This window comes from Triturus cristatus, chromosome 7 (genome assembly GCF_964204655.1).
Source record: "Triturus cristatus chromosome 7, aTriCri1.1, whole genome shotgun sequence".
In the NCBI taxonomy this organism is placed as follows: domain Eukaryota; kingdom Metazoa; phylum Chordata; class Amphibia; order Caudata; family Salamandridae; genus Triturus; species Triturus cristatus.
The window spans coordinates 1,431,361,342-1,431,505,520 of NC_140590.1; the positions used below are offsets into that span (position 1 = coordinate 1,431,361,342).

Consider the following 144,179-nt stretch of genomic DNA (forward strand, 5'->3'; position numbering starts at 1 on the left):
ATGACGGGCGCTGTGATTAACAGGAATCCATTCACAAAGGCCCACAATCAGCCGCAGCCGGGATCCATGAAAAATGCAGCAAGTCCAAAAGCACGACGTTTAAAGCACACGTCGTGCTTTTGGACTTGCTGCATGTCTTTTCTCAATAGAGAGAGGCTGCGTGCTGATTGTGGGCATTTGTGAAAGTATTCCTGTTAATTGCAGCGCATGACGGGCGCTGTGATTAACAGGAATACTTTCACAAATGCCCACATAATTCACATGCAACGTCCATGTAAATCCAGATGACCCATACTGAATGCAGAAAAAGCTCAAAACCAAATTCTTCAAAAAGCACTATACACTCACTTCATCAAGCTCGTAAGTGAATTAACATCATTCAATTCACAGAGCCAGATAGAGTTATAGCACCAACATTCAAGATAAGAGGAAGCAGAGGGTAATGTGTGAAATGAAGGTTTGTCAAATGGTTCCAGTATGACAAGTAGGAGTAAACACCATGTTACAGCGGCGTTGTTTTGTTTAAGAGTTCAAAAGACATAAATAATAAGTTAGTGCTTTTATTATTGCCATATGATTCATAAGAAAAAGCCAGAAGTAATCATTCCACAAGATTAGAACCAATACCCCCTTACATTTAAATGATTTACTCTCAAAACCATCATCTGGTATTAAAAGAGAGATGGCTGTGGACCCCTCATGCCCTAGGGCTTAGGGGCCACTAACTTTAAACCTTTCCCTAGCCAGGTCTTTCCAGGTCTCGCCTATAGACAGCCTTTAGCTGTTGTTGAAGACGTATTGTGGACACAGGGGTAGGCAAAAAATAAACTAAAATTACCCCCCTCCCCCCCCCCCCAATTCGATCGGTACCTCAAATGCCAACAGGAGAGTCAAGCCAGTACGGTCTGTCCTCCCTAGAAGAGGTCCTTTCATCCCTCCTATCTATTAATCTCTCCACCCTTTAAGCCTTTCATCCAGCGTCCATTTCACCTATCTATTCATGCTCCCATCTGTCTGTCTTTTCATCTAATCCATCCATCCTTCCTTTACCATTCCATCCATCCATTTATCCATCCACCCATCCATCCCTCCTTTCACCCACCTTTTATCAATCACCCATCCTTTCACCCTTCCATCCAGGTTTCCATCCATCTATCCAAACATTCATCCTTCAATCCATTCTTACGTGCACCCACCCATGCAATTATAACTTTTCTCTTCCATCTCTCAAACCTTTCACCTTTGTATCCATCCTTTTATTGACCTCTCCTTCTTGTCGCAGTTTCTTCCTTCTTTTCATATTTCCTATATTTCAGTCTTCCTTTCTGCCCTCCCTTTCTCTTTCCCTCTATTTTCTTTCTTTCTTTATTTTCTTGGCGCACATAGCCTTGGCTGCAGCGCACAGAGACCTTACTCTGCCGCACACAGAGGAAAATAATTAGAGGGAACATTGGTCCCAAGGCCACTCGGCGGCTCTCTACCGTGGAAAGAAATGGGAACGAATGTATCTAACAGCAAAAGCATGTAGCAATGAATAACACATTTCACTAGTGCAGTGAAGCCTCAACCTTGAGTGCACAGGGTGGGGACACAGGGCAGCATCTCTGCCGAAGCAAGCGTCTCTGAGACAGACTCTCGATCCTAACGGTAAAACAAGATGGCGTCAATAAAGATGGCGCCATGCGTGCTAACTTAAGCTGACACAGGAGCTAGAACATTGTAAAAAGGGGTGGTGTCAACATGTGCATCCTGGAAATAACATTTCAAATCTAACAGACAGAAAACAAAGTGTTTCCTGTCTTTTTTTTTTTTTTATAAAGGGGAAACATGTAGAAAAGTGTGCTTCTTGTGGGTGACTCTCCATGCTGTTTTTCGTGATTTCTAGTACAACAGCTGAGCAGATAGGCAGCACGGGCAGGTAAAAATAGGTTGAGATTTCCCTAAATGCAGGTGTATGGTAACATATTGTAGTGGAGACAGGGTTTTATGTGCACACATTGCTCTGTTAGTATAAGCGCTTTAGAAGTTAAATGCCATCTTGCCACTTTTGCACACAACACTACAGGTAGCTGTTATTACAAGTAAAACTGCTTGCTTGCTTTTTCTTCGCATGAGAACGGTCTGTTGTTCACATCCCTAGACTTGCCCCGTGACCTTAGTCTGAACACTGTGCAGAAGCCGTCAAGGTCAAATAACAATGTATGCTGTTGAATTCAGGTTGATCGGACCATGCTCTAGACACAACAAGCACACAGCTGCAAATATCTGAAACTCTGGTGCCTTTAATATTACATTTGCATGCACGATTAAGGCACTTGGAGAAAACCTGCATGGACCGCTGGATGGAGGGAATCTGCTCCTAAACATTGATATTTTTATAAACCACATAAGGGTGAAAAGCAAGTGGAAGAACTGTGAATAATCAAGTAAAATAAAAAAAAGGTAACTTACGTTGTCTGGCTAATTGGAGGAAGACCTAGCTACATTTCGTTGTGCTTAAAGGGAATAAGACGAAGCCCTTCTTTATACCTCAGAATTTTGCCCTGAAGAAGTCCTTCTGGGACGAAACGCGTCGGCTACGCTGTATGTGCTTTTAATATGTGTAAAGCGAAGAAGAACCCAATAAAGAAATAATTTTGAAATAACACCGGACAGACATATTTAATGTTTACGAAACAACTTTGTTGGAGTGCTGGATCACATTGATTTGTTGATAAATTGTAGGGTCTTTTTGATCCTAAGGGGGTTTAGGGGTATTTAACCCCATGATCCTTAGCCAAGGGAGGGTGGTTCACAAGGTATTATAGGACCTGTTTTCCACTATAATTTTTAAAATGATTTCTCCCTTCATTTTGTATGGAACTGTAACAATGCTGAAAGTTTTATTTCTAATCATTTGTCTGCTTAGGTTAGCCAAAGTACTGCACCTTCGAGCACGTAGTTAAAAATAAACATTTTAAACTTTGGGGGGGGCGCTAGAGAGCCCACTGCGGAATGGCTGCCTCCTGAGACAGCTCCGCCGACCAGGCTCAAAAAAGCGGCATTAAATGGGCGAAGCGAGCTCGGATCTGCCTGCAGCCGACATATTTTAACGTCGGAATGTCTGGGCTATATGAATAGTGCATGGAGACGTGTCAGGCGGCATGTTTAAGTCGCTGATCAGCGTCCCACGGTGAAGCGGTGTTATCGGCAGGGTGCGAACAACATGGCAGTGCCCTGTGGATGCGATCAAATCGGAGTGAAATCAGACGTGGTGCAGAGCGGAGAAGCGAGATTCTGTGCTGCTATGCTCCGACACCCGGATGAACTGGATGTGGTGGTATTATGGCTGAGGTGGCGAGGTCGATGGGCACGAGCGGAACGGTGAGAGGTTCGCATGCCACCTGTGGGGGACTGTCCTGCACCTCAGTTAAAATGGCAGACGGCGCTGAGAGCGGAATTTACTGCCATACATGGAAGATGCAGGGATTGGGATCGCGGTAGCCTGGAGTCGACCCTCGAGCTGGCTACCTCAGATACTGTTGTGCAGTTAGACTATGCGGGTGAGACCGCGACTGCGCGCTACTGTGTGTGGAGTGAGCGCGTGAAGATTGCTGCATATCGATGTCCACGGATATTTCCGCAGCGATGAATGTCCCGGGGGGATGGTGATCTGGCGCTGTGCTGTGCGCCCTACCAGAGGCGGATGCAACGTGTAATACTGTCACCTAATCGAAGGTGTGGATTCTGATGTCAGCGGGGCGTATGTCGGACAGCGTGTGTGAGCGGTGGAGCTGCGTTACCCGTATCGACTGATATATGAAGATGGCTGCGATGCAGTGGCGGCGTGCGGGAAGCAGGGCGACTCCCGCGCAGTAGCGGCTGAAGTGCTGTCTTCGGTGTGTGGCGCACACGCATGTGGCCCATCTCTCGGCTGAGGTCCGATCATAGCGCTGGTGCCTACCTCGGGTGGCCCTGAGGTGACTCGATATACGCGGATCCCCATGTTGACGGACGATCCCTTTCTATATGCTGTGGCGGGGCTGGTCAAGCGCGACGTTACGCTGCGTACTGTCATCGGAGAAGCAGTGAGAGTTTGGTGGTTTATGTGCGAAGAGGTACACAGGGCCCATTGACCCCCACTGAAAGGAGAGTCTATACAGCGCAAAAATGGGGAAGCCGGATAAGATGCAATCCAGGTTGCCATTCGACACCAAAAACACTGCAAAGGAAGCGGCGACACCCCCAGTGGCGGAGCCAGTGCCCAATCCAGAGGTACCTGCTGGCATGGAGGGAGTCCTGCAGGCCATACAGCGCAGTTTGCAGGATATTAATGGTAAATTGGACACCATCACCCTACGGGTGGACAACATGTCGGCCAAGCTGGACGGGCACGGCGAGCGCCTGGCGGAGGCGGAAACCCGGATTGCGGCGGTGGAGGATGAGGCGCACGGCACAATGCAGAAATGCAGTGAGATGGAGAAGTTGCTTGAAGTTATTAAAAACAAGGCGGTAGATTTAGAAGCGAGATCGAGGCGCAATAACATCAGAATCGCGGGAATTCCGGAATCCACCAACACAGGTCGAATGGAAACTTATATTGAAGAGCTGGTTAGAAGCGTGTTTGGAACGGAAAGCCTCTCAACTATCTTTGTGGTGGAGCATGCGCATAGGACTCTTGCCCCGCGGCCAAAGCCGGGCGCAACTCCCTGACTGATTGTTGCGCGTGTTCTGAACTACAGGGATCGTGATACCATTTTACGACTAGCTCGTGAGAAACGACAAATCACCTACCAGGGTAACACGCTGGAGTTCTTCCCAGACTTTACTATGGCAGTTCAACTGGCGCGAAAAGAATTCAACCCAGCCAAAAAGAAACTACGTGATCTACACATTGAATATGCCATGCTCTACCCGGCGAGGCTCCGGGTGTCGCATGAAGGCCGGCAGACAATTCTCCAAACGCTGAAAGGGGCGCAAGACTTCATTAAGAAACTTGGCACCAAACGTAAAGAGCGGAGACAATTGGAGCAACACCGGGAGTCGGATATGGATACCGATCTAGGTTGAACGGGTCTATACATTCAGGTCAAAATGTACCGGTAAGATCTATACATGCACTTTTGTAGATGACTGTTCTGCTGCGGTCTCGTGTGAGCCAGCAGGGGTAGGTTCGATACGCGACAAAGTGACAATGGTGCATATAAACGAATAGACCTGGCCCATGCCGGCCCCCTCCTGGTCTTGTATTACCGAACCGCTGTTGGGGTGTCGCGGGCATCTGTGGTGTACACTGTGTTCGGAGGGTAGACACTTCAGAAACGGGGACGATCATGGATCTGTACTACACTAGAATCTAATTTGGTTACTGAGTACTGTTACAGCCACGGTGCTTGTTCGCCTTGGCTCTTGGCCTGCCCCGGGTCCCAGGTGGCGGTTGGCGGGAGGGCCGTGTTACCGGGGTTGCGAGACCTAGTGGCGAGGCCTCAAACTGGATTAGTATATTGCACCTGGTATCCCTGGCATGGTTGGGTTGCTGAAGTGGGAGGGGGGTGGGTGTACCGATGTTGGGGACTGTTATGCAGGTTATGGTGCATGAGAAACATGGCTGAATTCCAGAACCGCAGTTGGCTGTACGACTTTATGTTACTGATCATTTCTGGTTGCTATGGTGTAAATGACTATCGAAACAATGCTTGAAGAATGAATTGTGTCCAATGGCTGATGTGAAATCAAGTGACAATCGCTTGAACTTGATGACCTGGAATATCAGAGGTCTTAATAACCCTAGAAAAATCAGGCAGGTATTTGCATATCTAGATAGACATCAAATTGACATTGCTCTATTGCAGGAAACGCATCTTGCATCCACCTCACATGGTCACATAGGGAAGATATGGGCGGAAGAAATAAGAGGCTCCTCATACTCTTCTTATTCCAGAGGAGTCATTATCCTGATTAAAAAGGGAGTGCAGTTTAGTATAGAGGACACTATCACGGACGAAGCTGGGAGGTATGTCCTTATCACGGGTACGGTACAAGGTCAGAGACTAGCATTGCTAAACACATATGGTCCCAATATAGACGATCCTGACTTCTATCATAAAATATGGCGAACAATTAGTGATCTACCAGACATCCCGCTAATCTGGGGGGGTGATTTTAATATCGCACTTAATGATCAGCTTGACAGATCGGGTGGGTCCGCCGAACCACACAAAAGGACCTTAAGTAAATTACAGGATGTCATGATTGATAAACGCCTGGCAGATATTTGGAGAGTCCGGCACCCCGAGACTATGGAGGCCACACACGTCTCGGTCGCACATGGTAGCTGGTCTCGCCTGGACTATTGGCTGGGCTCGGACGAGGTGCAGCTGTGGACGAACTCTGTAGCCCATCTTCCCAGGACACTCTCAGATCACAACCCCGTGCTTCTGTCCTTAAACATACCATATTACACACCGCCTCCATATAGCTGGTGGTTCAATGCCAAGGCACTGCTAGATTCTGTCTATACAGATACTATTCACCAGGCCATCAAGGAATATTTTGACATTAATACATCCACGGTGGATGACCCTGGGCTCCTGTGGGAAGCCTTCAAGGCTACGATCCGGGGGATATGCCCGAGTACTACTGCCGGTATCCTCAAAGATATGACAGCAACTGGCTAAGCGCGAGGATAGGTTGCGCGCTCTGGAAAATGAATATGAGCGCACGCGCGACACTAAAATACTGGGTGACATTAGGGAAGTACTGACAGAATATCAATCTTATGCTGAGGATGAGCTTAAATATGTAACCAAACGCACAACAGCGAGACACTATGGTGAAGGTGGTAGACCGGGTAGAAGCCTGGCAGTTAAAATATGTTCTGGTCACCAGACACACACAGTGCGTGCGGTCAAAGATGCCACATGGACGCTGAAGCGTGACATGCAGGGTATATTAAGGGAATTCATGTGCACATACGAAACACTATATGCCTCACAACATACGGCACCACCTGAAGTGATAATGGATTACCTAGAAGACGTTGCAGTAGCGTGGCTGTCAGACACGCAGAGAGAATATCTGTCCCTGCCCGTCACGGTAGAGGAAGTCACGGAGGTGATTAAATCCCTGCCGAATGGGAAAGCCCCGGGCCCAGATGGGTTCACGTGTGAATTCTACAAGGCGTTTGTTGATCAGCCGGCACCTCACTTAGTTGAGATGTATGGGGACGCCCATGAAAAACAACGACTGCCACAAACTCTGCGTGAGGCCATGCTGATTGCATTGTTAAAGCCAAACAAGGACCCTGAACATTGCGATTCATACCGACCATTGTCCCTAATTAATGTGGACACCAAGATATTGGCCAAAATCCTAGCAACTCGGCTACAGCCTCTACTGCCTAAATTGAGATTACCTGACCAATCGGGTTTTATCCCCTCCAGATCCACAGCACATAACACCAGGACACTTTTCGCATTATCACATTACTTACTCCCTCATACCAAAGCCGCTGCAGTGTTACTGGATGCTGCCAAAGCATTTGATTTGATCGAATGGCCATACTTGCATGCCGTTTTGCTACGAATGGGCTTCCCCCCGTTATTCCTACAATGGGTGAAACTACTCTACACGGCGCCGACGGCGCGGATCAAAGTTAACAGATACATATCCGACCAGATCAATATTGCAAGAGGCACAAGGCAGGTGTGCCCACTATCACCGCTATTATTTGCGATTGCGCTAGAACCTTTGGCCTGTAAAATTAGACACCATTACTCAGCGCTCCAGTTCCCACAACGGCCCTTGCACATATCGCTATATGCTGATGATATGACACTGTATGTACGTGACCCTGAGAAACATCTGAATCCATTATTGAGGGAATATATTAAATTTGGCCGACATTCCGGTCTTCAAATCAACTGGTCCAAATCGGTGATCATACCCTTGACAGACACCACCGACTCCTGTGTTACGGACTATCCGCTGGAGTGGCAGTTGGAGCCTATAAAGTACCTGGGCGTTTGGTATCACCGTGATCCGGAGGTTGTAATTCGTACAAACTATGGAAGAGCGCTTGAGGTGTTGGAGGGCAAATAGGGCGCTGGATCCAGCTGCTGTTGTCGCTGGCCGACCGCATAGCCATTGTAAAGATGGTTATCCTTCCCAAGCTGTTGTGCCTTTTCAACAATATCCCAATTCAGCCACAGTCAGAGGTTTTTCGCAGGATCTCGGCCATGACCCTCCGCCTTATATGGGCGGGTAAGCAGGCTAGGATCGAACTGCGGACTCTCACATTACCATACACGCAAGGGGGGTTTCAGGTTCCGGATTTTTTACTTTACTATTTATGTGCACAAGCGCAATATGCGCATTTTTGGTATCATCCAATTCCATTTCTTACGCATGCTGCAATTGAAGAAGGCGACGCGCACCCTGTCCCACTGAGTGCTATCATAACACATAAAAGGCCTCCGCTACACAATTGCGACATAAACACTATCAACACGACGAATAAAGCTTGGCAAACTATGGGTGGGAAAGCACGTAAACTGCCACTGTATGCACCAGCGTTGCAGATACAGCATCATCCTGCGCTTTCAGTCACTCAGGAAAAGGTAGGCATGGAGTTGCTCAGGCGGGTAGGCCTGGATACCATGGGGGACCTGTATGTAAATGGCTCCTTCAAATCACATGAGGAGTTGTCGTTTATTAGCAACCCAAAGTTGGTGTCCAGACTATATGCCACATTGCAGGCAGACATTGCAGACACCACGCACAAAGCAATGGAGAGATGGAACTGTAGCCTAATAGATCCCCTGACATTGGACGAATGGGTTCAGGCTTGTTCACTCACTGGCATGCTGACACCGAATGGGAACTTGCGCATGATACACTATAAATACATCCACCAGACATATTATACCCCAGCACGGCTTTATAAATATGGGCTAAGGGCTGATGCCAAATGCCGACGCTGCAGGGCAGAGCCGGCAGATTTTGCACATTTGGTATGGCACTGTGAAGCGGTGGCTGAATACTGGACAAAGGTTATACGGGTATTGGGTGCCATGGTGGACACGAACATTGCATGCACTGTTCGCACATGCCTGCTGGGCTTGCTGTCCGGGGTTAGAGCAAATAAACGCAAGTTCTGTATGGTTGCATTGCTATTAGCCAAGAGGAGAATATCACTATGCTGGGGTTGCAGCATGGCGCCCAGGGTCAAACACTGGATTCAGGATCTGACTTACTGCAGGGATACACTGCAAACATACGAGGAAGAGCTGCCCAAGGAGTCCAAGCCTAGGGACTACTGGAAATATTTGATTCAATATTTACAAACGCACCAAGTTGACTAACTGCATTTTCACAACGGCACCGGGTACGATGAGATGTCAGTGATATTGCATACTTCTACATGCTGGATGAAGGATGTTGTTGTACCATGACCTGTAAGTTGTTTACCTGCTGCCATTGTATGTTTTGCCTTTTGTTGTTCAAACATAATAATAAAACTAATTTAAAATAAAACATTTTAAACTTTTATGTGTCTCCGATTACTCTTGTTGTAGACTGATATGAGAATAATAACAAAAAAGGTGTTTCTGATTCCCACCATTCCTGAGAGTACTCGAAGTCGCTTGTTCTGGGTTGTCTAATCATTGGTAGCTTTGAGATGATACAGAGAACGAATGAGACACTGATGCTAGTCGGATAGGAGTTCTGGGTACTGAGGTGAGTTTTCGGGTACACCACAATTCACTGAGGTCTTGGTTTCCTGTGCATGAGCAGACTCCCCGCAACTATATATTTGTATTATAATGCTCATATTTAACTGAAGGTGTAGTGTTTTGCTAGATTTGGCTACTTAATTTGCTAAAACGCAACAGGCAACAAAGTATAAGTGCATGTTTATCAGTAAAATAAATGTGGAAATATACTATTTTATGACTCCATATATTCGCAAAACACAAAATAAATATGGATAAATACCAAAAGATGGGCTAATATAAATATGGATAAATACAGACGGAAATGGTAAAAAAAAAATACCATTAAACCGGGAGCTCTAATTATAATATTGAGCTCATTGCTGGCATCAGTGCGGTTCTTGAATACCCTGCTGTTATCACTTATGGGAAGTATTACAATGTCCAAGATGGCGTTTCTGCCCAGCCTCCTGTATGTGATCCAGAAATCCTTGTGCACCCTGCATGCTGGTGTCTTCTGCCAGCTGAATACCCATCTCACCACGCTTATTTGTTAGGGAAAGCAGAGCCGGGTGGCCCGTCAAACATTAGTGAGGGGACAGGAGGGCTCAGGGTACAGTATTTGGAATATTATTACTATGCTTCTCACATGCAGCATGTGGCGAAATGGATGAAGGAAGGGAACAACTGGGAGAAGGATCTACTGGCGGTATGGTGGAGGGGCCCAGACTCCCAACGCTGTTGATGGCAGGCTCATGTGTCTCCTCTACGGCTCCCTATGTGGTGCTTCAGACTGGTGGACAGATTGGTGATGGTGGTGCCGAGGAGAGCCCCCTTCCACAGGGAGATACCACTGTGGGTCTTAGCTCCGTTCCGACAGATGGAAGAGTTTATGTCATTTCAGACCTGGCAAGAGGGCGGTTGCAAGCTGGTTGTGAAGCTGTATCCAAGTGACATATTTATATCCTTTGAGGATTTGGGTTGGGCTGGGACTTGGACAGTTTCTGCACTATGTGGGCATGACTTACATGGTGGGAGCTGTTTGGACCTCATTCTCCATGGCGCCATCAGCGTTGAATACACTAGGAGCACTGCGGACACTTGGGGGCTGGGCGCCACCTGATCTCGCTGTTTTTTAACACAGTGCTGGCCGACACAGTTAATGGGCCGCTAAGAGTGCGAAGGGTATGAGAGGGGGACCCCCTTCTAAGATGTGGACCAAGCCAGGATATGTGCGTTGTGGAGATCTGGGTCCAACAATGCTCAGTTCAAATTAATTAATTTAAATTTTGTACTAGCATGACTCCCGATGGCAGGCACAGAATCACTCTCAAGCGCACTTCTGCATGCCCTTGTTGTGGAACTGTGGAAGCAGTTCTTATGCACCTGGTGAGGGCATTCTGGGTGAGGATAGTGTATAAGTTGGGTCAGGCTACAGCATTGGCCTGTGCATTTACACATCATTTTTGTCTGTGGGGTCACCTGGTGTGCTCCAAGACTTGCAACATGACTTATCAGTTCCTGCAATTGCCCCTGGTGTTGGCAAGAAGCCAGGTAGCCATCACATGGATGGGGGTTCAAGCTCCCGCAGAGGTGCTATAAGTCCGAGATGTCTCTGAGTGGTCGGTGGCAGAGGAAACTCAGATGCGACACACTTGCTTGGATGCTAAACTTCAACTTGAGTTGGAAACTTGGGACGTACTATGTACTAATTTTCTGGATCGGGGGAGCGCCTTGGAGGAGGACTCCACAGATAGCGAGGTGTAGCTATAGAATGGTAGCGGGCGAAAGGGGTGGAATATGATTAAATAGGCTATGATTTGTGCGAACATATATTTTGCCTCCCCTGTTGTGCTTTGCAACTGTATGAGCCATACTTCGCTCTGCTGCTATTGCTATGCAATTCTTGTTAACGGTGCTGCAATGTTGATTGTTGTGTTTTCATTGATGAAATGACAAATAAAGGTTTAAAAAAATATAGTTACACTGGAGGTAAGTTCAAATGTTGTCTAGCTATCAAATTGCATTTTCTTGTTTAGTTATTGTCAGGGGTTACCCGTGTAAATGCAATCATACTTCAAACTTCTTGTGTCTTTTTGTTGAAGAAATATGCCTGTTCAGTGCATCACTCTTGAGATATCTCAATACACTTAAAGCGGTCAGTATTTTGAACTTTAATATGGTGATGGAGCAGGTAGTACAAATTTTTCTAAACCATCTACTTTTCCAATGGTTTTACTTGGTCTTTGAGAAAAGTGGCTTTCAATTTTAGTACACTGAATTTGTGTGTGGCCGTTCAATGCTTTAGACTTATGACAAGTGCGGGTTTGTGGCATATTTCCATTCATGTTCAAGTTACTGTTGTCTTTCTGGCTGAATGAGGGTAAGAACCATTCCTTAGAAGTTTTTATTGGATCTTTTTCACAATAGTGGTGCAAGGGTCTCCAGGATGGTTGGTGTGAATGTGTTTTACTGGTCAAATCGGGAGAAATAATTTATTGGTTTTTAGTCAAGAGGAGATGGTGATCTCTGTAGTCGAGGTCTCAACAGATATATAGTATGGGTTCCTCACTCACTGGTGCCTGGTTTAGATTTTAAATACGATTTAGGTATATTTAAAGGATATGGGATTATAAAGGACACATGCCAATAAATTTGGATAGGGTACCCATAATGACATGGTCTGGATCAGCGATAACTGGGTGAAGGGTGTTTCCCATATGATGATGGGTGGGCTTTTGTTAAGTTGTGTAGGGATGTGAACAAGTCATAGATTATCACATGTATGCACAACTTGTGGTTAATGAATGTTATGTACTATCCCTAATTTATTTAGAGTGTGCATATGCACTGATTAATGCATTGTATGCATGTCATAGCTAATATATTCCACAAACAATCAATAGTTATGTCACTTCATGTACCATATGCATGCTTTGGCTAAGCCGCATCAGTGTCCAGGGCTGTTCTACTCAGAGAGAAAGACAGCACAGTGTAGATTTCCGCCTTAATGGCATAACCAGGCAATTTCATTTGGTAGTTGACAGTCTGAAAAGCATGCTTAACAGCACACACGTAGAGAAGCTGCTGGAAAAGGGAGTCAGTGCACTAAAGGTCCCAGTCTACACAGGAGTTGTCTTGCTGCATCATCTGACTGGCAGTACCCTTAAATGGCATTGTGTGTCGCTGTCAAGAAGATGTTGGGCCGGGCTACACTTTCTAACTTTGTAACAAGGACTGTGTGGATGGTACGGGGTATGTGGTTTTCAAGTTCCCTCCAAAAGCTTTGAGGAATTTGATAAGGTTGAGGCCTTGCTAACAAATTACCAAATTTATGGTTTCTTAAATTCCTGCTATGTGAGACAGACACTTTAAAATACCTTCTTCCACCAAGACTCTGCGCCCACCAAGGTAAACAAAATGAATCCTTTAATGGCTTCCCTGTGCTGCTTAGTAAGGTCAGTGCTCTGATCTATGGAATCGAGACACTTTTGGACGGGCTTACACCCCAGTTCCTAAAATTAACTCTGCAGAGTTTTCTTTAACTCTTCACTCTCGGACTGCATGACATAGCAAAACCTGTGGTTGAAAAGATACAGAAGTCAGTACGTAAATTTCAGCAAAAAGCTACCAATCCTTCATCAACTGATTTGTGTTCCATCAGGACTGCTGAAAAGGCCAACGCAACACCCAAGAAGTCTTCAGCTAGTAACTTACTAGTGTGGAAATGCGAGATGCAACCACAATGTGCAATAACAAGCATTGGCATAGCCAATAGGTCTTGCCTTTGGGACCTTATAAGGGTTTAGTAATCCAGCACAATATCCTTGGTGCAACAACATCAAGTGTTGCATGGCTAAACACTTATAAGGTCCCGAAGGCGAGACCTATTGGCTATGCCAATGCTTGTTTTGAGTTAGTGGCTCGTGCAGGCATGCCACTGTGAGGTAGAGATCCTGCGAGTGCTTTTACAGGAGACCCTGTGACATTGCGCCTCTTCAAAATGTATCTTGGGCCTGGTGTAATACTTCTAATCCCTATTCCTGTCTTCTCACACCCAATGCATCCTTAAATGTCACATGTACAGCCATGGTTGACACTCCCATTACCCCTGCCCTCCAGTGCGACTTTACCTGTAACGGGTGGTGGTGTACGAGGTGGTGGAGGACGTGGTGGTGGATGTGGTAGTGGTGGACGTGGTGGTGGTGGATGTGGTGGTGGTGGACGTGGTGGTGGACATGGAGGTGGGGTCGAGGACATGGTGGACGTGGACGTGGTGGTGGATGTGGTGGACATGGTGGTGGTGGTGGTGGATGTGGTGGTGGACGTGGTGGTGGACGTGGTGGTGGACGTGGTGGTGGACGTGGTGGTGGACGTGGTGGTGGTGGACGACATATGGACGTGGTGGTCGACATGGTGGTGGACGTGGTGGACATGATGGTGGACATGATGGTGGAGATGATCTAGGGTGGTCGTGGTAGGCATGGCAGTAGGTTCTGTATGTGCTGGTGCTTTAGTGTTGCAGGGGAAGAGGCAGTTCTGGCAGGTGAAAAGTCCTACCATGGCCGGGGAGAGGTGCAGCAGCAGTTGCTTTTGCATGGTGAAGCTTCCTTGCTGTATGGCATACTTATTCAGGTGCCGCTTAAGGGGAGCAATAGCCCGCACCAGGGCAGAATTAACAGAATGCTGCACACCAGCATCCAGAGCCTCCACGAGGTCCTGGTCTAAGGAGCCAGACGGCTCTTCATAGTAATAATCCTCCTCATAGCAGTAGTCTGCCATGGGAGGGTGGACAATACCAGTTAACTGCGTTAAATATTACTGAGGAGTAAAGGGGAAGAGGCACAACCCCAGGCAAGCCAGGCTAGACAGCCAAACAAAATTCAGGAGTGGAGGGAGGGCCTGCCTTTAACCAAAACCTCTCTAGGCAGTGCCTATGCAGAGTTATACAGTCCGCAGCACAATTAAGCTTTGGGCGTCACCGGGGGGCACAAATGCACAGGCTTTAGCTTTCAAATATGCTTGTTTCCCACTCTGATCGGTGCCGTAATGATTGCGGTGAAATTTTGACAGCAAAAATGGCCGCCGCGCATGCGCGGTGTCAGCCGCCCGTCAGAATAGAAATAGGACCTAGCGCGATCCTGACGTGCGGTCCTTGAGCCTCCAAACTCCAGCTCCACTTATACAGAGACGAGGGCGAATCGCGCCCGGCCGGGGAGGCTGACGCGCTCCCTCCCGATCGCGCCCACGAACGTAGGAGGAACTGCAGGGAAAGCGGATGAGCGGGCTCGGAGCTGCGAGTACCACAAACTTCAGGTATGCGTCAGCAGCGAGCCCGCAAGAGCGCTCACGCGCCGTACCAAATGCCACATACACCATCAAACGCAAAACACAGCGGGACAACGTTATTGATACACAATCAAAGATCATCTACCATATGCATAAAAGCGCCAAACACCGCGCGGTGCCCCCAACCCATACACCACTAGAGCTAGCAAAAGTAGTAAGGGAGAGGCACCTAACTGGCTGCGGAGCAGCAAAGAAAGAGGACGTGTGTGCCTCGGTTGGACATTATATGGGCCCAGTCTCTATGGTTATGGAGTACAAGGTGCTCATGGGATTTGTGGTTTACTATAATATGTTGAATAAAAAAAAAAAAAGATCGTTTTTTATTGGCTGCTCTAATAAAGCAAAGAAAATGAGAAGCATAATCCTCGCCTCCGTTGTCCTTAATAGAATTGAAAATTCTTGTCACGAATGTTCGCAAATTTTTAATTACACAGCAGCTTCCCGCTTCCGGTACAAGCTACAATCCCAGGGCACCACACGCGCACACTCGCCGGAAGCGTGCACCAGCAAAATCGGCCGACTAGAAACCAAATAGGTTTTCAGCGTGGCCGTTGACAGCCGACAGAGCGCTTTGTAAATTGTTGCCTGCAGCAGTGGTAATTGCAGAGTTATGTCAAGCCACCGCTCTGAAGTGGCTCCGTCCGACAGCCATCGTCTGCCTGAAGCCCACGAGTAATGGGGCATATGTGTACAAAGTCATTATAGGCTGAGAGCTGCGTGTTCTCCTTACAAGGGATTGGAAACTTAAAGAGGACCCGTCAGTTGCCGGATTAAAGAGGAACGTGCTGTGTCAGCAGTGATATCTTTCGCGCTACCCAAGTCAACAAGCGCGTGCGTCACGCTGAACGGAGGCAGCAGAGGGGGGGAGGGGGGGGGTGTGAGAGGAGGGGCCCGCACCGGTTTCCCTTGCGGGAGCGAGCAGGAACCATATGTTTGTAATTAACACATGGTTTCAAAGCTCGCTTCCGCAAGGAAATCGCCAGACGTGCACACGTTGCATTCAAAGCAATGCAACGCATGCACGTTTTTGCCTGCAAAGCTGTGCCCATGTCTAAAGATCTTTTTCCTATGCAGCGCATGCACGCTGCGTAGGCAAGACCTAAAAATGGCAACCGTGGTCGAGGCCTCAGTGTCAAAAGTCTATGACCATTGTGAGACTAAGCGCTTAGTGAGTGATGTGAAGGGAATGAGGGCAAACCAAAATCTGGAAGTCAGTCAGCAGCCATTTTTTAAATTCCATAATGATAACCTTTTGAGAGACGCTCAATCGGTTATTTCTTGAGCGTAGTCATTATGGTTCTACTTCTTTAAACCCTTAATGATTGATGCTGAATTTACCCAGCCAAGCCCTACCTACTGAAGAACTAGGTAACATTAAAAATAAGGTCTAAAACCTCAAAAGCAGCAGCGATCTTAGAGAAGGCGCATGCCCACCAACTAAACTCCCCACTACATCAGAAAGAAGATGGTAACAATAGAAAGAGGTCCAGAACCTCAAACGCGGCAGTAATCTTAGAGAGGAGACTAGCCCACCAACTAAACATCAAGCACAGCAGCCACCGAAACACCACAGTCGGCGGTTATCTTGGTTTCACATAACAATAGAAAGAGATCTAAAAACAAAAACTTCAAAAGTGGAAGCTATCTTGGATTGGGCTCATGCCCACCAACCAAACACAAAGAACAGCGGCCATCCTGGGTTGGTTAGCTACACACTAATCTTAATCATATTGCACACCATCGCCTTCCCACAATCCAAATAGAAAGTCAACTTTTCGGCCTCCTTATCTTGAGAACAACCATGAAGACTCAGAATGCTTTACTCGTTGCAACTCAAATGAAGACTCCTCTTTAATCACCAAGATCTAAGAAGACACATGTGCAGGCTTCCACAACATCCCCCACCTCCACACTGCCCAACAACCTGAACCCCATGGACCTAACTTCTTCTCCATTACCTAACCCCCAAACCTCTCAGCGTATGCCACCAAAAACCTCAAACAAAACTGATCAAGCAATACCCAGAAACTCTAAAATTGCCAATATCTACTACAACTCCTCCTAAGGGTGAAAAAAACAAATCTTATCTTTCACACACCCTGACCAGCGAAATGGTGCACCACCCTAACTAACCTCCTTAATATTACACAATCCCCTACCATCCCATATGGCCAAAAATGGACGATCACCAACTCTCCGATCTTCAAGCGCAAAGCCACAATAACCATCTACAGGAAGGGAAGTATCATGATCCAAGATGATGACATCAACCTATGTTACTTCGACCAGCACTAAGAAAGGGTGTTCACCTCAAGACCAACCACCGCCTCCCGACCCAAACTCCACCTCAGGGTATGATACAGGATGCTAACCATTCGTGACCCACCAATCATCCCAACTCTAGCTCCTCTGCCATAACTCTCTCTGCCCCCTCCACCACCCCGACTGAACCTGCCTCCGCCACCCCTCTCAATTACATCGCATTAACCTACCCCCCCATCCTCCTCCTACACCTCACAGAATGCAGATTGAAAGGCACTTGATCCAGACAATCCCAAATGGTCCACCAGTCCTTTGGACTCAAAGACTAAAGTTTACAGATATTCCTTGAATCCCTACTCCAACCCTATCCAACCAGAATAGATACTTGCGGCAACTCCACCCTCATTAAACTCCGTCCTCTGTACTTAAAATGCCTCGCACAGGATACATCTCACCTCAACAACTCTTCTCTCCCCTCATCAAACCCTATACCCATGATAGATCTCAAGGAACGACTAACTCACAGAGAATCAACTCAATAAAGTAACAGAGGGCATTAACAATATCCTTTTGATCCTTAAATCTTAGTATGAATTGGCCCAAAGCGAACTCCTCCCCTCCTCACAGCTGGCACACAACTCCCCTCAACAGCCTAGCGCACACACCGAAAAGATCGACACCCGAGATGTCTCTGAAGGAAGCAACAGCCCTAGACAAAACCTATGACTTAACTCCCACCCAAGACAACAACACCTCCAAGATACAGGTGATTACCGGAATAAGGAGAGACATCAATCCTCCAAAAGTTGCCAGTCCCCCAACCCACCACCCCCTCAGAAGCCCAACAGCAGCAGTAACATCACTGCATGTTCATTAACTGCAGATCAGCAACTAAACATGCAACCGACTTAGCTGAAACCATCCTGAACCATGACATTGACATCGCATTATAACAGAAACATGTCTAAACACCACCTCCTAGATCATCCTTGACCTACTAGTCCCTCCCGGCTTCTCCATAAACAAGACCGACAGGGAGAATCGCAAAGATGTGGCATAGGCATTATCCACAAGACTGACATCCGCATGGCAGAAACAGACAACTATACTTACTCCACATTCGAACATATCAGCACAAACTTAATGACGAAGAACAATAAAACAACGAAATGCCACCTCCTTTATCACCCACCAGGCTCGACTTTGGAGAACACCTATCAGAAATGATAAGGCACTGCTCAATCTCCAACGACAATAACTTATTTCTATGCAACTTCAACCTATATACACTGGAATGATGAGAAAGATTCACTTGTACAATCCCTAAACGATCTCCTTCTCAGCAAAAACCTTATCCATCACTACAAGGACCAAAAACATACTTGAGGCGCTACCTTGGACACCATCATAGCCCGCCATGAAGTATAACTATTGACAATATTCTTCCAGTCATCTGGTCGGAACACCACATCATTTTGTTTCACCTCAACCAAATGGAAATACCCCCTACTCACACTCTGGGCCCGCAACATAAATCGGATTCCCATGGATAATCTGGAAGAGAGAATGAGGTCTCTACGCCTCCCCCCCCCCCCCCCACCCACCCAACTGGCTACCTCTTAACAGATGATCTCACATCCCACGATACTCAACAATGTCACTGATCCTAGACCAACTAGCTTCCTGGAAACTTAAATAAAAATGAGATACTCCCTTGAGAGCCTGGTAAAAAATACATTGTATAAGAAAAAGCAGCATTCTTCCGCAAAGCACTAGACAAAGCAAAATAACTGCTTCAAAGAACAGTTTAGCATCATTAAACAACAAACTTTAAATACACTAAAAAAAAATCCCCATGTTTCCAAAAAACAGTGTCAATTTAGCAAAATTCTTCCAATGACAAAATAACAATCAAACTTTCCTCTCAATATGGAACAAACCAATGCACCTGCCTGCTCACTGAACTCACAAGGGAGGACCAGCCATCAAGAGCCCGTTGGAGTTAATACTAAATCAAAATCCCTTAGGTATCCCGCTTTCTTTCTGGGCCAGACGCCCGCCACCTGCCACTGCCAAGGTTCTCTTTTTCTTTCTATCTGTTTCTTTTATTGCAAGATATATTAGCCAATGCTGCACATATTCCTTCTGTGTGGGGATTGTTCTGTATGCCACACAGATACCAGGAGCCCAGCAATGAATTTTCCAAGCGGAGCATGTGGGTACACATACAGATCGCTATGACTCTATGAATGGTTACTTCAGAGTAAATGTTACCATTAACTGAAAAGTGAACATGTAAGGTGATGTATGTGCAGTATTTAAATAAAAACAAAAAACAAGTAAAAAACAGGATCCCCTCCAACCCTCATGAGCTGGAGGACATTCAACTCGCTCTCGGAGGAAGACATGTCAAAAATGCTTGCGAACTCCAAGCCCTTTTCTCACTTAGCAGATCCTCTCCCTGGCAAAGAGCCTCAACCATGCCCTAACACCAGTCTGGACCAAAATATTAAACAGCTCCCCGAGCAATGGGGTGATGTCGACTGCCTTAAACTAGGACAAGTCACTCCCATGCTAAAGAAACAAGGTGGTGATCCAGATGACATCAACAACTTCAGGCCCATCTCCAACCTCACCTTCCTGGCCAAAATACTTGAGAAATGCATTCTCTTCCAACTCAACCAACACATTGACTCAAACAATCTTCTTGACTCACTACAATCAGACTTTAGAAAAGAATGTACCATGGAAACAGCCATTCTGAACATAGCTGATGACATACAGAAGTCGCTGGATATGGACAGATGCTGCCTACTCATCCTCCTAGACCTATCACTGGCCGTCGACACGATCAAAAGCTGCTTTTAGAATTCCTCCAAAAATGGATCAGAGCTGGTGGCCTGGTCCTGAAATGGTGCACCTCATTTCTTTACAACCTCTCCCAACAAATAAAAATGAACAAATCAACCTCAGACATGTTCACCATAACCAGTCTCAGTCCTCTATCTTAGATTCTTCAGTAAATACATGGAACCCCTCACCACCATACTCAAACAAGCAACATCCTCTACCACCTTTATTCAGACAACACCCAGATTCACTTAGAAATCTCCACACCAGAAGACCTACGACGACTAAACACCACTCTCATAAAAATGCTAAACTGGCTCTCTCACAACCTTCTGAAAATCAACCAAGATCACACGGACATTCTACTCTAATCCAACAATCGATGAACCACCCAGGTACAAGAGTGGTTAAACACCATTGACGCTCTGAACTGCAAACTGACGCTATCTAAATCAGTCAATTCTTTAGGGATCTCCCTTGACCCAAGCCGGCCAATGAGCAAACACATAAAAGAACCTAGCCAAGAGTGCATTCTACAGCCTAAAATTCCTACACAAAATCAAGCGCTCACCGCCCCCCCCCCCCCTCAAATTATCTAAAAACTGCCACACAATCGATGGTACTGTCTAGACTGGACTACGGAAACACCAACCACACTGGCACCGCAAAGTCACACCAAGCCCTTTTAGAAGCCAAACTAAATGCAGCAGCAAGGATGGTCACCGGAGAAAAAAAGACACAAACACATCTATCACCCAACCCCCCTGAAAAATTTCAAATGGCTCCGATCGAAGCCCGCTGCTGCTTCAAAATGGCCTGCCTCACTCACAAAGTCTTGCACACTGGGAATCCAACATACCTTGCATGCAAACTATTAAAGGCAAGCTAGACAAGAACCCAAAGAAAAACCAACACTCTGCTTCTCATCCCACCAAAACACAATCAAAAGCCCTTTCACGCTCCTTTTCAGGCCGTGACCGCAAAAAATCTGGAACCCCCTCCAAGTTCATATTAGAACTAACCCCTCCTTCTTGAGATTCAGAAGGCAATTAAAATATTTTCTCCTCATCCAACAGTTTAACTCTTGGGACTCCAACACCTAGCTCTCAACAGGACTCTTTTCCTCATATTATGTTCTATATGTATGGCACCTCTCCGTGTACTACTGTGACCCCGACCCTCAACAAATCTGTACTTTGTAATTCTATGCTCTCCAAATCGAGCTTGTCTATGTCTGTAAAGCACTCCGATACCCCTGGGTCTAGCCACCGCTACATAAAACGCTCAAAATATAATAAATATATGAAAACCTCTAATAATAGCAAACAAGGAACTAGAATAAAGCAAATAGCCAGTTGCTTAAAGTACTACCTTGAATTAGCCATAGGCCTTGGTTGTCTAGCAATTATTGGCAAGGATATCACTGGGGTATTTTTTTTATGATGGTTCACAAAGATGCATCTTATTACAAATGAAAATGGAATCGCATCAAAATTGATCAGGAAAACATGGCAGAGACAACTGGCGGGAGACTGTCATTCCCTCCTGCCAACCCAAGGCTCTTCTATTTAAATCTAAGTCTCCTACATTAGCAAGAAACCAGTGGGTGAGAAAAATACCTGATTTTGGATCGAATAGGAGGGGTATATTTCAGCACATTGGATATATGCACTGGAGACTTTGTGACCTTCAAGTGATCTAGGTGGCACAAGAGCAAAGGTTTTGATAGAGAATAGTAGTATTAACACGGCAAAACCCCTCCAGGTCTACCCTCAATAGCTTTGTAAAACATCTTGCAACTGTCCCACAAAGAAAAAAACGGTGTACTCTAGGATGACAGAATCTGTGGTGTATGCAGCACGGGTTGTAGGTTTGATTCAGAGCACGGCTGTCTGAACTGTCAAACCACCAAGTTCTGTTGTTTGAAAATGTGATGGGTTATTTACATTTTTAAAAATCCAAATTCTATGGTTAAACAGTGTTGTACAAAAAAGCACTTGCAGAGAAAGCAGGTCTGGGTAAGTTTAGTGGATACCCACAGTCATAGAATATGCAGTGAAACTTGCATGCAAAGTAACATGTGCACATTCTCTCTTACACACAATCTTAAATACAGGTACCCAAAGAAACAGCCATATAGAGACACATAAACCTTGAGAGGCAATATATATTTTAACGGTAGGCTATTAAAGATTGCAAATCTATTACAAGTGACATCAAGTAATCTTATTTTTTGCGCCTAGTACAGGGTGGAGATTACAACCAATGCACCTTTCTAGCAACGGTGCAAGACAGAACAAATCAAGCAAGATAATTCCCTAGAAGTTATGCGTTAGTTTTCCCCACGCCTCAATCACATTTATTATCAGTAAATTTATAGCGAGAAAGTAGACATTTTATTTACATTCTTATTTTAATGAAGGTAACCGGTCTTGCTTTGATAGTTCAGTGCAGAAGGGTGGTCTCATCTCCTCAGAACAGACGTAGACTGAGTTTGCACTAGCTCCCACCAAGAGGTATAGATGCTTCTGTTTCAGGCAGACTATACAGAGGTGCACAACTCTCAGCTGAAACATACTGAGGAGAAAACCTATTGCTGCTTTATTGGAGGATAAAGCAGTATTTCTAATATACAAGAGGTTGCTAAACAAAGCCCTGGAAGGAACTGTTCATCTCCGTTCAAGATGGGAGGACAACTTGGCCCAATGGATGACTCAGACTGGGAGGAAGCACCAATGTGGTCTAAGGAAGCAGAGATTAGGTCATTCTTCTGGCTGGTGCCAAGTAAAATCCGACAGATGGTGTATTCCTTGAATATGTATTCTGCGTCGTCCCTTGATCATCTAACATCTGAGATCACTATGAAACATCTATAACAAATGCATACGAATCTGAAAGATAACTTTTTCACGAATCAACTGAACCTAGCTAAAAATCGACCCCAATTTTTTTTTTAATTGTTAATTCTCAATCGAATAGCAAACTCAATCTCCCCCCCCGACCAGACCACTGTCGAATTCCAAAAGATTTCTCCACTTTCTTCATCGGAAAGGCAACTAAGATGGAACTTGATCTGCAGACTGCTTTGGAGCTCATGCCAACCTTACCTCCTATCAGTTCATTCCTCCCCCCTCCACCCCCCCCCCCCCAATCTCTGGCACCGTTGCTCACTCCAGGTTTTACCCCCAAGCACAGCACATCTTGGAGCTCATTTGAAATCTTGGACGATAACGCCATTCTAAAAACGCTCCCAGCACTGAAACTATCCAACCACTTCAGTGACCCTCTACCATCGAATTTCTTCAAGGAGATCAAACAATCCCTACTCCCACTATCGGCCAAGATAGTCAATGGCTCACTGATTCAAGTCTCTATCACAGCTGGACAAGTTACCCACCTTCTTAAAAAAAAGATGGCATATCAAGCAGACCTAAACAACTTCCGCCCAATCTCCAACATTTCGACCTTGGCCAAGCTCATTGAGAAATGTGTCCACTTCAGCTTTGTAATCACATTGTTGATGATGAGCTCAAAATACTGGATCAGAATGACTCTTGCATTCTGATCTTCCTCAACCTATCAGCAGCTATCGATACAGTTAAACGTGACTGCTACATCAACAGACTGGAACATAGGATGTGGCTCTCAGGGCCCGTCCTAAATTGGTTTGCATCTTTTCTCCACAATAAAACTCAAAGATTCAAGGTAAATTAATCTCTTTCTAACCCCTCCTCAGTTAAGCTAGGGGTTCCACAAGGGTCCACACTCTCTCCAACTCTCTTCAACCTGTTTATGGAGCCTTTACCTGAAATCTTGAAACTATCCAATGTCCATTATCACATGTATGCAGATGATACCCAAAAGTACCTGAAAGTCTCCTCCCCTGATGATATCATTTCCCTCAACACCACCCAACTGAAAGCTCAAAACTGGCTGACTCTAAATCATCAAACTCAATGCTCTGAAAACGGAATTCCTTTTATTCGCCCCACCTAATCAATCATCTGGCATCAGTGAATGGATGAATCAGCAAACAGCTCTTAACTGCATACCACACATCATTGACTTCACGAGTTCTTTGGGCATAATGCTCGACAAGAGCCTGAACATGCAAAAGCATATTAATGCCCTCACCAAGGGAGCCAACTTCCAAATGAGCATCCTAAGGAAAATAAAACCTTTTCTCTCCACCCCCCCCACCCCAACGACTTCAAATCAGCGGTGCAATCTCTGGTGATCTCCAAGTCGGACTATGGAAGTGCAACCCTCTGTGGACTCCCGAGATCGGAGATGGCTCTACTCGGGGCCTCTCTTAACTCTGCTGTTAGACTCCTCACTGGCTCAAAAAGATACTACCATATTACCACGGAGCTGAAATCTCTAAATTGGCTCCCTTATGAAGCAAGGATACAACTAAAAATTTCTTACAGGACTCAATAAGCCTTACATTACAATACCCCACTATACCTCGCACAAAAACTTGTACTATCTGGTGGCTCCAGATGATTTAGAAGTGCCAGCACCCTTCTGCTGAAACCGCAGAAATTCAGTAAAAAAGAAAACTTACGATCGATCTCTCTCAGGTATAGCCCCGACAATTTGGAACTCTGTGCCTCCGGAAATCAGGACAATCCCTTCAACTATAAATTTCAAAAAGGAAGTTAAAGCACTGCTGATGAACAAACTTTTGCCCTAGAACCCCTTCCCTTATACGCACTCAATGTCTCGTCCCCTATCAGTTTTTACCTGTATTTTTATTGCATTTGATTGTTTTTTTTTTTTAACCAGAGTACTCTGTATGCACTTTTCGTACTCACTCTATTCTCAATTTCCTCCCAGCTCCTCCTTTGTGATTTTATAACATGCTTTGTTTATTCCTGTTCCTTTATTCTCCATGCCTGCTCTGACCTATTATTTGCTTAGACTTTGTATGATAATGTATGCCATGCCATCATAGAGTTTCTCTCACCTGCCACTTCTGACCATCCTGTTGTCCGATTTATAGGTCTCTTCTCTTTTTTGCTCACCTGTAAAGTGCTCCGATACCATCATGGGTCTTGTTTTGTGCTATATAAAACTTTTAAAATAAATAAGCTCCTTTTTAAGCTGGGACAGGTAAGTGAGACCGTTAAGTGAGGGAATGCAAATCATAAAGCTCTCAATATGACACTATATGGTCCTGTCTTAGAATTGAATGTTTCTGGAATTCGTTGTGTAAGAACCTAAAGGTCCATAGGGAGGGTTGGGATGCAGTATTTGGAGTGTGATGTGATAACCCTCCCCGAAGCATTTGACATACTACACCCATGGGGCTCACAGCAGCAAAGAGAGACCTGGTGAAAGTTTGGGGCAGCCACAAGAGCCCGAGATTTGAGGCATGGTACACATACATGGACCAGTGTATTCGGGCAGAGGGCTATTCATGGGGAAGTTGTTACTGGAATAAATGTAAGAAAATATACGGACAACGGATGCATCACTGAGCTCACTTGAAACCTGAAGAAGAAAAGGGATACAACAGAAGGGACTAGGTACTGACTGGCTAGTTTGGTTGATGGACAGGGACCCGTGGCTGGATCTTTTTAACAATAACAGCATTGTAAGATGATCGGGACTTGAAATTACCTAAAAGTTTAGTTCTTTGGCTTTGATAGTCTCGTAAAATGAAACCAATAAAATGTTTTTGGAAAAAACAACGCTAAATGAATTAGCACAAACCTGGTTAGCTCAGCTTAAATAAAGAGAAAACACTGCACACACACGATCTTACCACAGCATTTCCATACTTCTGTTCACGATGCCTTACTTGACAAACTAATGAAGCAACACACAGGTTTAACGTTTAATTCTTTAATGTGAGACATTACAAATGACAGGGGTACATTATACCAGGATAATGCATCCCTTGCTATACAAATTAAGGCTGATCCTAGAAAAGATCAGTGGCAGTGGAAGAACAGTGTCTAAGAGATGATAATGTGATCTATTCCTAAAGTTTCAATGTACTCTAAGGCAATAAGCAACACTGAGTTGGGGTTAAACATACACCAGCTCTTTAAAGCCAGCAGAAAGAGCACACGCTAGATAAAAACATGTGTTAAACAAAAAGTGCTTTTTGGTGTTTGTGAAACAGAAAAAAACTAGATGAAATAAAAAAAATACGTTCTTCCGCTAACTGTGACAAGGAAAGTCATCTCCAACTAAGATTCCATTAGGAACGAACAGAAACTGGAATGAACTGAACACTTATCAATGTGACACTGTCACGTGCTATAAAACAAGAAAACCCCAAAAGGAGGTTACATTTTGGTTAGTACTTTGGATTACAGAAATCGAAGAAAAAGTACCACTGATACTTTATTCCAAAAGTTGTGAACAGTTTTTAATTGCGATCAACATCCAATCTTGCTGTCAATGTTTCAAGTTGAAGAGCAAGTAGCAATTAAGTACATGCGCAAATTGCACTCAACAAAATAAAAGCCATACTTCCGAGTGTTAAAGTGCAAATGAAAATAACTCGAGACTGTAGGCTGTGATTTAAGAGTAAAGGATCAAGGAGAAATATTAGAAGAATCTTTGTATGGCGAAGGTTAAATGTTGTATTATATATGTATTAGTCCTTTCAAGAAAATTAAATATCTTATTAACATTTGTAAGTCTCTAGATCATAGAACATAGTAAGGGTTGCAGAAGACACATGACAAATTAGTTGAAAAGGTAAAAATGTCCTAGAAATCTATGACTTGTGCCATCCTCATCGTTGAGAATTTATTATTTGCATATGATTTGATAACTGAATATTGTAGCATTAAACTTGTGTACAGCTTAGCCGAGATGTCTTCTCTATGAACACCGTTTTAAGCTCAAACTCTGAATGTGTGTGCAAGAACCCTCACAAATTTTGTGCATCACTGTAAAGCAGAACCTACATACAGACCGTAATGGGGGCTGTTTTTTCAGTAACAAAATGCTCAACAGCCCTTGCAGTATTAGTAATGACTTATGTTCAACATTCATTTTCCCACTTTGAGTCCATTACTGTTTTACACGCTTTGCATATTATAGCCATTTGGTAGCTGGAGCCGAAACAGTCTTCTGATATTTTTCTTAATAACCAAACACGGCATCTACGTTTCAGTCTACTTATCATCAAACACCTCCGCCTAGTAGGGTGACAAGGTGGGACGTTTGGAACTATAAGCACAGGCAGCCACAGAACCAATGTTAAAAGTCACTTATTTTGCAGCACACATAGGGAGGGGATATAAAATCCTTTCAATTGAGAAGCAAGCAATGTCACATGGAGGAGGTGGGACTGAGGTTTGCAAACCTACTGTTGAACAGGTTTCTTGACCATGCTCAAACTACTTCAACTGCACGTCATGCATCATATTGCAGGTCTTGGTCTTGTCAACTCTTTGCATCTGACCAAGACTATGGTGCAGAGTTATGCATTTTACTCTAATCCACATGCCTAATATTCTTGCCACTGCCAAATGTATTAAATAAGGCAAACACGATGATACACCTTATTACCTACAACATAGCCCTCCAGATAAGTATTTTCAGAAAACATGCATGCAAATTCAAGATGGTCTGTAGATAGGTGGGTAATGAAGGAGACACATTTTGTAACCCAGCAACAAGATATTGTAGGTGAGACCTAGAAGACGAACCGTGGGGCACCCTCAGTTTGGGATACACTAAAGGTGGTCATATGTGTAGTATGTTCAGATCACCATATGGTTGCTTTCAGATCTTAGAAAACACAATGGTCATCAAGAAAGCAGCAGTTTCTGTCTCACTTTGGTGGATATTTGCAGCAGTATAATTACATCTCTGATTCACGTTAGAATCCACAACATATTAATTACACCGCAGAGCTTTTTCAAAGGTTGCATAACAGAAATGCTTTAGTTCCATCAACTTTGTGTTTCAAGAATCTCTCTCTGTCCATGTAACGGATAACACGCAAACAAAGATGACTGGCATTACAAGTGATTTTCCATTATGAACAATCTCAAGGTAGGCACACAAGAATGACATGCCAGACAATTTCAAGACTGCACATGATGGTGGCAAAAACATGAGAGGGTGACATTGAATCAGACAGGCTTACGCAATTACTGCTGTTGCCAACATGCACTAGTTGCACACATTTCCGTCCATAGCTGCTTAACAGTATCATGGATCCAACCTCAACGTAGCGGCAGTATGCAAAGTATGTGCATTTTCAACAGATCTCCGCTGCAAAACTACCTGGTTTAAAAGGAAAATGTTAACTACAAGTAAACCCAACTGTGTTTACCTTGAACAGCAAATAGCTAACTCAATTTCCAAGACTCTAACTAAAAATATATGATTTTTCTTTTATAGTCTATTATTTACTGCTTGCTATCTGGACATATAGGACTGCTGGAAAAACGAAATTAGTTAACTAGATGTACACTGTTTGCAACATTATAATCTCTGCTTCATAAAGAGCTGTGTAAGACTCTGACTTGAATGATCTTTCACACGCCAAATCTTAATGCATGAAGCGAAGATGATCTTCATTTATCCATCAAAGAACGCATCAGAGCATCGTTCATCATGGCATCTTCGTCAACATTGTAGTCCTAAAACAGAAAAAAACAGCTGTGACAATCAGTCCGACACAAATGCTGCAAAGATGACCAGCATTTTTGCACTGGTCGATTTTTTAATAGTTATGGAAGGAATGAATGTTAAAGACGGACTACAGGACTGGATCATATCTACATAGTACATGGGAGCGAGCCTGCATCCACTGTATACAAGTCAGTCTCTAATTTCCTTATGACAGTCGAGTGGTGACGGCTCTTTAGACCCCTGTAATAAGAAAACGACCCAACTGCTCAACTGTAGTAACTTATTACATTTAAATGGTGACGTCATGATGTCTACTGCCAGAGCCAAAGTGAAAGGCAGGTCACTCTAAAGTTGCAGTCAAAGCAAAGAAATCTAGAACTGACTTTTCATTCTTTCCTTCTGAGCTTTTTATGTGCATTAGGGAGTAATGATGTGAACAGTAGTAACTTAAAACTGGGCAAGACAAACAGAATTTACAAAAGTTCAAGTTGTTCTAAAATGAACAGCAACCAGCAAAAACTGAAAAGACACTCTACATTCTTCTACAAATTCTGATATACAACATTTTGTAAAATGACTTGCATTAAACGGACAGTAATACTATCTTTTTGAAAGAAATTCGGAACTGCTTTGAGATGTGTTCAATGTTGTACTAGAGATTCTGCATTAAGTCTTCGTATACACACACCAATGCGATCTCTTTCATTTGAAAGAGCAAGCCACAAAGGATTTTAGCCGACTGTGGTAATGAAGGTAGTCTGACCATGTGTCATAAGAAACAAAGTTCCCACTGCCATGTTAAAAGGAAATGGCAAGTCGCCGTGGAGTTTGGAATTCCATGACCTTATAGAAAGGAATTCTGCTTTCGGCTTGTTTCTTTATTTGGTGAAGGAAATCCTCAGTGACTTGACCTTATATTGTGGGGCAGGGGTATTTATCCCACATATGTTACAAAGATTTATCCTAATATTTATATACAATTTACAAAGCTACAAATAACATACAACACTTTCAAAATCAGAACAAAACGTCAAGGCAATCATGGGTGTCCTGATGAAGAAACAGAGGCGACTCTTTAATTTCTGGAGGACTCTTGGATCTTGAAGGAATAGAACAAAGACATAAAAGGGGATCTATTTCCAAGTGACAAAACACAGTACCAAACAGGGTGTGAGGTCCCTTCTAGTCGAGGACACAAACCTTAAAGACCTTGCGTTCTGGCCAGCGGCAAACCAGTGTTTCTGGAGGTTAACTCCGCAGATGGGAATCCAGGTCACAGACAGATGATGATGCTCCAGCTCAAGTGGAGCACAGAGAAAGCAAACTCTTTCAGCCTTCTGAGGGTCAAGTCTGTTCCTATGCCTGATCTGCATTTATGAGAATTACTGCTATATTACTGTGCCTGAGCCTAATTTACCAAGTATCCTACAACTGCACCAAATGCACCACATGGAAAGGAACCTGTAATCTAGGTTCTTCTTCAAAGGATTCCACAATGAATTCAAGAACACAGAATATATCCATGCTGGATCACAGAACACTTAAGGGCCAGATGTACGAACCACCAATTTGCGACTCGCAAATAGCGTTGCATTTGTGACTCGCAATTTACAACTCGGAGATGTGAGCCGCGTACGCGCCTGCGCTGGTCGGGTTCATGTATAGCAGGCGCACCCATTGTATAAATTCCGTTGGGATTCCAAACTGGGATAGCGTAGACAACATATACCTCCATTGCAGGGAGTCAAATGCTTGACGGAGGTCCAGGGAAATGCAGCCTCACAGCTGAGCATCCACTGGAGTATGAGACATTATCTGATAAAGTCTCCTAATATTGAGAGCTGTACTTCTTCCCGGAACAAAGCCACATTGATCCGCGTGTATCAGTCTAGGGATATATTGCAATAGCCTGTTTGCCAATAACTTGCTCAGTATCTTAGAATCGGTATTGAGAAGCGAAAGGGGTCTGTAACCGGACAGATCTTTGCTGTTCTTGCCCGGTTTCGGGAGCAAGATCACTGTGGCTTGTAGCGTGGTGAGCGGAAGCAGCCCCCCTTCAAATGCTGCTCTATACAGTTCCTGTAGACGAGGGACCAATAAATCAGAGTAGGTGGCATAGAATTCTATGGGCAGTCCATCATTACCCTGTGATTTATTGCGGGGTAGTTCTTTAATCGCTGCTATAATTTCCATAGCAGTCACTGGCCTCTTTAGATCAGACGCGTGGTCTCTAAGTAGCTGAGGAAGCTGCAGCCCCTCAAAGAATGCCTCAAAGTCATCATCCCCAGCCTCCTCCGCGGGCACATACAGCTGCTCATAATACCTACGAAAGGCTGTATTTATGTCCGACTGTGTGCGCACTATATCACCAGCCAAGGTGTTTATTTCCAGAATGGGAGACACCAGTGGCGCATCTTTCATGATCCTGAAAAGCAGTGGGCCCGCCCTATCTGCAGTTGTGTGCTGTTTTTGGGTGTATAAGCGATAATCAAGGATACAGAGCTCTTCTAGGAGTTCAGCATATTTAATATGCAGCTCACCCCTGCATGTAGCACTAGAGATTGCCTCCTTTTCCAATATACCCATCTTATCTTCAGTTTCCTTAAGTTTGTCAAGTCAAACTATGCGCACTCCTACCTTTGTACTAATCGCCTACCCTCGGATCAGCGTTTTAAAAGCGTCCCATTCGATTTGTCGTGCGCTGGCAGTGTCAGCGTTTTCAGTGAAATAATGGAGTATGGCCGTGGAGAGAGCAGTGCGAAACACCGAATCTTCTAGCAATGTGGGGTGCAATTTCCAGGTCGGGATGGGTGTTGGGACCTTCCCCCAGGTTAGCAGGACTTCTAGTGGATTATGGTCCGAGTATGTTTTGCCCAGGTATGTAGTGTCTATAGCATTCACTATTAAATGTAGGGAAGAAAATATCCTGTCCATTCTGGTACGAAGCCCATGTGGTGCCGAAAACTTTGTCACTGGGATGCATCTTGCACCGTACGTCCCCCACATTCCAACCCTCAGCCCATGTCTGAAGTGCATGTGCCTGTTTCTTACATCCCGTGCCCTGTAGGGGAGGGTGTGAGCAGTCCAGGTCGATGTCTAGCACTGCATTGAAATCTCCACCTATTATCCATGGGTACCCCTCCCAGCCCACCAGCGCATTGCTAAGAAGTTCAAGAAATTTATCCTGTTCGGTGTTTGGAGCATATATACTTCCTATTACTATGTGCTCTCCGTCTAACAAGCCATGTATCAGTACATATCATCCGTTTGCATCAATCCGTTGTTCTAAGAGCACAAAGGGGGTGCCATTTCTAAGCCATATTGCCGCTCCACGGACGATGGTGGAACATGAAGTGTAGTACAATTGGCCCGGCCATTTCATTTGGAGCTTAGAGGCCTCCGTATGTACTAGATGCGTTTCCTGGAGGAGTACTATATGTGCCTTCCTGTGGTTTCATTGCGCTAAAATTCTATGCCTCTTATGTATGGAGACCAGTCCTCGTATATTCCAGGATATGTATTTATACCTATGGGATTGCGCCATTAAGTTCCCTGTCGATCCGTCTGCTAGGGGGATACTTCCCCATGTATTGACCTCCTAACATTGTACAGAAAATTGAGTCCAAATCCCCTTTTAAACATCCCAATATGAGGGTCCCCCTTACAACTTTAGAAGACCAAACCATGAACAAGAATACAACATAAACTACACAGTTACTACAATCAAGTGCAATCGCCTGAGGGGGGGTGGCCAACACCTTTCTCACATCGTACTGCATACAAAGTGAACTACTTGCTTCCCATTGAGCTCCTCCCGAAGTCCCATCCAATCTATTGTGTTACAAGCAGCCAGACCATCCAGCAATGAAATATTTAGGGACACCTATATTTCGGGCACATGTGAAATATTATGTAGCGATTCATACTCATCTGACAGTATGGTACCCCGGGGCAATCAGTAATTCTGTAGTCAACCCAAGTAGTCATTAACAGTCTGCAGGGTGACCAGAGGGAACAGCGCCACGCTGCTCTCAGAGTCGAAGTGGGTGCTGGTGTCTTCGGAAGAGTTTACAGTTTCTGCCACTGATCGTGCATCATGTGCTGCTAGTGCCACAGCCGTCAGAATAGCGTCCTTCCGGTTGTCCAAAATCTGCTCCTGTGATGGGCTTTGTCCATTACCAGATCCCACCTGAGCCTTCTTGCCTGGCTTATCATGTCGCATACGTTGAGTCTTTGGTTGTTGACTGCTGGGCTGTGTAGAGCGCTGTGAGGACAGTGGGGACAGTGTTATTTCAATCAAGTCCGCCGCCTCTTCCGGGCTGTCAAAAAACAGAGCCTTTTGTTCATGCATGACTTTTAGGCGGGTCGGGAATAGGAGCGCATATTTCAGGCTGTGGAGCCGTAGTTTCCTTTTAACATCTTGGAACGTTGCTCTCGCTCTCTGCACTGCCAAGGTAAAGTCCGGGTAGGGAGAAATTGTTTTATTTTCAAATGTTATTGGAGCGTTCTCCCTGGCAGCCCGCAGGATCGTATCTCGGTCCTTGTAGTTTAGGATCCGCGCTATAAGTGGCTTGGGCGGTGCCCCCAGGGCAGGGAGGTCGAGATGGAACTCTATGTGCGCGTTCCACACTATAGTGTTCCGTGAGGCCTATTGGAGCTACCTTGACCCTCAGCCATTGTTCAACGAATTGGGTGGGATTAGATCCTTCGCTTCGTTCCGGTGTGCCTAGTATGCGAACGTTGTTGCGTCTAGATCTCCCCTCCGCGTTGTCCACCCAATCTTGTAGTTCCTTCAGCTGACGCTGTAGTTGTTCCCTCTGAAAGGTGTGCATCATCTGTTGAGGGATTAGATCATCTAGAGCCAGTCTATTAGATCTGACCTTGTCCGCCAATTTCGTGTGATCTGCTTTCAGCAGGGTAAGACCAGTAGATAGTGTTCCAATTTGGGCTTCAATTGCACTCCGGGAGTCTCTTATTTCTTTGAGGATCAGATCCAGTTTTTCTGCCTGAGGAGTGGGTTCCGTGGGTGGGACCACGTCTATGTCAGGACTATGCATCTGGGAGTTCTGGTTCATAGCCTGCGTATCGTCCGTGGGGAGGGGGGGGGGTCCTGTTTGGTCCCGGGGTGTCCCAGGTCGCCAAGGATCCGATGCGATCAGTGCCACTTCACCTGCTCCGCCGCAACCCCCGTTAGGAAGTATGTGGTAGGTCACCAGCGCTCCCTGGTCAATTCCCTGCGTGTGGTAGGTTGCCCAGGATCGGCACCATATTCGTATTATTTCCCAGCGTTATTCCATTCCCGACTACTGAGCCATTCCAGCCATGAAACAGCCAGAATCCACGCCGTTTTTTCAGTGGCCCGGCTCTGCCCCAGCAAAAACAACACCTTCTGGCATGCGGTGAATATAGACCACAAGGGCGCACAGCAACTAGTACTTCTCAGTAGCCTCTGCCGCCTGCAATGGCACCAGCTTAGTCAGGTTGTCGCTCCCAGGGATATACATTACAGCACAGGTCAGCCCACATACAGTCTCAGCTATTGAGGCCCAGTGCTCCGGCAAACTTCTCCCTCCGTCTCCTTAGGCCATGCTCTCCTCCACGGCTTCGATTGGCTTGGCCCTACATACAACTAGCCCTCTGCTCACCTCCGCCGGTCACCGTGGCGTTTGTCAGCAGCGCCGGGGAGATCCATGTATCCGGGCGTGACACAGTAGTCAAGCCGCCCACAGCTTTCCGCCCCCTCTCCCGACCCAAGTGTCAGGCAGCATCCGATCCTGCAGCAACCCCAGAAATCTTGCAGGCAGTCAGGGGCAGGGGGGATCCCAGTGTGCCGGCTCAACCCCCTACCAGCCGCTCCAAGGTCGGGTCGTCATTTGCGATCCGTCCACCATCTTGGATCGCTACGGGTCCGCCAGGTTCCTCTGGGCGTAGCTGCCCCTCAGAATTTGATGCCCCGGTCAGTTTATGGCCGCCACAGGGGCAGATATGTCCTCTCCTCACCTCCGGGTGTGGTTCAGCAGTGTCGGGTGTCCACCGCACGATGTCCGTCTCGCTGCCCTCGGCTCACACCAGTGCCATTCCAGTCTCGGCACCATGCGACATTCGGCCAAACTCTTCATAATCAGCATCCGGCCATTCGCCTACAGGCTCCTCGTGCTCCACAGACACTCCGGTGTCCAATGCGCCGTTGTGGTGGTGCGGATGGTCTGTACCTGGCGGGATAATTGCCGTGGTGTCGGGACTCGGTACAGAGCTCTTCTAACTCACGACCGCCATGCTGGGCGGTTGGCCACGCCCCTTCAGAAAACCTACATAGTGCATGTTTACGCACAGCTTGCAAGTTTTCAAAACAAAAACAATAGGCAATGTTATTTACAACGCTAACAGCTCAAACTTTCGCAAATGCTGGTTATATTTACTGGCGGTCCCGAGGATGGGTGTGTAAGAGCACCCAAGAGAGCATCTATAAGGGCCAAATTGAAGTGTTAGAGAAGCTCTGCAAGCACCTGGCCCGGTTGGGGAACCTCTGTGAGGACATTAGTCTTCACCTCCTTAAAGGATTGTTGCCAATCAAATACCTCTCCCACCCTGTGCATCACTAGTGCAAAGGAGACGCTTACTTCCGTGGCAGGGTGGAGGAGGTGAAGAAACCAGCCAGGTGTCTGGAGAGGTGTCTAGGCCAAGGAATCCTGTAACTCCTCATACCAATTGTCCTCAGTTTATGGGGAAGGTCACCCCCTTCATTCAAATTGTCATTATGATATAGTCGGCGCCTAAGATATTGTGGGACAACTGAGCTCTGCCGCAAGGTAAGGGAAATGTATCTGAATCAAAATGGTTGTCGGATGGCTGCATCACAGAAGGAACGGCACGCGGCCTGGTCGAGGCAAATTCGACTCAGAGGGAGCAGCGTTTACTGCAAGTAGGGAGACTACTAGTCCCACTATCCATCAGGACATGGGAGCCTTGAAATGAGCCACACCTGCCAACCGGACAGCACAATTAAAGCACTTATTTTTTTACATTATCCTCACAATAACAATTCAGCCGTGAACTCTTGCACATATTCGCGTGCGCAAAAATGTTTAATTAGTTTCTCTGAAACTAAACTTGTTTACATATCTAGCTTCACACATCATTATCACAATGCCCTGAACATCATGTACAAGGTCCCTTTTCACACTATGCACAATGTCCCGGGGCGACAGGACTATCTAGTTATCAAGAACATCACTAATCTTTATGGACATCGCAAGGCTGCTTTCTATTATAAAAGATGAGCATACCGATAGATTGATAGAGGAGGGACTTCAGCTGACAACAGAGGGTCCCTGCACGCTGAGACTTCAACACGCAGTGGTCAGACATCTTGCGAGGGGTGTTCAGTTCGTGACCAAGACGGGGTCCTTCATTCTCTCCCATCAGGTAATGGGGTTGGATCGTCCCTTGGGGGGGGGGGGGGGGGGGGGGGATTCTTGGCTCCACACCTACACACACTCTAGGTAAGCTTAGGAGTAGGGTTTTCATAGTAGGAGTACATTGATTAATGCCTGGTTTTATATGCCTGCATATTTACAACGTTTTAGCATCATGGTAGAACTATATATACACTATTTATGCTTTTGGTGCTTGTAATCACTTTCATTTGCTTCTGTCTATTAATCATTAAAGCACACATATTTTATACAAGAATAACGTTGGTTCAATAAACATATTGATAACGCCACACTGTGTATTCTCTCTATACCTCTGAGAATAAGTGCGCACAAGTAACTGTGAAAAAGGTTCTGCACAGTTTCTACGATCCCTGATGGGTCAAGGTTGTGTCCCGGCGCTATAGACCGCTGGGGAACCCGTCCTGGCTATCCCTGTGAGATGGTCCCTTTCTGGGTATCTCCAAGTTGAAACTAGGCATCCCCAGCGTCTGTGGGGGGCCGTTGTAGAGATGAGGCAAGCTTAATGCCCAGAGTTGCCGAGTGTGTTCCTGGTTAGAGTAGGTACCGAGGCGAGAATTATCAAGTCCGTTTTGACCCTGGTTCACGACCCTGCCGCGTCGGGAATTGAACCCTGGTCCCTGGCCAATTCTCTGCTTACGGGTCTGCCGCCTCTAACCAGTGAGCCACACCTCTCCACAACAGGCAAACATATTGTGCTGGGGTGTCCGGAATCAGTCTAGGCACCAAGCCCCTATTTTATGTGGTCCAACAAATATGCAGATCCTTTGGATTAGTAGGAACCAAATGACAGTCCATCCTTCACTACTACCCTGCATCTCCCACCTGCTTGAACCCCCCTTTGTTTTGGTCCTTGCTAATGTCCCGCCTGTCAAGAATCCTGCCCATGGAGACTACCAGCAACTTATGAATAAAGCTGTTCATTGGCTTGTTGGGAGGGCTCTCACATATGTAAGAGAGAGGCTATTTGATGAAATAATCATGGTATGCAGGGCAGGCTGGTTAGACAGCACCCCAAGTCACTCGTGGGTGACTGTATTGTAATACAGGTTTGTAATAATCACAGGGCTGGATTTTTGTTAATTCTATAGCTAGCCGAGGATCTTCTAGATGCATCACCTTCTTGCCCCTAGGTTACTTTTATGAACTTGTGCTCAGGGGACCGTCCCACCAGGTGGCAACATATGAAAATGTCCCAAAAGCCCCTGTCAGAGTTGTCAGAGCTTATTATCAGGACCCTGGGATGAATCTTGCTTTGTCGAATTCGTTTTGAACCCTTAAGTGGTTTGAATGATCAGGACTGACTAGGGAGGGATACAGGTAATAGAGTCTCCACTTTATGGTCAATGACTACCAGGACCGTCAAGGTTGGAGAAGAGGGTTTGCAGGATAAATTAAATGAATCAGATTGGTCAAAAACGCTTACTTCTTTTGATATCATATGTTTTCAGAAGACCTGGCATACTAAGGGTGGGATTCACCTAGATGGATGTTTCCTTCACAATTAATGCTTTACCCTCGGCCAGTGGGAGGGCAAGTGGGGGCCTGGTGACTTTTATCACACTTAACCTGGACTTTAATATATGGAAAAGATCATGAGGCCTTCTCCCCACATATTAGGGGTTCTCCTTTCCTTTAATAATAACATAAGGATCCTGTGTATTAATATCTATAATGTTATTCACGGGAAGGAATATGAGGATGTGTTGACCCCACTTGGCACCCTTCTTTCCTCCTTTTGCACTTCTCATTCTAATAAATACACATCTCTATTGATCTTAGATGATTTTAATCTTCTCCCTTGTATGATGCGGTTATTTCAATGAGGAAGGTCTAATGAAGGAGGGTGGGTCTGAGGATCAGATTTATCTTAAACTTAATCCACAGGGGGATATGATGAATGAGTTGGCCGGAGAATACAATCTGGTGAACCTTAGGAGTACAGAGAGTTTCCTCTCAGGTAATATTGCCCCTACTTTCAAGAGCCTGGGAGGTGGAACGTTTATTGATTATATCCATGTGTCCAAGGGTTTATTTTCCTCCCTTATTTCCCTTACGGTGGAATGGAACATTTTCAATGACCATAATCCTTGCTAGTTTTAGTTGGAATACAGTGCAGGCAGAATCGTCCACCTAATTTAAACCCCAAGTTAAAACAACTTGCCAAGGGTGCAGACTGTAGTGGGATATAATTATCCAAGACCTTTTTTATTAATTTAGTAATGTCTTGTTTTTTAGAGATTCAGACATGCTTTAATGCAGAGGCCACTTATGACATTATTTTTGTGGCTTACGATAAGATATGTGCCTATATTAATACTGCCCTCTTAAAGCCTGCAAGTTCCGGGCTTCAGGTACTTAGCCGCTGGTTCTATAAAAATTGCACTAAGGCACGCAAGACTGTTAGCTTTGCTAAAAAAGAATCCTTGTTACAGGGGAGAGGTAAGAGATTGGAGGACCAATTATAAAGCGGCAGTAAAACAGAGGAAGCTGAAATTAAAGAATGAGCCGTGGGAGGACCTTCTTTTTGCATGTACTCATAAAGCTAGCACTATGTTTTGGAAAACTGAAAAACATCAGTTTTTCAGGGAGGATCCGTGGAGGATCTAGGTTCTCTAGTATCTGCCCAAGCCTGGGAGGACCAATTTCCAGCTTTATACCAGGGGGGTCCTAGATTCTCCTCTCTCGTCTCTGGCACCAAATTGAAGTTACAGTGGGAGGAGTTTAGAGATGCTATTGTGTCCTTGTCAGTAGGAAAGGCCCAGGGGCAAACGGGGTACCCAGGGACCTGTTTAAATCTTTTGTGGATCACTGGGCCCCTCTGCTTATGTTATGCATCAGTGCAACCATTAGTAGTTCCCTTCCAGAGGCATGATGCCCTTCCATCATTGTACCAGTGGTACAAAAAGGGAATAGGAATGACCCTTCTTGTTATAGGTCCATTTCTCTGACTGATGAAAAGTTAAGATAATAGGCAGGGGCATATTGATGATGGTAACCCACTAGATGGCGAAAAAATAACATCCTGTCCGATATTCAATAAAGATTTTATCAGGGGAGGGACACTGTGGAGCAGAATCTTAACCTACACCTTGTAATTCATTAACACACCAGAGCCAAATGGTGGTCCCCCATCTCGCTTTCACAGATCTCAGCTCCACCTTGGATAAAGTCAACAGAGATAAGCTCTGGGAGGAGCTGGGCTCCATGCGCGTGGAACAGCGTTTAGTGTAATTTCTTAGGGAATTGCATCCTGGGCGGGTTTACGGCCTTAGTCCAATATGGTAGCAATGGTGAATGCACAAAGCACTTTGCACTTAGAAAGGGGGTTTGGTAGAATTGTATCTTGGTGCCCTTTCTTTTCATTATGTACGTTAGTCGCTTAGTGATGGCCCTTTCAGTGCAGGGAATAGATGTCCCAAGAGTAAGGGGTATGCTACTTCCAGCTCTTTTAAATGAAGACAACCATGTTTTAATTGCCTGCATAGCCAGAAGTCTGCCATGGCTTTTAAACCGCTTTGTTGATTTTATGAGCAGCTTGGGCTTATTTACTAATTTTCAGAAATCACATGCAATGGCATTAGGGCCCAAAAATATGAAAAGTGCCACTTTTTGTGTGCAGGGCTAGATTTTAGGTAAAGTTGATAATTTAACCTATTTAGGAATTTAAATGGACTCCGGACTTAATTAGCAACCCCATATAAAATAACCACTGGAAGCCTAAACAGGGCATGTGCCGGGATAAATTACTTTCTCACGTTTAGGCCGCAATCCTTTTAAAACCTTGTGGGAAATCTACAAAGCCATGTGCATCCCCAATATTTCCTTTTGGTTTCGAGATTTGGGGCTATACGAAACTAGGCTCAATGATGGTGGTGGTGAACACATTTTTTAGGGTTCTTCTCTGGGTAGGGGCAAAGTACCTCAACTGAGATCCTTCATGATGAACTAGGGATGAGTTATATCAGACTTTGTCTGCGTCCCCCTCTTGTTGTGGCGTGCTGTCTGGTTGAAGGAACAATTGAGTTTCAACAGAATAGTCATTAAGGACTGTAAGAAATTGGGCAACATGCATAATATTCCTTGGTTTGTATACATCAAGGAAAATGTTAGTGCCCTTGGGAGACCAGCGCCATTTTCCCAACCAGAGAGCATTATTAAACAAGATATGGTGTGGTTGAAGCAGACTTTCCCCTAGGGCGGCAGCCGAGAGGGAAGCCTCAGCCCTGGTCAACTCATCACAGAGGAAATTTATCTTGGTAAAAACAGTACCGGGGCTAGAGCTTTATCTTCTTTATGAAATGAAAAATAATCAGCATCATATTTTTACTTATTTTAGGCTGGACTCTTTTCACCAGCTGCTCTACCCTGAGAAAACATGGTATAAGCACATTGAATTCCCCTTATGTTCCTCTGATTAGCTTTCAACTTGTGATACTTGGCACATTACATTTATCTGCCCTTTCTATAAAACTCAGATTTATTTTGATAAAACCTTTATTTTTAGAGATCGCTTTCACGTTAGACTTGCTCATTTATATTTGCAACTTTTAGCTACACAGAAAATGTGTTTTTGTGTGTTCAGATCCCTAATGGGGGGGTCTACTGCGAAGGATGCTAGGGAGAGGTGCCGGGGTGTTGGTCATGTACATCTTTTCTTGCTTGTTTTACCAAAGAATTTTCAAAGGGCTGTATATATATATTTCTATCTCGCAGATACAATAAGATGCATTTTTATGCATTATCATGATGATCTGACCTTTTTCTGTGACTATTTGTATGGTTTTAACTTTAAATTCGAAAAAAGTAACTAAATGACTGACTCGGAGTTGGAAAAAAGGATGGGTTGAGTCTCTTCCTCCTCTGCCGTCAGCACCAGCCTCGATGCGCAGGAACCAGCACAGGAGTGGAGCATGGACCAAAGTTAGAAGTGGGGCCGGTGCAGAGCACGAAGCAGGTTTGGAGAGTACGTACAGCACTGAGGGCGAACCGCCGGTTTAAGTCCGACTGGAGCCTTGCGGATCCTTGGTGCCCTAAGGTGGGCCAGAGGGAACCGGTAAAGTGCCAAAAAACTGCAGAATAGCCTCACAAAAGGCCTTAACCTGGTGCGTTGTTGCAGACAGGCCTGGAAGTTTAGAGTGCATCAGGACCAACTTTGGAATTGGCTCCGACTTGGTTCAGAAGCAAGACCACATGAACAAATTTGGAAACTTGAACTTTCCTTTCGACTTCGACTTGTCACGGCGTGGAATCTTTCAATGTTTAGCGATGTTAAGTTTCGCCTCCTGGTACCGGAAGGCATTCAGGTTCACCTGAGTGCAGTCATCACAGGTTCTGGAGTTCTATTCCTAATTCCCAGTCACAACACGCATACCTCACTGGGATCGATCACAGACATATGTTTTAACAGTCCCTACAAGACTTAATCTCTTTTGTTTTGGGAGGTGTCAACCCTTGCACACTGTGAAACATTTGGAAAAGAAAGACTTGTCTAAAAGGGTAAGGAGAAGCTCCATATCCGCATTTGAATGCACAAAAAAGAAAGGAACTGACATCATCTACCGGCACACAACCATGATACTTTGAAGTTTCAGAATCCAGTCTGACTGTAGGGGAATATCCACAAGTTGAGGGATCTGTGATAAGAAACATCCATCAGAAATTGCCTTTTTTTGTCATGCTAGCATCCAGTAGTCTATATTCTGCTAGATGGACAAGTTACTTACCTTTGGCAATACCTTATCTGGCAGAGAAAGGATCTAGACGCAGATTCCTTACCTTTAAACTTCTAGGCGTCAGACTAGATCCAGAAGATTTTTGATAGCAGTACCCCTGCGTGCCGATAGGTGGCAACGGTCAACTCTGCGTGACATCGTGGGCATAGAGTTCAACGTCCGCGTCGTATATATAGGTGCCACCCTGGCACGCTGACGTCAGTACTTTTCACGACTTTCCACGCCAGAAGCGCAGAGCCATGAAGTGACTGACCATGGAGTGCCAAAAAACAACTAGTGCCCTGAAGAGAAAACAGCCCTGACACTAAACCAATTCGCAGTGCAGGGAGGACGGGTGGGTCGGAAAGGAATCTGCGGCTAGATCATGTCTCTACCAGATAAGGCGTTACCTAAGGTAAATGACATGTCCATCTGATAGAGACATCTAGCCGCAGATTCCTTAACTGTGAACAGATACCCAAGCAATACCTTACCTGGAGGAGGAACAGCAGAAAGGTTTTAGACCAAGAAGTCCTGCAGGATAGAGCATCTAAAGAGGCCCTCTCTGCAGACCTGAGAATTCAGGCAGTAGTGTCTGGCAAACATGTGCAGAGATGCCCACATGGCCGCTTGGCAGATGTTAGAAACCAGGACACCACGCTGGAGAGCCGTGGTGGCTGCTTTCGTCCTGGTAGAATGGGCCCTAAGGCCTTCAGGAGGTTGTTTCTTCGCTAAGGCATAGCATATTTTTATGCAGAGGATGACCCAGCATGAAATGGTCCTCTTCTTAACTGCTAGCCCCTTCTTTGCTCCAAGGAGGCTGAGATGACAGTTTCTAGTTCGCAGAAGTTATTGGCACTAAAAAGGCTGTTTTGATACCGAGCAGCCGGAGGGGACAATTGTGCAAAGGTTCAAATGGCGAACACATCAAAAAGGTAAGGGCCAAAATAAGGTCCCATTGGGGCATGATTAAAGGCAGGGGTGGGGGGGGGGGGGAGGAGATATGAGTAAGCCCCTTCAAAAACCTATGTGCAAGAGGTGATTTGAAAAGAGATGGCTGATACGGCAGCCAAAAAAAAAAAACAGGGCCGAAAGGTAACTCTTCAGAGTGCCCAGAGCAGAGCCTTGCTGGGCCAAGGACAGAATGAAAACAAGAACATCTGACAGGGAAGCAGACAAAGGGTCAACGGACCGATCTGTACAGTATTTAATTTTTCTTTGCCATTGACAGGGGTATACCGACTTCATTGAGGGACGACTGGCTGCAAGAATAACTTCACACTTTGGCAGGCAGGTCAAAAGTTGTCAGCTGTCGCCACTCAATCTCCACGCAAGGATGCGGAGAGGGGACAGGTTTGGTTGGAGGACTTTCCTCTGCTGCTGCGACAGGAGATCCTCCCGAAGAAACAGCCTGACCGGAGGATCTATGCTCATTTGCATAAACTTGGCATATCAGACTCTCCGTGCCCAGTCTAGAGTCACAAGCATAACTTCGGACCCGGTTGCTCCTGATCTTCTTGAGCACTCTGGGCAGGAGTGGTATGAGCGGAAAGGCGTATAGGAGGCCTGTGCTCCACTTGTGACGAAAATCTCACCTAGCGCGTGCCGTCTTGGAAACTCCTGCACTCAAAACTGATGACATTGTGCATTCTCTTCAGAGGCAAATAGATCTAACCAAGGCTCTCCCCACTGTTGAAAGAGACCCTGCACCTCCTCCGGATGAAGACGCCACTCGCGATCAGCAAGGCAACCACGGCTGAGTTTGTCCGCTCTTGTGGTCAGAGAACCGGCCAGATGTTGATCCACCAGGAATATGCCCCGTTGTTCCAGCCAAGTCCAGAGACATAGGGCTGCTTGACAAAAGGGTTCACGACCCCATGCTGCCCTGTTTGTTGCAGTACCACATGACGGTGGTGTTGTCCGTGAACACCTGAACTAGCCTTCCTTTGAGAGACTGTAAAAAGATTCAGTGCCAACTGGATCGCACAAAGGGCAAGTCCTTATTTATTTTTTATTGAGCAGAATTAATACTTACAATGAATAATTTTAACAATACAGACAACTATTAGTTTGTGAAAAATAAATTCAATACATCATCTTATCTTATAGCTGAAATCCATTTCCTTCCTTCATCGCCTACAGATATATGTCATGCACCTGTCAAGAAAGGTGCAATGTGCAAATAATGAATAATAAAGTGCTATGCAGAACCATTTTACCATAATCAAATTATAATGTTCAATCTTTCGGGGGGGGGGGGGGGGCAATCCCTCGCGTTCTAAATACTTAGAATAAAGTGCAGTGCATAATAACATTCACATAGTAAAACACAATTATTCCACTAACACATTTAACATCCTGAGCCTTTTTTCTTCCTATCTGGCCCATAAATTTCCAAACTGCCAAAAATTTCCTAGTGGCTCCTATCCTTTTTGCACAAATGTCCTCGAAAGTTCTAGTACGTTGCATTTTTTCAAATACCAATCTTGGTGGGTTGGAATTTTCGCTGTCTTCCAGTTCTGAAGGATCAAGAGAGTGAGCCACCAAAGCAGAAATCGCTATAAATGCTTTCTCCCCTCTGGAGATTGGGGTATTCGATCCTTGCTTTACAAACCCAAACAACGCGATCTCGGATTCTGGTTTTAGTTTTCTCCGTAAGCCTTCTTTACAAGCAGAGAACACTTCTTCCCAAAACTGCGTTAAAGACGGACATGTAAAGAAAATATGTATCCAGCCCCCAACCCCCTTTGTTTTTTGAAACCGTTTATTACAAAATTAAAAAAATATACAAAGATGGGCCTACAACCTTCAGGCCGGCCGCTAGCAAGCAAGAGGAGCATGTGATACAAACAATAGCGCGCATGCCGCGGCAAAGGGAAATGCACAGGAGTTAGAAGCGGTGGTAGCCACACCATCCGGGCCCACATAACGGTTTCATTTTAATATAAATAACAACAAAAGAACAAATCCACAAGGCAACCCACAATCCAACCCCCTTTGTTGACAACGAAAACACTTGTCCTCAACCTCTGGATACAGCTTATGTAAGGCCCTCGGTGTATAAGAAGACATCCAGCGGGATAAAAATGCCATTCTTTTAAAATTAGCAGTTCTTAATAATATACTGTCATGCAGTGAAATCTCTTGCCACTTTAGTTCTGAAAAAACACATTGAGTTTCTTGGGAGATTTTATCTAGAAACCTTGTTAATACTGGGCTTTCCCATTGGTCTCGCAGTAATCTATACCAATTTCCGACACCCCTTAATTTAGCTCTAAAAAGAGCTGGCAATAGGGAGGCCGAAGCCCTCAACGGAAAGCAAAATTTCTTCACGAATTGAGTAATCTGGAGAAAGCCAAAAAATACAAAGTACCAGTGGTTCCACATCTAGCCTGAATCTCCTGCCATTTTATACATCTCTCCCCAACCACAAAATTGCCTAACTCCTTGAACCCTTTACTTTCCCAAAATCTTATCGGATTGTTTCTGATATAAAGGCCCAGTGTTTTACACTCCATAAGTTTCAAAAACTCATAACCCCGTGTGTTCGCCGTTGTATGATATAATGAACGTATTCTTTTCCTGAACCCCTGCAGTGTCTTATACAGAGTCTTTTTCTGAAGTTTGGCCGTTTTAATAAAAACTGGAGTATACGATTCTGCTTCTTGCACCATCTTATCAATAAAAAAAACTATCCAGCAATTCCTTACCATCTAGCATTCTAACCATTAAATCCACCATAGTTACCTCATAGTAAGTTCGTATGTCTGGAAGTGCCAAACCCCCTTGTCTGATATCGAGTTGAAGCACTGAAAGTCTTACTCGTGAAGCTTTTTTTTCGAATCATAACTTCCAACTGTTTGAAATATGCAATGTTCATTTTTATGGGAATATTCGAGAATAGAAAGATTAATAAAGGTAAAATGGACATTTTTATAAGCGCTAACCTGCCGATTATTGTAAGTGGAAGAAGAGTCTATCTATCTAATACATTTCTAATCTTTGTGGCCATTGCTATATAATTCAATTGATAAAGTTCCTCATAACTGTCATCCCTAGATAACGGATAGGCACTGAAGATTGACTACCCGCATTATGTAGTAAAATTTCTGTTTTAATATGGTTAAATGTTGATAGCAGAATTGCTCATCATAATTAGCAGCATCTAAATACAAATCTTCAGCATCAAATGCAGCATAATATTTCAAATCAGAAAACAGTGCTTCTATTGCTTGTACATCCCAATCATCTGAGTGTATGTTCTGTTTGACTACATCACCCATAGAAACACGAAATACATTTGGCAGTAATGTTAACAAAAGTCTGGTCCCTTTTCATGATATGTGATGAGGAGTGGGGGGCCAAAGTTCCATCAATTAGTCGAATTGTAGATCTTTCTTTCAGATAGTGTCCATTGATAAGTTTAAAAAACACTACCACAAAGCCAACGGACATAAACAAAAAAATACATATGAGCACTGTTAGACCTGTCAGCCCTTTGGGTGGTCCCTCCTCATCATTATTTATTTTGTCCCACTTTTGCCTCAAACCCTGTTTGAATTTTTCCTTTTTGGGAACCACCAGACTTTTTCGTGTTGCTGCAGATTCAGGGAGCCATTTTAGCTACCCCTGAAACTTCTGTCTGAGGGCCTGGAGCACAAAATGGTGGACACCTGTGACATCACCAGCATCCACTGGAACCTACCAGCACCTTCCAGAACATTCCAGGAGATTCCAGAACTCTGTGACAGTTGGAGACCGTTTAGAATGTTGGGAGGATAAGAGAGGCAGTTGGCAGTTGGAGCTGGCAGTTGACACCTGACTGGTGAAGAGAGAGGAGCACAACAGTGAAGGAGGAAGGAGTGAAGCAGCAGGGGTGGAAACTTGTGCCTGGAGTGGGGTCCATAAACCCACCCTTGATACTTGTCCCTACTGATGGATCCCAGCCTATAGCCCTGTGTGGGAAGAAGACAGAAGAAACTTATCCTAAGGACCTGGACAGCAGGAACAGGCCTTAGAACCAAGAAAACAGCAAGATTCTGACCTGGAAACTGGTTTCCCTGGAGTCCGGCGTCGAGTAGCCTGAGACCTGGAGCCCGAGGTGGAGAAGCGGCGCTGACTGAAGTAGCAGACGTCGTACCCGGAGCCGCCTGAGGTCGTGAGAGGGCGCCGACGGAGGTCGTGAGGAATACCAGAGGTCGAGGAGGAAGTGAACCGAGGTCGAGCGAGCGGCGTCATCGGAGGAGTGAAGTCCGCCCTCCGGAGTCGTCGGAGACCGAGGTAGAGGAGCACCGGAGGTCGGGAGTGAGGATCGCACTCCGGAGTCGCCCGGAACCTGCGTGGAGGAGCACCGGAGGTCGGGGGTGAGGATCGCACCCCGGAGCCGCCGGAAGTCGACATCGAGGCCAGGCCGGCTGACGTCATCGGAGCCGAGAGCGCCATCGGACCGGAGCCGCCCGAAGTCGACATCGTGAAGAGACTGCCCGACGCCGTCGAATCGGAGGTCGAGATCGAACCGAGGCCACCGACATCGGACCGGAACCGCCTACCGGCGTCGTCAAAGAACTGACATTGTGCCGAGGCCGCCGAGACCGAACCGGAACCGCCTCACGGCGTCGACACGACTCCAGCGGCGTCGGAACATCAGAAAAAGGGCAGTAAGTGGAGTAGAGGGCGCCTAAGGCCCTGTGGAGACCTGAGAGACTGCTCTAAGGGGCTAGGGAGGTGCTGAAACCAACCTGACTGTGCCTGGGGTGAACTGGGACTAACCTAGAGAGGTTGTGTGGAGAGAGAAAGCCAGGGCACTGGTATTCCCCCCTTTGATCTACCTCAGTTTAGGCCTCAGCCTTGTCCCAGCCAGGGAGTAGCCCCCCTCAAGCCTTCCACAACCCTACAAGCTGTGCCTGGGCCAAATCAGCCCTTAGGAATTGAAGAGTCATCTGATTACATGAGTGTTGCTGTATACTTTTGATTATTTATTGGGGGTACTGTATTTATTGAGTTTTTACCTATTTATTGCTTCACTATATTTATAGGTCCGCAGGACTTGATGGTGTACAATATTTATTGGTACAGTATTTATTGCCTCAAAGTATTTAATTGTCTGTATATATTGCACTTGTATTTATGCCCTGTTATTTATGATCACCCCTATTTATTTCATCAAACAGCCAATATTTATTTGACCTGCACTAATTGAAACTTGTATATTGTGATTGACCTATTTATTTTTCCAATCAGCAACTAAGAGAAAAAGATAAAGAAAGAATATTTTCATAATTTTTACGGTGTAGAGTCGTTTTTGGAACGGATGCACGCATGGTTATTGTATGGGTATATTGTATGCTTAGCACTGCGCCTGTTTCCTGACCACTCGAGCCAAGCTACCACAGTGTGTCCGGAAGACCACCACCACCCTTTCTAGTGTGGGAGTGGTTTTCCAACATAAATTGGTGTTCAGCGGTGGGATAGAGCTGTGCCTACATATACTCAACAATAACTGTGGGTAGTCCATAGGCCTACACCGGGAGTTTTCTCAAGAGCGGCCTTCCTAATTGTGGGTTTTTGTTTTTTCCAAATTTACTCTGGTGGTGGGAGGAGGTATTACTAAAGGTACCCCCCTGCATTGTTACTGCACAAAACCTGTCCTCTAACCTGAGTGGGCAAGATGGAGTTTGTACTAGAGAATCTAGAAACGTACACTGTGGCCCAACTCAGGGAGTTTTGCCAGCGGGAGGGGGTGTACTGTCCCCCAGGAGCAAAGAAGGGTGCACTCCAAACCAGCTTAAGGGCTTGGGGTGAGGCACGCCGAGAAAGCAAGGCTGAGGAGGAAGACAGGGATGGAGAGCCTGACCCCGAGGGGGCTGAGATGTACCAACCTGAGGTGGGGAACCTGTCAGCAGGGCCCAGGACACTTTCTAGGAAGGGCAGCACTGTCTCTAGCGGGGGCTTATCCAGCGTGGAGTTAGCAGATCGGAGAGAGAAAAGACAGCTCACATGGGATTTAGCAAAGCTGGAGAAGGAGAAGGAGGAACAGAGGTTGGCTCATGAGACGGAGAAAGAGAGGATGGCTCATGAGATAAGACTGAAAGAGATAGAGCTTCAGATCCTAAGAATTGGAGCACCAACTGTTCCTAATGGTGGCAGCCAAATCCAAGAGTCCACCAGGGAACCCAAACCTTACCTGCCAAAGGACATAGTAGCTAGCTATGGGGCGGGTGACGACATCGCCAAGTGGCTAGCAGCCTATGAGGTCTCGTTGAGGGCCCATGGGGTCCCAGTGAAGTACTGGGGAGGGGGATTGTATAAGTACATGCCTCCAGCTGGTAGGGATGCTTTATTGGCCCTCGAAGAGGATGAGCAGACCCACTACCCCACCATGAAACTGGCGCTCATCAGAAAGTTTGGACTAACACCTGAAAAGTACAGACAGAAGTTCAGGGGTAGTCACAAGCTGGGCACACAGAATTGGGTGGACTTCCTGGACTATGCAAAGAAGGCACTGGAAGGTTGGATTCAGGGCAGTGAAGTAAGGAACTACGAGGAGCTGTTTGACCTAGTACTGAAGGAACACCTACTCGAGAAATGTTTCCCTGAACTGCGGCAACACCTGGTGGATAGCAAGCTGACCAGCCCCCGGAAGCTTGCTGAGGAGGCGGACATTTGGGCTAGTACCCGGGTGTCCACAAGGGGGACTGGAGGGGATACTCAAAAGGCCGGACAGGGCGCCCCCCAGAAGAAAGAGGGAGGGGAAAAGAACAAGGAGTTCTCCAAAGGCCCCCAAAATAACTTCCAAGGGAAGGGAACAGGATTCACCTCTAAGGCTAACCCACCCAGAAACCCTAATCCTGGCCAGAGTCAGCAGCCAAGGGTTGTCCATTGCTACGAGTGCGGTGGCGTTGGACACTATAAAGGAGATCCGAAGTGTCAGAAACGATCACCCCCTCCCACTGGAGGAAAGCCCCCCGGAGTAGCTAGTGTAGTGCTCGGGGAGGAGATGCCCTTAACTAAGGGAAGGGAGTGGGCGGGTGTCACTTTAGTGTCCCTGGGAGAACGGGAGATGGTTCCCAAGATCCAGGTGCCCGCAAATACCGCAAAGTATGGGCAGTGGATCACCATCAACGGCCAAAGAGGGGAGGCTCTGAGAGACACAGGAGCCAGTATGACTATGGTGCGTAGCCAGCTGGTGTCTCCAGAGCAGGTAATTCCCGATGTACTCCACCCAGCCGCGATGGCTGACGGCAGAACAGGCCACTATCCCGTGGCCGAGGTTCCCTTTGAATGGGGGGGGGGTTGCAGGTTCACTTCGAGTTGCCGTAAGCCCTGCCGTGCCAGTCGATTGTCTGCTGGGCAATGACATGGAGCACAACGCTTGGAAGGAGGTGGAATACCGGACTCACACCGAGATGCTGGGTACACCTGACTGGGCCTGTGTTAGCACAAGGTCCGAGACTACCCGAAGAGGGAGTTCATTCCGGCTGGAGCCTGGAACAAAGGCCCAGCCAGCTGCCAGTCAAGGGAAGAACCGAGGACAGGAGGAGCCTGCCTCGGCGTCTCCACCCCGTAGGACGGATAGGCCACCGGAGGTGGTGGGCCAGGAGTCTGCGGAGGGGGACGTTACCAACCTGGAGGACTTACCCATCCCGGCCGAGTGGCACGTGGAGGGAGGCCCGTCCAGGGAGGAATTCTGCCAGGGCCAGAGGGAGTGCCCTACCCTTGAGGGGCTGAGGCGACAGGCCGAAGCCCAGGCAGCAGGGAACGTTGAAGGGAACTACAGTGTTTACTGGGAGGATGGCCTCCTCTACAGTGAACCCAAGGCACCCCTACATGGATCGTCACGAGCCTTGGTAGTTCCTCAACGTTATCGAGCCTTCCTTTTAGAGTTGGCTCACGAGATACCATTGGCAGGACACCTGGGGCAAGACAAGACCTTCGCCCGTCTTGTCCCACACTTTTATTGGCCTCAGATGAAAGTGTCGTCCGATACCTACTGCCGGACATGTGTGTCTTGCCAAGCCAGTGGGAAAACAGGGGTGAAGCTGAAAGCTCCCCTGGAACCACTTCCTGTCGTTAGCACCCCCTTTGAAAGGGTGGGCATCGACATTGTGGGTCCATTAGATCCACCGACTACAGCTGGTCACAGGTTTATCCTGGTTCTGGTGGATCATGCCACACGGTACCCAGAGGCAATACCTCTGAGGACCATAACAGCACCTGTTGTGGCTAGGGCCCTGATGGGAATCTTTACCCGGGTGGGTTTTCCCAAGGAAGTTGTGTCCGACAGGGGGACCAACTTCATGTCAGCATATATGCGGGCAATGTGGAAGGAGTGTGGAGTGACCTACCGGTTCACCACTCCTTACCACCCCCAGACCAATGGTCTGGTGGAAAGGTTTAACAAAACCTTGAAAGGCATGATCAGAAGTCTGCCTGAAGGCCTGCGGAGGAAATGGGACGTCCTCCTACCCTGTTTACTTTTTTCCTACAGGGAAGTGCCACAGAAGGGAGTGGGCTTCAGCCCCTTCGAGCTTCTGTATGGGCACCCTGTACGTGGACCTCTTAACCTGGTGAGAGACGGATGGGAAAGAACTCCCAGAAAGCTCCCCCAGGATGTGGTGAGCTACATGCTGGCCTTCCGGAGCCAAATGGCTAAGTTGTGGAAGCAAGCTTCTGACAACTTGGAAGCCAGCCAAGCAGTAATGAAGGCGTGGTATGACCACAACGCTCACCCGGTGGAGTTGGAGCCTGGCCAGAAGGTGTGGGTGATCGAACCAGGAGAGCTTAGTGCCCTCCAGGATCGCTGGTCAGGACCCTTTGAGGTGTTGGAGAAGAAGGGTAAGGCTACCTACTTGGTGGACCTGAAGACCCCTCGTCAGCCCCTGCGGGTGCTGCATGCCAACCGCCTCAAACCCCACCACGAGAGGCCCGAAGTCATCTTGATGATGGTGACTGACGGAGGAGAGGACGTGGAAAGCGAGCCTCTCCCTGATCTGTTTGCGTCTCAGGAAAAGGATGGGTCGGTGGAGGGAGTGATTCTCTCCCCATCTCTAACTCCTGAACAGCAGGAGGACTGTCGCCAGGCCCTGGGGCAGTACTCTGCGTTGTTCTCCCTTGTCCCGGGTAGGACTCACCTGTGCGTCCATGACGTGGACACAGGAGACAGCCCACCTGTGAAGTCCAAGATCTACCGGATGTCAGACAAGGTGAAGGCCAGCATTCACAGTGAAGTCACTAAAATGCTGGAGCTAGGAGTGATCGAACCTTCTAGCAGCCCCTGGTCCAGTCCGGTGGTGTTAGTACCGAAAGCTGCACCACCGGGTGCCCAACCAGAACTGAGGTTCTGTGTGGACTACCGGGGACTGAATTCAGTGACAAAGACTGATGCACATCCGATCCCTAGGGCGGATGAATTAATTGACCGGCTGGGAGCTGCCCAATATCTAAGTACCTTTGACCTTACTTCGGGGTACTGGCAGATCTCTTTGACTGATGGAGCAAGGGAAAGGTCAGCCTTCTCCACGCCCAATGGCCACTACCAGTTCTGTGTGATGCCCTTTGGGCTCAAGAACGCACCTGCCACGTTTCAGCGCCTGGTAAACCAGATCCTCACCGGAATGGAGAGTTTCTCTGCTGCTTATCTGGATGACATAGCCGTCTTCAGTAACAGCTGGGAGGATCACTTGCGTCACCTGCAAGCTGTTCTCCAGGCCCTGAGACAAGCTGGATTGACGATCAAGGCCAGCAAGTGCCAGATCGGGCAGGGGTCGGTAGTGTACCTTGGACACTTGGTGGGTAGGGGAGCGGTGCAACCCCTCCAGGCGAAGATCGAGGCCATCATGGCCTGGGAACCCCCCAAGACACAGACTGAGGTCCGAGCATTTTTGGGCCTCACGGGATACTACCACCGCTTCGTGAAGGGGTACGGTACCATCGTAGCCCCCCTCACGGAGCTCACGTCCAAGAAACAACCTCGACGGGTAGTCTGGACGGAGGCTTGTCAGCAAGCCTTTGAGAAATTGAAGAAAGCCATGTGCGAGGCCCCGGTCTTACGGGCCCCAGACTTTTCCAAGGAGTTCATTGTCCAGACAGATGCATCAGAACATGGCATTGGGGCAGTGTTATCGCAACTCAACGAAGAGGGTCTGGATCAACCCGTGGTCTTCCTATCCCGGAGACTACTTCCCAGGGAACAGAAGTGGAGTGCAATAGAGCGTGAAGCCTTTGCAGTGGTATGGGCTCTGAAGAAGTTGCGGCCATACCTGTTTGGCTCGCACTTCCTAGTTCAGACCGACCACAGACCCCTTCGTTGGCTGATGCAAATGAAGGGGGAGAATCCCAAGTTGTTGAGGTGGTCTATTTCCCTACAGGGGATGGACTTTCAGGTGGAACATCGGCCTGGAGTGGACCACGCCAATGCAGACGGTCTCTCAAGGTATTTCCGCCTTAGTGATGAGAACTCCCAAGGGGTTGGGTAGCTCTCCCCACTTTCAGCTGGGGGGGACGCGTGTTAGACCTGTCAGCCCTTTGGGTGGTCCCTCCTCATCATTATTTATTTTGTCCCACTTTTGCCTCAAACCCTGTTTGAATTTTTCCTTTTTGGGAACCACCAGACTTTTTCGTGTTGCTGCAGATTCAGGGAGCCATTTTAGCTACCCCTGAAACTTCTGTCTGAGGGCCTGGAGCACAAAATGGTGGACACCTGTGACATCACCAGCATCCACTGGAACCTACCAGCACCTTCCAGAACATTCCAGGAGATTCCAGAACTCTGTGACAGTTGGAGACCGTTTAGAATGTTGGGAGGATAAGAGAGGCAGTTGGCAGTTGGAGCTGGCAGTTGACACCTGACTGGTGAAGAGAGAGGAGCACAACAGTGAAGGAGGAAGGAGTGAAGCAGCAGGGGTGGAAACTTGTGCCTGGAGTGGGGTCCATAAACCCACCCTTGATACTTGTCCCTACTGATGGATCCCAGCCTATAGCCCTGTGTGGGAAGAAGACAGAAGAAACTTATCCTAAGGACCTGGACAGCAGGAACAGGCCTTAGAACCAAGAAAACAGCAAGATTCTGACCTGGAAACTGGGTTCCCTGGAGTCCGGCGTCGAGTAGCCTGAGACCTGGAGCCCGAGGTGGAGAAGCGGCGCTGACTGAAGTAGCAGACGTCGTACCCGGAGCCGCCTGAGGTCGTGAGAGGGCGCCGACGGAGGTCGTGAGGAATACCAGAGGTCGAGGAGGAAGTGAACCGAGGTCGAGCGAGCGGCGTCATCGGAGGAGTGAAGTCCGCCCTCCAGAGTCGTCGGAGACCGAGGTAGAGGAGCACCGGAGGTCGGGAGTGAGGATCGCACTCCGGAGTCGCCCGGAACCTGCGTGGAGGAGCACCGGAGGTCGGGGGTGAGGATCGCACCCCGGAGCCGCCGGAAGTCGACATCGAGGCCAGGCCGGCTGACGTCATCGGAGCCGAGAGCGCCATCGGACCGGAGCCGCCCGAAGTCGACATCGTGAAGAGACTGCCCGACGCCGTCGAATCGGAGGTCGAGATCGAACCGAGGCAACCGACATCGGACCGGAACCGCCTACCGGCGTCGTCAAAGAACTGACATTGTGCCGAGGCTGCCGAGACCGAACCGGAACCGCCTCACGGCGTCGACACGACTCCAGCGGCGTCGGAACATCAGAAAAAGGGCAGTAAGTGGAGTAGAGGGCGCCTAAGGCCCTGTGGAGACCTGAGAGACTGCTCTAAGGGGCTAGGGAGGTGCTGAAACCAACCTGACTGTGCCTGGGGTGAACTGGGACTAACCTAGAGAGGTTGTGTGGAGAGAGAAAGCCAGGGCACTGGTATTCCCCCCTTTGATCTACCTCAGTTTAGGCCTCAGCCTTGTCCCAGCCAGGGAGTAGCCCCCCTCAAGCCTTCCACAACCCTACAAGCTGTGCCTGGGCCAAATCAGCCCTTAGGAATTGAAGAGTCATCTGATTACATGAGTGTTGCTGTATACTTTTGATTATTTATTGGGGGTACTGTATTTATTGAGTTTTTACCTATTTATTGCTTCACTATATTTATAGGTCCGCAGGACTTGATGGTGTACAATATTTATTGGTACAGTATTTATTGCCTCAAAGTATTTAATTGTCTGTATATATTGCACTTGTATTTATGCCCTGTTATTTATGATCACCCCTATTTATTTCATCAAACAGCCAATATTTATTTGACCTGCACTAATTGAAACTTGTATATTGTGATTGACCTATTTATTTTTCCAATCAGCAACTAAGAGAAAAAGATAAAGAAAGAATATTTTCATAATTTTTACGGTGTAGAGTCGTTTTTGGAACGGATGCACGCATGGTTATTGTATGGGTATATTGTATGCTTAGCACTGCGCCTGTTTCCTGACCACTCGAGCCAAGCTACCACAGTGTGTCCGGAAGACCACCACCACCCTTTCTAGTGTGGGAGTGGTTTTCCAACAAGCACCAGCCAAATGCAAGTCCAAGGGGGAATTAAAAATTGTCTTTTGAACCAGGTCACAAAAATCGAAACTTTGGACAGGGCAATGGAAGTCATTGAGTTAGTGTCAAAAGAGTATTGTGACTGGGTAACTGGTGGATTGTAAAACAGGCAATGGAACATCCGCAGGATAAGCATACTCAATATCTTCAGGCAGACCACCAGGTGTCGGTGACAATAAAGGACCAGTAACTGTATGCATCTCGACGGCAACATCAGGCAAGGTGTTAGAAGCTGGGACCACAACTGAATTTCTCAGCATCGAAGGGCAAGAAACCGCTGGTGTCATACTAAGAAGAATCGGCCACTCGCTGTAGCTTGGCATTGTCAATTGAGATGTACCTGTTATCCTTACGACCAGGAGGTGGAGGTATAATGACTGTACGTGTACCCTGTACTCCAAGCACCGGAACTGGTGCACGATAAGAGGGGCTGAACTCCTTGTTCTCCACCTTCTCACGGACCAGATCACCAACTCGAGGTAGCCAGCCGACTACCGGAATCTGAAGCGCAGCATCAGATGTGGAGGGTACGTGTTCCTTTGCTAGACTGTCTCTGGCTTCCTGAAGATTCTGCAATACAGCACAGTGATCATCTACGTCAAAGGGTGCGGCCGCCGCCGCCATGTCTAGACCATCAAGGTCCGGGACAAACATTCGTATGCCAAAGAGCATCATGTATGGGGTCCGCCCACCCAGAGAACTTCTAGGGAGATTATTAAGTGCACGTAAGTGGGCTAGCCAGTTCCGGCCAGTACCTAAAACCCTGGCTGTCAAAGATTGTTTTAAGTCACGGTTCATTCGCTCCACTACACTATTACCCTCAGGTCGGTATGGAGAAGAAAATTTGACTTGGACCCCGAAATTTCTCATGGCTTCTTTGTACGCCTTAGAGGCGAACGCAGGGCCCTGATCAGAATGAAAGGTACCACACGCAAAACTTCCAACAAAGACACGCAAATCCTTGATGACAGTACGGGCATCAGCACTCCTTTGTGGCCACACCCACAGAAAACGTGTGCACGAATCCACTGCAACCAAGATGTATTTGTACGCAGTATCCAAGGTAAATGGACCGCAATGATCTAAATAAACACAACCCAGTGGTTTATTAGATATGTACAACTGAGTTTGTGGTGGGCGCGCCGCAGTTGAAGGTTTTATCTGCTGGCAAATGTCACAATTAAGAACATAAGCACGGGCTTGTTTATATAAACCGCACCACCAGTAACGTTGTTGTAACAGAGATACAGTAGCTGCAACGCCGGGTTGCGTGGACGCCATGCCCTCGTGAGCTGCTAATATCAAAGATGGCCTGCAGTCCGCGTTGGGAATCCATCTGTCACCAACGTCATTAATTCTCACTAATGGGACGTTATCAGGACTTAAGTGATAATGATAACGAGAAGGGAAACCTCTTGGATATTTTGTTCCCTTCTCTGTAGCAGCAATAGCTGCCAAGATGTCATCATCGATCTTACTTTTGGATCTTGTAACTGCTGCTACTAAGTTTGTCGCCACTGCTGTTTTTGCTGCCTCGTCAGCCAGGCTGTTGCCAACAGCATGGACACCAACTCGTTGGTGACCAAGAGTGTGAATAACATTCACGAGAGGCAGATGTTCTTTAAGTTCTGCCACTCGAACCCAAAGCGTTTTATGCTTAATTGTGCTACCTTTGGAATCATGGTAGTCATTCCAAGACCAAAAATGTAGATTGTCGTTGTAAGATTGGACACAATAAAATGAGTCACTCACTATATGAGTAGTGACTCGAGGATCAGCAAACTCCAGTGCAAGCACCAGAGCACGAAGCTCCGCCAACTGTGCGGTACAATCACCCAATGACTGCGTATGCACGACATCGGATAGGAATTCACCATTTACGAAAGTACTGAATACAATTGCGCAGGCCGCTGAATAGGCATGCTTCGATCCAGTAGCCGGTTGCGCAGAACCGTCAGTGTAAATGACACAATAGTAATCCTCGAGTGGGCGCAAAGACAGAGGAGCTGGATGAACGAATTCATACTGCAAAAACTCCTGAGTCTGAAGTGCCGCGTCAAAGATATATGTGACGTCAGGCGATGTCAAGGAAGTGGCCCATTGTATCCACCTTGGATGCAAAGCTTTAGAATTAGGTACACTTGCTTTTATCACCGCCTCAAGGGCAGGATATGGTGTCACCACCAACATGCGTTTACCTTGCGATAGCGCTCGCTCTTTCAGAATCGCCATCTGTACTGCTGTCAGAACTTTCTCGACAGCGGAAAAATCGCAGTTCAGCCGAAGTGCACAAGTGTGATTTGTAGGCAATGGGGACGGTGTCGCCCTCATTAAACGTTAAGTATGTGAAACCCACTGCACCTGGCACAATTCTTATGACCAGGTTAGTGTGGTTATCACGCGTCAGTACGTATCACGCGTCAGTAAGTATTTTGAAGCAAGAAGATCAGCTTGCAATGATTGCAATATAGCTGAATGCTCTGGCAGCCAACATGATTTGGAAAAAGTAGGTTGTACCAAGGCATAAAGCAGCTTGATACGCTGGGCATAATCAGGAATGTACATTCGACCGAAATTCAGAAAGCCCAGCAGAGATAGTAATTTCTTCAGTGTCGTGGGAGCACGTAGGCATGCGCATTTCTCTAGGAAGTACGGAGCCAATCCTCGACCTTCATTGTTGAGTTCGTATCCCAAGAACAACACTGTATATTCCGCAATGTGAGACTTCGCAAAGTTGAATTTGTAACCGCAGTCCGCAAACAAAACAATAATGCGATCAACGCGACGGAGATGCAGTCCCAATTCATCAGTGAGATAAATATCATCCACATACGAGTACGCATCAGGGACTATGCTCTCCAACAGAGAGACAACGCGAGCGGCGAAGACACCAGGGCTGTTTTATAGCCCATCGGTAATCTTTTGAAATGTTTGTGTTTGCCACCCGAGGTAAATGCCGTCCACTCACTACTGAGAGAGGACAGGTTATGGCTGTAAAAGCCGTTGGAAATGTCAAGTGTGGTTTTAAATAGTTTTCTCACGAGACTATCGACGAGAGCCGAACTGTGGGTATTCTGTACTGCGCATGTCCGGCAATGAGAGTTTAAATGCCGGTAATACAAAACCAGGCGGTACGACCCGTCAGGCTTCGTCACAGTGAATAAAGGATTATTCATTGGTGACACACATGTTTCAATTACACCCTGATATTCCAATTGTTCAAGGATAGCCGCGACGTGAGGTCTTGCTTCGCGACGCATGGGATATTGGGTTTGTATTGGGTTTGTGGCTGGGGCGTGGACCGCAACGGAATTTCATGGCTGGGGGACAATTTATCCGAGCCTACCTGATTACGATACAGCGCAGGTGCAAGCACCAGAGCCCACTCCTCTGCGAACTTTTTAGCTTGGTCCTTTGGCACTGTGTGCATGAAGGACGGGAGGATTACCTCCTCCCCTCTAGGAGCAACTAAAACAAAAGCCGGGGGCCAATCTGCCTCTGCCAATAGAATATCATATGAAGTGGTCAGATGATCCCAAAAAATCCCTTTAATCGTGCGTTGTATGCCACCTTCAATTAAAAGGACTATGTTATATAGTCTGTCAGGGGGAGCCACTCTAGTGTCAGCAGTTTCTACAGTTATGAACGTATCAGTTGCTGTCGCCACCAGATATGGACGCAGTGCTTGTCGCACTACTGTAACTTCCGCCGCGCTGTCGAGCAGCGTTAGTGCCCATGTCAGGTTCTGAAGCTGCGTCCGCCCATCTGTGGCATACCTCGCTGTTAGTGCAGCAACTTTCTTCTTCTGAAACTGGGGTCGTTGACGTGCAGACTCGTCCTGCTTGCCTTTGCCGTCAGTCTGGCGGGGTTGCTCACGACTTTGGGCACCCCTTCCTTTCCCACGGTCTCCGCCACCGGATTGTGAAGCCGATGTTTCCTGTGAAGAACGAGGAGAGCGTTGTTCAGAAACCTGAAATCTATCAGGTGACTTAATACGAGATCGATCGCGCAGATCATATGTGCGTTCGCTGGACGACTGCACGGGCGAGGCAGGACGAGACCCCTGTTTCTGTTGCTGCTTCCCCTGTTTCTTTTCTCGCCAACTTTGTTTAGGAAAAGTTGGGCGTTCGTCTTTAGTCGACGAGCTCACCTTAGTTTGCTGTACAATATCAGGAATTATTACGGCTGGTTTAACACCCAATGCACTACGGCCCACTTGCGCAATTATTTTTGCAAACTCCTTGGGCTTGTCGAGTTCATCCACGCTATCCAACTTATTTAGTACTTGGAACTGCATGGCATCGCCTTTGAGGTTGCCCATTACCATGGAAGCCACCACATTGAACACTCCGACAAGCCTCATTCCTAATTCAACAGAAGCCTTCGCACCGTGATTCTCTTGAACACGTTTGATGACGGAGGGTAGTACAGACATAGACGGAGTGCCGAAGCACTTCGAGTAGGTCGCGGCAAAGACCTTACCCCAGTTTGTGCAATCAGCCATATCTGGGACTAAGTCTTTCGGCAAACTAATGGTGAGTATCCTGTGTTTCTCCACAGGAGTAGTATGCGGAAAAAACGCCTCCAGTTGGTCAAATTTCTCAGCAAGACAATAAGGAAAATCATCCCTATTTTGGGGGCGCTTGCCCATTACCGAATTAACCATAACAGGACTAATAACCACCGCGTGGTGGTCCGTTGGTTGCCCCGCAACAGCAGGTGCCCCCACCTGCACGTTGCGTGACACGTACTGCACTAAAGCCCTATGAACTGTAATCAGGGCTGTGTGTACTACCCGCAACTTAGCCACCGCCACCGTGAGATAACGGGGATGAGGCGTAAATCCGGATAGCACCGGCCATGTGGCCCCTGCAATAGACAACGGGCCCATTCTTGCCGGTGCAACCGCATGGGGAAGGGCGCAATTAAACCAAATGGTATGCTGCCAGGCAGAGATTGGAATTTCTTGTGTCTTATACGGGGTATAGACCGCAGGTAGCTGTGTGGGAGTAAAGGTGTGAAACGTATCATCGTCATCCACCGCCGGAAAAGTCACCCAAGAGTAAAACAACTCATACGGGTAAGACGCATCAGCGCTCACCACAAAAATAACTGCCATCCCATCATCTGACACCCCATACGTCGTCAAATGACGGCGCAGAGGTGCACGACTATGCGCGGCTATGTCAACCGCCATTAGGACACACTAAAGAGTATCAACGATATCAACAGTAGCACTAGAGTTCAGTAAAAATAACCTTTTTAATGATCAAACTTGAGTGAACCTATTAGTCGAAACACAGGTAGGTTAAACCGTCACTCCCGTCAACCGGAAACCAGAGTGAGGGTGTTGTGGACTAATATAAGCACTACTAAGGCGTTTCAAATCAATAGACCAAACATTAGGTGCGCCATGTTGCAGGGATTCTGCTTATGCACAGAACTATGCACAGGAAACCAGGACCTCAGTGAATTGTGGTGTACCAAAAACTCACCTCAGAACCCAGAACCCCTTATCCGACCAGCATCAGTGTCCCATTCGTTATCCGAGTTTTATCTCGGCGGTCCCAATGTATAGACAACCCAGAACAAGCGACTTAGGGTATTCTCAGGAATGGTGGGAATCAGAAATACCTGTTCGTAATTATTCTCATATCAGTCCACAACAGAGTAAACAGAGACACGGTAAAGTTTAAAGAGTTTATTTTATAAACCTTCTGTCCTAAGATGCAGTACTTTGGCTAACATTAGCAGACAAATGATTAAGATCAAAACCATCAGCATAGTTACAATACCATAGAAAATGAAAGGAGTAATCATGCTAAAATGACAGTGGATATCAGCCACCTTCCTTTCGCTAATAAACTAATATTATTACTAATAAAAGGTCTCTAGGCTTGAATGGGGAACCCCATACCGTAAAGATCGGCTTAGTGGGATCACATCACAGGATCAGCTAGACTCTGCTCCTGGGAAAGCTCTTCTTCCGAATGTAATGAAAAACATGCAACACTGCAATATTAAAAGCACCCGACTTTCAGGCATTTGCAGCTGCGTACATGTTATGGCTAAATAGTGGGCCGATCAACCTGAACCCAACAACATGCACCGTCTAGCGACCCAGACTGTTTCTTTACACAATGTACAGACCAAGGTCGCTGCTCACTGTTAGCGATGTGAACAACAGACAGTTCTCATGTGAAGCAAAGTCGAGTAAGCATTTCTCACTTAATAACATGTGACTACAGTGTTGTGTGCAAAAGCAGCAAAAGCGGCAAGATGGCTTTCTAACATCTAACGCGGTTGTGCTAACTTAGCATTGTACGTATATAGATAGCAATCTTCACTACAAGAAATGATCACGCTGTCTTTGTGTCCATTCTTCCTTCCGTGTGTCCGTCCATCTGTTTATCTCAACTCCCATCCAGCTGTTTACATATCTATCCATCCCAGTCTGGGCACTTCAATTAACCCCATGAATAAAGGGGATGGGTGTGTTAGAGGCCGCTCTAAGTTAGTTTTACGGTACAGAACAGCAGACAGGTCAGGTGTCCACTAAAATAAACGTAGACTATATTCGAAGTGCAGAGCAAATTATACAGCCTGCCAAAAAGCAGCCTAAAATGTACGTTCAACAGGGGCTTGGCTAAGTTGGTGTCCCTCTGTAAAACTGGCGTAAGTGAGTGGGACACACAAAAGATTAATTTAAGAGGTTATCTCAAAGACACTGCAGAGAAATGCTGCTTGACAGACTAGAGCAATAATGACTGCAATAATGAAAATATTTTAAATAAAACAAACATCGGCGTTTCCCCCATTGCCATCCTAATGGAGGAATAAACGGGGAACAGAAGTGCTGGGTAAAGGGGGCCAATAAAATCAATAAGGTGAATGCTCTAGCTGGTGTCTGTCCCACATTTACAACTACTGTGGGTGCTGAACAGCAACTGAAAAGAAAAGTAATACTAACATGTGCAGTATCAAGGGGTAGCTGCTGTTCTGCCAGTTAAGACAGTGTGCACACACTTAGGGCTGAGTGGCAGGGTTTAGCGTTGCGTTCCCAGCTGCCTCTTTTGAACCTAAGAGCAAAGTTCAAGTCTCGGTGTTAGCTCAACCATCCGGTGACTCTGGGCAAGTCAATTTGTAACCCTGTGCTTGAAAAATAAGTCAGGCCTCTTTCAATGTAATGTGTTCTTTTAAAGTGCTCCAATACCTTCAGATCAAGAATGCGCAGTATAAAAGTGTGAATATATGTATATTATATATGGTTATATATGTGCATGCAGATATGGTAGGTTAATGTAGGTGGGTAGGCCCTGTGAATGTTCTGTTCCTGAACATAAACTACAGCGCAGAATTTCTCATGAAGATACATGTGCAATGTGCAGTTTGTAAAGAGATGTCACCGCAGAAATGCTCTGACAAGGCCAAAGAAAGCCTAGGCCAAATGTCTTTGTTGCTGGTGTTCCTGTTCAGAGGGGTTGTGATATAGTTAAGTTTGCTGGAGTGCAAACAGGACAAAGCAAATAGAGTGGTGATAATATTAGCCTTGTTTGCTTTTAAAATAACCCTCGCCAGTTTTTATGTTAAACCAGAGCTCAGTACTTTCTAAACAAAAAGAAGTGTCTTCAAGATGTCCTGCATGAAAGCAAGTTAATAATGCAGAAAAAAAAAATCTAAACATGATAATTCAAAACCATAGTTGTGGCACTGCACAGGTGCACAATAGAGTAACTGCTGAACATATTGCAACAAATGTCTCACAGGGAGAAACCCACTTAATTCCCCTCACTCTAGTGAGGCGCTGGACAAAGGAGGAACAGCCATTCTGGTTCTGTTGGTCCTGTCCGCGGCCTTTGACACGGTCCATCACGAGGTCTTGATGGGCCGACTGTCAGAAATTGGGGTTCAAGGAGCGGCCTGGAACTTATTGCGCTCATTCCTGTCAGAACGCTTACAAACGGTGGACCTGGACAACCATAGGTCAAAACCATTTACCCTTCCCTGTGGTGTACCTCAGGGTTCATCATTAAGCCCAACGCTATTTAATATTTATGTAATCTCCTTGGCAACCCTGATTAGATCACATGGCTTTCAAATAAGTTCATATGCAGACACTCAAATTGTGCTTTCGATCGCACGTGGTCAGGAGAAGTAAACTGGAGCGCGCTTTCATAACTGCATGAGGGCCATCTCCGGATGGATATCGGCTAACTGCCTAAAATTAAACTCTGGGAAAACAGAGGTCCTTATATTTGGAAACAATCCCAATGTATGGGCGCCAGATTGGTGGCCTGACGAGCTAGGCCTGTGCCCATCACCCACTAGGAAAGCAAAAAACCTTGGGGTGATTATGGACAACAGGTTCTAATATGGCGATCATGTAAGCATGGTGGTTTCAGCCTGCTTCCTTATCCTCAAGATAATAAGGACAATACAATTCTTTCTACTGACAAATAGTCTAAGGACAGTGATCACTGCACTGATCATGGCAAGGATTGACTTCTGCAATAGTCTTCTGCTAAACACTCAAAAGAGGCACATCAACAGACTCCAAATCGCCCAAAATACGGCAGTACGATTAATTACAGGCACTCCTACATTTGTCTGGGTAAAGAAAGAGCTGGCTTAACTTCACTGGCTTCCTGTGAGGTTAAGAGTTTGTTTTAAGGCCATTTGTATGACCTTTAAAGCCCTCAACGGAATTGGCCCTAGCCATTTGAGGCAGAAACTTAAATGGTATGTGCCCACCAGAAATCTTTGGTCCAAGGGAGTCAAACTAGTTGTAATGCCGGTGATTAAAAAGGCCAGTTGGGGAGGTAGAAGCTTCATCGCATGCGCCTCCAAGGCATGGAATGGGCTCCCACTTTACCTAAGAGATTCCCCAGAAGAGGGCTAAAAACGTGGCTCTTCACTCAGTAATTTGTCCAGCTCACTGGTTCCTAACAGGCATGCGCAGCGCCAGGACACCCCAGGGTAACCGTGCGCTATATAAGCTCCATTAACATATAGTCGAGCTTGCTCGCTTCACTTGTTAAGTAAAACTCATCCCTGACTTTTACGCCTCACTACTTTGAAAAATCACCAGCCGCCACTGGTTTTAATTTGGGTATTCCTTCCAATGGCGCTTGAGTCGGAAAATTAGCCCTAATTTTTGCAGCAAGAGGTTCTATAAAAAATGCGAATAAAGAAGGAGATAGAGGACATCCCTGAAGGGTTCCTCGCCTCATATCCATTCTTCCTGCTAACTACAAATTTACAATAACTAGGGTCTGAGCCCCGTGATATGAATTTGCCAACATTTGTGTTATTTGCATTGGGAATCCAACCTTTGTAAGAACTGCAAAAAGGCTTCCCAATTAACTAGGTCAAATGCTTTTTCGGCATCAGCTGTCATTATCAGGACAGGTAGTTTGTTCGAATTAAAAAAATTAAGCACTTGGACTAGGAACCCAGTGTTGGATGACATATATCTGCCTGAGAAAAAACCCTGTCTGATCTTTATGAATAATCTTCTGAGCTATTGGGGAGAAACAATTTGCCCAGATCTTCATTAAAAATTTATAATCAACAATCAACAAACTAATTGGTCTGTACGAATTAATGTTTCTTGGGCACTTATCTTTAACAAAACGTATTATCGTGGACTCCTTAAAGATAGATGGAACTTCTCCTCCCACTCCTATGAAGTTAAATAGCTCCAATAAAAAAGGTGTTAACTCTTCTGAAAATGCCTTATAAAACTCTGGGGGTAAGCCTTCATTTCCTGAAGCCTTGCCACCCGACATTGATGCAAGGGCACCCTTGATTTCGCTTGGGGTCATTTCAGCGCTTATTTCAACTCCCTGATCCACAGTCATAAGCGGAAGATTAATGTCACCCACATATTGAGATATCGCCTCGTTAGAAACCATAAACTTAGTTGCATAAAGCTTGCGATAATGATTCAGAAATGTTTGTGCAATTATTTTCCTTATCAATAATCAATGCCCCTGACTCTGGTTCTATCAATTCTGAAATTATCCTAGACTCCTGCTTGGCTTTGCTGGACCAGGCAAGGAGTTTTCCCACTAACTTACTCTCCTCGTATACGCGTTGCTGATATGCCCTAGATCTGGCTATTTCTTCAAGAATAAAGAATTCCCTTAACTCCTGTTTTCTTCTAATTAGCTGTTGCTCCAATGCTCCCCTCTGCAACAAGGCTAGATCCACAGCTTGTTGTAGTTTAATTATTTGGTTCCTCCGCATCTTAGCTTGCGATGCCAAAAAGGCCATCATCTGGCCCCTTACTGTAACCTTAAACGCCTCCCATATTGAGAAAGGAGTCGCCGTGCCGTTATTTTCCTGAAAGAATGTCTTGATCCATTCTTTCATCTCTTCTACCCCTTTAGGGTTCGACAGGAGGAGCCGATCCATCTGCCACCTGGATTTCTCCCTCCTCTCCACCTCTATTCTTATCTCAATAATGAGCAAAGAGTGATCTGAAAAGGAGTTGGCTCTAATTTCAGCATTAGCACAATTAATATAACGAGGGATCAAAAAAAAAATCTATACGAGAAGCTGTCCTAAACCGCTGGGAGTAACAAGTAAACTGTATATCGCCTGAATGTAGCTCCCGCCATGGATCAATAAAAAGAATCCTTTTTCATAGCGCATAAAATCCCTTTTGTCCTTGGTTTTTTCCGTTTATTAGAGGTATCTTTTTTCAGATGTTGAATGAAATTGAAATCTCCGCCTAACACTATCGGGCTTTCTTGGCCTCTAACCAGCTCATTGATCTTTATAAGGCCTGTTGGATCATCATTGATTGGTGCATAGTAGTTTACACAATTAAACAGTGCCCTATTTACCCTGGCAGTAACCCAAATCCACCTCTCTTGCGGGTCTCTGGTTACTTGATATATCTCACAATTAGTTCCTTGTCCAAAATAAATAGCAATCCCCCCTAACTGCAAGCCCTGCTGAGGCAGAGAAGGCTCAAGAATAGTATTTAGGTATATGGAGTTTGAGCGTATTAGTTTTCAGATGAGTCTCCTGGAGAAAAAGAAGTAAGCCATCTAATCAGCCCACTATATTTTCTCTTATTAGATATCCCATTAGTTATCCCATTAACAGTTATCGATATTATTCTTAGATTAGAATCCATCTTACGTTAAAAAAAAAAAAAAAAAAAAAAAACACTAAAGCTATACCATTGTGGCCCTTTGTTTCTCCTTTCCACATTACTCTGATATTTGCATTAATAAGTGAGGTAACTTCTCTAATTCTGCTCTCTTTTTTACAATTACCTCCCAACACCCGCTTCCCTGTGCCAAACCTCCGCCCCATCCCTCACCCCTTGCCTGTGACCCTTCCTACTCCTGGCAAATGGGGACTAGCCCGCCTTACCCCCTGCCTGCCCTCCCTGTGAACCCCCATGTCAGGTGCAATGTTGTTGCACCCTATTGTGACCTACTATCCTACCCCATGAGGGAAAAAGAGCGAGAAAAAGAAAGCGAAAAAAAGAAGAGACAACAACGTAAGAATCAGTGTCCATCATGCCGGACAGTCCACTCTCTTTACTTTTCCGTAGTATTTTTCTGCAAAAGTTTCTGGGCTTCATCAAGACTTGTAAACATATAAAATTTGCCTTGAACCAAAATTCGTAGTTTTGATTGTTGAGCAAAAGCCGCTTGAGCTCCCTGTTCCTTAAACAAGTAAAAAAGCTTAACAAACTCCTTCCGACGACGCGCTGCTGCTGCACTCATGTCCTAAAAGATGCGACAACTGGGGACTTCCCGAGAGGAAAATTGCTTCTTCTGAATCGCTCTGGTCAGAATCTGCTCCTTCAGTCGATAGTCCGCGAAGTCAACTAAGATTGTTCTAGGCTGTTTTGAGTTGGAGAATGGCTGCGCTGGAACTCTGTATGCACGTGTAATGTTAAGGTCACCTGAAAACTCTGGAAGAACATTCTCTTTGATAAAAGATTCGACCCACTGGAGTGTTTGTGATCCATTGCACCCTTCAGGGACCCCAACTCGCCGCTGATTTGAACGTCGAGAATGGTTCTCCAGTTCTTCTAGCTTGGTTTCCAGCAAGTTTTTCTGCTTTTTTATCTATTGAGATTTGCTGCTGCATCAAGGTCACCTGATCTTCCTGGAGAGAGATTCTTGATTCAGTCTCCTGGAGTCTTGCCGGGTAAGATCCAACTACTTATTCAATTATTGATAGACGTGCATTAAGTGCTGCTATCTCGGTCGCTTGAGTGGCTTTTATCTCTCTTATCTCATCAAGAATGAGGTTGAGCATAGCTTTTATATCACACTGGAAGCTTGTCCCGGTCTCCAAGAGCTGAGACCTAAATGGATCCACTAATCCTAGCCGTACTGGAAGGATTTTCCTGAATAATCTCATGATTCGCTGTTTCATCTTGATTCACCATCAGTGAGCTATTAATCAGACTTTCTCCCAACGTTGCCAAGCCAGATGATGCGCTGCCTCGTTCGAATACCTCTGAACTTAAATGTATTCCCCTCTGACTGGATCTTTTCGCCCTCTCCTGGCTAATAGCCTCTCGACTTCCCACACCGTGCTCCAAGACATTGCCTTCAGAACTAATGGGACTAGTAATTGGGACTGACCCTCGGCAAGCTTTCTGCGCGTGCTCAGCACTTGCCGTCGCAGAAGCAATCTTCAGCTGTGTAGTACGTATTTTAGACTTCGGCGCCTTATATGAATCCGGTTGAGCCAGTACATTAGTCCTTTTTAGATGTTTTCCCATCCTGGTCAAGATTTGTTTCTACTGCTAAGCCCACCACAGCCCTGCGCAGCCTAATTCCCCAAAAAGTTTGACTCCTCTGCTTATTTTATTCTTTTATGTTTTACGCAAATAGCTTTTTCAGTGAAAGCGAAATTCAGTCATACTTGAAAAAAAAAAAAAAATAAGGGAAACGCGAAAAATCCAACTCCCTCAATTTTACAAGTTCCTTCTTAGTTAAGATGCAGCCTTTTACTCACAGCGCGCTTACCGGCTGTAACTGATGAGGCCTGGCTCTTCTTTTGAAGTCTTGCGCCTTACTTCCCTCCCAGCAGCGGATTCCTGAATGCAGCTCCTAACGCTGCTTGATCCACTTCCAGCAAGACCCAGCATGCGGCCGGAATGCAGCAAGCGCCCAGAGCCGGAAGCAGACCAAGCGCACGCGGAGCAGTCACAGCCGCGGTGCGCTACCTCCAAAAACAAAACGAAGAGCAGCATCGGCAAGCAGCCACGCACAGTCTCCGAGAGCCTCGCACAGCCAGAGATCCGCATCAACGGTCAACGACTTCCCAATGAGGGGCGGGGCAGTGGTCACCTGAGGTTACGTGCAGGCGAGATTCGCCATAGCCTCCCCCTCTAGGGCGAGTCCTTAGGTCTAAAAGCGGCACACCTTCCTCAATGGATGCCATGTGCATGTTAAGCATAGGTAACAGATCTGCGCTAGCAACCTTTTTGTGAAAATCTATCAGGAGGCCATTAGGACTGGATGCCTCACCTGACTTTATCTGAAGGTATGCAGTTTTACCTTCATTCGCTGTAATTTCCTTCTCTAGCTGAAGTTTATGCTCTACCCACAACACCTGGAAGTCTGATACAAGTTTAAGTAGGTCATCAGTGTCAAAAGTTAGTCTTAACCCAATATATATATATATATATATATATATATATATATATATATATATATATATATATATATATATATATATATATATATATATTTTTTTTTTTTTAGGTCTCGGCTAGCGTGGCTGCGCACATGCACAGCTCGCTCGGCGAGATTTAATGATTGAGGAGTTTCGGTAAAGGGCTTTAAGCCCCGCCCCTCTTTTCCTTTGGCTGGCATCACCGTTTATGTTAAACGGTGGCCAGCCATTGGAAAAGAGCTTACCATGTTGCCTCCCTTTTGCTTTTTCAGACGGCCCACTTGGACGGGCTCGCCTGCTTTCCTCCCGTCGTAAATGTTTTCTTATCTTTATGGGGCCATGTGTTTAAACACATGGCCCCATAAAGACAAGAGATCCCAATGCTTGCAGCGCGGTCCTCCTTTCACTTTCGGGACCGTATTTTTTTTTTTTTTTTAACTGTAACAAAGCATATTAGTTACCTGTTGCCTGAATATATGCCTGAAGTCCTCCTCTTGCTTTCTAAACCACATCAGTCAGCTGTCTGCCTTATTGCACACTTGATATCGTTATTTTTGCATATTCAGATACTCTGAGCACTCTTCACTGGGCAGGAACTGTTTATACTCATCTCTTTGCATGCAGTGATGCAGTATTAAACCCTGTAAACTCCTGTGTGCTTGTCTCTCAACATCTCTTATCGCTTAAGAAAGGACTTGCATTTATATTTGCTTCCTTAAGCCTTACCCAGCTTAGTGGCTATATAAGATGACCACTCATAACCAACCAAATTATACAAAACTCCTATAACGTCACCGCACTAGTTACCGATCCAGTTTTATTTGTAAACTAGTTTACTGTAGCCATCAACAATGCTTTTAAGGACTTCCTACATTTGAGTTGCCTTGTGGTCTATCCTCCAGGCCCCTTTCTGCTTGTTGCACCTGGATTAAATAGCCGTCATCAGTGAAGAAAGTGCAGATATCGCCGTCACTAGGTATGATGTTTCACGTTAATTTAACCTGGAAAGGGAGTGTGACATGTTTCTTACTGAATTGCACCAGGTGCAAAGGCATTCATCGAGACCAGCCCTTTCTCTGCTGGTGGGAGCTGCTGAATTTGAGTACAAGGGAAATAATCATGAGAGAATATACAACCCGAGATAGGCTGTCAACCAAAAATTGTTAAAAGTGTTGCCTTTACTCAAACTCCAGACAAGCAGTGTGTGGCCTCTCATTGATATGCCCTTTACATTGTAGTGTATCATTTTATGGTTTCTAATGGCTAAATGTTGTGCCAAAAGTGTCTGCAGTGGTAGGTGCGATTACTTTTCACTGAGGTTTATATTCATACATACTTTTAATCATCTAGGTCTTTCTGACCAAGGCCAATATTACAAACTCCTCTACAAATAGAAGCACGAATAATGTAAACTTTTAACATACCACAAATGTGTCATAGGAAAATTTGTGTCGTCGACGAATATGCTCCATAAAGTTTCCACTCCTATAGTTGGGATCGCCCCATGGCATTGAGGCACATATGGGGCATACCTAACAAAGGAAACAAATTATTGTTTTGGTAATTAAAAACAACAGATAATTACGTGTGAAAAGAAACAAATCATTTATTATCCACTAGTTCAGACATTTCAGACTATAGCAAACATATTTGCCCTGAAATAATTAATTTTTTGGCAAGGTGAAGCCAAAGCAAGTTGAGAGTGATAATTCATTAGAGACATTTGCAAATGGCCTTTGAGATATTCCTCTACCAAAACTATGTTTAAAAGTAACCTATGCCAAATATGAAGAAAAACATAAATGATATTCTAAAGTTCAAACAAATGCTAGCCGTAAAGTAATCTAAAAGGTGTTACTTTCATAATTAATATCTCAAATAAAACAATTTAAAAAATCAAACTGCTGGAAAAACAGCTCTACATTGGTTAAAATGTAATTCATTTTGGTAAATAGTTTTATTTGAGGGTGTAGTACCTAATATGCGTGTCAAGTGCGGCCTTACACCAATGCATGTACTGACTCAGAGTGCAGGTCATTGTAAAGTAGGTTTAATACATTTACACCGAAGGCAGTCTTTTATGTTTTTTGCTACAGCACAAGGCAAAGTAAACACATACATGGGGTAGATGCAATATTTTGAACATTTTATAGAGATATTATGAATTAAACAACATTCCCGTACAGCATTGGACACATCTAGAAACCACCTCTGACAAGCATACTGGTTTCATATTGGTTTTAGAAGAATCTATTATGCAGCTATTGCATTATCAATAACAATGCAACAGAGTACATGAGGGAAAAATATCACATTACCATCAAGTGTGGGCTCTAACATAAAAAGTTTAAGTTGATTCAAATCAATGGTTTCTACTATGTTAGATTTACCTTTGCATAACATTTCACAAAACATTTTACAACAGTAGGAACTACGTGTCATTATGTCTTGCAACAGGTTGCAATTAAATGATGCCATGCTAGATTGGCATTGGGCTGGTAATACATGCCAATACAAAATCAATGCGATAGATAAACCAATTTTGAATCAATTCCAGAGCCAAATAGTGAGCTATAAAAGTTAGATGGAGAAAAACACAACCTTTCAAATTTAAAATAATCCATAGACTTGTTGCAAATACATTTTTTTTATTTATCAATTATGAGGCAATAAGTGGTTCTAAGAAGCAGGACAATATATAAAACACAAATGTTTCACAACAGAAAAAAACACACCATTAAGGCAATAGATATCATAACAAAGTTAGCTTACAATTATATGCCTCACTTCTTATTTAGCATCTGTCTTTCCTTTTTGCTTACCCTGAAAAATCCTACTTTTCCCAAAATTAATCTCATGGACACTGGAAATTGAGTTCAAAACAAGCAAACACGCTCTTTTGCTAAATTTCTATAACCCAAATAAAAGACCAGTATCTCATTTCTGGAACTAAAAAATCAGAATGCACGTAGTCCTATACTTTAAGAAAGTCATTGCAATCAGGCTGAAAAGCATTAGGTAACTATAATAAACGACCATTCAGAATTAAAGACAAATTAGAGAGAGGAGTAACACAAATTAAAATACAGCTTACCACGTGTCTCGAATCCAAGCTGTGGTACTTTTTGCAGTGTTCCACTAGTCCATCTTGATCAAAGTTTTTTTCAAGACAATATGGACATGGAAATGTGAAACGATTTGGGACATCTCTGAGGAAAAGTAATATTTTGTATGTTAAAGTTTGCTGCCACACAAGCACAATTTGTATTACTCCTGCCAACTATAAACCTAGGGAAATGTAAACTGTATTGTGATTAAAGGTTTCCTGGTGTACATCAGGTCATATAGACTATTCACCACATAATAAGATGTGGAAAAAAGTCAACCTCAATGACAGTTTACTAGATATCTTTGTATACATTTTACAGAGTCTGCAACAACTACTCTGGTTTTCTGGGTATACATCACACTCTTCGTAGGAATTGTATTTTTTATATCTTTAACAACTTTGGCGCTATGTGACAGAACTTCCCTAAAGTTTAATTTACCACATTGAGCCCAAAAGTGTTACACCAAATGTTAACTTTCCATGGGAAATTTGTCAGAACTAAAGAAAAGGCTTCACATATTAGTAACCAATCAGGGTGGGGTGAAGCTGCCAGGGCCAACTGGTGATGCATTTGTGGTATTATGAAAATACATTCCGAAGTTTAAAATGTTTTTAAAAGTACGTTTAGGGTCAATAAGGATACAGCATGGCAACTGAGCTACAAAATTGAATGTGCTAAATCGGTCTATAAATTTGGTATTCGTCATAACAAGGGTTTCTTATTACAATTCCTTACGGATAAGACTTTGTTATTGTAAATATTATTGTTTAAAATTTATTTTCACATTTGAGATCCAAGTATATTTGTGTATTTAGTTTTGAGATAAGTATGGATTAAACAAAAATTGCAAATGAAGGAATCTGGTAGTAGGAGAAAAATCTCTTGGTCCAATATGGATTTGTGGATTCTCAAATGATTTGTGACAGCAGGTCTAAAGGACTCAGGTTGTTTGGTTCAATCCCTATGAAGGTAGATGCACCGGAGGGTCAGTTGCAGAGGAGGTCCAGCCTGAGAAGAAGCAGAGGAGAACAAAAGGCTAGGTAGAGCAGCTCCAAATACAACAGTTTCCATGGCTAGACCAGGTGCAGCTTCCTCAAGGAATCATAGCGATGGGCAGAAAGGTGAAGAGGAGCTGAACATCCCATCTCAGCCAGAAAGAATCTCCCACAGCGTATCTTAGCAGAAACTGGGGAGCCCAGAATATTGGTAAATAGGTCCACTGGATGGGTGCCACAGAAGACAAAGAAAGACTAGACGACCTCCGGGTGAAGACGCTACTCATCTTTAGCAAGATGATGCCTACTGAGAATGTCCGCTAGCATGTTCTGAGAGCCCACTTGGTGATGTACAACCAACAAAATCCTGTGAGACCGTATCCAAGACCCCTGCTTCAGGGCCTAAACACAGTGGCACAAGCAAATGCTACCCGGATTGCTGGAGTCTGATCTGACTTAATTGAGGACTTCTCCGATCTCCTCGACACATCATCCACCCGACAAGCCCACACCACATTCATGAGTAACTTCAACCCCCAAACACCAAAACCTAAAAAAATAAAAACTCTTCAACCAGATCCATACACTCAATATGGTACAGCATGTCCTAGAACCAGCACACTCCAAAGGCGTCATCCTCGACTTTGATGTCTCAACATCATCAACAATCCAATGCAAAACACACACACCCCTAGACTGGGCCAATTACTTTACCTTTCACATGTCCCTACTTGGCATCCTAACATGAAACCAAATTCAACACAAAAGAGAAGACCAACCCTTCAGATCTATCAATGATTTCTAATGTTTGAACTCATCTCTCACCCTACCATCTCCATATCCAATTTCAACATCCTTCTACACAACATCAACAATTGTTGGTAAGCTATGAGAACATCCAGGGCCCACATACAACACCCAGGTACACAAGAATCTGGCACTGGCGCCAACATCAGAGCAAATGGCAGCAGACAACTGCATTCAGCACTGCTCACAGAAGCACCATAGTAAAGTGGAAGATGGCAAGTATAGGCTGGGTGAAGCCATGATTTGAGAAGGGTTAGAGCCATGAGCAAGAAACTCTAGTAAAGGAATAATGGGCTCTGGCCCGGACCAGATTCCAGCATATATTTTATTTTCAACAAAACAGGGTCTGAAGACAAATTTGAGGCTGTGGTCAAGAGAATGATGCTCCTGACTGGGAGATCAGCCCCATCGATCAGGATCAAAGTTGAGAGGCAAAGAATTTGTTTTTGAGGTGCTTCTTGCAGGACTTGTTTTTAGAAGTTGCCCACTACAAAGACTTACATGTAGATGGTGAAATTGATTGGGACCTGGAGTGAGGATGAACTCTTCATTATTCGTGGCACACATCATGAAGAGCCCTGCCTTTTATTTCTTGATGGTGGCCTTTACATGCATTACAAGTGAACAAAAAAGTGAGGAGTGGGATTCTTCAATTAATCTCAGCCACTGGTAATTACTTGAGGCCACATTAGAGTCCATTGTTTTTTGCACACAAAGCTATTTCAACTTTACTGTATTTAGTCTATTGACTGAAGAGAATTATAGAAGAGAGGTATATTCATGCAGAAGTATCCACCAGAATATGCACAATAGCGAAGGGTGAAAGAGCCTTCAGTTGACATTTGTGAAAAAGAGCCCTGTCAGCTCCAGGGCTTACAGGCCTGCACAAATTATTTTATATCATACAAAAAGCAGCATGGAGGGAAGAGACCATGCATACTTTCCTGCACCTTTCTCTTTTTAGCCTAAGGTTATGCAATATTTTTCATTTTTAGCCTTAGTGTACCGTAAAAAATCCCCCTCACCCAAAGTCTGACAGATACTTCATCAACTCAGTTACTGAGTTCCCTAAAAAGTAGTAATATTTGGGTAGTATTGGGGTTCAATATATGCACCTAGGTGCAATACAAACTGGCATCTCCATGTAGATTAAGTCCAATTACTTTGCATTACTGGGCCGCTTTAAGTGCATTTGTTTTATAATTATGAATATTAGGGAACATTACTGCGAATGCAATAAGGGTACCAAATATCGAAATGAGTATGTACGGAAAATTGATTGAGATTACCTTTGGATAACATGGCACCCTGATTATCCTTAGATGCCTGCAAACAATGTTTTGTAGGACTTGACTGAAAGATGAAGGATTGCTGAAGCCCACAAAGAAAAAGTGCAGCCTCTCCCCCACATCTTCCCAGATCTTACTGTTTAGCCTCCAGAATCAATTTGGTGGCAATGCACAAGGTTTCCGGTTAGTTAGACCTTGAAAATATAGCAGCCTGGTATAACAGGCCCCAAACGCCGTAGTGCATCCTGGAAACAAGGTAAAGTGTATACTAGCCTGCATCCTCTCTGGGGGAAAACAATCTCATAGCTGAGTGCTTATATTTTGAATTTTTTTTAGAAGCTTTGTAACCAACTGGCAGTGTGCCGCTTTGCAGTATTCAAGCACTGAGCACCTATGCTGCTGCCACACTCCTCTGACACAAACTTGCAAGGTCCCTGTTGCGGTAAATCCTGAAAAAGAAGCAGTGTACCGCTCATTTCCTGAAGGCTGGGAATCAGCCTGATGCCCTGCTGAAGGTTTGCTGGCCTTCCTCATACAGTGCATATTCAGCAAACGCTATTTTCAAAGATGTACATTTTCTTACATCAGGAATTGCGATTTCCTAATTGTAATTTGGTAAGACTCGCGAGTAGGAAATCGCAATTCTAGAACTTTGTACATGTGGCCTTTTGTTTCTTATGAAAGTGCTCTTTTTAAGAAAAGTCCAACTTTGGCTGTACAGTCTAAACTCAACTTTCACACCACTTCCTTTGAGACAGGCCATGGCCACACAAAAAAAAAATACCTTAAGGTGTTAAGGATACCAGGGTGACCACATTTCTTTCACAGAAGACACAGTGTTCATATCTGTAGAGAATACATGCACACGGTTATTGTTGAGTGATGTCTGCAAATTCAAGGATTGTGGGGAAAATCTCTGGACAGTCAGACTCTCAGTTGACAGGTGCCTATGTGGACTGAGAGGGACTCCATTGCCAGATGAATCTAGCATGAGAACAAAACCAAGTCTTACCACAGTAGAACCATTGGATAATGGTTACTAGGCCACTGTCAAAATGACAAATTACTTTACGAATAACGGAAAAATGTGGAATGGCTACGGGAAAAGGTGAGCGAATTCAGAAGAAGTGCGTCTTCCAGGAGGCGAATAAAGTACACTTGCAGCTGTGCTTGGATTCAAATGCCTATCTCCCAGAATGTTTTGTCTGCATAGCAGATTGAAAAGATCTGCTCATCTCTTGCTCAAGTGAAGTTTAGGCGGTCCTGATGACAGGTTGAAGGCAGATTCTGCCAGACACAGGGCTGAAAGCCGAATACTGAGACAGTACACAGTTACACCATCCTACTGGCAGAGCTGGGGTGTGACCTTGCTTGTTCATATAAAGCTTGAATACGCAGATGTCCAACAGTATTGTACTCACTTGCCACAAAGTTAGCCCAAGAAGGCTGTTCTGCATTGAACTATCCCCTTTAGGTCAATCATGTTGATGTTGGGTCCACTATGGAGCAGATGTTATCAACTTAGATTGGATTCCAAATGCAGTTTGACAACTTGGGAGTGACCAGCACCGGAGTGTTGGGTGGAGTCAAGCGAAGACATAAGATGTAGGCCTCCTGAGCCCAATGAGAGTGTACAGGATGTTGTAAAACAGAGTAACAAATGTTGACTTGGGCTAGTCTCATGATCCCTTTCAGAAGCTAGATGCACCTATACGTTTCATATTCTTATACAGGTTACATACATTTCCAGCTGGACACAGACCATCAAACCGCTCAGCAGAACCACAATGGTTTTAACTTAAGCATCACTTTGTAAATAGGACAAAGTTTAAGGAAGAACCAGCATCTTCACTAGGTGAAAAGCTTTTACCCATCATAGAATCACACAAAGATTAACAGAACAAATATATTTTGCTCGCCTTCCAAAAGACCTTATGTTGTGAAATTTGTCCAAACCCGCAGACTGTCCAACAGTTTTGGCAATAACTAAAGGACCATTCACTCCTCACTTCTGGGGACACAAAATTGTAGAAAATGAGGCAATTGCAAAGTCCACCAGGGATGTAATGGTTAAGAAGGTCCAAGATTTGAGAATTCCCTTGGCCATAGAATACAGTGTATGCCACAGAATGTATCCTTTAATGAGTAGTCCAAGCAGTTCTTTGCAGGAGGCGGGAGCATGACAAAGCTTCGCTATTCCCTTAATTATCTTGACCAAATGATTTTGGACTTACTGCGGGGACTACAGCGATTAATTAGAGCTCAAAATACAGATTTTACAGTAGTCCAGTTTCATAGTTGTATTTTCTCAGAGCGTAAAAACAGCTTAAAGGGGTTCAGACAAAATGTTTTCGTGGAACCAACGGTGTTGTTTTTTTTTTCTTTTCTAAGATCAAGATTTTTTTTACCGGTTTGACAAAACCAACCTTTCTTGATGAAGTGTCTTTCCTCCACCTTATTTTTCCAAACAACATACTATCTTCCCGTACCAATCTCTGCACCTCCCCAAGTACACCCACCCCCTTTTTCTTTCTTACCTCTTTGTCATGCTGTCCTATAAAATGAACATTCACCTTTCCCACAAAAGCATTATATTTTCATGCCAGAGGCAATTTGTCACTTCAACTTTTAAAAAGACGTTTTATCACCCTGCTTTAGTCTGGCTGACTTTCTTCAGTTCAGAAATTTGTCAAGATGACAGATTACCCAGCCTCACATGAATGCAGTGGAAACAAATGAGGGAAGTTTCCTCATGTAATAGCTAAGCCCCCAGCTCCCGAAAGCAACGCTAATGAACAAGTTACTTACCTTCGGTAACGCTTTCTCGTGAGCGCGTTGGTAAATAGCGCCCACATCCAAGTCTGCACGGAATGCGATGTGCATGGTGCCTATATAGGCGCCACCTTGATGCACGGACATCAGTTTCTTTTGTGACACATTCCGTGTCCACAGACGCAAAGGGAAGTCAGAATATTTGTCATTAGTGTGGTGGATAGAAGAGAACATTCCATATGAGAAAGTGCGGAATGCAGAGCATGGAGGAACAGAGAGTTGGTAAGGAATCTACAGTTAAATACTATCAGAAAAGGCTTTTTCAAAGGTAAATAACTTGTTCTTCTTGAAGAGACTTCTAACTTTACATTCCTTACGTTAGATTAGATGCCACAGCAATAACCTTCCGGATGGTGGGGCTGTAAACTGACTTAACCAAGAAGTGGTACAGAATGTGGCAGCCCAGCTTCTTTTAGGGCTGCGGAAATACGATCACATTCGTAAACACCTAAAGGAATTGTACTGGCCGCCAATCGGAGGAAAGGATACAGTTCAAGGGGCTTGTGATGACCCACATAGCCTTTTACAAGTCAGGCCCTTGCTACCTGGCCAACAGACTAGCACAATACTGTCCAATGAGAACTTTACGGTCCTCCGATGTTCAACTGGCTGCTGTGCTATAAACTAAGAAGGAAGAAATGGGGCGGCTCCCCCTTTTCAGCTCTTGCCACTTCTAGCTGGAAGGCTCTTCCTCTTCACCTGAGGGCCATCGAAGATAAAGGTTCCTTCAAAAAGGGCCTTAAAACTTTGCTGTTCAACCTTGCTTTCTGAATAATTTCATTTGACCAGCGGTTTTCGAATCTTAGTACTGGGACACTCCGCTGAGAAGCCATGCACTCTATAAAAATATATATAATAGTGATAATAATGATAATAATTATGATGATAATTAAAAGTCTTGCAGGACCGAGGGGACAAAATGTCTGTTTTGACAGTGACCATATAGGTAGTAGTGCTTCATGACAGTCAGAAGCGACACCCACATAGTTACATGGCAAATGTAGTCACTGCCTTGGCTCTGGTCGAGTGAGTCCTCAAGCCGTCTGGAGGCTGCTTCTTCACCAGTGCTTAGCAGATCCCTATGCAGAGTATAATCCATTGACAGATGGTTCTCTTCTGCACAGCTTTACCCTTCTTTACTCCGGCAAATCAACGAAAAGCTGCTGGTCCAGTAGGTAATCCTTGGAATGATTGATATAAAACTAAAGTCCCTCTTTGGATCCAAACAATGGAGCCTCTACTACTCCTTAGAGGGGTGAGGCGGAGCAAGGCAGGGACTCAGAAGAGGAGCCCATCAGAAAGGTGAACAATAGAAGCAAGCCCCACTGGAGCATAATAACAAAGGAAGGCGGAAATGTGCTGCAAACCTTTTGGAAACAGAGTCGCAATGAGCGACTTAAACAGGGAAAGTTGATCTGGCAACCTCAAAAAAGTTGAGATAGCCAAGGAACCTTTAAGTGCCCAGCGCTGGCCCCTGCATGGCCAAAGACAACACAAACAGTAACACCTGAGACAGATTGACATGAAGTGGCTCAACGCAATTGTCTGAACACCAAGCCACAAATTTGTCCCAATGGCAGGTGTAAATGGACTTGGTTGAGAGACCCCTGGCTGTCAGAATAACATCTACAACCTGGCTGTGGTGTGGTCTGTGAACATCTGAACCAGCCTCCCTTTGATGGTTGGCAGAAAACCTTTCAACCACAAGAGGATGACCCACATCTACAACAAGTTGATGTGGAGGCGGGATTCCGCATGAGACCTGAGTCCCATGATCTCCACCTCTCCCAGCTGGCCAACCCACCTCAGAAGTTACACATCTGTCACCACTGTCAACTCTGGGAGGGGGTAGAAAGCAGGGTCTGTTGCTGACCAGATCAGGGTTCAATAACCACCACTACAGATCTCTTGTAGCCTCTTTCCAAATCTGGACCCGGTCAGATATTCCACTGATGACCCCACTGGGACTTCAAATACCAGTGCAGAAACTGCACATACCAACTGGCGTGTTTCACCAGCAGGAGACCATCAGGCCCAGTAGCCTCGTAGTCCATCTCACCAAAATCCAGGCTGAAGCCTAAAACATCAGGATCATAGGCCAAATGCCCTGGACTTTCCACGCAAGAGGGTAGGCACACAACTGTAGGGTGTCCACAATAGCTCCGATGAAAGGGAGCGTTTGGGAAGGAGTCCGGTGTGACATGTTGATAGTAAACCCCAACAAATAAAGAATAAACAAAGTTCGCCATAGTCTGAAGGTGGGTGATGATTGCCTGGGACGAGCCAACCTTCAACAGTCAATAGTTGAGGTAGGGAAAGACTGGAATCCCCAACATACGAAGGTGAGCAGCAACCAGCGTCTTGGGCAGTGGTGAGGCCTAAAACGACCACAGCAAACGGAAAGTTTTAGGAACCCACCGTGAACCACAGGTAACACGTTTGGGCCTGCACGACAGGGATATGAAAATAGGCATCCTGCAGGTCCAACGTTACATCCAGTCTCCAGGGTTCAGGGCAAACAGGACCTGGGCAAGAGTGAGTATCTTCAACCTTTCCTGCTTCACAAAGCTGTTGAGAAGACGAAGATCTAGAATAAGAGGGACACCGCTGTACTTTTTCGGCACCAGAAAGTAGTGGAAGCAACAACCAATGTTCCCTCTAATTTTCTTTATTTGTGTGCGGCAGTATAAGGTCTATAAGGCGCTGCAGCCAAGGCTATGTGCGCCAAGAACCCAACCGCGTGTGTGGGTGCAGCGACAAATCTCAGTGGAAATATCGCTCAAACATTTGCTTAATAAATTGAAAAGACAGTGTGTTTCTACACATACAGTAATGAGAATGAATGCGTTGTCTCCCGTGGGAGTAACGTCCTTTACTCAGCACTCCGTTATTAACAAAATTCAAATAATGATGATCCAAGTGATAATAGATTATTTCACAAAATGTTCTTTAATTCAAGTTATATTCAGTTTCTTTGAAATTCATACTATTTCTCGCATAGTATTATCCATATTTATTTTCAACGGATTCGAAGTATTTCAACCCGAATTCAAAGTATTTCAGCCCTATGCATTTCGGGCGAACCCTTCTTCAGGGGTCTTACATTCTGAAAGCATAAAACATTTTATTCAAATAACAAGATGCAACACAAATTTCATGAAGAGTATCAAACATATTATGCTAGCAACAGTATTGGATGTTTAAAAAAAGTCCAATGAATTGTGAGCGGAAGAGTACCGGACTGTGAAAATGTTAAATTCATGCATTGGATGGTGGCGAACACGTTTAGTTGATATCTATATTATGTGTGTTTGTACGGGAACTGTTACAAAATCTGTCTGAAAAAATGACGTGAGTTTAACTGTGACGACGTGAGGAAAGGGTGAGACAAAACTCCTATCGAAAAAGTGTTCATGCGGGATAATTGTGAAAAAACGAACTCCGGTGATGTGAACGGCATAAGTATTACAGGGTGAACCGAATCGGGGTTTATTTTAACTGACCTGTCAAAAGGTAAACATCAAATTCTGTCAATCTGTCGTGGAGAACCACGGCATGGAAAATGATGAACGGAACTGTCTGAAATAAAAATTACAAGTGCTATTCAGTAAACGGAGAATACGAAAATAATTCTGAGAGCTGTATTGACCGTAAAAAAACGGTGGTTGTGTAAAGTCTTACCGCGATGGGAATTCAGTCAGGTGGCGTTGTAGAACCGTTCGTATGTATTCGGGAAGTGGTTACTTCCTTGTATTACAAAATACGATGACTAGATCATCACGTGATGATGAAGAGTGAAAAAAGACTGTACCATCATGGATACGAAGATGCGTGTCTAAAATAATGTTTAAAAAGCAAAAGTGTGTGCTAACTAGAACATTGATTGCCAATTAATTGGCCTTTAAAATACATGAGGATCGACGGTAATGTATAAGTTTTCCGGTTTTTGCACAAAGAGAGAAAAAAAATGTCTATTTGTTTTTGTTCAATAAAGTTTTTAAACTAGGTATGAAAAAAAGTGGAGAATCTGCGGTGTAGAGCAAGGCTGACTCTGCTCTCAAGAAAGTGTCCCTCATAGTCATTGAAATGCACTCATAATTGCACTGAAATTTTGAAAATGTCACACATAGCAATCTGAAACCTTGGCAGCTATGTGTAGTCGCTTTTCTGTTCGTGTGAAATTTCCTGGTTTTTGGCTTTAAAATTCTGGTCACCCTATCTATCATCAAAAGGGACACAGCAAGCCTATCAGCATGACGTGTGCTTTCACAATCCCTAATACATATTGGGGATTGTGAAAGCACAAATTGTGCTGTTAGGCTTGTTGGCTGCCTTTTGTTAATAGAGCGCGGCAGATTGCATGCCTTTTTGAAAGTTTTCATGTTAATTGCAGGGCCCGACATGCTTACACTCTGGGCTGCATTTAACATGAAAACTTTCAAAAAAGGCACACAAACTGCTGCACTCTGTTAAGAAAAAGCATGCAGCAAGCCCAACAGCATGATGTGTGCTTTCACAATCACTAATATATGTTAATGATTGTGAAAGCACACGTCATGATTTTAGGTTTGCTGCATAACATTTTATTTAACAGAGCGCGGCAGATTGTCTTTTTTTCTTCAAGTATTTGCCTCTCGTGGTGTGTGCGCGCTGCAAAGAAGGCACTGCTCGCTCGGATTCAAAATGGTGCGCGCAAGCGTGCAGCTTAGAGGGAACAGTGGTAACAACCATTACTTATTTCTGAAGTCAGAAAACTCAATGGCTCATATGGCCAAAAGAGCCAGCACCTCCTACTGTACCAAGGACAGATCTTCCAACAATCATTGTAGAGAACGTGGCAATGGTGGTGGTGCCTCCAGGAAGGGAAGTAGGTAACCCTGCACCACAATCTGTAACACCCCCTTATCTGAGACGACCTCTTGCCATGCAGGAAGAAAGTGCTATATCCTCCCTTTACCGGATGTTTGTGTGCCGAGGAGGGTGCAGTCAAGAGGTCTGTGGGGGGCCACCTGAGAGTCACTGTGGAGCCCATTTCCCTGCCAATGGTACTCAATCCACACCTTATTATGAACTTTGCCACGCCCAGGCCATCCAAGATGGCTTCGGTGAGAGTCGATCGGACTTCATCAGGCACCATGGGGAGCACTTGCTCCACCGAATCACACATGTGGGAATAGCAATCCAGCTGGCAAGCTGTAGAAGCCTACTAAAAGAAATACCAGTCTGTCAGCACATATGATGAAAGAGAATTTCTTACATGACAAGATACAAATCAATAGTACTTGCAGCACGGAGACAGCCAGCAAAGTGGCTGAATGTCCAATAAGGAAGAGTCTTTCAAAGCCTTTTATTGGTGCAAACCACAAAGGAAAAATGTCATTATTCCTGCAATATATGTCCAGTAAAAGTACAGGATTATAACATTTCTTAAGAAATTAAGCAAAAGGTGCAGCTTCTGCCCATCAGTAGCCTCAGCAAGTTACACAAGTATAGAACACCAGGCCAATCAGAAGAGGCCAACACTACGTGATACCTGCATGGTCTGAGATGGACTGTTGCTATCCACATGTTCCCTGCTTGGGATATTTTGGGACGACCCAAGCTAATGCAATGTACCAGTAACAACAATTTCTACAGAAGTGATTTGCAAAATCTGTTCTAGTTGAGGACACAGACTGTGCCACTTCCAAATATGGTGTGCCCAAGCGCTTGTGGCTAAGCTAGCATCATGTACTGTCTGAATATGGTTCTTAAGCGAGAGCAGCTTACTTTCAGCAACTGCAGAAACATTTAATTATTTTGTGTTAAAAATTCTACAAGCCTTTAAAAGTATATCTATTGTATCACAAAGCAGGCAGCTTAATTATGTTAGGAAAGTAATTATAAAAACAGCTTCCACAAAGCAGTGTTAAAAGAAAGCAGAGTCATGCTGGAAGAGAAAAAGATCTTCTTACAGAACGTGTCCTGCCTCTTGGCCTCTCTACCCTGAGGGGGCAGGCGTGGGGGGTTTGGTGGGTAGAGTGTAGAAAGCCCCTGGTTTGACCTTCGATGATGAAGCATGCACCATCAAGATCTCTGGAGTGGGAAGCTGGATCAGAAACATGGGGTCTTCCGGAGCCGGGCGGTGGAGGTGGGCCACTTGGTGATTTACTGGAACCCCTGAAAAGGGCTTGGACCAAGCCCCCAGGAGGACATCCATAAGTGGCTCATTAAATGGGAGCATGGTTCTAAGCTGGTCTGCCCCGGCTGATGTACCTCTGTCAATAAGCTAGTCAAGGGTGTCAGCGCCCATCTGATAACCATGGCAAAAGATGTACTCTCCTTGGTGGCTGGACCAGGTTGAGTGACTAAACTGATGTCAGGAGAGGGGTCCAGCCCACTGGCATCACCCAACTCCTCATACCAGTTCCTTCGTGCAAACTCCGGGCAATATCATCAGTGGGGTCAAGGACCCCATACTCAGTCTCCTTTTCAAATTCAGCACCCCTAGACAGAGGTGCTGTATCCGTCCCAAAAGGTTGTTGTGGCTCAGGTAGCGCCAGTCTCAAAGTCGGACAGACTATGTGGAGGTACCTTCTCGAAATTGTAAAGAAGGAATGGTTTGTCTCAGGGTGTCAGAGACATCGGTACCGATGGACCAAACTCCTGCAAGTGTTGTGCAAAGGATCTGAACGGCGTCAGGGTAGGCCCCGCTGATGGTAACCTAGTTGGAGTACCATCCCACTCCTCAGGACAAAAGGCGCTGCAGAAAATTAGGAATGCAACCTGCAATTATCATCTGCGGAGTATACAATAACTTTAGGTAATACCATAGTAGCATTGTGCATTGGCAGAAAGTGCTGCACACAGTGATGAAAACAAACTTGTAGTGAACTCTATTAATCCAAATGTATCAGTTTTCACATGAAAACTGAAACGTTGGCACAGTGGTAACACTCTGGTTAAGCAGGGAATTGACTACAATTGTTTGAGTCTCTAATTCAGTGATGCGGATGACACCCTGAGTTAATCAATGTAATAAGTGCCCTAAGGAGATTGTATAACTATTTCCAAGCTTCCACACTGAGCTCAATCCTGTCCGTGTTCAAAGGCAGACTAAGCGCCGCCATAGTGCATGGTCAGATTGCATTTTCTTATAAACTTCAATTAGTTTGATCCAGCCAATTACATTTATATGCCTCAATAAAATGTTGCTATCAAGCGGTATCTTGGTACCACACTTAGCTATACTCTGATATATATACAAGAGAAGTGTAGACCGTATTGATATGGAAGGAACTGGTTGAATTTAAGGGGAAAATTAGCAACCCGTGAAAGAAGAATTTCTGTACATGTCCTGAGCCCTTGGGACACATGCACACAATGAATTTGGCCAGGATGTTTGGACACTGGTGTCTGCAGCTGCTTTGCAGCAGTACCCTGGGCATTAGAGCAGAGAATCTCAGAATAACGTCAACAGTTGTGAGATTTATTGACCTATTCTTACAATGGAGGGCGATTCAACATTATTATTTTAGATTTTACAAAGAATGAATGTGAAGAGATTTACAGATTTTAAATGTTATCAAGTACAGAAAAGATCTGTTATTAAACCGCAATATTAGGATTGTAAATTATTATCTTATAAATTCTACACAACTTAACAGGAAATATAATTGCTTATATGGGTATGGTTGACTAACTTCTATTTCAGTTTCTGTAGTCTAGTTACCTCCACAGGGAAGCAGATTAATTCTCTTTCTTCTTTTAAACACATTTTAGTAACAGTGCCTGATGCTATAATGGCTAAATTTGAACACAAACAATAAAACTTACTAGTACAATTTTCTTCTAGAAAAACTCACTACTGCTGCTTCTCTTCTAAATACCAAACAAACTCTTAAATCAAACTTCGCATGAAAATACAGAATAACCATAACAAATCGCCTTCAGTTGGATCACTGATCAATTTGTAGAGTGATCTATGCTGACAAGTCTGTAGTGGGCTACATATGAACTTTAAACTTTACATATTATTGAGGCAATACGGATTGTATAGGATTACACTTATATTTTCAATTGTGGCAGTTTCACATCACTTATCACAAGGACATCTTTTAAGCTACTGGTAGAAGGAAAGAGTTATATTTCTCTGCTAAGCCATTTATTGGTGTGATGGCTAACTGACAGTTAAGGGGTTTTGGAGAAGAAGCAGCTGATGTTTTCATTTAGACTGGCAGGTAACTCAATTACCTTAAAGGCCTGAGGAGGTTATTCCAGAAGTTGTGGAGGATGCATTATTAAGAATATATTCACCGTTGGTTTTTAAAGGATGCAACTTTCTGAACTCAATTTTGTATACAGGCTATATTTCTTGTTCTACCTTGTAGGTATATAGTGTCTGAACTATTCCTGTGACTCAAAAGATATTAAAGTGGAAACACTCATAAAATGGCAGCCATTATAGGCTGACCAAGGCAGGCTAGTTGTGATAGAAAGGCTAATGCTGGCGACATTTCCATTGTCCATCACAGTGATAAGTATAGGCCAAACAGGTCAAATCCTTAAGGTGCAGAAAGAGGAGTTTTACGGCAAGCTAAGTGCTAAATGCATGGGTTTTTTTTACTGTAGAGTTATCTGAGATTTAAATGTGAACCAAACTCCAAGGGACCTTTCCACAAACTGAATTCTAGTACGTTTATTAGTACAACAATGTTTAAAAAATAACTTACATTAATATTTAACATAAAAATATATGTACTAATTTTTTCCGAGTTAAATAAACTTTTTGGACTTTTCCCTATAGTTTACCATAGGTAGACTGCACACATGGGCCGAGATCTCCCTACAGTAAAGTATAGATAAATTGAAAAAGTTTATTAAACTTTACAATAAATTAGTTCAAATATTTTTAGGTTAAATACTAATGGAAATGAATTTTATACGTTTTTAAAAATGAAACAAAATAAATGCTACAATACTATTGAAATTAAATCTTTTATTGAAATATATCAAATTAAATAAATGTTTCTGAAATTTAAATTTAAAAAATCCCCACTTAAAAAAATATATGTTTGACTGTGCATTAATAATTAAAAGTGATGCACAGAAATTATTTACAGTAGTTGGCATTTTAATTTATAAATTCAAAACCAGAAATATTTTATAATGAAATAATGCAAATAATATTTGTATTTTTTAACATTAAATTATATTCATTTATATTTGACAATATTTTAAATCATTTACTTTAACATTATTTCATATAGGGTTTTATTTTAAGTCCTACCTCTATTATTTTCTATGGGAGGGTATTGCAGTATCAGTGGTTGGCAATGTGTAGTGCTGGAGTTACTACTATTTCTTTTGGCAGCAGTAGCTTACACTCGAAAATTTGGCTCTACCCCCCTTTTCAGAGAATGAGACCTTAAGTCTACACTTCTGAGTAACTGCACTCTCGGATTTTGTGGATAGTAGCCAAAAGTAATACAGTTACTCAAAAGTATAAGAGTAAATTACTTGTGGAAATTACTAACAAGTGTATATTACCTTTGCAATTAGTCCGTAAGATTCAGTGTGTGAGCTATAGTCTGTAATTTGAAAACGGGAGGTAGAATTATTTTAAGGAGAAAGGCAACTGTCATGGATTGTGACAGAAAGGTCTTGCAACCCAGATTTCTCCTATGTGTTCCAGGAAATCTTAAAATCTAGTTATTTTATACTGACCCTAGATGAAACCCGTATGACAAATGGTGTATTTTGTGCAATCAAAATCCCTGCAATTTCCTATTGGAGATATACTCAGTTGGCCTACCATATGGAAGATCAGCATACATCTGAAAATCTGCCTTTAGTACAGAACTGTCAAAGCAATAGTTCTTAGTATTGATTTGATGAATATAGAAAATTGCATCCTCTACTCATTATGCACAGAGGCATGTGAAAACAGTGACTGGGCAAAGGAAAAGAGTTCTTGCAGGACTTTTCATGCAGGCAATCTAATATAGTAGAACTTCCTGTTAAATTATATTTGAATTAAACACTAGTGTGCATAAAGGCCAATCACAAGACACGTGATATTAGCTTCTCACATGTAGTTTAAAAGATAATTTCTTCTAACATCCATATATTTCAAATGAACAGAAATGTACTTATAAACAGTACTATCAAGACTGCACCTTCCAAACACAAAAAAACATGTCCTGCAGTAATCTTCAAACAAAATGAATATGCTGTTTTTCAGAATTCCTAGAAAATCATTATAAATAACAGTGACCTTGTAATGCAAATAAAAAAAATTAAAAACCACAAAGAACAAGTATTATTAAATTTGAAAAGTACAAATTCAATCAAAGGGTAGTCTAGAAATATATCAGACTTTAAAAAGAACAAGTGATCATGACTTAACTAACGTAAAACAAACATTTTTGGGAAAACAGCTCTTCACCTCGTCTCATGAAGCTGATCTTTAGTCGCAGCTTTAATGCCTTCCATCATGTAGTTCTGATACTTGGAACAGGAAGCAACATGGGCCCTCATTTTGGATAGGTAAACCTGTACAGAGAAACCACAGTGGGGAGCAATTTATGATAAACATGAGCCATCCAGCTGTGTGGTATAGAAGAAAAGGCTGTATCTGTGCTTTACACGACTTTTCCTGTCCTGCCTCTAGCCTGTACATATCACCATAAAGGTGGTATGGCCAATTAAATGGCTGAACTTCTCGGTTTGCTTGCTTAGCATCCAATAAACTGCTACTGGATGCTACATCTGTGCATTGATTGGTGGCTGTATCTGGTGTTTCTATTGGATTAGGGTTAGTGTTCTTACTGGTTGATAGTCTGAGGGTTCGGATTTGTTCCTGGGACAGGGATTCTATTGGATGTAGGGCTTCGGGCTAGTGATCTGATTGGTGGATAGAATTAGGGTTTCTGATTGGTTCCTGGGGTTAGGGTTTCTATAAAACGTAGGGCTTAGGGTTTTGTGACTGATTGGCTGCTGGGACTATGGCTGGGATTCGCTGTAAGAGGCGGTTTTCTATTGGTTCTAGGGCTAGTGTTCTGATTGATCGGGTTAGGGCTAGGGTTCCCATTGGACAAAGGGGCCACAAGATTACTAGGGCTATTTAAGCTTAGGGTTCCGGGCATCAAGGTTAAGGGCAGAGAGGACAAGGGCCTGTTTGAGCCTGGTCGGGCCAAGGGCCAGCAATGCTGCCCAAATTAACATACAACAGCACGCACCCTACCCCATCCACAACCAGATTAACACATTCAGAGCATGCATACTCTACTCATTTACTACCAACACTAGACAAAGTTCAATGTCTCAGCACCCACTACAAAATGCCAGAAACCACACCTACACACTTCTACCCCAGCTAACACACATTTACACCATCACTTACAAACAATACACAACTCTATCTTACGCCACTAACCAATCAATTCATCACTAACACAACACAATTCCGCACCAAACTTAACTATATACCAAACACACACTCCCTACACTAATTACTCCTAACAGACCCCTTTTTTATCACTAACAAACCTATATGTAACCTTCCATCTTTCCAGCCACCAACTCTCGTCTTCATTCTACCACATTAACAGAACCGCACAACACTTACACTCCACTGCACCACACATTACCTCTTTCAGCATTCTAATCTAACACAAACACTCTTAACTCTAGTTCATCCCCTCTTACACACAATATACACTCTACTCACATACACATCACCACACCCTTTACCTTACAACTTCCATTCACAAACAATACTCTACATACTCATCCTTCTCTGAAAACAAATACATCAGCACCTCCTTTCATAGTCCTCAAAAACAAAACATAACACACACCAGCAAAACAAAATTTCTTACGCACAACCTCTCATAATCCTTTCCATCACAAACTACAAACATACACTCACCTTCCAGACTACACAAATGATACACATTATGAACAACCATGCTCTCTACCCCCACACCCAACACATACCTCCTCTCATCCATTGGACAACTTAGAACCTTACTACATGACCAACATGCCGCACCGCCACCCCTAACTCACAGGCCTTCCATCTTAAACGGGCAAACAAAATAAGCAACATGCCACTTCTCACAACGTCACTTCTCCATGTCTACTGCACAACAAGGTTACACTTCAAAAACAACACAGCTCACTAACTCACTCTCAACCACCTACACATGCAAACCCATCAAAATGCCTTCTTAGCCTGTTTGACGAGAAACGCAATACAGAACAGCTACACAATTGCTATCCTTATACAGCGAATACCAAAACTAAGGACACACCTGCTGCAAGCCCACAAAATACTACTAATTCTTCTACAAAACGAAGTCACATTATCAAAACTGTCTACTACAAAATGCTCAATTGCGCTCTAAAAACAAACATCACATCTACGACCTCCTCACTGAGACAAAACCGGACATACTCTTCATAACTGAATCATGGTTGGGAGATTATATGGCTACAGTCCTGCTTGAAGCCGCTCCTCTAGGCTATCAAACTATTACGCTAAATCGTATAGGCAAAAGAGGAGGTGGCCTAGCTGTTGTGTCCAGGCAAACATTATATATTGCTAAAGCAGATGACGTCTCCATACAAAGTTCTGAGGCCCTTTTCACCAGATGCAATCCTACACCATCTTCCTACTGTAACTTCCTGCTCCTTTACAGACCTCCACCTAGCAATCCAACATTCCCAGACACAATTCTAGACATGGTTTCTAACCTCATAACACTACACTCCAATCTATGCATTCTGGGTGACCTCAACATTTGGGTTGACAAACCCAATATACCCCATCCAAAAACAAACATCGCTGGCCTAGACGCAATGAACCTGTATCAGATCGTCCACAAACCCACGCACATCGCTGGACACATCCGAGATGTAATTTTTGCTAATACAGAACTAGTTACATTTCAAACAATGACTCCAGTCACATGGTCAGACCAACATTTGCTTGTTTTCACACATAAAATAACACAAAACCACCTTACATGTCTCCACCGGTCGACCATCGAACCAACTAAATTTGGAACACTTCGAAATATAACTAACATCCAGTACTGATCTAGACACAATAAACTCTGATAAAAATCTATGGGTGGCTACAGGAAGCTGATGATACCCTTATACCACTAAAAATGATACAACAGAACAAAAGAATACAGGCACCTTGGAGAAATTCAGATATAAACTAGATAAAACAACAAACTAGAAAGATGCAACGTGCCTGGCTCAAAACAAACACTAATCAAGACAACCTTCACCTACAGAAAATTAACAGATCATGTAAGTCAGCCGTCAGAAAAGCTAAGAAATGGTATTCTTCAGACAGAATTCAAATTGCTATATGTGCAAAGATAATTCTATAAAATTCTCATTGAATTTCGTAAACTACATTGTCTAGAAGCAGTTCATCCTGTTACTTAAGATTTCACAGACAAAACGGCAAATGATTACACGGCCAAAGTAGACACGTTAGACTCATATTTAAAACAAAGAAAAAGCACCAGCACCAACCCTTTTTCAAAACAATCTATGAATACTCTAACCCAGCTTCTCCATTCCTTCCAAGAAATTTCACACAATTAATTTATGGACCTGGTCAAAGCAAGCCGGCCTGCCATCAGCCCTTCTGACCCATGTCCACCACAAACCTTCCAGACAATTCTTCTAACAACCTCTGCTGCCACACCAGTTAAAAGAATCCTCAAGTCCTTAGCTACCGGAATATTTCCAGAAAAACTCAAAAAGTCATACATACGCACATTACTGAAGAAACCAAACCTGGACCCGCTGAACCCCAACAACTACAGACCGATTACAAATGACCTTTCCTGGGCAAACTGATAGAAAAAGCAGCATTCGCTCAGGTGTCATAATTCATTGAAGATAATTACATACTTTCAAAAGGGATTCCGTCAAGGACGAAGCACAGAATCTGCCTTTGTTGCCATCTGGGAAGACCTCAAGAACATAGTTGACTGCAACGGGGGTTGCTGCACTACTTCTCTTGGACCTCTCCGCTACCTTTGACACGGTTGACCATGACACTCTGATACAAAGACTCTACGAAGCCGGCATAGAGGGGACTGCTCTAGACTGGATCATATCCTACCTTCACAACAGAACTAATGTCATCCATAACCCCCCTTTCTCTGCCAAACCGAACTTCACAAAAGCAAGGGTCTCTCAAGGCTCTATCATCTCACCCATGCTTTTCAACATCTACATTAAGTCATTACCCGCACTGATCAATCAATTTCACCTCACGTTCTGTAACTATACAGATGACATGCACATACTCCTTCAACTGGAATGCTCTAAAGAAATTGGAATCTCACCAATGTTCTGTTGTCTCAGAGCCGTGGATCAATGGATGACATGGAGCCATCTCAAATTGAATGCTTCCAAAACAGAAAGACTCATGTGTGGAGATTGGAAAAATTATGACCCACTCGCTGCCTGGACTGATAATCTGGGAACATCGCCTAAAGTATCAAACGAAGTAAGAAACCTTGGAATGACTACAGACTCAAAGCTATCAATCAATGACCAAGTGGACAAACTAGCAAGATCAAGCTTTGTTACTATAAAAACTCTGCGACGCATCTTCCCCATCTGGGATTTCCACACAAGGTCCAGGCTACCATCTCTCTTGTTCTGTCCAAACTTTATTATGCCATTAGCCTCTACCACGGATCACCTTTAACAAATATGAAAAGAATACAACAGATTCAGAACTCGGCTGTCAGACTACTATTAATAAAAAGCCACAAGCCCACATCTTCCCTGCCTTAAAACCTCTGCATTGGTTACCGGTTGACAGAAGATCCAGATTCAAGCTGCTTTAGATCACCCACAAAGCGATACATGGAACAGGACCACTCTTTATCGGGAATAAAATCACCAAATACATTCAAAAAAGGAACCTCCGCTGTTGAGTGGCACCTTCCATCAAAATCTCACTGTACAAGAATACAAACCATGGGTGGCACATCCTTCGTTGTTGAAGCAGCCAAACTATGGCACTCTTTAACCCCGAACATAAGATCCACGGATAGCCACCTTATCTTCAGAAGACTACTCAAGAATTGGCTCTTCCCCCACCAAACGCAAACAAGCAGACAGCATATCCCTCAGCAGATGAGCATTTATTTGGACTATAGATATGTACCTACATATGTGTATTCCTTTGTATAAATGTGTATAATAATTAGGTTTTTAAAAATATAGATATGTTAGTTCGGTTTAAAAAATTTACACATTACATAGTTACATTATTGTATGTTTTAACATGTATATAAGTGACTGCATAAATAACAATTTTTTATCATATCTATCTACAATTGCTTCACTATTGAATTACAAAAATTACAAACAAATGCATTACTTTAAAGTACAACAACACTTGGAAGATGGAGTTTATTAAATGCAACTTTAATCCACATATATTACCTAATTTATGTTGATGTGAACAAGGGCGAGTGACGCCCGAAACGCGTCTTCAAGAGGACTAAACAGCTTCAATAAACAACTTGTTGCTTCAAATCGGTGGTTCATGGTTCCTTGGTGTACAAGGCTGGTGTAATGGACGCTGTTTACTGACCGAGGACCAGGTGTATATATACACACACACACACATACACACACACACATACACATGCACACATACACATGCACACACACAAATATATTCACACACACACACCTTCCATTTACTTATGTATCTATATATTTACTACTTCGCTTCTAATTCAGCATATCCAACGCACTACCCTATTTCTCACCCTACACCGGCTCAATATATCCTCTACATCAATTCTCCGACTCATCTCAAACCTCATTCTACTACTCTTTCCAATGCACCACCCTGTTTCTCACCCTATACGTCTATCAACATAGCCTCTACTTCCACTCATTTATCCAAAACCCCACCCCACTACTATGATGGCCAAAATAACCCATTCTAGACTCTTCCCTCCTCTACCCATCCTTGCATCATCTCATACCTATTTTCCTATTCAAATCTCCCAAACAAGCATTTCTAAACCCTTCCATATGACTCTTCCCCCTCCACCTCCCCTTTACTCATCCCAAACCCTCTCCTATTGATGTGAACACCTAAAAAATTAATTATCAAGACCCTTCCCTCTTCTATCCCTCCACTATTCTTTTTCAATCCAAATAACAGACTAACATGTCCACCACTCAAATTAGTTCCCTATTTTCCTATACTAATTTATCACTAATCCTTTATGGGCTCCGGGGTAGCGTGCAACTTGCCAAAAAAGGGGTTTGAACACCTCATCAGGGATAGCAAGCGCTATATAAATGGAAACCATTTCCCTCTTCTATCCCTCCACTAATCTTCTCAATCCAAATAAAAGACTAAACAAATCTACCACTCCAATTACTTTCATATTTCACTATACTAATTCACCACTAATCCTTTATGGGCTCCAGAGTAGCGTGCTACTCCCCGATAAAGTGCTTTGACACCTCGTCAGGGGTAGTAAGCATTATATAAATGCAATTACAATACAATACATTTTCCTCACATTTCTGTGTGGGACTATTGTGGGATCACTGGGCCGGCACAAATTTCGTATCACCCAGCGTTCCCACACATCTCCCGATAAAAATGCTACCTAACTTGTGTGGGTGGTCTAAGTGCCCGAGACAGGGAAGTGCCCACAACGTATTGTGGAAGCATCAAAATTATCGAACACAAAACAACCAGGTTTTGAAAGGGGGTCATCTGCGTTTTTGGTCCAGGGCTCGGCGGCCATCTAGGGAAGCCTAGAAGAAGGTTGGAAGCCCATACAATGCCAAACCTGTGTAGAATATTTCTGATAAAAGTCTGCCTGTTCCTGAAAGTTGGGCGGATGGTGAGTTTAGCACTGCAACCATTTTGTTGATACCATTTGCAGGGAAAAAAGCAGACGCTTTCTTCGCCAGCACTTTCACCCCATTTTTCCCAAAGAAAAAATGTGGGGTCTGGATTTTGGCTCATTTCTCACTCTCCAGGGTACCGTTAGAATCCTCAGGATGTTGGAAGAAAAGGACGCAAATTTGGCTTGTATACCTAATGTGGAATAAAAGTTAGGAGTGCCTAAGTGCGAACTACCCCGAATAGCAAAAAAAGGCTTAGCATGGGGAAAGGGGCTAGCAGCGAAGGGTATGATAAACTGTGAAAACTCGAATTGTGTCTGGATGCAATTGAAACTTACCTGGTAGCAGTATCCGGTGTAAAGTATCTGGTTGGGCAAAGGGATTTCTACCTGCCCGCCCGCCCACTTTCATCAGCTGATGATGATCATGGTGGATTTTATTCTGGTCTTTAGAATTTCTTTTTTTTGGGTCTCAATAGTTTATTCCAAGCTGATCTAATAAAACTGTGTTTTTCAATTTGGAAACCAGGTCATGGTTGTGAGTTTTTTTTCAAGGAAAAAGAGGTACAACATATTGGCATGTCTTTCTGTTTTTTAGGGTCGAGCCTGGAAGAGCATGCGCTAGTGGATGAGTCTCGCTTGCCAAACACTATTGTATACATAAAAGGTTTTGGAGCACGCCCATTGCTTACCATTTATTGGCTTGCGTGGCACTCTTCTGGTCAAGGCAGGCCTAACATTTTCATTCCTCTCTGTGGAACAGAGACCAAGGACTGATTGATTCAACTTAATTAGTGCCCGCCCGCTGCTCCCGACGTGATTTGAGGTTCTATTTTGTTCTGTTTAACTTTTAGTGCCCTGCAAACACAATGCATGTGACTGGCAAAAAAGTGCCCAGCAGGGCAAACAAAATTGTAAAGATTTGTTTTCTAAAGTCATCATAAATTCTTTATTCGGTTGTCGAGAGCAACAATAAAAAGAACAAAATAAATATTTAATAAAAACATCCCTATAAAATACATATACATTGAGTATGGTACAGTGAAAACACATTAAAAAGGAACACCTAATACATTCGAACAATACTCAATAAGTTATTGAGTGCCTACATGCCAGGACAGCTCGTAAAAAACTAACCATAGAAAATAAAACATGTTCATTAGGGATCATCTGTAAATACATAAGAGCTGGGGGAACTTGGATAAAACTCAAGAGTCATTAACAATGGTGTCAAAAGCTGCTTTCTGGGCCAACTGTAATAGTTATAAAACACAACAAAATGCATGGTGTCCTACAAAGACCTATTGTCGCAGCCACAGGGCATCCTGTGACCAGGATAGACCCATCCACAGGGCGTGGCCAGTTGATGTAACTGATTAAATTGAATCCTGACCAAAAGAAACCTATCTCGCCTATTAGATACCCGTACTAAGTAATGCTCCATGGCCTGAGCAGTCTTTAGGAGCATGTGTCTCCTCACCAAGGGTTAAGCAACTGAGTCTCTTCTCTGATTAGGGACGTCCACTCCAAAAACAACATTTTTATTCTTTGTAGTTCTATGGCGACAGTAAGTGGGGAGTCAAGTATGCACAAACAATCTGAGCGGATCAATCTATTGAGCTGGAGATCCTCTCTGGTCCAGTTTTTTTTTATCCAGCAAAGCAGAGGACTAAGAGCAAATAAAATCAGCTAAATGCCCAATTGAGAGTTCCACATGAACTGAAAAAGCAGGAGTACATTGCAGTACCTGGGCAAGTCAACTTAGGAATTGATTTTCAGCTGCTTGGATTATACCAGTCTTCACGTACCCCCACATCTCACTGCCATACCGGATCTGGGACACACAGTTAGCGTGGTAAATATTAAGTAAGACATGCGGACACCAAGAACCCAACCTACATGGAAAGACAGCCACTTCCGCAGTAATTTTAACGAGCTCAGCTCTCTTTCCCTCAATCAGAGGCTGCCAGTAGTTAACATCAAATAGAAACTCTAGATAGGGAAAGGCTCCGACTTTACCCAGGGTCTGGTGACCCATCCTTAAAGGCCTTGGAACTAGTGGCCGTGGCCTCATTATCATAACATAAGATTTGGTAAAATTCACAGCTAAATCTAAGTCGCTCATAAATGCGACAAATTTGTCCAATAGGAGCTGCAGCCCTGAAGCCGTACAGGCCTCAAGGATAGCATCATCAGCATACAACAATACTGGGAGCGACCTCAAACCCATAGGGCAATCCGCCTGAACCAGAAGACGGGCTTGCTCAAACCCATGGACATAATGGGGTAAACAAGAATGGTACAAGGATGCTTGTACCCTTCTGAAAAAGAGAGAGTAGTGGCAGCACCCTGTAAAAAAACGCACAGTGGCTGAAGTGTCAAAATGTAGGTCCACCAATAAAGCAACTATGTTTGGCTCCACCCCAACTCGAGCAGCAAGGCCCACTGTTTTGCACGTTTAACCCTGTTGAATGCAGACGCGAGGTCCATAGATGCCAAATGGAGGGATTCAGGCTGGGCTACTGTATATTTATTAACAATTAAATAAAGATTCAGACATTGGTCAGATGTAGACCTCCCTGGCCTAAAGTCATAATGGACATCCAACAGGATATTATTAACATCTGACAAGGCCATCAGCCTGTTGAGTATGAACCTCCCCAGAACCTTCACAACAGCATCAATCAATATGATGGGGCGGTAGCATTGAGGGTTATCTTTGTCACCTTTCTTAAACACAGGCATAATCAAAGCTGTCGACCACTAGGGTGGCATCTCTTGACACGCTGCTGCATTCAGAACCTGAGTCTAGAGGGGGCCCCATAACTTATCATCCATCTGGAACAAGTCTTGGGGATCCCATCAGGACCTGGGGCCTTATTCAGTGTTAGCGCACCTTTGTCTTTGGTTACTTCATCCAGGGAAAAAACACAAGAACCTGCCACAGCTCTGGAGCTACCAACGCCTCACTCTCCGCCACTTCCCCAAAATTTAGACCCTAGGTCCACCCATTGTAGCTCAGAAATGTGGGTACATATAGCCAGACCTCTCCCACTTGTAAAACATGGCCTGTTTACTACTCCAGAAAAGGGAGCCATCGCCACTCTCACTCGCCTGGATTAGATCCTCCCAGGCCAATTCCTGCAAGGAATATTTACGCTTAGCTAATGCCTGCCTACAGACTACCAGAAGGCTCTCATCTCTTGGGACCCGTTTCAGGGCCACATACAACTGCCATAGGCACCTGGAGGTGGCCTTGTCGAACCATTTTTTGTCTTGCCCGGCCATGTGGGTTAATGGTAGTCAACAGCGCTATGCCTGCCACACCAGTAAAAAGAATCATCAACAACTCCTTAACTACCGGAATATTTCCAGAAAAACTCAAAAAGTCATACATACTGAAGAAATCAAACCTCAAATGCTTGCAGAGCGTCCTCCTCGAGGGCATCTGCATCCAAACAGACGGCTATCTCCTGGGCAGTGTTTGAAAGGAGAGAGACCTTGATGTGAGTCGGATCCACCAGGGACCTGTTAAGTCTCCTGCCTTGATCAGTGAGGGAAAGCCCACTAAGAGCCCCGGTCCGTTGTCAAAGAAAATCCATAAAACCCTCAAGTTCTTGTAACAGGGGATTTTGATCGCTAAATGAGCTATGAATGATGTTAAAGTTAGAAAAATGCAAAAACAGGGGTGGAAGGACAACAAAAACATCAATAATTGAGGTGTAGCCCCTCCACTTGAATGTTGGAACAATGATGGGGTTTGGTGACTTAACCCACTTGTTCAAGGTAAAGACAAGATTATGGGATTCTTAGATCGCACCAAGCTCTGAGCCTTCCTTGGAGTGAGCTAAACGAAGCCCGTCTGACAAAATGCACCTAGGTTAAGAAAACTCGATCATTAAAGAACAATTACATTATTGGCAATTAAAATCCTCCACTAACACCATCATCTCCCAACCCACCCCCATATCACGTTCAGTCCAGGAGTTCAGGGCCATATTTAGATGTTGAAGACTAGAAAGCCGGGTGAAACTCTGGCATTATAGAAATTAACCAATAAGATTGGGATAGAGCCATAACATCAGCCCATGCAACATCAATGCTTACCCATACAAATTAAAAACATGTCTACTCAGCTCCACTGCCAAAAAGACAATCAATCCCCTACTGGCTCTCCCTGCCACGAGGGCGCTGCAGGTGAGAAACGGGTCCGATAGCCTTCCATAAAACAGGTATTATTCACCTCCCACATTTCCTGCAGACAAATAATCTGATAGGATTTGACAAAGCACCCAATTTGGATCCGTAGACTTGTCTGAGAGCCCCGAGAGATTCTATGACAGCAGCTTTAAACCCTTTACATTCTCAGCTGGGGTAACCACTGAAGAAATAGCAGGTTGGAGGAGGTGGGGGACTCAGTGGGCTCAAGGGTATCCTCTACTGGCTTAACAGACAGAGTAGGTGAAGAGGATGAGTCAGTTGGGCCCAGTCAGTTTACACATCTCAAGGCTGCTCAACAGGGCAAATCAATTTTAGAGGTTCAACAGTAGGGCCTGAGTAGCAGCCTAGCGGACACTACCGTAAGGGCCTGTGTCTGCCTCTCTTGAGGCATATGGGGGCAACAGACCTTCTCTAGTTTGTAAAAGAACCCCAGAGGGAAAGCGACAATGCCCTGCCATTTGGGGAGACTAGAAGAGGATAAGATGGCCAGAACATGTGCAGCAATCAAAAGTTTATTAAAATAAACTGCCATGCAGCGCCCTTCCCAAGTGTTACAGTCCATGCTCACCCAACTAACTCTGTGAACCATAATAATCGAATCAGCAATCCCCTTGCCTACGTGGGAGTGCAAGTTGAACAAATGCACCACCTTGTTTTTTTTAAGCTACTGAAAGGATTTGGGGCAGAATTCAATTGGGTGGCACATTCCCCAGAACCACAACACATGGAGTCACCTCCGGTGGCAAATTGAGCATATTTCCCATACTGGTGGAGCTATGGTTCTATGACCGGTCTCACTGGTGGGTGCAACTAGAGTTTGGGGGACCAAGGGGACATCCTTAAGACCCCCCAGATGCCTGATGGAATATACTATGGTGTAAGATGCACCAAGAATAGTGCTGGTGCTACCTGCAGGGCTAGGAGCCACAGAGGCCACTGGCTCATGAGGAATAGTCTGCCTCCCTTTCGAAACCATCCCGGCATTAACTTGAGGAAGAATTTCAGACGCTTTGGACTCAAAGTAGTTTAACCTGGACATAACTGGATCAAGCTTGGTGTTTATAACTGGCTTAATCTCAGAGTAGATCCTTCCTTGCTAAGGGAACCCCCTTCTACGAGGCAAGGTAAATTAGAGCCAGTCAGGGAATCCACACAGGTACAGGGGCTCCGTTAACCCATCTTCACCCCCTTCTCCTCTGCTTAAAACTAGGACTAAGGGGGCATAGGGAGGTTGAGACTTGAACTATGGTACCCATACCCACTTCAGAGGACCCCCCCCTGACCCTCCCCGCCCCCTCACCTCCTCTCCAGTCACTTGAACCACTCATCTTCTCCACCCTCCTAGGGTCATCAGAGGGAGAGAGATGATGGCAAGAAGACTGAGGAGGGCTGTTCCCTAGGCAAAGATAGCCTTCTCTCTACTAGCTCAATTTTATTTGACACCACTGAAACTGCTTGGGTTAAAAATCCCTCAATAATGGTGACTCGCAGTGCGGTGGGCAGAGAGGATACCTTAGTAGCAGGATCGTTTCTCTTCCTCATGTTTGCACTACTCAAAAAACTCTGCCCCTAACCCCCTCAGAAGCCCCAAAAACTGATGGGCACCCTGACAGACAGACCAAAACAGAACAAACCCCTCAGCAACACAATCCCCCTCCCACGTTTACCCTTGTGCACAGATCAAGGAGTCCGCCCTGTACAAACACAGGGTGGTAACACAGCAAGGCGCTTCTAAGAGCACTGTATGTACACTCCAAGCCTGGGTGGTAGGTATTTGCAGCTTTCTCCTGCACTCACCACTCGGTCAGGGTGTGGTAGGGCACTCAGCTTGTCCCGAAGACTCCACAGTGGTCTAAGGCAGTATCAGACAGTCTACATTCAACCAGGTCCCCAGCCGGCCAAGAGAATGATCCCACAACACTCCAACAGCAGGCACAGGAAATAAAACCAAGGGGGTGGCCCGTCACTCCTCTTCCTGGCACTGACAGACACAGGACAGGCCTGCCCTTGGCCTGGGCTTTGTCCGGGAGCATCCCGCACGGTAGAACAACAGCCTGCTTTAATAGCTCCAACCCAAAACAGCCTGGCCCGCTCCAACCCAAAACAGTCTGGCCTGCTCCAACCCAAAATAGTCAGGCCCGCTCCAGCCCAAAACAAACAGTCTGCCCCGCTACATTCCGAAACAGTCTGCCCCGCTACATTCCAAAACAGACTGCCCCGCTACATTCCAAAACAGACTGCCCCGCTACATTCCAAAACAGACTGCCCCGCTACATTCCAAAACAGTCTGCCCCGCTACATTCCAAAACAGTCTGCCCCGCTACATTCCAAAACAGTCTGCCCCGCTACATTCCAAAACAGTCTGCCCCGCTACATTCCAAAACAGTCTGCCCCGCTACATTCCAAAACAGTCTGCCCCGCTACATTCCAAAACAGTCTGCCCCGCTACATTCCAAAACAGTCTGCCCCGCTACATTCCAAAACAGTCTGCCCCGCTACATTCCAAAACAGTCTGCCCCGCTACATTCCAAAACAGTCTGCCCCGCTACATTCCAAAACAGTCTGCCCCGCTACATTCCAAAACAGTCTGCCCCGCTACATTCCAAAACAGTCTGCCCCGCTACATTCCAAAACAGTCTGCCCCGCTACATTCCAAAACCGTCTGCCCCGCTACATTCCAAAACAGTCTTCCCCGCTACATTCCAAAACAGTCTTCCCGCTCCAATCTAAAACACTCTGCCCCACTTCAATCCAAACAATCCACCCCACTACAATCCACCTCAATCTAAATCACCCCACCACAATTCAGTCCACGCCACCCCAATCCAATCCGCCCCACCCCAATCCAATCCACCCCACCCCATTCCAACCCACCCCACCCCATTCCAACCCACTCCAATACATCCAACTCACTCCAATACATCCAACCCACTCCAATACATCCAACCCACTCCAATACATCCAACCCACTCTACCCCAATCCAATTGACCCCAATGTACTCCAAACCATTCCACCCCACTTCCTCAATCCACTCCACCCTATTCCACCCACTGCACTCTACGACACTCTCTGCCACAGAACTCTACTCTCCTCAACGACACTACTCCCCCCTACTCCAAAAAATCCAGTCTACAGCACTGTACTTCCCCCCCCCCCCCACCCCCACACTCCAGAACATTCCACGCCACTAACTTGGAACTATGCTGAACAGTAGCCACACTGGTGGACAATATGGCAAAAACACATTGCCAAAGCAATAGTTCTTCATGTAAAGGCAAGACCTATTTGCTTTGCCAGTGCTTGTTTTCTTTGTGGAGCTTTCTAGCTCTTCACTAAAGATATCCTGTACATGAGCATGTATGTGTGTTCAATACTAGATTTCTGTCCGACCTATCTCAATAACATTTGTAAGAGTAACTGCAAGAGGAAATAAATTCCCTAACATTAGCAATTAATGGATGCCATACTTCCGGGATTTATAAGAAATAGAATTGTTTTAAGTATCTCAGGATTGTTTTTAGCGTTGTACGTGTACCATATGCGAAGGAGGCTACTACAGACTTTAACGTAAGCTTCTGAATGGGTGTTCAGTAAAAAGTACACGGGGCTGCGAGTGCCAGGATAGCTCAACTAGAAGCTACAACGCAGCCTTTCTGGTTCTTCCGAGGATGCCAGTAAAGCAAAGAAATCGCTCAGCATCTCTACCCAAGCAGGACTCCAGGCCGCCAGATGCTTCAGCTTGATAAACAAGCATTTGCATTGCAATAGGTCTCGCACTTGCTAGAGTCTGAGTTATCGGCATTGTAAATGACAATACTTTTTAATTAAGTGTTGGTTTTTACAACATAAAAAAGGAATTGTCATTTACAATGCCGGTGAGAAGCTGGCCTGGTATATGATCTCAACTTATGTAAGTGGGCACCTTGCACCAGTCCAGACAACCCTTATGTTGATTTAAGAGGTCTTAGACAACCTTAGAAAGCTCTCCAAGTGGTAGCTGTGGAAAGCGGCCTTCATGCTTGGTCCAGGAGTGTAAAGCAGTTTGTATTACCAGAATGCAATATTATAGTATAGATTAAGTGAAAAAGAACCACACCAAGTATATATAAAAAGTGTATTTACTATATAATACTCTCTAATACGTTCAAGTATCTCCCACACGGAGATAAACACAATGCGCACAATACTTCAGCAAGAAATACAGTAAATAGCACGAAATACACAGTGGGCCACGGTGGGGGGGGGGGGGGGGGGGGGGGGGACCAAACCATATATTAAGAAAGGGGTATAGGAATCACGACTCGAGTCAGGATAATGTCGAGAGGACATAGAATTGCTGGGGACCCACAGAACCACCAAAGGAAAGTAGATAGGGACCACAGGGAGAGCGCGTGCAGTTTGTGAACACGACTGCGTGCTTTGAACAAGTCTATGTGCAAGTCGCGGTTGGATTTTTAAAGATTAAGGACCCTTCCCAGTGGACCCTAGAGGAACCCCTTGGAAGACAGAAGGTTGGAGAGCCACCCCACCCGTGGATACCCTACTACCCACGTTAACTACACCAGGGAAGCTGGGTGCATACGTGTGAATTGGTGTCGGAAACATCTGTCGAACCCAATGGAGGACTTAAGGAAAATGCCGCTGTGGAAGAAGGAAGAAGTGTTCGGTGGAATCCAAGGATGGATTCTTGATGAGAGGTACCTGCAAGCAGAGGGGACGGAGTCTATGTCACTCAAGGGGGACTAGGAGACTTGGAAGACGAATGCCCTCAGATGTTGGATGTTGCAGAATGGATGACGAGGACCTTGACTCTGCAGCTGTGAGGACCAGGCGACATTGAGGAAGACCAGGAGCCGTGCACGAGCTGTCCCATGAAAGATGTCTAGTGCTGAGGGGTCGGTGTCCACCGGGAGCACCAACAAGCCTTGGTAAATGCAACCAACGCAGGAATCAAAGATGGAGCAACGTAAAATACTCCTTATCCGGTGCCGCCGGCCTATTTCCGAGCGGTTGCAGCGCAAGTCTCTAACTTACTCTGGGGCAACAAACCAGCACGCATTGCACAGGCGAAGCTGGTCTGTGGGTGGTACGATGGGGGAATTGCTCTCCCAGATATCCAGCTGTATTATTGGGCGGCGCAGCTCAAGGTGATTAACCAGTGGCTCCATGCGCCGCAATCGGATCCAGCGTTTAAGGCAGATAGGGATATACTGGGCGAAAGGGGTATGCTATCCCCACTATATGATGCCCGGCTGGCCCCGCAGCTGTTTGGCCCTCTGCGTCACACTGTGTCTATCTGGCATGCGGCACAGGCCAGGCTGGGGTGGCGTGGAGTCCTGACGCAGCTCACGCCTCTCTGGGACACCAAGCGACTGGGACGACTTAGGGACAGCAAGGGCTTTGCCGCGTGGGACGCTATCGGGATCTCGGTGATAGGCGACGTGTGGCACAGAGGGGAGGTGGTGCAGTTCGCTCGCTTGCAACAACAGTATGAACTGGCTCCCTCGGAATGGTTCCGATATTTACAGATGAAACACGCCCTGACGGCACAGTTAACCCCAGGTGTGCAGGTTCCAGAGGCATCTCCGCTAGAAGACAGGCTGCTGACCGAATATATGCCTAAGCGAGCCACATCTTTCACATACCGCAAATTGGCCAACAATTTGCCGGACCCTATGGGGGGCCTGCGGGAGAAATGGGCCGACGAGGTCGGTGATTTTGATGACCCAGATTGGCGGGAGGCGCTGGCGTCACCGCGCGAGGCGGGTATACCCTCGCGGCTGCGTCTGGTGCAACTTCGTATTCTACATCGCTCATATTTCACCAGGAGCCTATTGCACAGACTGGGCAGAGCACCACATCCCTTCTGCCTGCGGGGTTGCGGGGAGGAGGGAACCTTCTATCACCTGCTCTGGGACTGTCCGGTTCTTCAACTCTTCTGGAAGCGAGTGCTGCGAACGATGTCGCAGGTGTGTGGGGTGTCACTACTGCCTGACCCCAGACGATGTCTGCTAAATGTGTGGGAGCCCACGGATCTTAATCGCCAGGCGCAGGGCTGGGTGACGCTCGGGAACATGATGGCTAAACGGATCATAGCTCAAAAGTGGGGAGCGGCGGATACTCCACTGCTCTCGATGTGGAAAAAGGAAATGGATGTGGCTATGTTTGCTGAGCGTTACGTGTTTATTAGGCGGGGTTGTCCTCGAAAGTGGGTCAGAGTATGGGGAGCATGGAACAAATATAGGGGCAACATATGCGATCCGCCGCCTCTTTCTGATGAGGAGTCCTCTGACTCAGATGACTAGAGAAGCTGAAGGAGAGAAGGGGAGGGTGGCTGATACGGATGGCCTCAGGAGACTCGATCCAGGTCTACTTGGAGAAATGTTGATTGTGTATGGTGTTTTGCCCACTACAATGTGTATACGATCTGATTCCGTGTCCTTTTGTTGTAATTTGTATGAAAACAATAAAATTTCTTTTAAAAAAAAAGATGGAGCAACGTTGGGACCAGCAAGGTCCAGGGGATTCAACAAGAGCAGGGGAGTCAGGGCAGGCCCCGAGCAGTCAGGGGAGCCCAAAAGAAACAAGTGTGACCCTCAAATGGACCCACAGGCCGGAGGCAGTGGAGTCGCGAGAGGACCTCAAGCAGCTCACTAAATGCCACGATGCAGTGTGGCTGAAGATTCTGGTCACAGGAGATGCTTGAGGTTGGGGCTACATGGAGCCCGGAGATCTTCTTGGAAGGAAGCCAACAAGCCTTTGCAACTGCAAGTCGGATGAGGTGCACAGGGGTTTGGTTATTGCAACCACCATGAAGTAAACTGGCCTCAAACTTGGTGAGAGGGCAGGGCGGGCCTCGGGAGCTGTGTAAACCACCACCTATGTTGCAAAGCCCATAGGTGTCTGGAGGAGCTCCGAATCTGCAGACCGGTTGACTTAGTTGCGGTGCCTGCGAATGCAGGGGAGTGACTCCTTCACTCCAAGGGAGATTTCTTCAGGGGTCGTTGATGCTTCACAGGCCTTGGATGGTTCCTGTATGATGCACAGGCACAGACAATGAAGCAGACTGGATGGGAGACAAAGTCAGCCCCAAACGAAGTCCAGAGTGTAGAAGTGGTGTCTGATCTGAATATTATCCCACACCGAATCTACGGACCTACATCAAGGTAAGCCTTAGGTAAAGGGTTGGGAAGATTTAGGGGACCCTCCCAGGGGAGGGTATGGACAGGGGGTGGGGGGAGGTTACTCCCATGTCCTTTGTCTAGTTTGGCGCCAGAGCAGGAGCAAACGGCTCTCAGAACTGGTTTGATCTGGACTATGCACGGCGACACCAAATGTGACCCTCAGGCAGACTTTCTGGCGCTGGCAAGTGCACCCACCTAGTCCCAATACGCTAAATCCTGTCTGGGAGATGGTCACACCTCCCTGTGACAGGATGTCTATTGTTCCACCTTCCTCTGCTCGAGCTTGGCTCAGCAGCAGGAGGGCAGAAATGTGTCTCTGGTCGGCAGCAACCATTTTGTGCTGTCTGGGTCTAGAAGGTTGGCACAGGGAACACCGAGAGCCTGATGGAGGGCTCTTCCAGTGCTTGGAATCATACCGCCCACTCGGTTTACAGTGTGGGGGTTTGCTTCCAACATGTTTGATACCAAACATGATAGGATTTGTTGCAGCCTTTTACAAGATGGGCATCGCGTAATTACAGGGTGCCCCCCTATATGGTATATGGCTGCTTCACTGACAACCCGGGAGATTGGACTAAGTAAGAGGGACACCCTCTTACTTAGAACCAAGCACCCTGCCTTCAGGATTGTCATGGCCTGCTATAGGGGAGACTTATAGGTTTTAAGTGCAGTGACCCTGATATAGTAAACCTATATATTTAGTAAGTGGTGCATGCACCAACTTACACAGGCTGCAATGGCAGGCCTGTAGTTCCCTTTTGCATGGTCCCTCATGGGTGGCATAATACATTCTACAGCCCATGGAGGACCTCTGGGGTACCTATGCCCTATGTACCTATGCCCTGGGTACCTTAGTACCATATACTAGGGACTGATAAGGGTACCCCAGTATCCAATCTGAGATGTACCTAAGTACAATTTAGGGAGAAGGCAGAACAATTTAGGGAGAAGGCAGATTGACTGCTCAGGATCGCAGTCAGACTAGTCAAAAACCAGCTTAGCGCCAGGCTAAAAATGAGGGTAACCATGCAGAAGGAGCTCACCTTTCTACAATGCCAATAGCTTAAACTCTACCAAAAGCAAGACCTATTGCATTGCTAATGCTGGTGTGTAAAAACGCCCATTGCAGAGCTTTCACTAAGTTGCTGCTAGTCTAAAGCAAGGTGAGCAGCCGCCACTAAAGTGAAAGAGCGGTATGGGGCGCTTTAATGAAAAATTAAAAAAAAATTGTTAAGCATCATAGAGTGTGCAGAAGTACTGCGCTGTGCAGGGAGCATTTTTCAAAGATAAAGCGCAGCATCCATGATTGGGCGTCGCGCTGTAAGGAAAACAGGGTGGGCTAGGGAGAGCCTGTCATGCCGGCAACAGCAGCTAGAATAAAGAGATTAAAGAAAATAGTGCTCACAGACTGTAGATAAAACAGACCGTGTAACAACACAAGTAAAAAGGTCCAGTCCTCATGGGAGGTTAGAAATGCAGACAAGGCGGTACGAAGGAGGGACTACTAAGCCTATTTATGAATCAAAAGCAACGATTTAGAAAGGACAGTAACAGGAGCCAATTGAAAAGATGGGCGGAGCTTCAAGTCCATACCTGAATACAGCATGCCTTGTAGAGCAGCGTGTGCACTGCCCAGGCTCGACCTAAAATACCCTATGGCCCAGTAAACTTCCTCTATCCTAGCTACACTCTCCTGGAACTTCCTTTCCACTTATTTTCATTGTAAAGAGATCACCTGATGTGACCTTTACTGGGGTTGCTTTTTTGGATCCGGTCAGTAAGCTCAGCGAGTATGGTCTCACTTGGGGTGAACGTGCAAAAAAACATAACTATTTACATTCATCAACAGCTCAGTTTTTTCTCTAGTGATGCAAATTTTAGTCTCCAGTTGTGATACACTGACTGTCATGGCTAACTGCACTGTGTGGACCTCTCATGATGAAGCAGACGGACAGCTATAAACACCACCTGAAAACACACTGCCCAGTCAACAAGCATTGGCAAAGCCTTTATGGCTCGCTGACGCAAGAGCTATTGGTTTTGCCAATGTGTTTTAGCCAGGTTGTACATGGCTATTGTTCAGCATGGTTAAGAGTTAGTGACGAATTGTAAAGCAGATTGCCTCTAATTTAACTATATCTTGTAGACCAAGGCCTCCAAAATTTAAAAAATGGTTTGATGAAACCTGTATGACTACCTATAAGGAACTCATGCAGGAACTTAAGCAAAAACCCAGGCTAACTTTACGGGTTAAAAATTTAAGGAGGGCATATACACTTGCAGTGGAGAGTCAGAAAAGGCAATTGAGGGAGATGGCTTGGGAGGAGCTCAGCCAGGCCACTGTGCTGGCCAATAGTTCTAGATTCTGGTCTGTCATAAATAGTCCATTGTTTTATGATTCACCAAACTCCAGTAAAGATGGTTTAGTTCCTGCTGAGAGGTGGGTGCAACATTTTGGTAAAGTGTATAGTGATGTGACCCCCGGGATTTCTGCAGGGAAGCCAGTCATTGACTCGGTATGCCACCCTCTTGTCTTTACAATTGATGAAGTCAATAAGGCGATTACATCAACCTCAGGGGGGAAAGCTCCAGGTCCTGACTGAGCACGGGCTGATCTTTATAAGGCAGATCCTAAGCTATGGGCAAAGATTTTAACTCATATTTTTAATATAGCCTCCCCCGTCTTGGGCTAAGGCGGTCATCATACCGATCTTTAAAAAGGGAGGAAGGGATGACCCAGCTTGTTATAGGCCCATCTCGCTCCTTGACTCGCAGCCAAAATTATGGGGAAAGTTGTTTTGGCACGCGTAACAGAGTGGCTCGATCAAGCAAGTATAGTTTCCGATCTCCAATATGGTTTTAGGCAGGGGAAAGGTACGCTGGACCAATGCCTAAATCTTCATTTGGTGATAGGGAAGTATACAGTCGCAAAGCGAGGGGACCTCCATCTGGCCTTTATGGATTTAACCTCGGCTTTTGACCTTGTTAATAGGTCAAAGCTATGGTTGATCCTTCAAGCAAGATATAGGGCTAGATGTGGACTGGATTTCGTTTCTGGCAGCCATCCATGAAAATATAACAGCAGCAGTGCAATTCAATGAAGATGGTAGCCTGACTGATTCATGGGCAGTAAAAAGAGGGGTCCGGCAGGGGTGCATTTTGGCCCCCTTGCGGTTCACCCTCTATATTAATAAGTTAGGAGATTCTCTCATTCTTTGCTGTAAAGAAATTCCTAGAGCCGGTACTAAAATGATTCCCGCATTTTTGTACGCTGATGATGCGGTGTTGGTGGCCAGGACTGCAAGGGGGCTGCAAACGCTTTAAAATTGTTTAATAGATTTTATGGAATCATTGGACTTAATTACTAATTTGAAAAAGTCGCATGCCATGTCCATAGGTTCAAGGAGGGCAGCAAAGGTTACATTTTATTGTAAGGGAGTTGAGCAAATTAAAAGTCCCCCACTTTTCCCAATTTAGGGGTTCTTTTTGAAGACCACCGCTCATGGTCCACGCAGTGTGCACATAAAAAGAATGTATTAGCTAGAGCATCGGGGGCCACTCTAGTCTTTGCAAAAAGAATAGGATCAAAACCACTCCCTGCACTTATGAAGATTTACAATGCCAAATGTCTTCCTATGGCGACTTATTGGAACGACATCTGGGGTTATACAGATGTCAGAGAAATCCAAGGCGCCGAAAACATTTTTTTGCGTAAACTGCTTTCGGTCCCTGTATCCACGCCAATTTTTAACATACACGAGGAATTAGGAGCGGGTTTTATTTCTGATCAGATTGCGGTTGCCCCTTTACTGCGTTGGTTGAGAATTTGGGCACAACCAACTCCAAACCTAAATCAATTGATCATCCAAGACTGTCTCAAATTGGAAAAGGTGTTAGACATTCCGTGGATAAGATATATTAAGGATCAGATGGATACTCTGGGCTGCCCAGATTTATTCCTGAGCCCTACAGCATTGGGTAAACTGGCCATTAGAGACTTCAAGCAGCAGTTTCTAGATAGACGAAGAGTACTAAGGGAGGAGAATGAATTGAAAAAACCTATGGTGAGAAGATTTGCCACACTGAGCCTGGGTCAACAGATGCAACCTTATTTACTTTACATAGACCGTATCATCTCTTCGTTTTGATGAGATTTAGGTTGAATATGTTTCCCCTTTTCCTAAAAGGTATTTTAAAGAAGGAACATTAAATCCCTGCCCTTGTGACAACTTCTCGGACCAGGACACTCGTCATACAATTTTTTTCTGTGCATATTACAATTCACTGCGCAGAAAATGTATCCTCCCTTAGCTTTAAGGTTGTAATTTTGAACAAGTTAGGCCGGCGCTGGTGTACTTACAAATGCTAGCATCACCTATGGTCTGCTTTGGGGTAGCAAGTTTCCTAACAGGAGCAATTAGGTATAGGAATAGGTCACCTATGAGCTGTTCTGTGGACATGGTTTTGAATCCTGTTATGTAAAAACCTTTTTTGGTATGTGTCAGTTTTATTTGATATGAATTTCTTGTTTTTAAATGTAAATATGAACAAGTGTAAGTTGGGCTAATTTTATCTTATTTATCTATTTACTCCCAGGCCTAATTATGTGATGGTGAGCTGTATTTTCATTTATGTCGTCATTTTCCCTGTTATGGATCCCTGAGGTGTGCTCATTTTTGCATGAATTGTCACATTACTCAATGGCGTTTTTTTTATTTTATTGTTTCTTATGGGAGCGGCAGATAATGAATTTCGTGTTGAGCAGGATATTATAAAGATCATTAATTGTCCTATGATTCTTTTTATGTTTGTCTATGGATCACAAAACGGGGTATCTTAGCTGATTTTACATCTATATATTATATGTTTGTAGATTGATCTGTCCTGTTTTGTTATTTGTACTTTTATGGCTATAAATCAGCCGAATAAAGTTAATTTTGACGTTGACGTAGTGGCGTAGAGTGGAGTGCTGCAGAGTGGAGTGCCGCAGAGTGGTGTGGCGTAGAGTGGCATGGCAGGATATGGACAAATGATAATGTGTGGAAACGGCATCACTTAGTGTATTGATTTGATCATATTAACTTATTTGTTTCCACCACACTTCAGATTTACAAAAAATTTGCTTCATTTGTGCTTTCTTTATTCTGATATATTCCGAAATATTTGCACAGTTAGTTTACGGACATTGAAATTTTGTTGTGTGCTAGAAAAAAAGCATTTCATATCTCTAACCCAGCTTTCGACAAAACTGAAGGGTTTCGTAGAAGTGAAGGAAGTAATGGCGCTCTTGCGTGTGTGTGCTGGATTGGTAATGTGAGATGTGGACGGTGCTGACAGGTCAGGGGAACAAAACCCGAGAAAAATAACCCCTGCAAATATGTGGGTCGGAACCCAGACAGAAAATATAACCAAGTTTCTGTGCACACGTATTGGAGTAAAGGTTACAGGTGTACCCAGCTGGCTATATCGTATTCTGTATTGATCTGGATGATAATACTATAAAAGACATTCACTCATCACACACCTGATGTGGATCTTCTTAATTTCCGAAACAAAAATATTTCGTGATCTTCGTTTAATTTTTCATTGGGTACACCTGTAACCTTTACTCCAATACGTGTGCACAGGAACTTGGTTATATCTCTAACCCAGATGGTCAGATAAATCCTCTCAAGTTTAAGTAAGACAAAGAAAAGTAAACACTAAGCTCCCTTGAAAGACAGAGCCTGACATTTGACCTGTGTCTTTGAATGCACAGCAAATATGACAAGATAATAGCAAAATGTATAGGACTTTTTACAGAAGGCGAATACCCGCGGAAGAAGAAAACAGTAAACATGCTCCACGGGATGGACTAAATCAAGCTGGATAGCCTAAAACAAATAAAGCCAGCAAATAGGAGGCAAACAATTGTGAATTACAAAACACAAAACCAATGGTAAGCAATGGGTGGCATGCATTCCCAGGGAAGCTTTCAGAATGTCCACCAGAAGTCGGATGTGCTTTCTGGTGGGATTCAACCTAAAAAGGCACTGCTTTAATTACTTTCCTATGGTATACCGATTGTTACAGTGCTGCCGATGAAGCGGGGATCTCTGCCTAAAGTTCTACTTTGAAGAACGTTTCCTTAGTTACTGGAGTTAAACCTGCATTTTTGCTGACTTTTGTTTCAGATAATGAGTCAAACTAAGTTATTTTCAATTGCTTGTACTTTTGCAGTCTTAAATCAACACACTCCAAGGTATACTAGGAGCTATCAAACTATAAAAATGATAAAGCATCCCTATACGAAGAAGTCATCATTGAGGGCTTGTCTACATATACAATATTCTAAGCAGTTCTTCAGCTGCTATTTCAAAATCAACAAGCATATATAACAGTTAAGTATTGTTATAGGGGACATAACAGTTAAGTACTGATATACGGATACTTAAAAGTTGCAGCACTCTTCTTTAAAGTGGGCATGTATCAGAAAAACAGGCAGTCGCTTGTGGTAGTGGACATACTTTTTTATCACAGCCTCTGCATGTAGCCTCCGTTGATTCAATGAGTTTTTCCACTTCTAGGGCTCTAGTGCCAGGTGTTAAGCCAGAGCGGCACACCCCGCAAACTGGTTTTCTTGGTTTGAGACACTCCTGCAGGCATGACGTGCAAAATCTAAAATGAGGTAAAAAAAAAAAAAAAAAAGAACAATTCTGTTCAAAAACATTATTTCAGAACTCCCATATATAACAAACTATGCAGACCTAATTCACTTTATAATAAATTTTACCACATTTAGAGGCATTACAAAGAATCCCAGGTTAAGGATTAGAACTATTATAAATGTAAGATTCCAAATACATGTAAAATGTCAGGTTTCCTATGATGTGCATTTTTAGAGAGGACAAAAACATTTTTGTAGCACAAATGGTGCTTATCTCTTCATCTTAGATTCAATAAAACATAGTATTATGTGATGTCTGACTGCACTGTGGTACATACCAAGAGTACACAGTATTAATGACTATAGGATTCTATACATTTGCGAATGACATACATTATACTCCCTAGAGTAGTAATTTGAAGGCACAAATCTTTATATTATTAAAGGCAAATGCACAACGGTAAACTAAAGATGGGTAAACAAGGGGAAGTTGACAGGTTTGATTCAATCTAAAATACAGAATCTGGATTTCATTATAGAAAGATCAAATTCTTATTCATAAGCCTTGTGTGCTTTGTAGTTAGATTGCAACTCCTCTTTGCAATTGTGAGATCACATATTGCCAGTAATTAGAAGCAACAGACAGTACGAGTATAGCACTTTTATGTTGTGGGTTCCAGAGGAAGTGTAAAACCTTTATTGTGAAAATTAATAAAAATTGATAAAATAACCACGTTTAAAAATAACAGCATTATAAAAAGACAATATTATAAAATAAAAAAATATCAATCTAAAGTGTGTATGAGCAGGTTTTGTATGGAAAAGACACAATTCAGAGAGATCAGACAAGGACAGATGTAACCCTTTATTGAGCAGTGGTATTAAGGGAGTTCATGATGTCATGCAAACTTTTTGAAAATTTCCCCAAATAGGGCAGTCAGTCCGTTAGTACTTAAGCAGTTTGCCCTGGCCTCCTTACAGGTATGAATACTAAGATTTAAGAACAATGGTTTCAATAAGGTGCGTCGTGCTTTTAAAAATAAATAATACATGAAGCATTGATTCTCGCCTATAATCACAAAACATGCAATGTTGACTTGTTTTGCCCAGTTTATTACATTTTCTCGGATCGGAAGGATCATTAGCCTAAGGTATAGAAATACAAAAAGAACAATAGAGGGAGAGAATACTGAACAATTCGGGCTGGACTTTTCTCATTGGGGGAGGGTCAAGACTGATCTGCATATAGCCAAGTCCAAACTGAGGTGGCATGCTGTGCAAAAAACACGATGGACTGGGATGCAGCCAGAGTAGCTATTATTGGCTGAGATTAATTCACGCATTCCATCCATCACCTTTTGTATACTTTCATAAGTCACCCTGAGTGAGACAGGCATGCCCACACATGGGTCTCGTGCACATTGTGTCACTGGAACCAAGCTATGTTCGGCTGATGAGCCCATAACAAGGGCAAAACTGGTCCTGGATTGCTTGTGTTTCAGTTGAGAGAGGGACTGGCAGTTTGGGCTGGACTATTCCCATTGGCACAGGGTCAAAACTGATTTGCTAGCTGGGTACAAACCAGGGTGGCATGGTGTGCAAAATAACGATGGACTGGAATGCGGACAGAGTAATTACCAGTGGCAGAGATTAATTCAAGCATTCCATCCATCACCTTTTGGACATCATATGTCACCCTAAGTGGGACGGGCATGTACAGACATGGGTCCTGTGCACACTGACACTGGAACCAAGCTATGTCCGGCTGATAAGCCCATAACAAGGGCAAAACCAGTCCTGGATTGCTTGCGTTTCGGTTCAGGGAGGGCCCGGCTTGGAAGTTCGGGCTGGACTGTTCCCTGTATAATACATATCTAGCCACATATAGGATATACATGACCGTTACCTTGTGAACCATAGGTAACACAAGGATATCTGAAACATAACCATTAAGCTACTGAGTTGTCCTACAAAAAAGAAATTCAGTGAAGTACATGTTAAAATCTGAAACACACCCATTAGCTACTATTGGGTTCTTTTAACCTCTGAAGAGAGACTACATACACACATCTCTTAAGCAAATGCATTATACCCCAATGTTAACTTGCCACTGCCATATCCGAAAACTTGCTAGATTAACATGCATCTTTGCTTTGATGCAGGTGCATAAATCCTTTTCTGGGATTAGAGTGTCATGGAAGGATATAGAGTGGCGTAGCATGGAGTTGAGTAAAGTGCCGTAGAGTGGATTAAAGTGTCAGAGTGGAGTGGCACAGAGGGGAGTTCTCATGCATATAGTGGCGTGGCATAGAGTGGAGTGACGCAGAGTAGAGGGTCGTAGAGTGTTATGGAGGGTCCTAGAGTGTCTGAGTGACGCAGAATGGATAGAGTGGATTAGAGTGTCGTAGAGTGGATTAGAGTGTCGTAGAGTGGAGTAAATTGGAGGGGCAGATAGTGGAGCAGAGTGGCATAGAGTGGAGTATGGTGGGGTAGAGTGTCAAAGAGTGGTGAGTGACGTACAGTGGCGTGGGGTATAGATTGTTGGTGGGCAGATTGGAGTAAATTACTGTAGACTAAAGTGTGGTAGAGTGGAGTGCCATGCCGTGGAGTGGCCAGATGGCTGACAGGCATCCACCATAAGATTCTGTTGCTGATATTTCAGCAGCATACACTAAACATTGGTAAATTTGCTTGGAATAGACATAAGCATTGGCTTGTTGTTGCTTGTTTGAAGTTGTTCTTATCTATGCAACTGCGGCCAGTGGACGCTTATTAAGATTCTATGTAGGTTGATGAATGCTCAGCCTATTTCAATGAGCATTTCCCATTATTTTGTGCGGGTAAAGGTTTAGTTAACACTGGACATAACAGATTGAACATAACCTTCTGACATATTACACAAGGTAACATCTCACGCTCAGGGAGTTAATTAAACTTGAACCTAGACACTAAGAATTGCACTTGGAGAATCTTTGTGCAATCACACCAGTCATCACATTTTGTGTGTCAAGTGAAATAAAAGGGTCAGGCTTAGGGCCAGCTATGATGCAAGGACGTGGACTAAAAAACCTAATACCGTTAAACATGGTCAGTATAGAGTAGGTCACCTTTGCCCTAATCAGAAACAAACACTGTAGAAGAGTTACACCTCAGAGGCTTCACTTGTATATTTATTTCAAGAACAACCAACATCGAAGCACAGGTTGCACAGCAAACACACTGTAGAAAATACAAGGTTATGTGTATTAATAAAACAGGGGAACATTTGTATCACATGTGCGTGCTGCCTGAGCAACAGGTAGCTTCTGCACATTTAAGGGGCTATGAATTAACACAACGCACTGCCTTGGTGAGATATTTAATCACCATGTGAAAGAACCAGCTAGAATTTGCATGGAAATCCAGCTGTTCATTGAGGCACCAAATCAGTTATTTTGTTGCTGTGCTGTCTGACCGCATTCTGATCTGGACTTCAGATTTTTATTGCACCTATACTCCCGTTTGCACATTTTGGACCCCTTTCCTTTCAGGATACAGTAAAAATAAAGCACACTCACCAGAGTCAGCAGTCTCTACTTTCTCCTAGTCAGCCAGTGAGTGGCCCTTGGTAAGTTGCAGTCGCCCCGAGGCGGGGCTGTGGATGTCTGAAGACATGGCCAAGACCCTGCGGCAGGGTTCAATGATGGTCAAAGGTATGTCGCACAGTGCACACACCCAGAAGGGAAAACAGCCTTTACATCGAGGTTTTTACCTCATTGTGCCTCTACCACGCATTTTTTAGCAAACATATTTTTACCATGTGCATGCCTTTACAACACATGCCTTTTCCACGAATGTAAGGTAAGATGGGGGGTGTCCCCCCCCCCACAAATAGATCGTTTTTATATCTAAAAACAATGCGTGGTATTGGCATGCGTTGTAAATGCATATTCACTGTAAAAACATGCGTGCTAAAAAGTGCGTGGCAAAGGCATACGATGTATTTACCTGCGTTGTACAATCGTACAAACATCCAGAAGACACTAAGTGAAAGCAATTTTTTGGTAGAGAAACATCATAGCAGGATAGGCTAGGACCTTCTGCTCAACAAAGCAAAACGGGCATGTCTATTGATTTTAAAAACAAAATCTAGTCACAAGTTACCGTAGAAAATCAAAAGAATAGCGTGTTTTTGGCTTATAGTGGCTCTAACATTGCTTCCTGTGTAATTGGCATCACGGGTGGGTGATCAGGTCAGTAGGGATGTGTTGATTTTTTTTTCTTGCTATCCTTAGGTATGTCTCGCAAGAACTACAAAAATATGAAATTGTTGTGAAGTTTCAAGCATATAAACTAGGGGTTTCCTGAATACTTTGAATGGGGTCTTACTTGTGTTCAATTAATGACAAGTTAAAACTAAGCAAGGTTTGCATTTGTATAACAAGGGGAGAGGATGTCACCTAACGGTTAGAGCAGCCGACTTTGAAGCTGAGTCTCGGTCGGAGGCTTAACATTCTGTGATTCTGGGCAGTACACAATCTTTCCATGCTTTAAAAAAAAAAAAAAAAATGCCAGTCTGCAATACAACTGGTGCTCATGTAAAGTGCTACGATACCTTTGGGACAGGTTTGCGCTATAGAAAAGCAGCACCCTATGATGGTGGAAGAGGAACGAGGCATGAAGCCACGGAGATGAGCAAGGGAGCAGCAAAAGCAAGAGGAGGGTGATTGGGGGACGGGAGAAGCAAGAATGTGGAGTGGGACGGTAGTGCAATTTGAAACTCATGCAAGCGCTGTGGACGGAGCAGCAGGAGGGGTAAGTAAAAGTACCCCAATCACGTCGGGAGCAGCAGATAGACACAGATTAAGTTGAATAAACCTATGCTTGGTCCCTGCTCCACGGCAAGCATCGGAAGTGATGATTCAGCTGCACTGTCAATGCACATGCCTGCAAAGAAGAGTGATGCTGAAGCAGATAAATGGTGAGCAACGGGTGGGGTCCAAGCCGTTTTTGGATATACAAGTAACTCACAAGGGAGACGCAAGCTCTCACTGGCTCGACCTTAATAAGCATTAGCGATGCAATAGTTCGAAATTTTTTTGTAATTGGTGTTTCAAATGCTAATTTGTTTTTGTTGGTTTAAAAATATTCCAGCAGTAGTATAAGTAATAGTAAATTACATTTTACTTATTAAGGAAAAGGTGCGGTACCAAAGGCGGATACTAGAGGTCCCTGTGGAGTTTTAAAGGGACCTCAATTAACCTCATACGGTACTGCACCTTTAATGGAATTATAAAGAGAAAGATTGCTGCTAAGCACAAGTTTTTGGTTTTATTGGAAGTGAGATTTTTGTCAGTTTGAATTTTAAAAATGCATCATTGGTTTTTTTTTTTGTTTGGGAAATAAAAGTAAATTAATGATCAAGAATGGTGCATTTTGAAAATGCAACCTAACAAAAATTTCACTTCCAATAAAAACAAATGGAAACTTATGTTCAGCTGTAATTTATCTGTTTATAATATGGCGCATTAACGAGTGCGAGCATTTTTATGTATGTTTTTGCATACTTTGTGGTATGGGGAGCTTTAAATTTATATGTTGTAAGCTAAAGAGTGCTGTGCCATTAATGGTAGAAAATGAAATAAACAGGAAGTAAAGGCGGGCGGCCGCCATGTTAAAAGGGAAAAAATCAATAATGATGTAAAGGTGGCTGCTTACCTTTTTTTTTTTTTTACATTTAAGTATTTTATTACCATCCGTGGCGCGCCGCGCTTTAGCTTTACACGTTTGCAGCTTAAGTGCAGTGTGCCACAATTGCTACAAAAATAAATAAAAGAAATTAAATGCGGTGGCCCCACTTTTTATCTGTTTATTACTTTTGTAGCAATCGAAGCACGCCGTGCTTTTAGCTTTAAACGTATGAAGCTAAATCGTGGAGAACCACAAGTGGTAATAAAGTATTTAAATTATACAAAAAAGGTAAAGCTCATTATCAGTACAAAACGAAATAAATAAATAGAAAGGAATGGCAGGGGGCTGCCACTTTGAAGGGAAAGCCAACAATTTTGTAAATGTGACCGGGTGGCTTTTTATATTTATTTTATTTATTACCATTTGCAGCACACCGTGCTTTAGCTTTACATATTTAAAGCTAAAGCGACGCATTCCGCGATTGCTACAAAAGTAAATAAACAGAAAAGAAAGTCGGCTGCATGTTTTTTTTCTATTTACTTACTTTTGTAGCAATCACATATCCATAAGTAAATAATAAGAGCAGGAGGGAATTGGAAAAGGCAGCTGCAGCACAAAGCGAGAGCATATCAGGGAAGTGAGGTCGGAAGGGGCTATTGTGCCTACAACTCCAGCTACGTTTAACAGTGCATTAAGAAAATAGTGATGAGAAACTGTAAATAAAATATTCTAAAGTAAAGTCACATGTGAAAGGGGTTATGGGAGGTCACAACTGAAGAGATGGGGGTACTAAAGAGGTAGAAGTAGGGACTATAAAAGGAATAAACCAATGAAATACAAAACAATTGTAAAAAACACTGAAAGAAGCCAATAAAATACATGGGTGGAACATAGGCGGAGCTTAAAGACCATATCCTGAATACAGCATGTCTCGAAGAGACAGCGCAATCACTGTTTAAGCAGGACCAAACAAGCATTGGCATAGCCAATAGGTCTCGCCTTTGGGACCTTATAAGTGTTTAGCCATGCAACAGTTGCATAACTAAACACTTATAAGGTGCCAAAAGCGAGACCTATTGGGTATGCGGCCGCAAAAGTGAAAGTGATCGCGATCAAACATCAAAGCGGCCGTGTGGCCACGAAAGTGAAAGTAATCGCGGTAAAAGTGGCGCGCGCGCCCGCGCACATGCACTGTAGCTCTAGGCTGGCCTGGTAGCACTTTTTGGAGCCCTCTCAATAAGTCTCGCCAGACCAGCGCATGCGCTGGGTCAGGCGAGACCTAAAAAGGAGCACCTGAAAAAGCGAATAGTAATGCGTCCATGCTCCAGAGGAGGAATAAACAGAAAAGAAAGAAAAGCCCACACATGCTAATGAATAAGAAGCAACTGACAAAATACGAGTGACAAAGATAAGCAATAGGTGGCCTTAAGCCTACGGTAAGCTAACAATACTACTCGCAACAAGCCAGTATATGCGCTCTCTATTAGACCGGGTCCTAACCTATTTTTCTTATTGCCAATTTCATCGGCTCCGTTCCTCACGAAGATGCCCTTAAAGACTCAGTCTCCTTTCTGCTGTAACCAATTTACGGGATCCCAAATTAGTTTTCCAACAGCCGCACTACTTGCCACGTTCGTCTGATTTCCCCTTTTTCAGAAATATATTAGGCTGGCAACTTAATCACTGGCCCAGATACCCTGCCTACGACACTGATGCTTGCAACCTGACCGTTCCCTTCTTCCAACCAACTCCATTCTCCTGCAGCGTTGCAGTCTATCCGACTATGCTACCCAGTACAGAGCTACTTTACTTTTCACTGAACAACCGCAGCTCACGCATATTTTCAATGTGGGGGCCTCCTTCCACCACCCTCACTCTCCAGCGGCCTATAATTTTCCTATTAGTGACTCGCTGACCCACTCACTGGCCCTGCCAGCCTTCCACCTTGCTTCCCTGACACATTATGTCCTTTTTGAGCATCGGTCCGCGGGTGCCACACTCACACATGTCCGCACTTGACTCTCACGGGGTTCTCGAAGACCTCCAGGCAGACGGGGCACGTGAACCGGGACAGGGGGTCGACAGGTAACGAGCCAAATGCGCCCTCCTGCTGCTGTCTGCCTAACTCCATCGCCATCATCATACACTTCCGCAAAAAACGCTGACGTCTACGGTGACAGCATGAGATCCCGCCCACTTTCCACGCCTAAAACCCAATCGCTGCACTGCGCAGACTGTACTGCATGACGTCACAACCAGGAACTTATTACCATTAGTTAGAATAAGCACTGGCGGAGTGGGCCTGGCTTAAAAAGCATACAGGTTAAGTTTACTTCTTCGGTTCACTGACCGCTGCCACGCTGATGATAATATCCACAGGATGACGCTCACGTAAATATCTGGACTAAAAAACACCAACGGGAAAAGTGGAGTCTCTCAATGACCGTTCACAGCCCTTCATTTGCTTGGGCAGCTTTCTTCTCAGGACTTAGGAGTCGTCTTGTAAAAATGCTCTCAGGTGACTAGATTGTTGAAAGGATCGTTAAACGGAATGTCCTTTATTTGTGGGTAAGGTATTAATGATTTACTGTTACCTCTAAGGAAAATAAATTCACATATAAAGCGTTAGGCTTTACACAAGTGCTTAAGTATCGTGTACCATCATTTCCTTCAAGACTATCAGACATCATATGCAGCAGGTGTGGAAAGCATTGGTGGGGGAATTTGTGGGCGGTGTACAGACTGTGGTGGATGATAATAGGTACATCATTGTGTTGGTTGACTATTTTAGCAAATGGGTGGAGTTAGACATCGTACATAAAGCAGATGCAGATACGTTGGAGGAGTTTTTGGAAACAGAATTCATAAGAGAAGAGCTTCCGGGCCCGGGGAGGCTTATAAGTGATAATGCAGCGCGTTTTACAGCTTCTATGGTTGAGAAGTTTTTAAAAAGGAATAGAGTGAAGCATGTAAATACCTCTGTGGATCCCCCAGCAGGTAATTGAGCAGGGGAGCAATGTAATCTAGTAATCAAAGGTACCATCCAGATAGCATGTGAAAATTAAAAAAAATGTTAAGTGGAGTTGAAGAAAATGTCGACGTACAGATTGACACCTTCTCTTACAGGATACAGCCCTTTTGTGCTGATGCGGAGTAGGGAGCCATTCACCAAAGACAATATAGGGTGGATGGGCAGTGCCAGACGTGTTCAGTGGTCACCGGAAGTGGTTAAGGAGAACATTGTTAAAGCACAGGGGGCAAATAAAAAGTATTTTGATTTAAAGAAAGCAGCTAAGGAGGAGATGTTGCAGGTGGGAGATTGGGTGAAAGTGAAGAAGGTGGGGAGAGTACCAAAAGGACAAAGTGTGTTTACAGAACCTATGAGGATGATAGAATGTTAAAAATATTCTGCATGGCACATGAGTCGTTTGGCCTAATGTACAGCAGTGGAAAAAAGGAAAGGAGGAGATGTTGGAGACGAAACCACACAGGATGACTGGTTGTGGGAAGATGAGGTGGAAAGCGAGCAAGGAGATTTGCTGAATGAATTTGAGTCTATGGATGAAATGGAGGAGACTCAAGAAAGTAAAAAGGTTGACTCAATGAGAATGGGCTGTTTGGGAAAGATTATCCACACTCCTACCAGGCTCAGGGACTTTGTATTAAACTGAGTAAACTCTTATTTGCCTGTTTACTGTAAGATGGAATGGCTTTTAGAAGGTTCGGGGATGGCAGTTGGTGGATCGTCAGGAACGTGTAGGAAGTTTTCTTTATACTGTCCTGCCTCAAAGCAGAGTTGTTATTAAAGGAAGTTGAACACAGGATTGTACGTGTTTACTTTCATTACACTCAGCATCTGAAGTTCTAAAAAGCACTTACTGAGACAGGTCCCTATCCGGCTCTCCAGTTCTTTCGCAGCCTCATCATTTCAGAACTGAAGAATGCAACTAACAACCATTGGCAAAGCCAACAGTTCTGGCTTTTTGTAAGTGTAATGTTACTTGATGAATTACATTAGCTGCTAACACAGTACCTCTCATCGGTAAGGCTAACCCAGCGCCGTTGGTGGCAGGGAGGTACTATAAATGCGTGACTATCGTATTTTAGTGTGGTGATGCGGACACCACATTAAAATTAATTCGTCTAACACCTGATGCGTGGTACTCAGCAGGGCTGTTTTTTCACCTCACCAAGGTCACGTGCCCTTTGTTGTAGTTTTTCTTGTAATACATACTAGATTGCAAGACTCACACTCATACATTAAACCTTATCTCAATGACCTCTTTGCTATGTTTTGAGGACATCTCCACTGTCCCGGGCCAAGTGCACACAATGTATCTATTTGACTGCCAAACCAACTGTGAGAATGTCTGCACATTCAATGCAGTGGTCACATGAGATAGTCCTCAAAGGTATTCTGTAGTAAATAGTTTCTTATTGCTTGTTTACTATTGGTGTATGTCCCGAGCAACCTATACACATGTAAAATGTATGACTCTTTGTTTAAAGTCCTTTAAAACAATGTAGATCTCAAGGGGAAGAGAGAGCCCCTTTCCCCACTTTTACAAGGCAAATCTATACCGGATTTCTCCTAGAACTGTACTGAGTTTTTTTGTATTTACGATGTATACGCTTACGGCTAAATTGCCTTAATGCTAATCTGTAACCTGCCTAAATTTCATATATAAAGCTTTGAACTTACAACTTTTGTCTGTCATTCTTATTAAATGTTCCTCACCTGCTATTGGAAGTGATGGCTCCAGTGGGTCAAGTCAAGTCAAGTCAGATAATTTATATAGCGCTCTACATACCCAGAGGGTCTCAAGGCGCTTGGAGAAGGGTGGGGAAATTACTTGTCGAATATCCAGGTTTTAAGTTGCTTTCTGAATGCTAGGTGGTTCTGAGTGAGGCGAAGGTGAGTGGGAAGTGTGTTCCAGGTTTTAGCCGCTAGGTAGGAGAAGGATCTTCCCCCCATGGTGGTTTTGTTGATGCGAGGTACAGCAGCAAGGGCTTGGTTGGAAGAGCGAAGTTGGCGGGAGGGGGTGTAGAAGGAGAGTCGTGTGTTGAGGCATTCTGGTCCAAGTTCGTAAAGTGCTTTGTGTGCGTGGGTAAGGAGGCGGAATGTTATCCTCTTATTGACGGGGAGCCAGTGGAGGTCTTTCAGGTGACCAGAAATGTGGTCTTTACGCGGGATGTCTAGTATGAGTCTGGCTGATGCGTTCTGGATGCGTTGGAGTTTTTTCTGAAGTTTTGCGGTGGTACCGGCGTATAGGGTGTTTCCATAGTCCAGGCGGCTTGTAACCAGTGCGTGGGTGACCGTTTTTCTAGTTTCAGTGGGGATCCAGCGAAATGTTTTTTTGAGCATGCGAAGAATGTTGAAGCAAGATGATGAAACGGCGTTGACTTGTCTGGTCATCGAGAGTGAGGAGTCCAGGATGACGCCCAAGTTCCGTGCGTGGTCCGTCGGGATGGGTGCTTTTCCAAGGGCCTCTGGCCACCAAGAGTCGTCCCAGGCAGAGGGGGAGGTACCTAAGATAAGGACTTCTGTTTTGTCTGAATTCAGTTTCAGATGGCTGTGCTTCATCCACTCGGCTACTTCTTTCATTCCTTCATGTAGATTGGTTTTGGCGGTGTTAGGGTCTTTGGTGAGTGAGAGGATCAGTTGGGTGTCATCAGCGTAGGAGATGATGTTGAGGTTGTGTTGGCGAGCGATGGCCGCAAGGGGGCTCATGTATACGTTGAAGAGGGTGGGGCTGAGTGAAGATCCTTGTGGCACGCCACAAATGACTTCAGTGGCATCTGACTTGAATGGTGGGAGGCGGACTCTCTGAGTTCTTCCTGTAAGGAACGAGGTGATCCATTCCAGAGCTTTTCCTTGGATACCGATGTTTCTGAGGCGTTGTAATAGGGTGCTATGACAGACTGTGTCGAAGGCTGCGGAGAGGTCGAGGAGGATGAGGGCGACTGTGTCTCCATTGTCCAGTAGAGTTCGAATGTCGTCTGTTGCAGCGATGAGTGCGGTCTCAGTGCTGTGTTTGGCTCGGAAGCCGGACTGTGAGGAGTCGAGGGATCTGTTGGTTTCGAGGAAGGCGGCGAGCTGGTTGTTGACAGCTTTCTCGATGACTTTGGCCGGGAATGGTAGGAGCGAGATGGGGCGGTAGTTTTTGAGTTCGGTGGGGTCTGCTGTGGGTTTTTTCAGAAGGGCGCTGAGTTCGGCGTGTTTCCAGCTTTACGGGAAGGTGGCGGAGTTGAGGGAGCAGTTGATGACCTCTCGGAGGTGTGGTGCTATGATGGAATCTGCTTTGTTGAAGATGTGGTGAGGGCATGGGTCTGTGGGGGATCCTGAATGGATGGAATTCATCAGGCGGATGGTGTCCTCAGTGGAGATTGGGTTCCAGTCGTTAAGGATGTTCAGGGGGGGTGGATGTATGGCAGAAGGTTGGGTGGGTTGGTCTCCGGATTGGTTGTCAAAGCTGTTGTGAATGTCAGCGATTTTGTCGTGGAAGAACGAAGCTAGGGAGTCGCAAAGTGTTTGAGAGGGAGTGATGTCGTTGGAGTTGGCAGTGGGGTTGGTAAACTCTTTGATGATGTTGAATAATTCCTTGCTGTTGTGGGCGTTGTTGTCTAGTCGGTCTTTAAATGAGGCTTTCTTGGCGGTCCGGATCAGTTGGTGGTGTATGCGGGTGGCGTTTTTGAAGGCGTCCCTGGTGCTGGTGTTTGGGTCTTTTTTCCAGGCCTTCTCAAGGGATCGACAGAGTTTCTTGGATTTCTTAAGATCATCGTTGAACCAGGGGGCGTTTTTGCTGCCTAGTTTGATTTGACGTTTTTTCAAAGGTGCTAGGTTGTCGGCGCTGTTGGTTAGCCATTGAGTGAGGTTGATGGCTGCTTGGTTGGCGTTCGAAGAGTGGGCAGGGGGGTTTTGAAGAAGCGATGAGGAGATCTGGTCGATGGTGATTTTGTTCCAGTTTCTTCGCAAAGTGGGTTGAGGATGGTTGTGGGTTGTGGTCTTTTTGTAGGTAAAGTGAACGCAGCTGTGGTCCGTCCAATGGTGAACTGTGGTGTGACTGAAGGAGATGTGTTTGCTGGAGGTGAGGATAGGGTCGAGTGTGTGACCTGCGTAGTGGGTGGGGGTATTAACAAGTTGCTTGAGTCCGAGGTTGGCGAGATTGTCCAGGAGGGTGGTGGCGTTGCTGTCGGTGCTATTATCTAGGTGAAAATTGAGGTCTCCCAGTAGAATGTAGTCCTCGGAGGGGAGGGCGTGTGGGGTGATGAAGTCAGTGATGTCTTCAATGAATTGTGCACGGGGTCCTGGTGGTCTGTAGAGTAGGGTGCCTCTTAGTGTGGTCTTGGGGTCGGTGTGAATCTGGAAGTGAAGGTGCTCGGCGCTAGCGAGGTTGACGTCTGAGCTGGTTGAGATGCGGATGGAATTCTTATGGACGATGGCGATGCCTCCTCCAGTTTGCTTGGTGCGGTCCTTACGGATGATCCTGTAGCCTTCCGGGATGGCAATGGTAATGTCTGGGGCTGAGGAGGCGTTCATCCATGTTTCTGTTAGGAAGGCGACGTCCGGAGTGATGGTGTCTAGTAGATTCCAAAGGTCGATGGCGTGTCTGTGGACCGAACGGGTGTTGAGCAAGATGCATTTAAGGTGGTTGGTGTCGGATCTCTGTTTGGTGTTAGTGGATGAGGAGTTGGTCTTGGTGCCGTCATACTTGCAGGAGTTGCATGTGAACGGTCCATGGGTGTGTCCAGGAGCGGCTTGGGCGCAGTTGGGGAGTCGGCCGGGGTTTAAGGCTAAGAGGGTGGAGGCGTCGTATGTAGTGCGGGTGGGTGGTATGGGGGCAGGGGGTCTGGCGCTGGGCACGGGCTTGGCGCGGACGGGCGTAGACGGGCTTACCTTTGGCGCACCTTCGGCGCAACTGGGGCGCGACCGCTGCGCGTGAACGCTGCGCGCGAATGCATCTGTCATAAGTGGATGGGGAGGGGGGAGGGGCGCGGGAGGGTCAGCAGGGAGGCGGGAGCGGGGAGGAGCCACGGGCTGGGAGTGGAAGCAACAACAACAACAAAAATGGCCTCTTAATGAGAAAACGAAACGGGGCACAGCCGAGGGTCGGCAAGCACAATTAAATAGTTATCAATAGCAGTCTCATGCACAGAGCAGCGCAAATGGCACCAAAAGCGAGCACCTTCTTCACTAATGAATCAATATCCAGCTGTCTAGCAAAGAGAAGTGAAAGTTAATTTAGCGCAGGTAGGGCACTGAAAAGCGCTTAGCGGAAACGATACCAGGCGGGGTCCAGCAGGGTATCAGGCAGCAATGAGGTAGGCAAGCTGGCAGCAGGCGTGGGAGCGTGGGTGAGCGACCGCTTCGGGACAAGCCCAGGTGGTCACAGCGCTAGGAGGGGAGGAGGGACGCTCTTACTCTGTCTGTGGGTGGGAGGGTCAGCAGGGAGGCGGGAGCGGGGAGGAGCCACGGGCTGGGAGTGGAAGCAACAACAACAACAAAAATGGCCTCTTAATGAGAAAACGAAACGGGGCACAGCCGAGGGTCGGCAAGCACAATTAAATAGTTATCAATAGCAGTCTCATGCACCGAGCAGCGCAAACGGTACCAAAAGCGAGCACCTTCTTCACTAATGAATCAGTATCCAGCTGTCTAGCAAAGAGAAGTGAAAGTTAATTTAGCGCAGGTAGGGCACTGAAAAGCGCTTAGCGGAAACGATACCAGGCGGGGTCCAGCAGGGTATCAGGCAGCAATGAGGTAGGCAAGCTGGCAGCAGGCGTGGGAGCGTGGGTGAGCAACCGCTTCGGGACAAGCCCAGGTGGTCACAGCGCTAGGAGGGGAGGAGGGACGCTCTTACTCTGTCTGTGGGTGAGAGGGTCAGTAGGGAGGCGGGAGCGGGGAGGAGCCACGGGCTGGGAGTGGAAGCAACAACAACAACAAAAATGGCCTCTTAATGAGAAAACTAAACGGGGCACAGCCGAGGGTCGGCAAGCACAATTAAATAGTTATTAATAGCAGTCTCATGCACAGAGCAGCGCAAACGGCACCAAAAGCGAGCACCTTCTTCACTAATGAATCAGTATCCAGCTGTCTAGCAAAGAGAAGTGAAAGTTAATTTAGCGCAGGTAGGGCACTGAAAAGCGCTTAGCGGAAACGATACCAGGCGGGGTCCAGCAGGGTATCAGGCAGCAATGAGGTAGGCAAGCTGGCAGCAGGCGTGGGAGCGTGGGTGAGCGACGGGATTATACTGCTCCCAGTCCTACTTGTTGTCATGCTGTATGAGTGGTACATAAAGTATAGAGAGCGCACTGCCAGATCTGGTAGCAGAGGTGATGGTTCAGTTTGGAGACAATCCAAACTAATTGACTATGGAACCGAGTAGTGCACCTTTATAGTTCAGACGGTTTTCCTGAGATCTAAATAACCCAGTCCTAACCAGATCCTGGTTCCGGAGAAACGAGGTGACTGAAGGAGATTAACAACGTGAGTATCAATAGAGATTCAATGCAAAACTCTAAAATGGGTTAGCTGTGGAATAGTGCATGTTGAGAGACATAGTAGCTGCGTAGTGGAGGAATGCAGTGCATGGAATGCAAGAGTAATTATTATGTGGCTTTGATTGTCGGATCTGTCGGAGCAATAGTTATTAGATTTCTGCTGATATATTTCTACTTTTCAGAGACGTACCTCAGGTCAAAATACTGAATTTTTGAATTTGCCTGCTACATGAGATGTACTGTGAGGCGCTATTAGTCACACCACAATAGAGACGTAATTTTTTCTGCATGGTTGTACTAATGGAGCTCGATGGTGGTTTGTTCCCAAGTGCACAGGGAGTATAGTGTCTTCCACAGGTCGAGGGTTCACTAGTGTATGAAAGGAGGTAGCCTTCTTATTGTCATAAAGGCTTTTGTGTAGTTTAAGTAGGCAAAAATGACAAAGAAATTGAGAAAAAGGGTTATAAAAGTGGTCTGGCAGCATCAAAGCATTGTGTCATCAAGGTGCTGTGCAGCAATTGGTTAGTATACACTGTAGCTGCCATGTGATAGGGTGTCCTTTGACAGAGACACCCTGGTATTGGTGGAAGGATTGTGAGCTTGTCGGTGCAAAAAGGGTGAGCGATTGAACTAAGGAGCGAGTAAGAAATTGCCATAATGGGGAATTCATTGTCAAAGAAGGAAAAGGACGCAAATAGAGAGGAAAAGTTCCATCCTGAAGGCACTCCAGCCAGGGAAATGGCAGCGAAGAAAGGGTTACACATGCATGTAACTTGACCAATGACACAAATATACATCCAAACACCGGGAAATCCGATTCCCATTGATTGGTACCTTCTGTATTCCTCAAATAGAGAATTTGAGGAGTAGAATGTACGATTTAAAACCACAACCTAGGCCCACACTATTTGAAGCCTTAAACCTGTGGGAACAGTAAGCAAACAAAAATAAAGAAATTTGAACTCAAAATCTGCAGTAGGGCTCCGGATGAGGAAAGGCAGAGGAAGTAGAGAAAAAGTTATGCCCATTGTGGGAGCCTAACCTGTGTTTGAAAGTGGAGAGAAGAAAAGGGAAAAACCCAAGAAGGATACTGAATCGGAGAGAAAAGAGGAAGATGTTTCATAGATGAGCCTCCTAAGCGTAAGATCACCCCTGCATAATGCAGCAACTGACACACCGAGTGCTACTGCCCCAGTGTTGATGGAACCAGAAACCCTCAAAAGTGTCCGCACACCACCAAGCTATAGAGACCCCCGTTTTGCCCGTTGCTTAGACACCTGTGTCTGTTGCAGTAAGCACCTTGCTCTGGATGAGCACCCTGATAATTCCCCCAGCTGAGGCATCTGTTAATACTATTCCAGATCAATTTATCCCAATTATACCCAGGACTCTGCACAAAGGCCTGGAGAGACTGCATTCGTTCCTTTACAGGGGAAGAACTTAAGCAGTAGGGGGATGGGGAGCCAAACCACTAGCACCGACTTAGCAGGCAATGCGCCAGGAACAGGGCAGACTACACAGTATAAGATACTACAGGCAAAACAAGCTGCTTTATTTGATTAAGGAAGCAGTGATAGGCGAATGCAGGGATGGAGAAGGTGGAGGATGAGTGTGGAGTTGATATAGCTCAGCGAAAGAAGCTGTGGAAGAATGCTAGAATGGTGATGACTGAAAAGGAGCTACCATTTTTTAAATTAAGGGGACTGAGGACCCATGTGAGAGAACTGATTGAGAACATTAGGGAATGGAGTGATGAAAAATGTAGGGAATTGTGGTAAAAGAAAAAGGAGGCAAAGGTGAAGCAGAAGGGAGAAGGGTCAAAAGAGTACGAGGTAGGAAAATGGAGGAAAAGGTAAATGAATTTCCTTTGCATGAGGTACAGGGTGGAGCCTATGTACATGTTCCATGGTCTCAATCGGACTTTTTCCACTTTACTATTACTCTCCCAAAGCTTAGAGAGAATCCTGATGAGTGGTGTACTTAAATGAAACAAATAGTGAATATTTCCAAGAGGAAGTGGGAGGGCTTGGACGTATTGTTTAAAGAGGCAGTCCTGAAGATTCAATGGACGGAGTGTAAGAGGGCAGTTAATTGGCCTATGCAAGAACCACCTTGGGTGCCGGGATGAAGGGACGAATGCCCCATCACCCATTGTTAAATCAAGTACGTGGAGGTCATAAAGAACCCCAAAAAAAAAGTTCCCCAAAAGAAAAAGATGGATTGACCTAAGATTTTCTGAGCCAAAGGAGTCCGTGCATGCTTACTTTGAGAGACTGATACAGGTGTATCAAGAGCACAGTGGGATGAATTATCCATTGGAGAGAATATAAGGGGGTTCTGGCATCCTTTGTGTATGGTCTAAAGCCAGCGATCAGTAACCAAATCAAAAGAAAGGTTCATGATAGCCCAGACACAACACAGAATGGAGCAGTTAAGGTGGTTTATGTCTCCGTTCTAGGGACCCGAGTTATACTGCAGTCTGGGAACAGTGATGCAAGGAGTGTCTTTGAATTATAGTGGGAACATTTTAGGAATTGGGAGAGTTTGAGGAAATTCAACCGGAACAAACATAAATGCCCTAGAGAAGGTTATACAGTGTCACATCTCTAATAAAGTGGGATATTGGAAGCAGGAGTGCTACTACAACCCAGACCGAATTGTGACCGATTCCCAGAGGATGAGTCCAGAAGAAGTTGGAGATTTCCTTCCAGTAGCTTGACCTCTGGCAGTCCCAAAATCTGGAGTTTCACCACATTCCTTTAACTCGATGCAGATGCAAGGAGGTACTCGCCTTCCCCAGCCAATTCACAGGGTAACCCAGAACCCGATAATGACCCAAGGAGTTCTGGTCCCCATGATGTTTGAGACTTACTTAGATTTCAGTTGGGGTCAACGATGGTGTCTGAGGGGGATGGAGGAGTGTGTTCTTGGCATAGTCCTGGAAATGGATCAGAGTGGACTATATGTGGATGGGGAGGTTAACTGGCATCCCGTATCCTTCCTGATAGACACCAGATAAACTGGTTCAACAGTTAGAACATTTAAAGGGCCTGACCTACCCCTCTCGGGAAAAGAAGTCTAAGTTGTAGGTATCACCACCCAGCAGGGCAAAAATAAAATCAGCACTCCTGTGCCAGTAAAAATAGGAGATATCCGAGAACAGCGTTGGTTTGTAATATGTGATTCTAGTCCTGTAAATCTGCTAGGATGAGACCTTCTTTGCAAACTCAATTGTGTCATCTATTGCACACAGGACAAGGTCAGAATTTAAACACAGGCAGCTTACGCAGAGTTTAAGTTACAGCTCTGAAAACCTGTTGTCAGTTTGTACCTAATTGTTACAAAAGAGAATTTGCCAGTAGATCTTTTAGAGATGGTTAAGGAGGAAATCTGGGATTTTACAAGATGAGAGATCAAGCTGATTAAAGATGCTGAGCCCCATAAAATCACACTTAGGCCAAATGCTGTTTTCTCACAGACGTGCCCTCACAAAATGTCCCCAGAGGCTATCGCAAGGATCACCCCTGTCATCAAGAGCATGATAGAACAGGGCATCTTGAAGTAAGTTATAGAAATTCCCTGTAACTCCCCTATTACGACGTTACAGAAATCCAACAAGAAGTGGAGGATCGTACAAGATCTATGAAAGATTAACCAAATTGGCATTCCATGCTATCCTGTGGTCATGAACCCTGCCGTATTCTTATTCCGAATTCCCCCAGAGACTGAGTGGTTCACAGTCATTGACCTTTGTCAAGCGTTCTTCTCGGTACACGAAGAAAGCTAGTTTCTCTTCATGTTCCGGTTCCAAGAGAAGACTCTTGTATGGTCTCACGCCCCACAGGGCTATACCAAAAGTCCCTCATTCCTCAAGCTGATAGTTAAGAAAAGCGCAGAGTCTCTGCAGTTAACGCATAGTTCAACATTGATCCAATACTTTGACGTTCTCCTGATTGCCTCAATGACTAAGGAAGCTTGCAAATAAGACACTATAAGTCTTAATGAACCGTTTGCAAAAATGGCCATAAGGTCTCTCCCGAGAAGCTACAATACTATCAGAGGAAAGTCATGGGACATCAAATAGAGAAGGGAGTAAGGAGTTTGTCCCGTGAGAGCGTACAGACAGTCCTTAAGATGATGTTTCCAAATAGCCAAAGAGAAGTGATGATGTTTTTGGCCATGGTTAGCTACTGCCGACTATGGATACCAAACCTTTCCTTTGTAGAGAAGCCTTTGATAAGGCTGACGCACACTGATGTCAATGACCTGGTGCCCAAGGCATTAAGCCTTCAAGGAGCTCAAAAATCTGCTTTGTAGCACACCTGCTCTTGGAATGGCAGATTATACAAAAGAATTAGTTCTCTTTTTTCACAAAATATATGATTTAATTTGATTTTTTATTTATAAAGCTCAACATTTACCCATTGGCATCAAGGCGCTATAGTCTCAGCAGTCTACGGCAATTCAAACAAAGGAGGATGGCTAGATATTATACAATCAGATCTTAAGTGCCTTTCTAAAAGGCAGGAGTCCGTTGGTCACAGCCAAAGACTGGGGGAGGGAATTCCAGAGTCTGACTGCAGCAACTGAAAAGATTGTGCTCCCCAATCTCTTTTTTCAGACTCTAGGCAGAATAATCAGATTAAGATGGGTTTAGCAGAGATTTCTGCCTGAAATCTACTGGTGGAACATCTCCCTGATCCCAGCTGAACTCGCTTGATTGAGAGCTTTATGTACAATACAGATCGCCTTAAACATGACCCGCTTACTGATGGTGTGCCAGTGCAGCTGACACAGCCTTGCAGCAGCTGATTAGTGCTTCGGGATGTCTAGAATCGCCCTATCCAGAGTAGTTTTGACTGGGTGCTCATATTTGAGTCCAGATATAGGGCATTGCAATAATCCTTTCTTGACATTGCCAATGCCAGAGCCTCCTGTTTCAATGCCAAAAAAGGGATAAAGGGGAAGATTTTCTTTAACTTCCGTGTGAGCTAGAAACAGGTCACAATTGTACAATTGACCTGCCCATTTAGCAACAGTTCACTACCTAGGATCAGCTTAAGGTTTTTTGCCTTTTCTGCTGGAACAGGGAGAGTACTTAGAATGGTGGCCACCAGCTGTGCATCCCAAAGAGCAACACCTTGGTGTTTTCCTCCTGAGTTTGTGAAAATTCCTTTCCATTCAACCTGCGACCGCAAACATACAATGGGAAAAGTTATCTGCGGTAGCTTTCGAGTTCTTTGTGATCGACACAATTATTTGTGTGTCATAAGCATATGATCTAGCATGCAGCCTTTAAGAACGAATAATGGTAGCAAGTGGATACATGTAAAGATTAAGGGCCAGATGTACAACCGTTTTTTGTGGTAACAGAGTGTCATTTTGCCCTTTTGCGACTGCAAAAAATGGTAGCACAATGTACCGACCCGATTTTGCGAGTCTCTAATGTAATAGTTACTCGCAAAATTGGGGTAGCGACTCGCTACTAGGAAGCAGCGTTCCAAGGGCGTCCCTTCCTAATAGCGACACTGAACCCTATGTAAGAATGTTTTGCAGTTGCAAAACACTTGCAGTTTACCACCCTCTTCAAGAGGGTGGTAAACCATTCGCAAACGGGAAGGGGTCCCCATTCCCTTTGTGAATGGGTGCGCAACATTTTTTTAAGAGCAGGCAGTGGTCCCAGGGACTACTACCTGCCCTAAAGAAAGGAAACAAAAACGTTTCATTTCTTTTTTCTTAAATGCAGCCCGTTTTCCTTTAAGGAAAAGGGCTACATTAAAAAAACAAAAAACTGCTTTATTGACAAAGCAGTCTCAGACATGGTGGTCTGCTGACCCCAGCAGGCCACCATCCCTGGGAGTGCCAGCCATTCCCAATGGGGTCGCAAATTGCGACAACCTCATTAATATGCATGAGGCATGCAATTTGCGACCCCATTGGGAAATCGCACACAGTGTCTCTGACACTGTTGTACATTGATGTTTGCGACTCGCAAATTGCGTCTCACAGTTTAATGCAATTTGCGAGTCACAAACATCAATGGTTGTACATCTGGCCCCTAAATAAAGTAGGGCTCGAAGATGGCCCTGTGGTACTCCACATGGCAAGGGAAAAACATCAGAGTGGTACTGATTTAGCATCACCGTCTGAGAGCGGTCCTTAAAGGAGGACAACCGTGCCAGAGCCCTATCTGTAATCACCATTTCTTGTAGGCACTCAATCAGCAGAGATGGGGAGATTGTGTCAAAGGCTGTGGACCCCCTGTGAAATGGGTGTGCTTTGTCCGTATTGACACAAGCCCATGGGAAGACTAAGCTCCCCATCAGTTATTTCTCCGCTATCCTTGATCTGGTTGTCTCAAAGCAGTTGCAGCGATGAGCCTCAGTATACTACAGACGGAAGAAATTGTGATGGGCCACCCCCTGTTACTGGTGCCCCACTCCATTGAAATTCTCATGACCCACACTAGAACCCAGCGGTACAAAAGAGGGTGGTGATGGACGGAGCATCAGAACCAATCAAACACTCACACCCAGTCAACAGATCTGGGTTTGATCCATCACCGTTCTTTAGCCCACTCTGCCACCCCAGTTTAGACATGGCCATATGCAAATCAGTCTGACCCTGTGCCTCATGGGAACAGTCCAGCCCGAACTGCCAAGCCATGCCTTCCCTGGACCGGAAACAAGCTTCCTAGGACCGGTTTCTGGCATTTCAGCCATCTTCAGCCAGGCTTGCTTGAATCCAGTGGCAAAGTGAGCAAGGGACTCACGTCTGAGCATACCCTGCCAACTTATGGCGAACAAAGCGGTACAAAAGAGGGTGGTGATGGACGGAGCATCAGAACCAATCAAACACTCACACCCAGTCAACAGATCTGGGTTTGATCCCTCACCGTTCTTTAGCCCACTCTGCCACCCCAGTTCAGACAAACCCCCTTTTGTACCGCTCCACACTAGAACCCGGCATTTAACAAATACCCGCCTAACCCACTGGGAGAGAATCATTTTTACAGTAGATAATGTTTCCATCTGCAGATGTAACACTAAACCCTGCTTCTCTGTTACCAAATGACAAAGGTGAGTTTGACCACAACTGCATCCGTGTCACCAAAGTGTGCACAAAGCCAAGACCTGACATACTGGATGTTCACTTGCCAACTTTGATCATATTCTTTTTGTTGCTGGATCTTGTCTAAGAGATCGACGTGTCATTTTGAGGGCAGCTTACACTGTATGTACTTTGAAGAAGCATTTTGTGTCATGTAAAATCTGCTCTAGTGGCAGAACCAATTGCGCTTACCCAAGTCTGCTGTACCTCAGAAGGCTTGTGAGTCACCAACTACACTGACAGCCAGTATGGGTACAGAGTTGTGCACAATGTCGGTCAGTTGTGGTCATTGCGGGGATTTTTGACGTCAGCCGGTAACCCCATTAAGAACGGGTTGTATGTTTCAAATCTGTTGGATGTCCTGCAGCTGCCCAAAGAGATCACTGTAGTGAAGAGTGCAGCACACAAGAGTGGCAATGATTTTGTCATCAGAGGCAACCGTTATGCAGATGAGATTGCCCGATATTGCGCTCTTGAGACCAGCACCTTCCATTTGGATGAACAATGTAATGTAGAAGGAGAACCTGTTTCCAACATGTTGCTGAATACTGTACACACCTTTAGCAAGTTAAGGGAACTACACCATACTGCACCAGAGTTGGAAAAGGCCAATTGGGAGTAGATGGGTTGTGTAAGAGATGCACGTGAAATTTTGTTTTGGTATCCGGGGGAAGGAAAACCTGTCCTCCCTGACTCTCTCTTACCTGCAGTGGTGCGTTACATCCCTGGTACGACTCATATAGGTAGGGATGAGATAGTGTCCACCTTTCGCACCTACTGGTATAATCCCCATCGATGGCAGATAGTTTTTGCCAGCAATGTATTATATGTCAGAAGCAGACTGTGGGAAGAGATTTGCAGTGGCCATGATTCATGTTGGAAAGTCTGATGGTTCTTTCAACCATCTTCAAATTGATTTTGTGGGGATGCTCTGATGTAACCAGCTGAGGTACATCCTCCTCATCGTGTGCCTGTCCTCACAATGGGTCGAGGCATACCCCATCAGGAGTTGTGACAACTTTACAGTCTCCACGCTATTGCTGTGGGAGTTGATACTGCGATTCAGGATGCCAGTTCATCTTGAATCGGATCAAGGAACTCATTTCAAGAGCGAGATAATGCAATTACTATGCACAGCCTTAGCGATTGACCAGAGATTCCACTGTAGCTACAGACGTGAGGCATCCAGCAAGCTTGAAAGACTGAATGGAACTGAAGTTGGCTAAAGCTTGTGCTTCCACATCACTGGGTTACCTTTGATTCAAATGAGTATTTAGATTTCTCCATGTAAAACAACCAGGTTGTCACCCCATGAGGTGTTGTTTGGAAGATCCATGCTAATACCCTCTGTCCTGACATCTACCCTTGTGAATATCACAAATGAATTTGTCCTCGAGTACTGCAAGAGATTGTCTGATGTGCGTTATATCTCTCATCAGGTTGATTAACTACTCCAGCTCTCCAAGGGTCCCCAGGGCATGATCTTAACCCTGGAGACTGAATCCACATCAAGAAGCATGTCCAGAAGTCCTGCTTGGAGGAGCGCTGGAGAGGACCCTACCTGGTGATCCTGGTCACTTACACCGCTGTCAAGTGTGCTGGTCTGCCAAATTTTATTCATGTCTCTCATACCAAGAGGGCAAAGCACAAAGGGGAATAAACAGGGGAAAAAGCAGAAAAAACGTCCTCACTCACCCCAGGTATGAGGTGTCTGAGGCCTCTGAGGAGGAATGAGACCGGACAGAGGCTCCACAGTCACCAAAGAGGAGCCACACTCCGAGCCGGAGGTCAACGAGAATGCTGTTGTTTCGCAACCACTGTGATACCCACCACTGGGTTAAGAATACACGTTCACAGGGACAGCGATAACTCATGGAAGGCTGAGACCCATTTACCACAGCAAATCCCAGAAGTAGTAGAGGCTGGGGCTGGACAAGGAAGCTTCACCTGGGAGAGTGAGTCTGTCTCATCAGAACAGTAGATCTCGAGCACCTCCAAAGGTCAAAGCACCGCCAATGACAGTTGGCCAAGACTACACCAACCCGGAAGAGACTGTTAACCCCCAAGTAAAGACCAGAGAAAATCAGGGAACCTAGCAAGGTAGACAAACATGAACAGATTGACCAGACTGACATTGTAGATGAAGACTTAGATTTGAGCAGTACCAAGCAACCCAATCGAGAAAGGAAGATCAGTCGAACGTACTCCAGGACTGGACTACACATACCTTGCCAAAATCAGGTTTGACTCTGACGACTGCCTGACTGACGTTGATGAGCATCCTTGAGATAAAAGGGCATCACAAGTAAAACCAACTCACACTTACTATTGACAGCCATTCCAATGAAGAATAGAGAGTACAGGCAATGGTAAGAGGACAATAGCCCCATTAGGCCTCCAGTTGACGTAGAATAAGAATCCCAGTAGATTTCAAAATATGGTAGAGACAATAGGACAAGGCTTAGAAGGCTAAACTTTCCACTTGAGATTTCATTGATCTGATTTTGGTTACCATGGCGTAGGTACACTGCATAATTATGCTTATAAGTATAGTAATTGCCATTTCTGTGTCCATGCTTGGCTGGCTGTTCAATGTCTATATGTTGGGATGGGCTATCGCCCATGTATCAATCAACTCTACTTTTGCACCTTTAGTTAGACCTTCCCCTCCAAGTAGAGTGACTCATTTTGCCCAACATGAAGGTCTGTATGGTTATAATGTGTACTATTAAATGTTACTCACATATGTAGGTCAATGAGGTGGAGGGCTGTTATGTTTGCTACTACCTACCTGCCTCCGCAGCTGAGGGAGCAGTATATTTCCACCTACCCCTATCCTATTCCCTTCTCTGTATTTCTAAAAATGTTTTATCACCTAAGCTCTATTAAAATTCTGACTTTGATGAGCCATTTGAGGAAGTTCTGATTGTTAATTGTAATAAGCTGTATTTGTGGATTACTAAACATGTTTCTCGCTCTTATCAAAGTTTTGAGTCAAGGAATCAGCGTGGGCATATGATCAATTTCCTTACCCCCTTAACCCCTTCGATGCTAGGCCTTCCCCCCCCCCGCCCCCCCCCCCTCTCCCCCTCCCATGCTAAGCCTTTTTTGGGCTATTTGGGGTAGTTAGCGCTTAGGCCCCTGTAACTTTCTGACCACAAATGGTATCCATGCCAAATTTACTTCCTTTTTTTCCAACATCATGGGGATTCTAAAGGTACCCAGGGTTTGTGGATTTCCCTGGAGGGGACCCAGAAATTAGCCAAAATACAGCAAAAAATGTGTAATGGGAAAAAACGGGCTACAGATGAAAGTGTCTGTTTTTTTTTTCCCTGCAAATGGTATCAAAAAAGGGGTTGTGGTGCTGAAATCACCATCTTCCCAGCTTTCAGGGTCAAGCAGACATTTGTCAGAAAACCAAAATTTATTACACGGGTTTGGCATTTTTCTGGGACATAGCCTATTTTTGCTATTTATTTGTGCTTTCAACCTCCTTCCAGTTAATGGTAGAAATGGGTATGAAAGCACTAATGGAACCTGGAAAGCTATACATTTTAGAAAATTTGACAAAAGTTTGAATTCAGCAAGGGGTCATTTGTGTAGATCCTTCAAGGTTTATTTTTAGAAACTAACAGATAAATATAGGAAAAATTGTAAATTAGTTGAAAAAAACAGCCGTTTGTGCCAACGTTTTCACCTGTAACTTCTTCTAATTTTAACAGCTGTTTTAAAGCAATATACCGTTACATCCGCTAGACCTTTTTGGTTGTGGGGATATATAGGACTTGTAGGTTCACCAAGAACCTGACGAACACAGAGCCAATAACTGAGCAGCGTCTTGCAATGGTTTTTCATTATGTTCCAGGTATATAGCAATTAATTTAGGAAAATATATACATGGAAAAATTGGTATGAAAGACACCTATGTATTTCTGAAATTGGAACAAAATATAGAGTTTAGAAACAGTAGATATTTGCACATTTCCGAAATTGTGAGTACCCATACTAGCATGAGACTTGTAGGTCATTTTACAAAATGACTTCTTTTTTACACATTGTCTTTCATTTGGAATGCAGAAATGCATCGAAAGTCGATAGGTAATAACAGTTGCTCTACAATTGTGGGTTACCCTAAGTCTCCCGATAAAAATGGTACCTCACTTGTACCTCACTTGTGTGGGTAGGCCGAGTGCCTGCGACAGGAAACGGTCCAAAACCCAACATGGACACACTTTACTTTTACAGTGAAAACTGACCCTGTTTTTGCAAAGTGCCTAGCTGTAGATTTTTAACCCTAGCTCTGCCGGCACCTTGGGAAACCTAGCAAACCTATACATTTTTGAAAAGTGACACCCAGGGGAATCCAGGATGGGGTGTCTTGTGTGGCTCTCACCAGGTTCTGATACCCAGAATCCCTAGCAAACCTCAAAAGTTGTCCAAAAAACCCCACATTTTCATCACATTTCTGTGGTGGAAAGTTCTGGAATCTGCGTGGATCCACAAAATTCCACCCACCCCGCGTTTCCCAAAGTCTTCAGAGTAAAACGGTACCTCACTTGTATGGTTAGGCCTAGTGCCCGCGACAGGAAACGGCCCAAAACGTAACGTGGACACACCTCATTTTGACAGTGAAAACTGACCTTTTTTTTGCAAAGTGCCTTGCTGTAGATTTTTAACCATAGCTCTACCGGCACCTAGGGAAACTTAGCAAACCTATAAATTTTTTAAAACTAGACACCCAGGGGGATCCAGCATGGGGTGACTTGACTGGCGCTCACCAGTCAAAGCACCAAGAATCCCCTGCAAACCTCGAAATTTGTCAAAAAAACAACATTGTCCACACATTTCTTTGGTGGAAAGTTCAGGAATCTGCGTGGATCCACATAATTCCACCCTCCCAGCATTCCCCAAAGTCATCAAAATTGCCTATCACAAAACGATCTGGTTTTGCAAGGGGGGGGGGTCACCTGGGTTTTTGACCCCGTGCTTGGCGGCCAGCTAGGGAAACCTACCAAACACACACATTTCTGAAAACTAGACACCCGGGAGATTATAGAGAGGTATGGCTTGCGTGGATCTCCCAACTTTTTCTTACCCAAAATCCCTTGCAAACCTCAAATTTAGCTGGAAAAAAATCACTTTTTCCACACATTTTTGTGTGGGAAAGTTGTGGCATCACTGGGCTGACACAAATTTCCTACCACCCAGTGTTCCCCACTGGGTCTCCTGATAAAAATGGTGCCTCACTCAGGTGGGAGGCCCAAGATCCCGTGACAGGCAAGGGCCCAAAACGTATTGCGGTGACATCAAAATTGCCTATCACACAAGGTTGCCCAATGTCTCCCCTCTTAATCGCGCTGGCGGTGGAACCTTTGGCCGTGCACACTAGATCAGGCCGCCACTATCAGGTATTGGAAGTGATGGGATAGCTCCAATTTATAGCACTATATGCGGACGATCTCCTGATGTTTCTAGCTAACTCTGGGGATGCCTTACGAGGAGCCAAAGATCTGCTGGGTAAACTGGGAAGAGTTGCAAGACTTGAGGTAAACTGGGCCAAAACATGCCTTTTCCCTGCTCTCGCATGGAAGAGAGGGTTGGTCCACTAGAAACAGAAGGCGTGTTGTGGGAAAATAGATGCCTGCCTTATCTGGGTGTTAAAATATATCACAACCCTGTAGATTTATTAGAAGGCAACATAGGGCGAGCGATACGAAGCACCAAAAGTAATTTTGAGTTCTGGGGGACCCTCCCGCTGTCAGTAGCAGGTAGGGTGGCACTGCTAAAGATGATCACGCTGCCTAGACTGCTCTATTATTTTGGATTGCTACCACTCTGGATCCCGCACAGACTTTTTGCCCAACTCAACACCCTGATCACGGGGTTTTTGTGGGGCACCGGGAGGCGGAGAGTAGCGCTCACCACTATGATGAGGCCCAGGGCAGAGGGGGGCTTTGAGGTGCCGGATTTTGAAGCCTATTACCATGCAGCTCAATTGCAGTGGTTCACGAAGCCCTGGGGGCTCGGATCCGGGTTTGCGGCTCCTATCCTGCGTGTTGTTGCACCTCCCTTTGAGGGATGGGGCAGCCCTTTTGGATCTACGGGCAGTGCGCCGGTGTTGGAATCGGGCCATTGGACGGGCACAGAAAAGATCCCCTTATGCGCCAGATATCCCGCTGTTGATCTGCGAAGCACTGCCCCATGGTGGGGACTGGCAAAGACTACGGACATGGGAGGAGGCGGGAATCTCTACTATCGGAGATTTATATGAGGACAATACCTTGCTCCCTTTTAATGACCTATTAGAGCGGTACGACCGCCCAAGAGGGTATTTCCTTTTACTACCCTGACAGCAGCTATCCGTAAACATTGGCGGGAGGGGTTGGCGGAACCTCCGACCTCCCTGGTTTGTCAGTATATAGTGATAGCTGCTGGAACGATTAAGGCGGTCACTTGCCTCTATCGACGCTTCACGCAGGAGACACGACGACCCCTGACAGCCCTACGTCTCAAATGGGAAGCGGACTTAGGCGAGATCATCGACTAGAAACCATGGGGAGAATTGGTGGAAAGGGCTTGGAAAAGTTCTAGAAATGTGCGCTTTCAGCTGATTCACTTCTTTGTCCTCCACACAGCGTACCTTACCCCACATAAGATTAATGAATATTTTGGGGCCCGATCCACCTGCCCAAGGTGTAACCTGGAAGATGCGGGGTTTTCACACATGTTTTGGGACTGCCCGCTTCTGGGAGAGTTCTGGAGAGGGGTGACGACTAGTTTAGTGGACACGACGGAGCGTGACATAGCACTGACACCAGGGTGTTGCCCCCTACACTGATTTCCTCACACTGCCAGGAATAAGGTCACTAGCAAGTTTATAGACCTGGGGTTGGTGTTGGCCAAAAGGGAACTTACTAGCCATTGGAAGGCGAAAAATGTCCCTAGCGTGCTGAGATGGACAAGGGAGATTATAAGGTGGGCAGAATGCGAAGGGATCTTCAGACTGCAAATGGTCCAAAGAACTGGGAGTGAAAAGACATTGGAGGCGGCGAGGGCATGGGTGGCATTAGTGTAGGTATTAAAACAGCTGAGTGACGATAACGATATACCCCCTGATGGTGCAAACCCAGTTGTGGGGGATTGAGCGCTTGATTTAATTTTGATGTCGCCTCAATACATTTTGGGCCCTTGCCTGTCACGGGTACTTGGACCTCTCACACGAGTGAGGCACCATTTTTAATGGGAGAACTGGGGCAACGCTGGGTGGTAGGAAATTTGTGTCAGCCCGCTGATGCCACAACTTTCCCACACAAAAATGTGTGGAAAAAGTTACTTTTTCAGCTAAATTTGAGGTTTTCAGGGGATTCTGGGTAAGAAAACGTTGGGGATCCACGCAAGCCATGCCTTCCTTGAAATTCACAGGGTGTCTAGTTTTCAGAAATGTGTGGGTTTGGTAGGTTTCCCTAGATGGCCACCGAGCCCGGGGCCAAAAACTCATGGGACCCCCCCTGGAAAATCAGGTTGGTTTGTGATAGGTAATTTTTATGTAACCTCACTAGGTTTTGGGCCCTTGCCTGTGGTGGGTGATTGACCCACCCACGCAAGTGAGGTACCATTTTTATCGGGAGACCTGTGGGGAATGTTATGTAGAAGGAAATTTGTGGATCCACGCAGATTCCAGAACTTTCCCACAGCAGTATTGTGAGGAAAATGTTTTTTGTTTTTTGTTTTTTTACAAAGTTTTAGGTTTGCAAGGGATTCTGGGTAACAGAACCTGCTGAGAGGCAAATAAGTCACCCCATCCTAAGTTCCCCATGGTGCACCGATATGGCCCCAAGTGGGGCAGAAAGACTGTGGCTATTTTTTTTGGGGTGGGAGCATTGGTATGCCCCCACCCCCATGCATAAAAAAGCCAGCGTAATCACTGGCACCTAGTGGGCTTTGCTGCCCCCATCTGCCATCTGACCATACCCCCATCAGTGGGGGTATTGTCATGCCCATTATGGGCAGCCCCCACCCCTACATGAATACAAAAATAAATCCCTGGTTTCTAGTGTGCTTTCTGCCCCCCCCCCCCGGGGAGCAGTAAGTCTGTAATTTCTTTTTTTTGGGGGGTGGGGGCATTGACATGCCCATTTTGGGCAGCCTCCACCCTAATTTCAACAGCCCAAAATAAATCCCTGGCTTCTAGTGGGCTTTTTGCCCCCCCGCGGAGCAGATTGGGGGCTACTGGCCCCATCTGCCCCCCAGGGGGGCAGAAAGGCTGTAGTTTTGGTGGGGGGGCATTGGCATGCCAGTTTTGGCCAGCCCCCACAAGTAGTAAAATTGCCCCAAAAAAATCCCTGACATTTGGTGGACTTTCTGCCCCCCCCCCCGGGGGCAGATTGGGGGCTACTGCCCCAACTGCCCCCCAGGGGGGAAGAAAGACAAAACATTTTTTGGGGCGGGGTGGGGGCATTGACATGCCCATTTTGGGCAGCCCCAACCCTAATTTCAATAGCCAAAAATAAATCCCTGGCCTCTAGTGGGCTTTTTGCCCCCCGGGGGGGGGGGCAGACAGGCTGTAATTTTGGTGGGAGGGGGGATGAGGCATTGGCATGCCCATTTTGGGCAGCCCCCCCCCCCAGCAAAACTGTGGGGAAAAATCCCTTGCACTAGTGGGCTTTCTGCCCCTCCGGGGGGGGGGGGCAGATTGGGGACTACTGCCACCATTTGTCCCCCGGGGGGCAGAAAGACTGTCATTTTTTGGGGGGTGTGTGGGCATTGGCATGCCCATCTTGGGCAGCCCCCACCCTAATTTTAT

General features: G+C 45.1%; 1 protein-coding gene across 1 annotated transcript; it reads right to left on the reverse strand.

The window, feature by feature from the left end:
- Positions 1–25,987: 25,987 nt before the first annotated feature.
- Positions 25,988–120,932, reverse strand: RNF114 (ring finger protein 114). Its single transcript, XM_085619156.1, has 6 exons — positions 120,769–120,932; positions 112,956–113,106; positions 88,560–88,666; positions 72,195–72,309; positions 70,525–70,632; positions 25,988–28,771 (listed from the first exon to the last, which is right to left on the reverse strand). Exons 1-6 carry the CDS (start codon positions 120,906–120,908, stop codon positions 28,706–28,708), a joined length of 687 nt encoding a protein of 228 aa, XP_085475282.1. The 5' UTR covers positions 120,909–120,932; the 3' UTR covers positions 25,988–28,705.
- Between the last annotated feature and the right edge of the window lie 23,247 nt (positions 120,933–144,179).

Bases quoted from the DNA above. Each gene is read 5' to 3' on its own strand.
- RNF114 (XM_085619156.1), bottom strand. From the start codon at position 120,908: ATGATGATGGCGATGGAGTTAGGCAGACAGCAGCAGGAGGGCGCATTT. The intron at 70,633-72,194 runs GTAAGCTGTATT...TTCCTTTGTTAG, and splicing joins GCTTGGATTCGAGACACGTG to GTATGCCCCATATGTGCCTC. The intron at 28,772-70,524 runs GTATGTTAAAAG...TTTCTGTTTTAG, and splicing joins TTTCCTATGACACATTTGTG to GACTACAATGTTGACGAAGA.